This window comes from Cryptomeria japonica, chromosome 2 (assembly GCF_030272615.1).
Source record: "Cryptomeria japonica chromosome 2, Sugi_1.0, whole genome shotgun sequence".
NCBI classification, from domain to species: Eukaryota; Viridiplantae; Streptophyta; class Pinopsida; order Cupressales; family Cupressaceae; genus Cryptomeria; species Cryptomeria japonica.
In genome coordinates, this window is record NC_081406.1 from 32,719,180 (window position 1) to 32,847,682 (window position 128,503).

Here is a 128,503-nt window from a genome sequence, read left to right on the forward strand (position 1 = left end):
GAGAAGAGCTTGAGGAAGCTGAAGGATCAGAAGATGAAAGAGAGGAAAGATTCCTGAGAGCAGTGGCGTAAGCGAGTAAAGTTCATAAAGTTAAGGTTTCCAACTTTTTTGGATCGCTGAACCCGGAGGATCTGATCGATTAGATAAGAGAGTTGGAGGATTACTTTGAGTTTGAGGATAGAGTCTGATTGGCACAGACTAAGTTGTAAGGGCATGCTACCTTATGGTGGAAAGAATTGCAGAAAGACAGAGTGGAGAATGGTAAATTGAAGATCACCTGGTGGAGACATATGGTTGCAAGATTGAAGGCCAAGTTCATACCGGGAGACTATGAATTGGAGTTGTTAAAAAAGTTGCAGAACCTGAAACAGAGAAACATGACTGTGAAGGAATATACTGAGGAATTATACAAGGTGGTGATTAGATCTGGACATAAAGAGATGGACAAAGAGAAGCTGGTGAGGTACATCAATGGGCTTTCTTTTAACATTCAAGATGAGATGAGCATGTTGAAGGTTTCCACAGTTGAAGAAGCTTACCAGTATGCTTTGATTGTTGAGGAGAATATGAGAAGAAGACAATTGAATAGGGGGAATGAGAAATTCAAGATGAGTGACAGTATGAAGAAACTAGTTGAAGAAGATGAGTCAAAACCTAAGTGGAGTAAAGAACCAGAGTAGAAGACACCGAAGAAAGGTAGTAGTAGTATCGGTAGAGAATTTCCTGGCAAATGTTTCAAGTGTGGAGAAACTGGATATAGATTCTATGAATGTAAGCAAGGAATGGCAAGAAGTTGTATGGCAAATGAGGAACCAGAAGGTGATGGTACCGTATCTGACTATGCACCGGAGCAAGGTGAATCCCTTATGTTCAAAAGAAAGGATACCAAATCTACTCAGAGGATGAGTTTTTTTCCCGATTGTGTGTAAATCAGGTGGTAAGTGTTGCAAGGTTATTGTAGATAGTGGAAGTACTAACAATTTGGTATCTAAGGAGATGGTCGTGAAGTTTGGATTGAAGAGGCTTGAGCATCCTTGTCCTTATGAGGTAAGTTGGTTACAAGATGATCATAAGATAAAGATAACAACACAGTGTTTGGTGAATTTCAATATTGGGCCTTTCAGAGATGAGGTTTTGTGTGATGTTGTATCTATGAGTGCTTGTCATGTCTTGTTGGGAGAACCTTGGCAGTATGATAGAGGAGCTATTTATGATTGTAGAAGAAACCTAGTCACTATTGAGAAGGATGGGTAGAAGTTCACATTGATTTCTTTGAAGGAGAAAGAGAAGGTGAAGAATCTGAGTCCTGAGAAAAGTTGCAGTACCAAGAAACCCGTGGCAAAGGTTATACTGGAAGGTTTGATAGAACTCGTTGCATAGGTTATACCAGAGGGTTTGAAGAAAGATATCATAGAACCAGTTGCAGAGGTTATACCGGAAGGTGACATGAGTTTGCAGAAGGATCTGACAGTTGAGCCTGATGGATAGATGGAACCGGATGACAGAGAGCTCATGGTGACAAACTAGATGAAGTCTTGTGGCAAAACCAAGTCAGAATTGCAGAAGAAAGAGAACAGTAAATAGAGACAATGTGTAGATCTGAAGCAAAGGAAGAGAAACAAAGAAGGTCAGAGGTTAGAGAAGTTGGTTGAGGCACAAGAAGAGTTAAAACAGAGGTTGGCAGATAAAGAAGATGTTTGGATAAGAAATGAGCATGGGGTCTTTATTCTAAATCCTTTTAGATGTTATGAGCTGCCTCTCATAGAACATCTTTTTCTACCTGGGTTGTCTGATGCAGGAGCATCCTCGGTCGATGAGCAATCTTGCATCATCTAAAAATATTTCCTTTCAGTTTTGTTCTTGTTTAGTTCTTTGTGCAGTTTTTTGTGTTCTTACCAGTTGGTACTGGTAGTTGCTTATTCTTCATGGCAGATCTTATTTTCGATTTCCAAGCTGGTTTGTGTGCTTAATTCTAGATTTATAATTCTTTTGGGTTCTTTCTGGTCAGTTATCACTTTCAATTGACTATTTTTGGGTTCTCAGACAGTTCTTGTGCTTACCGGTTGGTTTTCCTTCATTACCAACACCATTCTTGGCGTGTGGATCTATCTTGGGTCTTGTCTGATGTTCTTTGTTGTGAGGCCGACCTTCCTGCTAAACCGCATTGCTTGGTTGTTATTTTCTGAAAAGATTATTTAATTCTTAGGACCGACCTAATTTCACGTTTCATTTCCTGCATTGGTAAATGTAATCTTATGAGGCCGACCCAGATAAGTTCCGGTGGGTATAAATATGTTATTATGTAATCATTTGTAGGGGTAGAGGATGTAGAATTGAGAATAAGGATTGAGATTCACATTTTTGTGATCTGGTTGATTCTTAGAGTCCCGGATTGGATTGTATCTAGTTGATAGCCTACATGTAACCGGTTAGTTGCCGGATGATTGCCGGAAGTTCTAAGGCATTAATATGATCTGTTTATGCAATCTTGTTATGTTTTCTTGTTGCTTTCATGGTGTTGCTCTTGCTGCATAAGCCGGTTGATTCTCTATGAGGGTTTACCAGTTATGGCTGCATCAGGAAGACAATGAAATTCTTAATGAAGCATTCACTAAAGATGAAATTTGAGCAACTACTTTCCAACTACATCTTGACAAGTCCCTAAGACTAGATGGGTTCCTGGCCCTTTTTTATTAGAAATGTCGATGAATCGTTAGGAGAGATGTTTGGTTATTGGTGGAGTTTAGGAAGAAAAATAAATTTGTTAGGGATGTCAATAATACAATGATCACCTTAATTCCAAAGAAAGTTGATTGCAAATCTCTATCCAACTATAGGTTGATATCTTTGTGCAACATCATATATAAAATCATCTCCAAGGCATATGCTTTCAAGCCTTAAAAGATTTTGAGAATAATTATCTTGGATAACCAAAATGGTTTCAACTTGGGCAGATAAATTGTGGATAGTATCACACTAGTTAATGAGATCACCCATTTGATCATGGATTAAAAGAAAAGTTGCATGGTGGTCAAACTAGATGTAAGGCATATGAAAAGGTGAATTGGAGCTTTCTTATTTAGGTACCAGAAAGATTTGTTTTTTGTAAGTCTTGGCTGGATCATATTCTCCAATGCATTTTGACCATGAGAATCTCGGTTACAATGTCATAAGACACACAAAATTGATCATGAGAGTCTCGGTTAATGGCAAAGGCATTGGGGGGTATCATAAGGCACCATTAGAGATTAGGATGGTAGAAGGGTGTAAAGGTAAATGTCATGATGGCTTTCGGAGATGCAAATATCTTTGAGGCAGACACAATTAAAGGTGTGTTGGATCGATATAGTAGTTGCTTAGGGCAAATTATCAATAAAGATAAGTCAAAGATTTTTTACTTGATACAAGGAAGAGCTAGTAGAATCACATTGCCCGAGTGTAGGGGTGTGCTTTTGATTTCATTCTAGCCAAGTATTTGGGAGCTCCCATCTTTAGTGGGGTAGTTAGAAGTAAGATTTAGAACGATGTCATTGAGAAAAACATATGCAAAACAGAGGCACGGGAAGGCAGATGGCTGACTTTGGCAGCCCACATCACTATGCTTAAGGTCGTCTTGGGGGTAGTACCCATATATTTCATGTCGTGTATCTCACTTTCAAGGAAAGTGAACTCCCTTCTTGAAGGATTGAGAAAGAAGTTTTTATGGGAAGGAGCCAATGAGGAGAATCGAATTCCATTGGGGTATTGGGAGAAGGTTACTAGATTAGTATATTGTGGTGGTGTTGGGATGAAATATTTGAGACTTCAAAATAGATCTCTTGGCATCAAATTGGTTTGGAAAACGTTCAAGTGGCCCAGATAAACTTTGGTGTAGAATCATGTAGAGTAAGTACCTTGACAATCTAGATCCTAGTAGAATTCTTACCCTTGCTTATAGTGATTAAGACTCTGCTATTTGGCGGTTCATGTGGGAATGCCACTATGTGATCATAAATTATCTTACATGGTGCATCAACGATGACATGTGGGCCAAATTTTGGTTTGACTCATGGGATGGCTTCACACCCCTCAGTCTGAACCCCGATTTCTCAACCTTAAAGGAGATTCTATCATAGGAGAAAGTGATGCAGGAGCATCTGGTGGTGTAAGGGCAATCCTGCATCACCCAAAAAGATTTTTATTTTCTGTTGTAGTTTCTGGATTTTACCTTTCTTATTTTGTAATTTATTCATAGTCAAATTTGAAGCCCTTAGAGGATCCGGATGATCCTAGAAATTGGTGGAAATCCAAAGTAGTTGGCCTTTAGGCCCTACTTTACACCATGTCATCTTTTCAAGACCTTTCCGAAAATGTATTATCATTGAAAATGTGATAGTTACATCTAAAGTTATGGCTGCCGGAAGTTGGACAATTATTTTTCGGAAAGTTTCTAGTTAACGAAATTGGCTTCAGTGAAATTATGCAGTTTCTTGTTCTGGCGCTAGTTAGTCCACCAAGTTTCTATTTCAAATGTAATCTTAGCTCCTAAGGAAAGAAAGTCTATTTAAGACTCATCTTTGAGGAAAATAGTTGAGTTTTTGGAGTTGAGTTTTTGAGAGCTTAGAGTTGGGAGATTGTATTGTGGGAAGGGTATTTTCCAGAATCTATAAGTTGCATGTGTGGTAGCCTACGAGGTTGTAATCCTCTGAAATTGTAATGCATGTAGTGCATGTTGGTTGCAAATAATAATAAAATTTCTCTTTTGTTTCTCAATTGTTGTGTTTTTCTGTTTCTCAGGTTGTTCCCTCATCAGAAAGGTATGAAAGTGGAACATTACATCCGTAGTTTGAGCACTCAAGGATGGGTGGAATTGATAGATTTTAATGAGATTTATATGAAGAAAGGATAATATACAAAATTTAGACAGGAACTTGGGAAGAGAAGACCAGTTCTGAATGCAAAAGCCAATGAAATTCTCTAGTGCAGTGCTAAGTCAAGTTGATACTCTACCAGATTGGGATATCAAATCATGAAAGTTGTAAGCAATGGGAACTGAAACAAAGAATGGTTGTGGGAGCTCTATTGGGGTAGGCAAGTTCTTTCGAAGGTAGGGGACTTCACTTGGACAATTCTACACCGAAGTATTCTAACAAGCGAATGTCTAAAGAAGATCAACATCAATGGGCCAAGTTGGTGCACCCTTTAAAAACAAAACAAAGAAACTTGAGATCACTTGCTTCTCAATTGCCCATTCAAAGAGAGATGTTGGAACTTGTTTCTAGAATGTTTCAATTGGTTAGGTCCAAAAAATGACAACATAGTGGATTTCCCGATTGGATGGTCAAGACTAAGAAGGAAAGGTGTATGGAATGGAATATGGATTGCATTGCCATCTTTGGAGAGAAGAAATAATATTATCTTTAATGAAACCAATAGTGAAATTGAGGAGGTGTTGAAGATGGAGCGAAGTCTGGTTGAGTTATTAAACAACAAGATTGTCATCAAAGGCAGCTTATAATTTACTTGATGGAATGATGAAATAAACAAGATCTAGTATGATCTCAAGGTCCCTATGGCGTTCAACAAAAGGAAGAAATAGGAGATGAACTCAAGCGGTTGGCCCCTCCAAGCGGAAGGCTAAAGCTTAATTTTGACAAGGCTGCAAATGGAAACCCTGGTTGGGTAGGGTACAATTGCGCAAGGGATGAATTTGACAAACTAATTTGGGCACTTTTTGGGTGTAGTTGGGTTGCCACGAATAACGGAGCTGAGATGGAAGCCTTGGCCCATGGTTTGATGGAATGTTAGCACAGGGGTGTTTTAGTCGTGGACATAGGAGACTCGATGGTATGCGTCAACATAATAAGGAAGCGATCGACACCAAACTGGAAGCTTCAAAGAGGAGTACGTGAGGCATGGGAGGTTTCGGTAAACATGGATTTCTCTATCTGTCATGTCTATGAGGAGGTGAACAGGGCAACAAACGTCCTTGCTAATGCAGGTGCATGGGAAGGTGTGATGGAGATTGTCGATTCTATCCCTGATCAATGGGACAGTCTAGTTGATATTCTGCAGGAAGAATTTGAGTTTAGACAATGAATAGAATGATTGTCTATTGGATTGTTTAGGAGTTGGTGGGTTGACAAAGATGGTTGGAGATCCGCATAGAGCTAGGTGTCCGATGGGCTCCTCGATGTGTTGAATCAATGATCAATGGTTTCTCTGTGAAAGGCAAGTCAAGTAGATTGTTCGGTTGGTACTTCTTTCATTCCATGCAACTGTTAAAAAGGATGAACATATCTCAAAGAAATCTCAGAGAGCAACATGCTTAGACTGGGGCATTGGGTTGAGATTTACTCATGATTCTCCTTGGGTTGGGGCCTAATAAAAAGGCTTTATTTACCTATCGTGCCTTCTTTCTCTGTTTGTGGTGCAATTTTTCTATCTGCCAACTTATGGCAAGCTCAGTGACTTTCAAGGTGAGATGCGACTGTGCAGAGGAAACTCTAGATGAGAAAGTCCGAATATGTTTCAAGGTAAATTCAAATGAAAAAATGAAACTTTGAAGGCAACAAAATAGATTATTGGTGCGACTGCTTGGAATGGTTGCACATCCACAATGGGTTGGTGTATGAGCTCTTCTTTACCAACATTGTTCAGATCATGGGATGTAGATTGTGGTGTCTGGTGTTGTCAACCATGTGTTCAGATGTCGTGACTAAGCCCATATTGAAGGAAATTGATGAGATCTCCTATGGGTTTATTGCTGGTATCTTTGATGCCGCTACGGTGAGATGGAATAGGGTCTCCTCTCAAGCTCTTTAATTGTACCATGAGGGATTGGAGAGGAAGTTTCTTGGGAGGTTTATCAGCCAACATGGAGATCTTTTCCCCAAGTTCAGATAGAGAGGATTCATGAGTTCGCTGATGGCATGGTGTGATTAATGCATATTTGAGGACCATAGTTTTGGGCCTGACTGCCTCTATGTAATTTTTTTTGGTTTTCAATAAAGGGAGTTGCCTCTCCGGTAGTGCTTACCAAAAAAAAAGGTCTAAATAAAAAATGGAGGTTTTCATAACAAATAGAGGTTACCCCTTAAGGTGAAATCAATTTCACCTAAAATAAAAAGATTGTAAATTTCATAAGTGTCTTGAGACAAAATTTAACTAGTGCTTGGGTGGTAAGAGAAAAAGGAAGTAAAATGATTGAAACCAAAGGAAGGCTGGATCAAAGTGAATTTTGACAGAGTCTCAAAGGGGAACCTAGGGCCATCTAGTGTAGGGTATGTAGTGCGAGATTGGAATGTAAACATTATTGCTTTGGGAGCTAAAAATTTGTCTAAGGGAATGAATAATGAGACCGAGTGTTAGGCTGCTCTCTTGGCTATCTGAATGGTGAAGAAACTCGTCGTTGAAAAGCTTCAATTAGAGGGGGATTCGTTGAATGTTGTTAATGCAATCATTAAAGGGGAGGCGATCGCATGGTTGCTGAATAAATTCATTCATTTAATCGTAATTATTTGGTATCATTTAAAATTTCTCCCACCCTTAGGGGTGGTAACACCGTGGTGGATGCACTATCAAAGCAGGCAAAAGGACAAAGTTTGGGAAGATTTTCAAGATCTTATTCTCAATTTTAAGGGGATTGTAAGCTGGCAACTCTCATTTCAATAATAGTAATTCATGTGCATTAAATATGGGGGCCAGGCCAAATGATAAATTTGGATGTTTGCCATCTCAGACCTTGTGAAGACTCTTGAGAACAGTGATTGTGAAGGTGGAAATGGGTGGCATGGGATCGACAAAGATGGAAGCAAATTTCACTCTGCTCACCACGAAGCAACAACTGGCTTTTCTTGGTAGGGTGACACAGAAAAGGATGAAAAGCATGTTTAAATTTGATGAGCTGATTTTTGTGTAGATAACGGATATTTTGTTGTGTAAGGAATTCATGAGGGTTGAACACCATTATTGTTCTAATAGTGATATTGTTTCATTGGTGATGGTGTGGGGTTTGGAGCTAGGTGACAAGGAAGTTCTCTAGGTGATGGAGAAATATGTGAAGGAGGAGTAGAGGTACGAGATAAACTCATTGCTTCCCATGGCTCAACCAGGGGTCAATTTTATGGCCCAAGATGGGGAATGGATACAAGTGGGAGATCTTGAGGCTCCACTTCGACCTTTCATCCATTGGAGTGCAATGTTGGACAAAGAAGAACGCCACACCAAGGCTCAGATAGGGTGGAGTGCCCTCAAGGACTTTCTGCACGAGAAGGATGCAGAGCTAGCTCTAGTTAGGGATGTGGTGGTGAAAAGTAGCAAGAAACGTTTTGTCTTTCGACCCAAATGACTATTGGGTGAATGGCCCTCTTAGGTCGAAAAAAAAATGATGCTATTTAAAAAATTGTACAATTTAATTGTAACATATTGTGAAAACCCTATAGATTTTGTTGATATTACAACCGGTTTAGTAGATATAAGGGTTGTTTAGGGTTTTGTTACTATGGTCTATAGGTGTTTCAAATAGTGCTAGTATGGATGATTTATGTAGGGATAGTTTTGACAAGCCAAAAAATGGCTTTTTTTTTGTTTTACATGATAACTGTTACATGTTGGTCTAGGTGGTAGGTGCAAGGCAGTCATGGTGGTCTATTTTGAGAAGATGAATATCAATACTTATATATTTGTAATGTTTCTTTTCATATTATTAAAATACAATCTATTACCGATAATAAAAATAAAATTAACTAGTGCTAACTTAGGCCACAATAGACCCTAATTATTAGTTGAACTCATTTATGTAAACCCTCCTCCATAAGAAATTCCTACTTCTAAAAGAGGTTCAAATCAAATTGGATCAAAATTTGGAAAACAAGGGAGATCCTACCACACCATGGTGGACATGGAGCAAGAATCAATGACCCACTTTACTATTATGGACACTACACAAGATGTAACAACCAAGAATAACATTAATTCTAAGAAGGCACATAAGATGTGCATAACCCACATCACTCTTAAGAGCATTATGCAACATGTAAGAACTAAGAATAAGCCTCATTCCAAAAAGGTTCAAAGCTCAAACCTAGAAATAAACATATGTATGATTAGATTGTCACATTGAAAGGTGGAAGTTGCACATATCTTAAATTGAATACACAATGATATTGGAATCTTAACATCTCTTTTTTCTCCTTAAATGTCACTTTAGTGGACCCTCCAAGTTGAATTATATGAGGGGAAGATTTTTAAATATAAAACCATGTATAGAGATCACTGAATTATCTCCAAAATTTACAATACGATTACATCCTTATATTAATACTAATGTTGTGGAAATGGGGACATGACAAAAACATAGTTCAATGTTAATAAGTTAGTTTCAATCATAAAACCAATACAAAGAATTAAAAACCATTCCAAACATATCAAAAGAGATTTTAAAAAGCATGAAAGAAGTTTAACAAAACAAAAGAAAGGAGAAGAGCCTCCCTAAGATGCTTCCATGATGCCTTTTGATGCTTCTCCCTTGTTTCTCCCCTCTCCAAGTCCCAAATGAGTGTATCTCTCAGCTTTTAGCACCTTCCATGGATGCCATATGGAGATTCAAGATGGTTGTAGATGATAAACAAATGCTTATGCAAGTGTAAAAGAGTTTCTATGAGAAAGCTTCTAATGTCTATGCAAATTTCACTATAATAACAATGCTCTAAATGCTCTCTAATTCTTTATTTTTGCTTGGGGAATGAGGTCCTTTCATAGGGAAAAATGTTGATTGAATGGCTAAGATTGAGTGGGCTTGTGAAGGGTCAAGATTGATGGTTTTAGGATCCATGTGATGGCTTTCAACCCAATCCCATGATGATAAGTGCCAACATGAGATGGCTTGAGAGGAGAGAGAAGGAGCATTTAATGCATGAGGGTAACCTCATGTGGGTTGGGTTATTGGATAAAGCTATTATCCAAGGGATAAACTCTTGTGCAAGAGTAAAAGGGATATCCATGGTCAAAGCAATGAATGCTTGAAGAGACCCATGAGTCAAAGGATGGTTGAGTGAGAAAGAAAGTCTCTAACCAAAGGTTAAGTTTGAGTTAACCATTTATGGTCATGTAAGAGCCTTTAATGGTTTTAGAAGACTTTTGATGTTAGTTGTTGGAGACACAAAGCCTTTAATGGTTATTGACGACTTTTGGGTTGTTTTGAGAAGTGACCTTTCTTAAGGGATGTGCGAATCATTAGAGAGGGGGATTAGGCTAATTGGAAGGGGTTATAAGAGTCTAGAAGGGGGTTAGAAGAATCTAGAAGGAAGTTAGTGAGCAAGTGGGTGAGGATAAAAGGAGATTTTAATTAAAATAAAATTTATTTATTTCAACTAAAGTTATGTAACTTGCATTTGTAGGAGAATACAAGTCAGAGGGTTTTAGGGATTTAAATAAATGATTTATTTAAATGTGGAGAGGGGTTAATTAAACAAATATGCTTTATTTATTTAATTAATTGTCAGAATATGGTTTAATGAATTAAATTAAATAAATTGAATAATTTATTTCATTAATAGGAGAAGAGGTTTAAGATTAATTATTGATCGATGGTTAAATAATCAAATAAATACTAAGTATTCATTTAATTAAGTAGACACATTTGGGTGTCTACATTTTCTCCTCTTTGAGACGATGTTGTTTATCACATCCTTTCAAAGAAAAACAAGTAAGCATAGTATGTGCCCCAGTATGTACCAAGTTGGTGGTTAGGTATGCCCCCTCGAGAGATGGGACAAAATTTCAGAAAATTGGGCGATCTCTCAAAAAATAAAAATAAATTAGGGGACAGTAGAGTAGATAAGTTTAGAAGAAATGGCGAGAATAGAGGAAAACGGGGGTAAAACGGAGAAAGGGAAAGCCTTGAAAGTACCTAGGGGTTACGATGGTCATGTGGTGATGCAACAATAGGCTATATGTAGGGGAGAAGGGGTAAAACAATTCTCATTTGTATATGTGTCCATAGCAATCCAGAGTCTCTGACAATGACCTGTGCAACAGTTTAGGAGAGCGAAAATAGTGTTTCCCATTGTTGATCATTGATTGGAGCGAATACAGAGGTACCGACAGCCAGCGGAGTACAGTCCCCCGATAAGTATAGTTTTGACTTTTGCCTTTTGACATCATTTATTGCATTTAATAGCTAGGGGAAAAAGTCAGACGACAAAGGTGCTAAAATGTTGTTTTAGCACTTTGGTTGTCTAAATTAGCGCATCTGTGCTGCAATGGCATGTTTGTGCAGTAGTTTTAGCACTATTGCCAATATGGGCCTTTGGTACAGTGGGTCTAGTGCTATGGTTTTTGTAGTTTTAGCGCTTTTGTCTATTTGAGCGAATGAGGTTAGTATAGCACGTGTCACGCAGTGTAGCACTTTTGATTTTGTTGAGCGCTTTTGTAGGTAAAAATAGTGCGGTTGATTGGGTTAGCGCTTTTGTATGTTAAAATAGCGTTGTTGATTGTGTTGTGGCACGTTTGTCAGTGTTGTAGCACTTTTGTCTGTAAGTGTAGAAGGATCTATGTCGGTTGCCCCAAGTTGAATGTCAAGTTGATAATTGATATCAACGTTTTCTTTTGCATGCGTAATAGTGACCTGTAAGACTTAGTGAGCCTATTGAGACTAGGCAAGTGATGTAAATGCCTATTGGTAGTCTAGGTTCAGTGGTGAGTCAAGTTACTTGATGAGACTTAGATACTTTGAAAAAGCATCCGATGAAGTCTAGGTAAGAGTCAATGTTGCATAGCAAAGTTTATTGATAGCGTTTGTGTGATTTGTGGTTTTGTAGGAGGATCACCTAGGGGTCTTGCAGATGCATGAGAGGCATTCGGCCACACATCGTCTGCGAGACCAGTTGACAGATTTGGAGATAGACTGTATATGTGCAACAATCTTATATGATATGATGCACCTACCCGTGGTTTGGATGAATCGCGGATTACTGACAGTGCTGGCCGAGCGATGTCATAGCGAGACATGATCCTTTCATTTGGTGATGGGAGAGATGATCATGACACTAGAGGACGTATGGAGGATACTACCTATCTTGATTATTGGGGAACTTGTTACGTATGACAGGGTGCTAGGCGAGGCGACACTATGATGAGTATTCCTGTATCCAAATTTAGAGGTGTTTGATGGATCAGTTTTGTGGGAGGACATAGCGGATTCATATGAGGCATTACCAGCAGTGGTATCAGGCATCGTGGAAGGGATACTATGCCCGGATCGGAGGTCGTATGAGATTGTAATGGGCTGGGGGCAGGTGATTGAGCAGATGGTCAGGGAGGGGACCTGATATGCATGGGGACCATGTGTGTTGGCATATTTATATAGGGATTTGCATGATGTTGTGTACCATGAAATTTCATCGCTGGGAGTAGGGATTACCTTGCTTCATATCGGGGCATGGGAGCACTTGCCGATATCGAGACTAATGTGTCTAAGGTTTAGGGCGATTGACCATCCCTATGTATATATGTATGGAGGTATGACGACATAGCCCCAACTAGGGAAGCTGGAGTACTGGTGCCATACATTGGATGAGTTAGATACAATGATATGGCACCCCTACCGAGAGTGTGACCAGTGGGAGGATGATGTAGAGGCGATTCCATATGTGTTCATGGGGTGGTTCCTCATTGGATGGACAATGTACGTGGTAGAGAGGCATTTGCCAGGGTTGGTGATGAGATAGTTTGCGCATACATAGGGTTTGCCCTGAGGTTCAGGTGAGTATGCCAGAGTAGTACGAGAGAGGTTCCAATATTATCCCACAAGTAGGATATAGCGGAGTTTCAGACATTACAAGTGAGGCCATGGTCATACTGAGCAAAGGTTGCAGATGCGGGGGTGACAGAGGAGTATACATAGTATCAAGCCACTCTTCTGATTCCATAGATCTTAGATCCCATAGAGCCCATGCCACCATTTGAGGATGACAAAGCATCGTGACAAGGGAGGAGGAGGAGATTAGGCAGGGGTGGCGGAGATGGTAGGGGAGGTGGAAGGGGTGGAGGGGGAGATTTTGGAGGAGGAGGTGGAGGTGGAGGAGGGCGGTTACAGAGGAGAGGCAGAGGTGGGCAGCCCTTACGACTGTCACAGGGTCCACTGATACAGGGAGCAGCGAGAGAAGGAGGGAGAGATGTCAGTGGTGGAGAGGGTGGTAATATGACTATGGAGATGGGACATGGAGCCATAGGTGGGGGAGAGGGTGGTGATGTGGCTATGGAGATGGGATAGGGAGTCTTAGGTGGGGGAGAGGGAGACCTATGAGATGTGGTGATATTACGGCTGCAGACTCACCTGATGGCCGTCGATGCGCACATCCAAGAGTTAGAGGCACAACTAGAGGATAGAGATGCATAGATTGCAGCCAGGGATGTCCAACTTTTTGCACGGGGGGCCGAGTTGACCGCAGTTGTGCGAGAGAGAGAGATGATGTAGTGGATAGAGTGAGGGAGCTACAAGATGAGTGCAAGTTTTGGCGGGAGTGCAGGGATAGGGCCTGATTGGGGAGATGATGAGGGAGATGCGGCGAGCAGGGGCAGAGATTGACTACTGACGGGGATTATATGAGCAGGTGGTACCGAGTAGTCAGTGAGAGATGAGCTATTCCTAGATGCGGAAGGCAAGATCAGAGCGGTCTCAGAGGGGTCAAAGCAGTGGTGGTGTGATGGGTCCTCCTCGGCGAGATGGTGAGGGTGGTGGGGGGGGTGGCATCTAGCCAGAGTGCCATTTGAGGTGTTTTTGTGCATTGTTACATTGTTATTATACTGATACTTGGATGGCTCTTGGTAGCCGATATTTTGGACATCATTGTATTCTGATACATGTGTTCTTTTTTATTGATGCGATATATGATGAGATCTCAATTTTGTGGCGATGATATGATATGCTTTTATGTGATGACATGATTGTTTTGTGCATGATGATGATATGATTTATGTCTAGATGTATGTGTTTGCTTTCTAGATGTACACGTTAATGATATGATTTCTATATGTATGATATGGATGATTTTTTGACATGTGGATGCAGGTCAATAGATGTATGATGTTTTTGTGATGATGTTAATGATTTTGCTAACATGTGAATGCAGGTTAATAATTGTATGAGTTTTATGTGATGATGTTAATGTGATGAAATGATGGTGATTTTTGCTAAATGATGAGATTAGATAATGAATAATGATATTTGATAGATATTACTTTATATATTGAAATGATGAGATAATGATATGGATGACATGAGTAAACTATGCGTTTTAAAATGTACTTAATGAATCCAATGAATGCACTTAATGAATGAAATGATATTAAAATGTCATGTATGATTTAAATGAATGCACTAAATGGATGAGATAAATGTATTACTTGAATGAATGCGAATGAAGGCTTTTTAAAATGAACTAAACAAATTCATGAATGCACTTTATGGTTGAAATGTAACTAAATGAATGAATGAATGCACTTAAATGAATAAATAAATGCACTCAATGAATGAAATGCAACTAAATGAAGGAATGAATGCACTTAAATGAATAAATAAATGCACTTAATGAATGAAATGCAACTAAATGGCAATGCCATTCCTACATGATATATAAATGTCAAGTTGGTTGGAAAATGCAGATATGAAATGGAGATGTGATGTGATCTATCAGAAAACTCAGTCGTGATTGTACCAAAGACAAGGCTTATATGCTGAGCTTTCTCATAGAAACCCAAATTAATTGCATGCGACAAAAGATGTGAACAATGGATGAGTGAACAAATAAATGGGTGATATGCAACATAATGCAATATAAACAGATGAGATGAAATGGTGATCCATGGATTATTCATAATGCTTTATTTCCTCATCGAGCATAGTAGTACCGATCTTGGCTGAGGTATCAGGAAACCAAGGCTGAGCGTTTCACCTATAAGCAAACATCGTAGACAAGGAAAGTTCCCCTCCATTTGGGTTCATATACAAATGGTCGAGGTATACGTTGTAGTCAGTAAGCCATAGTGATCTAGGAATGTATTTTTGCATAGGATTGCGTAGCTTAGTGAACTTCCCACGTAGACACCATTAGTATATGCCCCAGAACTTCATTGGAACGATCCGTAGACAACAAACAAAGAAAAAGATATCAGGAACCATCTCGACTACTCTAATCACTTGTGGATATCCTGGAGTAGCATAGGAACCTGATATAAATACAAATTTTTTTGACCAAGTGCTTATCAACCAAACATAATTTTCTTGTCAAAGAAAAGAACCATGTCTTGTTTGTAAGGAAGGATGCATCCTTGTGAAGGTGGTTGTGCGCAGATGTGTGATTTGTTGGTTGATTTGATAGGTGGTCATAGTTTAAGGAGTTTCAAAATGTTGTTTTTGCGTCTATTGCAATGTGTATGTACAAGGAACAATTTATTTTGCAATGTTTTTGATTGATTTTTATGTTTTTGTCATGTTTTTTTTGGATTTTTTTTTTGATGTTGGGAATGTTTTTGTGTTTTCTTCAGGACAGTTTGCAACTGTTTATGGTATTTTATGAGATTTTAGGAATGTTTTTGGTATTATTTCAAGACATTTTGAATGAGTAACTCAATGATTCATAAGCATGGAGAATCCACTCCCATCAGTAGGTTTAAGAACATTGCCCCCAGTTAAATATCGGTGTAAAAGCATGATGTGGGACACATGAGGCAATAACCCTAATTGCAGAGCAATAACAAGCCATGTATGAGTGGATGCATAGATGTGATCGCAACAAGTTTGAGAGACAATGGAGCTATAGCCTTTACGAATGGCGCCTATTTGCTAGGTTTTCACCACCGTACTTATCCAAGGCGCCACCGAAGTAGTTTTCACCATTTGGATGAATGATTTTTCTTTACTATTTTCTTTTATTTTTTGATTTTTGTATTTTGTTCAGGACTTTTTCTAATTTTTGTTTTGTTTTGATTTTCTAATATTTGATGAGCCTGATGCTCTGGACAACTTATGTATGAAACTTTTTGAGATGCATGTTGTTGACTGGGTCTGCTAGTGGTTCTCCTTCTAAAGTTGCTAACTGATATGCCCCAGACCCAAAGACGACAGTGATGACATATGGACCCAGCCAATTGGATTCAAATTTACCCCGGTGTTCTCTGTTCGGTTGATTGTGAGGATTCTCTCTAAGAACAAGATTTCCTACTTCAAATGTGTGAGGTTTGACCCTATGATTGTAGCTTCTACTCATGCGTTGTTGATAGGATTTTAGGTGATTGTAGGTAGCTTGTCACTTTTCATCAAGCAGTTCCAAGTCCTGAAGACGTGAGACTAGGTATTCTTCATCATTTATTAGATGGTGCAAGGAGACCCATAGAGACGATAATTCAACCTCAATAGGCAAGATGGCTTCTGCTCCATAAACCGGTGAGTAGGGGGTTGCGCCTGTAGGGGTTCAAATGCTAGTTTGATATGCCCATAGTGCCAGATTCAAAGGAATGTGCCAATCACGACCAACATCATTGACTGTCTTTTTGAGGATCCTCAATATATTCTTATTTGATGCTTCTGCTTGACCATTGCCTTGTGGGTAATATGGGGTGAAAAAACGGTGTTGGATATGAAACTTCTCATAGAGTTCACAGACATCTTGATTTTTGAAAGGGAGCTCGTTATCTATGATGATAGACATCGGTACACCATACCGACAGATGATGTAATTGAGGATGAATGAGGCGATCTGCTTGCTAGTAACTTGGGTGAGTGGAACGACTTCGATCCACTTGGTGAAGTACTCTGTGGTGGTAATGATAAATTTATGACCATTGGATGAAGATGGATGGATTTTACCCACAAGGTCAAGTCCCCACTGACAAAAGGGCCACAATGTTGTGATAGGTTGTAATTCTTGCGTTGAGGTATGTGTCAGATCTCCGTGAACTTGGCACTTCTTGCACTTTTTGACAAAGTAGTGGGAGTCTTTTTCCATGGAAGGCCAATAGTATCCTGCCCGCATGATATTTTTAGCCAATGAAGGGCCACTTGAATGAGCTCCTTAGATACCTTCATGTACTTCTTCTAACGTTGTGGTCACCCCACCTTTCTCTAGACATCGGAGGAGAGTACCATCGATACCTCGTCGGTATAGGGTTTCAACAATGATGGTGTATTGAGAGGGTTGGCATATGAAGGTTTTTAGTTGATTGTTGGATTGGTTAGGGGAAGGATTTGATCATGTAAATAGGCATAAAATTAACCATACCATGGGGAATCGAGACCGATGAGTCGACAGACCATCTCGAATTCTGGGATATCATAAGCGGGGATCCAAATTTGTTCAACTAAGAACTCATAGCGTGTGGAGTTTTGTGGAAGATCAATGAGAGATGCTATTGTAGCCATTGCATCTGCAACCTTGTTATGGTCTCGAGGAATCTTCTCAAAAGTGATAGTTGTGAATAATTCTTTGAAGTTATCAATCATTTTCTTGTAAGGCATGATCTTATCATCCTTAGTTTGGTATTCATCATTGACCTATCGGATTACCAGTTGTGAATCACCATAGACCTGTAGCTCTTTTAAGTTCCATTGCACGACCATGCGTGGTCCTGTGATCAAGGCCTCATATTATTCTATGTTGTTGGTGCATGGGAATGTAAGCCGATATGATTTTGGAATGCTATCACCTTGAGGTGTGATGAAGAGAATGCCAACTCTGGAACCATGTTTGGTGTACGAGCCATCAAAATATAAATTCCATTGTCGTGCTGGCATAACTGTGAAAATATCCTCATCTGGAAAATTGGAAATGAGAGGATGGTCCCATGTGAGCGGTACTTCAGCTAGCTGATCTGCAATGACTTGTCCTTTGATGGCTTTGCGTTCCACATATTCTATGTCAAATTCACTGAGGAGCATAACCCACTTTGCCAAATGGCCAGTTAGTGCAGCTTTACTGAGTAGATACTTGAGTGGATCTATCTTGGCAATGAGTTGTATCTTGTGTGTCAACATGTAGTGCCTCAATTTGGTGGCTGCCAAAATTACTGCTAGACAAACTCATTCAATAGGGGTATAATTGAGTTCATACCCTACCAATGTTTTGGAAATGTAGTATACTACACATTGTTTGCCTTCTGTATTATGTTGTGCGAGTAAGATGCCTAAGGCTGTAGCTAATATGTATAACAATAAGGGCCTATCTAGAGATGGTGGCATCACTAATGGTGGCGTCATTAGGTAGTCCTTTAGCTACTGGAATGCTTGCTGGCAATTCTCTTCCCATTTGAAACGAACATTCTTGTGAAGCAAATGTGTGAAGGGATGACATTTGTCGGCCAATTGTGCAATGAACTGCCAAATTTATTGTAGCCTTCCTTGTAATGTTCTTAGTTGATTGATGTTCCTAGGAGGTGGCATTTCCATAATTGCTTTGACCTTTGTGAGATCAACCTCAATTCCTTTGTTTGAGACAATAAATCCCAAGAGCTTCCGAAAGGTTACCCCAAAGACACACTTCTTTGGATTTAGGCGTACATTATATTGCACTAGTCTGTTGAAGATTTTGTCCAGTATAGTGAGGTGACCCTCTCTGGTTAATGATTTAGCTAGTAAATCATCCACATAGTCTTCCATCAGTGTATGCATCATATTGTAGAAGATAGTAGTCATTGCCCTTTGATACGTGGCACCAACATTCTTGACACCGAATGGCATTGCATTCCAACAATATGTACCCCATGAGCATGTAAAAGTTGTTTTGTGTTGATCCTCTAGAGTAATTTTGATCTAGTTGTATCCTGAAAAGCCATCCATGAGTGAATGCATTGCATGTCCTGTTGTGAGGTCCACGATCATATCAATGTTTGGAAGAGGGAAGTCATCCTTAGGACATGCTTTGTTTAGATCTCTAAAATCTGTATAGATACGAATGCCCCCAGTTGGTTTTTCCACTAGTACTAGGTTGGAGATCCATTCTGTATAGTCAGTGGGTCTTATGAAACCCACATCTAATAGCTTTTTGAGTTCAACTTTTACTAATAGTGCAATCTGAGGATGCATCTTTCTAAGCTTTTGTTTTACTGGTCCATCTCCTTCTGCTACTATTAAGTGATGCATTACTAGTTCTGGATCGAGTCTTGGCATGTCTGCATAGGACCACACAAAATTTATATGTTTCTTGCGAAAGAACTTTGTGAAATCATGATCTTCTACTGGATTTAGTAATTCTGCTAGATGTAGTATGTGTGAATTTTCAGGTGTCCCCAGATTGACCTCCTTTGTTTCTTCTATGAGAATAGAAGATCTCTCATGATTAGTGCTAAAGGGGAGAATGTCACACCTTCCATCCTCAGGTGCCTTGGGGAGGTTTTCACCATTGGATACATCCTTTGTTTTTACTCTTTTTGTTTCCACAAGTGCCATAGTGTGGTTTTCACTTGAGGATCCTATTTTGATTGTAATATTTTTGCAATTGAAAGGTGTGGCATTCTCTCCAAAGTAAGTCACGCTGTTAAGTTCGATAACATACCCATCTTTGTGATCCCCGCTTGGTATGTCATCCCGTAATTCCAGAAAGTCTATGATCACGTCATCATTTTGGAAGGTGTCAAGGTGTGGAGGATCTTGTAGGTTCCACTCAATGAGTTTAGGGTGAATAATTGGCATTGCTTCATCGATCGGGTTAAGTTCATAGGATGCGTTAGTTATGGTGAGTATGGAGGAACCAAGGTCATCGTCAGTACTATCCTCTTCGTAACCAGGCTCGAGAGGTTACCTATTTGAAGTATCCTCATTAACTAGGTCCCAAAAGGATTTCACAAATACATCTCCTTCAGCTTTCTTAACCTCAAAAGTGTCCCCATCAGATGATTGTGAAAATGAAGAATCCCACTCGTATTCATGTGAATCTATCTCAGAATCACTCCATAGAACTCTATCATTATATGTTATAGGGACATATGCGGATGTGAAAGGTTTGTCGATAGTTGCTGCAGGGGTTTTATCTGACAGGGTTGTTGATGTTGCTTGGGTGTCTGAATTAGACAAGAGTCTTATCCCCAAAATGATAGTTTGGCGGACAATATAACTCCTTTGCTTACTTGCAGTAAATTGAGGAGTATCTTCGTAACTTGAAAATTTAGACCTGGGAGGTTGATTGGCAATAGATATTGTCCTGCTTCTAAAAGGGGTGATCTTTGAAGTGGTCCTCTTATGTTTGCTTGGAATCTTGAGCTTAGAAGAACTGCCTGAACCAGGGTTGAATCCGAGTCCACTTGTATCCCGTGGTTGTAACAATGGTTGCAATGGCTCTTGTACATCTTGCTTGTGGAATCCCAATGCACTACGACCATCATAGCCCATCTTTTGCATTAGGGTAAAACATTTACCATACCTTTCTGTCGGGATCCTGACCTGTTGTCTAGCTATGTCAGAAAGGTCTTTGTAGATCCATTCCGCCAAATCTTCATCAATAGTCTCTTGTTCCTGTGATCTGCTTGGGATGAAGCCATCAAGTGTAGTAGCATGGGATGCAACAAGTGGTTTGAGTGATTGTTGTGGTTTTCCATAAGTCCTAGGTGAGAGGGGTAGTTGGTCAACATAGAAAAGTTGGCTAATATTATACTCTCCCGGGCCTTCATCTTGTACTTTCATTTCCAACTTTTCTTGTTTGGGTGTAGGGATCGGTGGATTGGTGAGGTTTGTTGGGTGAATGTAAGATGATGAGGAGATGGATTCTCTATTGCTAGGAACTGTGATATTAGGTTGATGCCTTAATGGTTGCAAAAAACAAATGGGTTGGCATCACCAAGGATAGTAATCTCTACTCCGTTATATGGAAACTTGATGCATTGATGGTAAGTAGATGGTACTGCTTGCATGGCGTGAATCCATGGTCTACCTTATAGGAGATTGTATGGAAGAGGGAGATCTAGGACTTGACAAACCTCATTCTTCACCATGGGTCCTACCCTTACTAGTAGAGTGACACACCCTTTAGAGGAGTGTTCTGCATCATCATAGGCCTTGATGGTGATCCGCTTTCTGGCATCTACTGCATCTTCTGCATATCCCAATGTTGTGATTAACTATAATGTGCAAATGTTAAGGCCAACTCCATTGCCAATCAAGACTCGCTTGATTTTGTGTTTATGTATGAATCCCTCAATGTGGAGAGGGGCATTACGCGGTTGTTGAAAAGATGCATCATCATTCTTCGCAAAAGTGAGACATGGTGATGATTTGAGACTCCCAACAATGGTTTGAAATTGATTTGTATTGAGGTCGGGTGGAACTGACGCTTCCTGGAGAGCTTGATCTAAGATGGTTTTATATGAGGGGGATATACACAAAAGCTCTAGTATGGAGAGAAGTGTCGACGTCTTATCTAATTGGTCCATAAGGTTATAATGTTTGGGTACATATGCCGCTTTTGATGGTGCACCTGGTAAGACAAGCTTGCTACGAAGGGTAACAACATTGCATGCAGGATCCTTGCCTTGGATGGTAATGGTAGCAACTTGTTCATTGGTATCATAAAGATTATTGACAGTATAGGTATAGGTTGCACATGTATACTCTATTGTGTTATCTTGATTCTTACCTTGATGGGAGGGACCTCCTTTCTCATATGGTGGGAGTGGATTTTTGAACATGGTATGATCAGTATTGGAAGTTTTTGCATTGTGACCATCCACTTCTATGCCACCTCGATCAATGAGGTCTTGAACAACGTCCTTTAATCGGTGACATTTATTTGTTTTGTGCCCTCTTGCTTTATGAAATTCACAATAATCATTATCTCTCCACGAGGAAGGTTTGACTTGTTGTTCATAGTGTGAGGTTTTAGGTAATGTGATAAGATCAAAAGAGATGAGTTGGCGTAAAATCTTTTCCAGAGATTCCCTTAAGGGTGTGTAGGTGTGATTGAATTTGTAAGTCAGGTATCTGTTTCTAGGCTCCTCTTGCTGTGTGTTTGAAGGTTGATTTCTTGGATTGGTTTGAGGATTAACTTGATTGGTAGTAGGGTTGTTGCGATTATCTGCAAACCCTATAATTTTGACTATGAGGTGGGCAATTTTGATAGTTTGTGTGTCCACAACACCATCGTTAACAATGTTTTTGTTCTTAGCCCAAAACTTTGGTTTGTCACTGTTGTAGGCTGGTCTTGGACCCTCCTTGTTGTCATTGTATATTTCGACAAGTCCCTTTTTGATAAGGGTTTTCTCTATTTTAAGTCCTTGAGCTATGACGTCTTTGAAATTGTCTAAACATTTTATGTCTAAGTAAAATTTCATTTCCTCATTTAAGTTTGAAATAAAAATTTCAACTAATTGCTCTTCGGGAATGGGAAAGGAACATATACTAGAAAGGTGTCTACATCTTTGTAAGAATGTTGAGAATAACTCACCATTCTTTTGTTTTGTATTGCATAGATCAGCCATGGAGACATTTGTTCTATGTTATGTGCATGATGAGTGATAAATTTTTGTACAAGGTCCTCAAAGGTCCTGATCCCACCGGGTAGGCGTGAGAACCATTACATGGCTGAGATTCCCAAACTTTGGGGAAAGAGGCGCATTAAATACGTGTCCTTGTACACAACCTCTAAGAAGGTGGAGAAAAATTCTCACACATGATCTCTAGGGTCTCCCTTTCCTTTGTATTTATCAAACTTTGGGGTTTTGAAGGTGCGCGAGAAAGGAGGCATGTATATGTTTCTATCAAATTGATATGGGCAGTTATCTTTGAGTTCATATTGCTTGAGTGTCCTTCCTGAGTGCACTTGTTGGGCTAGATCTTGCATCTGTTATCTTAACATGTCAATTTCTATAAGAGGAGGGGGGATGTTGCCGTGTTGATAGTTATCATCATAGTTACGTGTATTCCTTACCTCCCTTTCACCGTGATTTTGTTCTTGTCGATGGCTATGTTGGGCTTGTTTTGGTATATCCTTAAGTTGTGATACATCAAAGTCAGTGGGAAGTTTGGCTCCTTCTTGAGCAAGTTTAAAAAATGGGCATCAACACTTCCTTTGAGAATTTCTTCAAAAAGTCTGTTAAATCTAGGGTTGCTAAGTGTGTCTTCTATTTGTGCTCGTGTCGGGGTCTCTAGGTATCCTCTTCTGGCAAAGGGGTTAACGTTCACTTCTTCTTCTTCCCATATTTCATTTTGATTTTGTCGATGACTTTGAGACCTACTCCTAGCCATGTTTGAAGCACACTTTTGTGGGTGAAAAAGTGTGTGGTTGAGAATGGGATGAATGGAAAAGTGGATGTGTGATCCCTTCTTATAGCTCCAAGATTTTAGGATGATGATGATGAGTTGAAGTGTTTGTGGATGTTTGATCTCCTACACTAAAACTTGGGTATCAACAAAGTCCTCTTTAGAATTTCTCGTTTGATGTCTTAACAGTTGTGAGATGAGGTGTAGCAAGGTTTGTGTTGTTACAAACATAAGCTACCTAGTAATGAGAGGATGCACTCATGGACTAGTTTTAACCTATCTAAATGTTTAGTAATGCCCTTTTAGGATGTTTGATCCTAGATATAGAGACACACTAGAAAGTAATTTCGTTCATATGATAATCAATATCCGAAAGGACAAAGGACAATACCTCCTTGTGTTGAGAGTTGAATGATTTTTTGATGTGTTTGGAATGAGTGTGAACCTTGGAATTTCTACTAAGGGACTATGATTTTTTTGGAAATGATTTTGAAGTGAGAAAGCTGGAGGGAAATATAGGAGAATTATGTGAACTTAGGAATCTCTAGTAAGTGATTGCAAGTTGTGGAATGTATGATGGAGGAATGCGTTGACCGTGATTGTGATGATATGATAGAGCCCTTCTTTGAAAGAAAGCTTGTGATGCAAGTGGTTCTAATTCAAAGTCGTCGGTAAAATCGTAACTAAAATCATGATATTGATGGATGAAAGTGTGATGTTTCAACAATAGCTTACGGTTTTTGTATAAGAAACTTATCCTTTTTTGGGTTTTCTTTTCACTTTGCTTCTTTTTGGTTTTTCTATAAATTGACTTTTTTGACGTTTTTGAGAGATTTCCAAACACGAAGCATGGGTAGCTTTTTGCAAGAATGTGTGAAGTTGTTTTGTTGAGATTGTTGTTGGGGTGTAACTTGTTTCAATTGTTTGAATCCTTTGACAAGAAAATATGTCAAGCACACAAGCACATATTCTTGCCTTTTAAAAAAAAATGGCACAAAAGGTGTGGGTCTAAATCAACCCAATCATGAACTTTTTGACCCTCATAAATGTATGTATGTTCATAGACCTAAAGTCGACCCAAATTTTCACTGGTACGAAACAAGACGAAGACAACTCAAACACCTTTTATCCCTAAGATAATGACCAGTTGCGATATTTTCAGCCCACAACCTGATATTTCTTCGACTTTGGTACTACATACCTTATGTATCCCATTGTAGCAGGTAAGGATGTGATATACTAAGTCTTGCGTGAGCATAACAAATAGGTGGTCCCTATGATGGGGGAGACCACTTTCATCAAGATACAAGTAGCCTTTCAAAAAGCCCTGTTTCTACTCAAGGAAATATGTATGGTGAGTATCTTGGGAGCAAAACCATCTATGCTCTTGCACTAAACTTTTCATAAATATCCTCAATCAATAGAATGGGTGGGCTTCTAAAATAAGAGGTGTCTAGTAATTTACGATGTCTTTGGATGTAAGTTCATTCTGCAGCGACTCACTTAAGAGCCTTGTAACTCACGATGGGGCCCATATGTCCTTTTGACAAGTTACACTGTAGGAATAGCTACACCTAAGGCTACAACTTTCCCTCTCACCTGATTTCTATAGCGGCTCGAAGGATTTACCGCACAAGGTCATCTCGAGAGTGATGTGTCTCTTGGCAAGCCTCTCTTAAAAATAAAAAAATTAGAGCGTTACTAACACTTTTCTCTTGCACCTAGAACCACGAGAGCCAAGGAAGAGGATAGTGTGTGTTAGAACTGGGATCGCTCTACAAATTTGCACAAGCGTGCCAAACACAAGACACTTGTTCTTTTTAACCTTTCATTGCAATGTGATCTATTTGCTACTTGGAGATGTTGCTCCAACAGATATGGTGTTCTTTTTAACCAAGATAAAAATTGTTTTGACACAACAAATTTTTGGAAAGCAAAAACCTGGGCAACAAAATAAAAGTTGTGTAGCCTTTGTAGCAAAAAGGTAGATGTGAGGTTTTTTTTATGCACCAAATGAAAAGTTGAGTTTATTTTAGTTGCACCAAAATACAATGGAGTTCATTTTATCCCTTTGTTTGAAAAAACAAAAAAGATTTGATTCATTTTATGCACCAAAATAAAATTTGAGTTCGTGTTTTAAGGGCACCAAAAGACAATGAAGTTCATTTTATCCCTTTGTTTGGAAAACAAGAAAGATTTGATTCATTTTATGCACTAAAATAAAATTTGAGTTATGTTTTAAGTGCACCAAAAGACAATGAAGTTCATTTTATCCCTTTGTTTAAAAAACAAGACAAATTTGTTTTAAACCAAAGAAATTAAAATGCTTTTTAAACTAACTCCTTCCAAAACCTACAACAAACTGTTAGACCTACAAAATTCACTCAAAAAGTTAGGCAAAATGGTCGGCTTGACAAACCTGAAACTTCATTTTTCTTACAAAAATTAACTCTTTGCCCAATACAAAAGCGCTAATATAGTGCAGGTTTTTAAAGCGCCAAACAGAGAACAAAAGCGCTACAATAAGTTAACAAGTTATAAAATTCTACAAAAGCGTTAGAAAACCGAACAAAAGCACTGGAAAAACCTAACAAAAGCACTACTTCTAAATTTTTAGACTAGTAACAGGATGCTAAACCGCATTGCAAAAGTGCTAAAACGGGCGAAAAACGCTATTTCGGGCAACGAAAGCGCAAAAAATCCGCTTGTGCATGAAAATTTGTGAATTCAGAATGGTTAGTTAAAAAAGATCAGAAGGTTGCGTGTTCGATTCACGTCGGGTTCACCAAATGATGTCATGGAAATGGGGACAAGACAAAAACATTGTTCAATGTTAATAAGTTAGTTTCAACCATAAAACCAAAACAAAGAATTAAAAACCATTCCAAACATATCAAAAGAGATTTCAAAAAACATGAAAGAAATTTAACAAAACAAAAGAAAGGAGAAGAGTCTCCCTAAGATGCTTCCATGATGCCTTTTGATGTTTCTCCCCTCTCCAAGTCCCAAATGAGTGTAGCTCTCAACTTTTAGCACTATCCATGGATGTCATATGGAGATTCAAGATGGTTGTAGATGATAAACAAATGCTTATGCAAGTATAAACGGGTTGCTATGAGAAAGCTTCTAATGTCTATGTGAATTTCACTATAATAACACTGCTCTAAATGCTCTAAATGCTCTCTAATTCTTTTTTTTGCTTGGGGAATGAGGTCCTTTGTTAATGCATGATAGCTTCGGTAAGATAAATGATTGAATGAGAGATAAATGAAGTCTCTCATTCAATCATTTATCCTATCGATAAACTATTAGGAAAACTTCAAGCTATTGTTCTTTCATTTGATGATCTTTCTTCACTTGTATATGTCCAATCTACTTAGTTCGATCAATGCTCAAACTATCGATAATCATATCATAGCATAGTATACCGATTAATATCGGTTTGCATTATAATTGTGACCACAGATTATTATCGAGCTAACCATGTATCCCGATTTATATCGGTTAATTTATCAACAGTAAACAATGATGATTATCGGGATTAACCGATTGTTATCGGGTGGCAAAGCATACACCACTTGGTATCTAACTATTAGTTAAGCGATCACCAAGTCACGTAGACACCGATTGGCATAGGTTAATAAGTTACGTAGACCCCGATTAGTATCGGGCTGTTGATTAAAGTAAACACCAATTGGTAATTATAATTCAAAGGGTGCGATCAAGTAATGTCTTGATCGGTCATGTCTATGAGACATGACTGGTCAAGGCATTGCTTGATCCTCCCCTCTTGCATATTTATATCAATCAATACTTGTGAGAAGGATATCGAAATCTATAAATGCTCCTCTCACCTGCCATACAAAATAAGATAATCAGATTTATCATATAAATAGATAATACATAGATCAAGAAAATATAAAAAATATAATAAATCTTGCATATTGAATTGAGAATTGAACATCATTTACATGGTATCCGAGCTATAGTTAAATTGAACCCGAGGGTGTTCAATTTTGTGGAAAATTCTAAACAAGCATATATTCAACATCACAATTCTTTTAATGGCTAGCGTTATTAGATTTGAAGATAGACTTGGAGGAGGTGATGACTTCTCAGCATGGAAGTTCAGAATTCAAATGATTCTAAAAGAAAATAAAGTCGAATCATTTGTAAAAACTGAAATTGCAGAACCTGAGATTGAACCTGACAAAACAACTTGGAGAGAGGGAAAAGGCCATCAAAATCATAGTTGATGGAGTGAGAAATAATATTATGCCCATCATAAGGAAACATGAAACAACCTACAACATGTTCAAAGCACTTGAAGATGCATTTGAGATATCTAATGCCAATAGAACCTTGGCTTCAAAAAGAGAAATAAATCACATAGCCATGATCAAAGGAGAATCAGTCAATGCCTACTTCATGTGAATATCAGCCCTAAGGGATGAACTGACAACCCTTGGATATGAGATCCAAAGCAAAGAATTAACACTCATTGCTCTAGATGGGTTGCCTAGCATATGGGAAACATTCGTCCAAGGCATCAATGCAAGGGATGAATTTCCAAAATTCGATAGGCTAAAGGTTGACTGTCTCCAAGAGGAATCAAGGCAAAATAAGAAAGGGATCAAGCAAAAGAATATAGATGAAGATCTCCAAGTTCTAAATACAAACTCAAACAAGAAAAGCAAGCAGAAACAATTCAGAAAAAGAAAAGATCGTCACGACAAGGACACCTTCAAGAAGGACCTTTCTCAGATTCAATGTTACAGATGTGACCAATTTGGGCACTATGTTGCCAAATGTCCAGGAAGAGCTAAGCAACAAGCCACATTTGCCAAAACAGGAAAATCTAAAAGGGAAGAAGACCCTGAGAAGTATGTACTCTATTCAACACTCATAAACCAAGCATCAAACAAAGTTAACTCCTAGGTGATCGACAGTTTCTCATCCAGACACATTACAGGATTCAGAGATGTGCTAGACTCCATGAAAGAGGAGAATGACAAGGAAGTAACTATTGGAGATGACTCCACACATCCAGTCAGAGGAGTTGGAACCTGCACCATCAAACTAAAATCAGGTGTATCATTACAACTTAAAGGAGTACTATATGTTCCAGGCATCAAGAGAAATCTAGTCTCAATATCAGCACTGGAGGACAATGGATACAGAGTGACCTTCATGGACAACAAAGTATTGGCTTGGCCAAAGAATTCATCCATCAAGAAAGCTAAAACTATTGGTCAAAGACAAGGCTACTTGTATGAGCTATGCACAGAGCCCAATTTAGACCTAATCCATGAAACTACAGATGCTAATGAAGTATGGCATAGAAGACTAGGCCACCTGAATTTTAGAGCTTTATCATCAATGGGAGACCTTGTCACAGGCCTACCTAAGTTAAAGCAATATCATTTAGAGGCATGCAAAGGATGTGCCCTAGGTAAAAATACTAAGGGTTCTTTTCAAAATAGTACTAGGAAAACAAGTAAAATTTTAGAGTTAGTTCATTCTGATGTATCTGGACCCATGTCTGTACCTTCTTTGGGGGGATTTTTGTATTATGTAATATTTTTTGATGACTACTCTAGGAAAAATTGGATCTACTTTCCGAAATGTGAAGAATCAGAAGAGATCCTTAATAGGTTTAAAGAATTCAAATCACTAACAAAGAACTACTTAGGAAATAAAATTAAAACCCTAAGAACTGATAATGGGGGGGAATACACATCAAAATTATTTAAAGAGTTTTGCAAAAATTCAGGGATTAAGAGGGAGTTAACAATACCTTATAATCCTCAACAAAATGGGGTAGCTGAGAGGAAAAATATGACAATTGTTGAAGCTGCCAAAGCTATGATTCTTGATCAGAATCTAAATTTCAATCTTTGGGCAGAAGCAACTAGCACTGTTGTATATATTCAAAACAGATGTCCTCACTCCCATCTTGAAGATAAGACCCCTGAGGAAGTCTTTACTAAATCAAAACCAGATATTAGCCACCTTAGGATATTTGGATGCCCTGTCTATATTCATGTACCTAGGGAGAAAAGATTAAAATTAGAGCCTTCTGGAAAAAGGGGAATCCTTGTAGGATATAGTGAAACCTCCAAAGCCTACAAGATCTATATACCTGGTCAAAAGAATATTGAACTAAGTAGGGATGTGATCTTTGAAGAAGACTTATCCTTCAAAAGAGCCCAAAGCTCACTAGAGCCTGAAGTCTATATCCCTACCCCTAGCATAGATGAAGATCCAACTCCTAAGCTTTATAGGGAGAATCCTGAGGAAACTATAAGTGAAACCAAAATCTACTTAGAGAAAACCTCAAGAAAAAACCACTATGGGCCACCAAGACTGTAGCAGAAGCTCAAAAGTTTGTTGCTCCCTCAGGGACCTTCAGGGAAAGCAAAAGGCCTAATAAATTCACTAGCTATGTTGCCCTTATGAATGATCTCTCTAAAGCTGAACCAAACAATGTATCAGATGCACTTGAACATCAAGTATGGAAGGATGCCATGTCTGCAGAGTATCAATCCATTATGAAAAATGATGTTTGGGAGATTGTTCCTAAGCCAACTAAGAAATCTGTTGTTTCATCTAAATGGCTTTTCAAGATCAAACATGCTGCAGACGGTAGTATTGAAAAACACAAGGCCAGATTTGTAGCTAGAGGGTTCTCACAAAGGGAAGGAATAGATTATGAAGAAACTTTTGCACATGTTGCCATGTATACATCAGTAAGAGTTGTATTAGCAATTGCAACAACAAAAGGGTGGAAGGTACACTAGATGGATGTTAAGACAACATTTCTAAATGGTGAGATCTCAGAAGAAGTCTACCTAGAGCAACCTAAAGGGTTTACAATTCATGATGCAAAGTCTCATGTGTGTAGACTCAAGAAAGCTCTCTATGGGTTTAAACAGGCTCCCAGGGCTTGGTATGAAAGAATTGACACCTATCTCTTAGGAGTAGGCTTCTCTAAAAACGATGCAGATCCTAATCTCTACTACAAAAGAAATAAAGGTGATATGCTAATATTGATTTTATATGTTGATGACTTATTAATCACAAGAAATTATCACCTTATAGATCAATGCAAGAAAGATCTATCCAAAGAATTTGATATGAAGGACTTGGGACTCCTTCATTACTTCCTAGGATTGGAAGTATGGCATAATTCTGACAACATTATACTAAACCAAGGAAAGTATACCTTGGATATTTTGAAGAGATTCAGAATGCTAAACTGCAGGCCCATGACTTCTCCTATGGAAACCAATTTACATAAACTTAAAGAAGCAGCAGTAGAGTCACAACCTACTGACCCTACTCAATACAGATAAATGATCGGGTCCCTGATGTACCTGGTAAATACAAGACCAGATATTTGTTATGTAGTTAATGCTCTAAGTCAGTTTATGTGTGAACCTAAAGAGATACGCCTGGTTGCAGTAAAACACATCATGAGATACCTACAAGGTACCCTAAACCTTGGTCTCAAATATGAGAAAGTTGATATAGATCTACATGGATTTACAGATTCAGATTGGGTTGGAAGTGTGACTAACAGAAAAAGCACTTCAAGGTGTTGCTTCAATCTAGGTTCAACTATGATATCTTGGATCAGCAGGAAGTAGTTTCTGTAGCTCAAAGCTCCACCGAGGCAGAATACATTGCAGCTTCTATGGCTGCCCGAGAGGCAGTATGGCTTAGGAAGTTGCTTGTGGGGTTGTTTGGAGAACCTATGAAACCCACTGTTATACATTGTGACAATCAGAGCTGCATAAAACTTTCAGTAAATCCAGTGTTCCATGATAGATCCAAGCATATTGAGATTCCATACCACTATGTGCTAGATATGGTAGACATGAATGTGATCAAATTAGAATATGTTTGTACAGGAGATCAAACTGCAAATATTCTGACCAAACCTCTTTCGAGAGTAAAGGTTGATCACTTCAGAAAGGTTTAGGTATGATAGAAAGGTAATTTGCTTTGTAATCTGTATTTGCATATCAATAAGATGTTTAATGTGTAAACTTCTTTGTCATGATAGGACATTTTGGATTTTATCCCTTGGGTTCATATCCAAGAGGTGACGATCTCTCAAGATAATGAATAGACATTATAAGGTGACGATCTTATGATGTCCAAACTAGTTATCATGTTGGATCTCTGGTGTGTCATGGATGTGCCATGATTGTGTTGTGGTAAAACATTTGTATAAGATGTTAGTGCACATACCACAACTTGGATAAGATGAGAATTTAATCTTTTCTCATATGATTATCCTTAAGTATTGCGTGTTTAGGCAATACTGATATCACATGCATAGGTGATATCCTATCATCACAAGATTGACGTGATGGACATTTGTATCACGTGTTTAGGTGATACTTCATATCATGTGATTAGGTGATATGATTTTCTAGAAAGTTAGATTGTGTAAAGAATACTGACCATCATTTGAATTGTGATGCTTGATATATTGTTTTCATTTATCTTACCTAGCTAAGAGGGAGTGTTAATGCATGGTAGCTTCGGTAAGATAAATGATTGAATGAGAGATAAATGAAGTCTCATTCAATCATTTATCCTATCGATAAACTATTAGGAAAACTTCAAGCTATTGTTCTTTCATTTGATGATCTTTCTTCACTTGTATATGTCCAATCTACTTAGTTCGATCAATGCTCAAACTATCGATAATCATATCATAGCATAGTATACTGATTAATATCGGTTTGTATTATAACTGTGACCACAGATTATTATTGAGCTAACCATGTATCTCGATTTATATCGGTTAATTTATCAATAGTAAACAAATGATGATTATCAAGATTAACCGATTGTTATCGGGTGGCAAAGCATACACCACTTGGTATCTAACTATTAGTTAAGCGATCACCAAGTCACGTAGACACCGATTGGCATTGGTTAATAAGTTACGTAGACCCCGATTAGTATCAGGTTGTTGATTAAAGTAAACACTGATTGGTAATTATAATTCAAAGGGTGCGATCAAGTAATGTCTTGATCGGTCATGAGACATTGCTTGATCCTCCCCTCTTGCATATATATATATCAATCGATACTTGTGAGAAAGATATCGAAATCTATAAATGCTCCTCTCACCTGCCATACAAAAGAAGATAATCAGATTTATCATATAAATAGATAATACATAGATCAAGAAAATATAAAAAATAGAATACATCTTGCCTATTGAATTGAAAATTGAACATCATTTACATCCTTTTATAGGATAAAATGTTGATTGAATGGCTAAGATTGAGTGGACTTGTGAAGGGTCAAGATTGATGGGTTTAGGATCCATGTGATGGCTTTCAACCCAATCCCATAATGGCAAGTGTCAACATGAGATGGCTTGAGAGGAGAGAGAAGGAGCATTTAATGCATGAGGAGACATAAGGGTAACCTCATGTGGGTTGGCTTATTGGATAAATCTATTATCCAAAGGATAAACTCTTGTACAAGAGTAAAATGGATAACCATGGTAAAAGCAATGAATGTTTGAAGAGACCTATGAGTTAAAGGATGGTTGAGTGAGAGAGAGTCTCTAACCAAAGGTTAAGTTTGAGTTAACCATTTATGGTCATGTAAGAGCCTTTAATGGCTTTATAAGACTTTTGATGTTAGCTTGTTGGAGACACAAAACCTTTAATGGTTATTGAAGACTTTTGAGTTATTTTTGAGAAGTGACCTTTCTGAAGGGATGTGCAAATGATTAAAGAGGGGTATTAGGCTAATTAGAAGGGGTTAGAAGAGTCTAGAAGGGAGTTAGTGAGCAAGTGGGTGAGGATAAAAGGGTATTTTAATTAAAATAAAATTTATTTATAACAACTAAAGTTATACAACTTGCATTTATAGGAGAATGCAAGTGGGAGAGTTTTAGGGATTTAAATAAATGTTGATTTATTTAAATATGGAGGGGTTAATTAAACAAATATGCTTTATTTATTTAATTAATTGTCAGAATAAGATTTAAGATGAATTAATTAAATATTTAATTAATTGCTAATCGATGCTTAAATAATCAAATAAATTCTAAGTATTTATTTAATTAAGAAGACAAATCTAAGTGTCTACAAATACCATATTTAACTACTTGTATTTAAAGGTCTACATGGAAAGTATATTTAGAATATGTGCTTTAACTTGGCCTGCCTATCTTCATTTCATATTCATGAATGGTATAAAAATAAAAGCAAGCTCTCACCATTTCATCTAATTTATTCCATTTCTATTTTCAAACTAGAAAAAGGTATTTAGAATTGGATGTTTTTTAATATTGCCTCACACTGGTATTCACTCTCTTTCTCCCCTATGGAGTTTATTGCGAAGATTTAAGGTTACTTTGTAGTTGGAAAACCACAAATATTTGGAGCTATTGATCATTTCTTTTATATTGCGAGCAAATAATAAAAACAAGAAAAACAATTGATCCCTGCTCTCTTCTCTCACACAAACACCTAACTCAACACGGATCAAATTGATATAACTTTTAAAAATTATAAAAACACGCTGTCCTTCAAGAAAATATTATTATATTTGCAAAATTTTACTTGAATAACTCTTGAAATAAAATCAAGCTTTGTTAAAATAATCAGATCTATACTATGTACAAATGATTGCTTGTTGATATGATAATAATGTTTAAAGGTGCCTTTTTAATGCAACCAGTCACGGTAACTTACATTTAACCTACACAAGTACAAAATTAATTTGACGGCATACAAAATTCACAAGAAAATATCATGCAATGATGGTGACAAAATGCACTTGAAATCAAATGAAGTGACTAGCTCCTGAATCCATTTTCAGCAAATACTTCTGAATATGTTAAGCTAGCAGCTCAGGTAAAATGGTACATCTTGGATGCAATGTCAGACATATTTTTAGTGTTTCTTTGTATGAACATTCCAAGGAAGTTGGTAAAGGTGCTAAACATATTAAGCCTTTCATAACATATATATTCAATGGAAGTTGGTAAAGCTAATCGATATGTTATTTGTATGGTAATCTCGAGGAAAGCTCTCCTGTCATGTTACCCATGCAAACTGAAAGTAGAATTACATTAATAAAACTACAGAAGCAATGTGAAAATTCGGTGTCAAACTACTTTATTCAAACAGACAAAAACATATTAACTCTTGGCTTACTGATCAGTAAAGCTATAGCCTCTACAAAGGCCAGATGCCATTCAAAACAAACAAAGCTTAGCACAATTTACATAGTAATGTTCATTAAATCAGTACTTCCTTGTATTAAAATTTGTAAATATATATTTTATTGCAAATAGTCTTACAATTGGCTTCCCAAATTTTATAAAAATCAAACCATACTATCTAGAATTCATTTTGTCAAAGCCGTGATTGATGATACAAGGATTACGGAGATATATATGACAAGGAGTCAAAGAAAGGGTTGTAATAGAAACAAAAGATGTTTATCGACCTGAATAACAAATCAACATATATAGATGTTGCCTGACCAGATAAATAAATATAAATATTGGTTCTTGCCAATAAGAATTCAGATATAATAAACATATATGTTGTATCCATCTGGAGAATCATCTGTGAGATATCATGAAGGCTAATATACAAGTCAGGTGGACTCGTGAACTGAATCTTGCACTTTATCAGATATCGCAAGACTAATATCCAAGCCAGGTAGGAGGTATGAGCTCAAACTTGTGCTTAGCGCGAGTTAATACATCATAATAATCAACTTGCATAAGACAATCAGGAAGTCTGTGAAAAGCCGCTCAAAAAGACTAATATCCAAGCCAGGTAGGAGGTATGAGCTCAAACTTGTGCTTAGCGCGAGTTAATACATCATAATAATCAACTTGCATAAGACAATCACGAAAGTCTGTGAAAAGCCGCTCAAAAAGTCTCCATTGGACTGAATGTGATTTTGAATAAGGATAAGGAAGAAAAACCTACAAAGATTATTTATCAGAATTACACTCAAGCAAGTTTAAACATGTAGAGGAGCCAAGTTCTAGCATTTACCTCCCACTCTTCTGCAATTTGCATAAACAATCGAAAAGTGTGTTCATTTTCTTCAAGGTTGTTGATCACTGCAAGCCAAACTTTTGATGCAAGCTCATAAGCAGTATCCCTTTCTTTACCACATGCTAGAAATTGATCTGCTCAACAAAAGAATCAATTCAAGGAAACCCATTTCTTCCAGTTAACATAGCAATGAATCCAATATGTGAAATTGTAAACATAGACCAATCTACTGAGCATGTAGTCTTTTAGTGACAACCACAGCAAATTTGGCAATACAGAGAATGTTCTAAACCATGGAGACAAAGACATAGAGAACTTTAAAGACCGAAACATTGGACTTCTTGATTTTCTTTCTATAAAATATTTGGTACTTACAGAATCAGGGGAGAAGTTTTGTGCTGCTAAACAGATCACGCATCAGGATAAGAGGATGACACCAATGAAAATTCTACTAAGTTCAGAGTAAATTCTTTAACAGTTTAAAGGATAAATGAGGAGTACTGCTCTCGTTTGAGCCTGAGAATGGTTGTACCTATCTAGAGAAACTGGAAACTAATTAGTTAGCCCAGGAGTGAAATTCCTCCATCATATAATAGATATCATTATTTATCCTCCTGGACCATTAGTCCACTCTCAGGCAAAAGGCTCAAGGAACTGCCTTTTCCAATTCTCACATCTATCATGGAAACAACCAGAAAACCAAAAAACAACTAATATGGCAGATAGAAACAACCATTCTCAAGCTCAAACTACACAAATTGTCACATCAATCAATGCTTGCCTTTATATCTTTAGTGTTGCATGTAATGTGATTTTGGCTATGCAAGATGGTGGGATCAGGTCTTTAATGAGAGCTTACATCTAGTATGCTCCCAGCAACTTTAAAATAAAATGGGTTTTTTTCCAAACTTTTCTTGACGAAAATCTAATGAGAGCTTACATCTAGTATGCTCCCAGCAACTTTAAAATAAAATGGGTTTTTTTCCAAACTTTTCTTGACGAAAATCTTAGTGAATTTCATCAGTTTCAAACTTTCAAAGCTCTTGTATACTTCCTGCCTGTGAAGAATTTTTGGATTAACAGTTGTGGCTACATCAAGAGCCAAAATATTTTTAATTAGAAGCTCAAATTATGCAAAGCAAGTGTACTTATCATTTAGTTTCGCAGAAGCTACTAATAGAATCAAGAATTAAGATCTTATTTACAGCCTCCTCACTGAATGTTGTACATATTGATGTTGTTGAAGGGACAAGTTTTAATATTTTCAGTCTCTTTGCAAATACCTTTATGCAGTTCATTTTGATGGATGTTTCAGCATGAATATTGCTAATCTAATTTGTTGTAATGCATGGAATTTTAGTTGGTACATCAAAAAATGTATGCACAGGTATTATTAGATATCCAATAATTTTGCCACCTGAAACTGTGGACGGCATATAGTGCAAGTTATGATTTTTAGAGTTCACAACTATAGTGAAGAACAAGTCTCCCCTACCCACATTTGTAACCTTTTGAAGAATACTCACATTGTTTGATTATGGATTTCTGACCACTCCAAGCTTCAAAAGGAGTGTCTCCATTCAAAGCTTGACAAGGAACATGATTCTAGATATAACTTGAATGGTTAATGGTCTCCACCCAATGCTAGAGTGCAAGTGATTTAGAGTGAATCATTGAGTTAGCTATTTCCTTCAAGAACCTAATCTTATGCTCTGCAACAACATTTTGCTAATGACACTACTAATCAATCCCTCCAAAGAATACAATTACTCAAAACAATGGTTAACATATCACTGTTATCAATACATAGAATCCTAATGGCTTTCCCTGAATATCTTTCCACAAGTGATTTGAAGTCTTGAAAATGCTCAAACACCTTAGGCTTCTATCAAAGAAAACCTGTGTATACCTTAAAAACTCATCAATGAAGGTCAAGATGTATCTAGCCCTACTGAATGAAGGATGAAAAAAGGACTAGATAAATCATTGTGAATCAATTCCATAATCTATGTAGCCCTTCATGCTTTGCCTTTGTCAAAATTCTCTTTAAGATGCTCACCAAGGATGCGATCCTAGTAAACACCATCAGAAACACAAACAAAAGACAACTTATAACGATGCTCTTTTTGCTGAGCTACTACAAGTACCAATAGTTCGAGTGCCCAAACAGCTTATGCCACAACCTACTCACCTCATTGAAAGAGTGAGAAAAGCAGTCAAAGGAGTGTACAACTGAAAGTGGTGATCTAGTCTTCAACTACCATGCATCTCACAAATAATTACTGCGTTAGGAGCGAACTTAACTCATTTGCCTGAACCCTTGTGAATAATCTAGTAGACTACTAGAAGATTAGTGGACAGTGAGCACACACAAAGAAATCCTGAAATGTTCCATCACCCATGTCAAAAGACCCTCTCACATACCTCAACTGAAAGTGTCATCATCCATCAAAATGTGCAACATGAAACAAAGCTCCAAAAATGTGAAGACAACATATGGTGCAAAGCACCAAATGGAAGACCCCTCATTCAATGAAATTTATTTTACTGAATCAAGAACATTACTGTTATCCTTTTCCAAAATATGTGTCAAGTGATGAATTTGTTTCTTCGAACATTTATGCTCATCATAACCAGGCCTCTTACAATAATCACACTTGACCTTCTTTTTCTTAGGTAAAACTTTGGTTGCCCATTGGATTACACTTCAAAAAAAAGGAAGATAAAAGTGACGAAAATTTGTTGCACCAATCTGACATGTCATTACAAAGTAAGCATTCAAGAAGGGAACATACTGCAAGACAAGGATACGATAGAATCCAAACATGCTCTTTGGAAAGGAGGGAAGAGCTAGTTGACAAAGATTCTGGCCTCAGATCAGCTAGGTACACTAATCCAAGCAAGTCATAATTGGAGGGAGGGCATGGAAGTAATCCATGTTTCACACAACCAAGTTCACTTGATGAGAGGACTTTGAATTCATCTCCTGTCAATTGGTCGAGTACCGTCCATCAGCCATGGAGCAAAGCAAAAATAGATCAGCCCCCCCTACACTATATATTTATATTGCCCTACTCTTCCCCCCCATAAGTTCATGAAGACTTCATGATCATTATGGTAAAAAGAGAAAGGGTGTGATTTGTGGAGAATAGCGTAGAGCTTCCTTCTCTCAAGTCTGAGATGATTGCTCTCGCAGAGTGGTTTGAAATCTTGGTCATGCTGATTGTGCTATATTCCAGGAACTCAAAATATAAGATATTATGGAGCACTTGAAGGCTACTAAAACAACAAAAAGTGATCCTCTAAAAGACAACCAAAACATTTTCTATAGCAACTCAGCATACGAGTGATGGTAATGTATGTTTATGCCCCTACTCTTCACTTCCTAGAAACAATGTGGATCACTAAGTTAAATACATGTGATCTAAAATAAAAGAGCATATATTTTTTTATCACAATACTTGCAAAATACTCTTCCTGTTTCAAAACTAGGGTTGTCTATTGAAGGTATAGTTTTGTCTTCCATACTGGTTCCCTATGAAAAGGTACTCTTTGGACCAATGGTTTACCCCCACTCCAAGATATTATAAAGGTCAATGAGAGAACTATATCAAATAAAATGGAGTACTACTAAATATAAAAGGCTTATGATGCATCCTTCACATTTCAAAAACTTGATTTAAGCATTCAGATAATTTTTGCTACTATTATTTTGATACATGATGCAGAAAAGGTAAAATTTAGGGTACCAGAAAGGCTGTTAGGTGCAGTGCCACATGATCTTGGACTCGACAATCCCAAGCTTGAGATTTACAGGGATGTGGTTGCAGCTGGTGAAAAATCCTTTGCACATGTTGTTTGGCATTCTGTTTAAAGTGGAAGGACTTATATAGACCAATTTGACAGAGACAGAGATGGAGTGATAGAAAATGAAGGTTTTCCAGATCAAATACTTGATGCATGGTCTATATGTGGTGTCAGTGCCTATTGTGGCAAACTTTGTTTGATAGCACTTCAGATAGCATTGGCAGATGACGTTGACCAATCTTCTGATCATGCAAACTTGACATCCCTCCTTTGTCAGTGTAATTTGAATGATTGGCAACAAAATTGAGTGATTGGTGAGGCAGAATATGCCAATGATGTACAAATTCTATTTAATGGTTTACATGCTGCACTGAAAATGATGAGGAGCTGTTTGCATCAAAATTCATGACTTGTGTGGGTCAGGTCATTAGTATTGTGATTGCTGATATGCATGAAAATGCAAAGACAGCATGTCCAAAAAATAGAAGTTGAGTACGAAGAATTGCCAGCAGTCCTATGTATAAAGGATGCTCTTTGAGTTGGTAGTTTTCATCCAAACACTTAAAAGATCCTTCAGAGGGTGATGCTAATATTGAAATATGACAGAGCCAAAGAAGCCAATAATTTTATGCATGAAATAATAATGCTTCTATTAACTATTGTGTTAGATACATTTGCATATATAGGATTTGCATATCCTATTTTATAGGAGGGTTGTTTTATCTCCTCTTACCAACTCTCTATGTTTGTGAGTTGTTAAAACAACTAAATACTAACAAATATTTGTACAACCTTTATATATTATGCAACACATGATATTTAGAAAACTATAACAAACCTAATGATGCAATATTCCTAATACCCCCCCATATTGCATCATTCTCCAAATGACGATAAGTAGACCTACAATACTTGATGACCATATTTAGTAGTTCATCACTAAGGTATGAGTATGTGTTGCCCTAATTTTTGAACATCCAAATTTTAAACTTTTGCATTGAAACTAATGTCAGGCTTATCCTTAATGCGTACTTTTCAAGAGTTTTCAAGATGTGTAACTATGGTTTCGGCTCAAAATCTTTACTATTAAGTCTTGTTGTAATTTGATTAACGTGTGTCCCATCTTCACCACCATCAAATTCATTGTGAACATCTGAATCCAAATGGTCATGCCACATTCACAATGTCAAGTTCAATCCTAAGGGCTAGATCGTGAAACACCCCGTGTGTGCTCTAAACTAATCTTTTACATTGGCCAAGGCACGAAAACAATTAAATCTTGAAAATTTTAAAGCAATCAAGAGAAACCATCTTGTGAGCATATCTCTGGTACCATTTTGAGCAATGTGGCCGATTTTCATGATGAACCACTTCACCATTTGTGAAATTTTAATGCTTACATTTTCATTAACCTATATTTGGAAAACATTAAAATTTTGTCCTAAAACCTCGTCATGAATAAATTTTTATGGGTTGTGGTCACCTCATCCCCCTTGATACCTGGTCAAAATTTCAAAGCCAGATTCCTTGCTAGTCAAAAGTTATGTTCATTTTCTTAAATTGGGCTACTAGGTTTTAACGGAAAATATTAAATTATTTTCAAAATAGTTTTAATATTTTTAAATTAATGTTATTTATTTCCCATTTGATCCTTGTTTTAATAATTTGGGAGGGAAATATTTACAGATCTTTTTATTTTACTCTTCATGTCCCTTATTATGCTCGGATGCCCAAAAAATTTTAACTTTTGAACTCAATATGCTCCCATGCTTGAAAAATTGAACTTTTGAACCTACATGTGCTCCCATGATTGAAAAGTTGAACTTTTGAACCTCCCAGTTGTTCAAAATGCTCTGATGCCCCACGAATCTAACTTTTGTACTTTTTGTTGCTCCATTGCTCCATAAAGCTAACTTTTGCACCTATGCTCCAATGCTCCAAAATTTGAACTTTTGAACCATATGCTCTGTTGCTTCAAAAAGATAACTTTTGAACTCATAACCGTCGAGCATTATAATTGGAGATCCTCTGTTAGATATGCATGCAGATTGTTTAAAGCATAAACAAGACCTGTGGCCTGCACAAAGTGCCTTAAAGAAATGTGATCTCATGAAATACACGGCTGCCCTTTACACTCGTAATGTGGAATCATAAACAACATGCCTCAATTGTTTGACAGATATCTCAAAGACATGTCATCTCATACGATGCGTGATTACATAACATGCAGAAAATGCATTTGTTGGGGAAGCTTTAGAAACTTTTAGCAAATGCATTTGTTGGGCATAAAGTCAAAATCCACAATTTTTCGCCAACATGGGAGGCTTTACAACAACATATAGACAGCACTAAAGATTTTCTATCAAGATATTATAATTCAAAATGGTTTTGGTAAACATGTATTCAAAAATGCATAAGCATGAGACAAAGCATGTAAATCATTTGCTGTAAAGCCTCAGAAATGTGTTCTCCTGGATATGTATGCGAAATATGGAAGGATGTAGAAGGCTGAGAACTGTTTGACAGAATTCTTCAAAAGAAATGTATGTGTGAAATGTAGAAGGATAAATCGTGCATGGTCTATTTGACAAACTGCCTTAAAGGTGTATCGTCTCATAGAATGAGATAATAAAACTGCAGCACGTACACAAAATTGATATGTTGAAGGCTTTGTAAACATTCAAGTAAGTGCAACTGTCGTTAGAAAGCCAGAATTCCCCTTCAGGGATAGCACATGAACTGTTTGACAGAATGCCACAAAGGGATGATGTTTTATTGAATGCAAGGATTGCTGAGTATGCACAAATTGGTCTGTTGAAAAGGCCATCAAAACTCTCAAATGAAAGCAATTGACAGGCATAGGACCAAATCCTATCCTTCTTTTCTCTCTTGCGCAGCTTATGGAAGGAAAGATAAGAGGATATTCATGAAACTGAACTAGCCAAAGGGCCAGAGACATCACTTGCAAACTGTTTGACAGTATGCCTCGAAGAAGTTTCACCTCTTGAGTACAATGGTTCCGGTTATGCACAAAATAAATTTGTAGACAAAGCTTAAGAACTTTCGAGCAAATACAGTCTGCAAGTATCAAGCCAAAATCAACGAGCTTTCCCAATTTTCTTCCTGTGCACGCAGAAATGGAGGCTTGGAACAGGTTACAGACATTCATCAGAGCTTTAACGCATGTGAATTTAGTCAAATGTAATAAGCGCACTGCCAGACATGCATGCCATATGGAACCATACACATAAACAGTGTGAATATATTGTTCGATAGGAGGCATAGTTTAAGCGCCTAAAATGTGTTTAAAAGAATACATTCAAAATGTAGAGGGCCACGCCAGTTAGACAATCACAGACTGTCAGAATGCCTTAGAGATATGTCATCTCATTGAAGGCAATAATTGCAGATTGTGCGCAAAATGGATGTGAACTAATAGAGCACTCTCTAGCTCTTCTGAGCATTACAAGCTTTGTTGGTGTCCTATCTACATGCATCCATGCGAATTCAGTGGATAAGGGCTGCACATACTTCAACCATGAATTACATTACATATATAGTTATACTTGATCAGTAAATGTCCATGGTTGACCTTCATGCTCGTGATGGTTACCTTGAAGAAGCCCGACGCTATCTAAGACTCTGGTGATTGTATAAACATGTTTTCTTTGTGCATGTAGACCATATATGAACATAGGCAGAAAATTTCCAGCATTACTGTTTTCAGTTGGAATTTGAAAGTGCTGCATCTCTTAAACGTCTATGTAACGAGGAGAAATCAGCCCTGATAAGTGGAGTCAACGAGATTACTGGCAACATTAAATGAAACAATCTGAAAATAGATTTGGACCGTAACAACACACCCTGCAGTGAATAAACAACTTTGTCAGATGTTGTGGTTCCAACTGCCCCGAAGACCTGCACACAAAATGTGGAATCATTGACGGTGCACCTGACTTGTTTCACTAAAAGCCTCAAGCAGAGACTGATTCAAGGAATGCAATGATTGCTTGGTGTATATAAAATGCATCTTATTTAAGGCTCTAGAAACTTTCTACCAAATATACTTTGGCGGGTGAGGTAAGTGAGATTATGTGAAAGAATGCTTCAAAGAGGTTTCATCTGATGGAATAAAGATCAGTCCACTGAAGTAGTTTCAGAAATCTTTAAGAAAATGCATGCCACCTTTCAATCAAGTTCTAGTGAAACAGGGGAAAGCGGCAGATTTGAAGTTTTGCAGCAGGTGACAGGCAAGAAGTTGTCTGAAGTGATTTTTCAACCCAACACATTTTAGTTGTAACCAGTAGTGAGAATTTGGGGCAAAATGAAATATAAGTAGCAGGGATATGATTATATCTCGGTTCTTGAGTGCATGTTTCCTGAGATATCTGACACTAAGTTGGGACATGTTAGCATTCACGACTTTTGGGAGTCAATGGTGGATGGGAAATGGTCTCCAATGGCACAGAAAGTATGGGATAGTGGGTTAGCACATGCCATAGGTTATCCAGTAGCTGTTCAATGCCCAAAACTAGTTTTAGAATGTATGAGACCATATAACCCAGAAAATTGAGAGGTGAAGACAGTTGATGACACGGTGGTAGCAAAGCTTGATCCAGTTTCTCTTGGGATTGTATTCAGATTGCTGGTTAGAAAACAGTTCACAGATATCAGTAAGAAATATGTTATATTGTCGAGAATAAAGCTTAATGCCTTAATACCATAGCCAAAAATTGGTTGTTGGCACCAAAAAGAGGAAGATCATAGTTGCCAAAGTCAATTCATAGGTCTTTGTTGTTTGAAGACATTTCAAATATGGTCTTACTTCTAAACAGGTTAATGGGGAATAAGAGTTTTGATAATCTTGAAGATTGGATGTTCCTCTTTATCACCATTATATGTGAAGGCAGTCAATTCATTGAACGGGGAGAAATCATCAGTAATAATATACATGACCAGTTAAGCCAACTTGAAGCAAATCAATACTTCTACATGACATCATACCTCTTCTATGCTATCGCAAGAATAAACAATTGGCCAGGGCTCAATAGTCAGGGTGTTTATAATGATACTACTCAGATCTATAACTTTTATCCACAGTTGCAATTAGAACAAATCTACAAGCACTTCTGAAAGGGTAAATGATGCTTTCACTATGTTCAGAGTGAGAGAACTTCAAGGAAATGCTGGACTCAGAATATCTCCAGAAGCAGAGTCTCTTGTTTGGCAATATGGATGCTACTTTATCCAATTCCCGAAGTTCACATATATTTGAATTGGAGGTTATGATGGGTATCCCTTCATGCTACCAAGATTCGTAGATGATAAACTAGTTCTAATTGAGGTATGCAGACAAGTCAGCCAGGTTAACAAAAGGCGTAGAGATAAACGGAAAAGTGGCATCCCTTTTCCAATTGGTATTGGTCACTACAATTGTACAACTTATTCAGATGCTCAAGATATTGAAAGATCAATCGTCAAAATCAGTTTATATCCCCACACCACAAGATTCCCCTTTGATAGCAAGGGGTATGTTAGAGATAAATTAAATCTTGGCCCAGGTTTTCATCATTTTCCGAACATCGAAGAATTCTAGGAGGATTGCAAAGATGATTTTGAGGTTCCGAGGAGAGACTAGATGAGACTAACTATTGAGCAAATCATTGATTTTAGATTAGAATTGGATGTAACCAGCATTGAAGATGATTGATCCCTTCTATTTTGAAAAGATCTAGGTGCTACCATTGCCACCCATTGATTGGTCGATTCGAGAATTGAAAAATCTAGATGAGAGAACAGCCTATGTTGTTACAAGAACAAAAGAGCAGGTTATGAAGAAAATCTTTGAAGCCACAGCCACCTGGCCTTCTAGTAAAGATGATTCTTCAAGGAAGAGGAATGATACTCATGAAGGTTCATCTTCTTCCACTAATCCACGAATTCCCACTTCAGCCACAAATTCACAACAAATTGCTCAAGGTGATGATGGTGATGATGAAGACCTAAGCAAAAGAGGAAACCTTTCAAGAGCATGTGAGAATGATCCAAAGATAAAGAAAAGAAGGTCAAAGCCAAGAGAAAAGACATTGGATCCAATCCAAGAAGCTGGAGAGGAAAGAGAATATGCAGTTTCTCAACAATATCTTAATGATGAGGAGAAAATTCCTTCAATCTCGTCGTCTGCTATTATTACATCACCTACTAATGATGATTTCACTCCTCTTGAGATGCCAGTTGGAAATGTTCCTCATAATGAAACTCATTTGCCATTTGTCCCTAATGCTACTATGTCATTGGACTTGTCATTCATAGACATTTCAGAGCCTTTACAAGTACCTTCTTCATGGCTACAACAAAGCTTGCAAAGGAAAAAGAGAGTTATCCACTTGGTAGCTCCTGAATTTGATACAATTACCATTATAATCCAAAGGACAACAAAGTCAAAGAAAACCAAAGTCACATCAAGACTGGCAGTTGATTCTTCATCAGGTAATTTACAATGTTCCACGGAGTTTCCTGACTGGGGGATGGGGGGACTGTTGTGACGTATTCACACATCGGCCCATTGCAAATGGGGACCCATGCTTTTTGCTCTCTAGGGTTTGTTTTCTGGGTCTTTTAGGTTTTAGACTGTTAGCTTTTGCATGGTGAGTGTTGTCAGGAGGATCATTGGATAGCAGGCTTTGCTTGAGCTAGGGTGAGTCAGTTGATGCTCCAAATTAAGGGCGTTTTTCAAGGTCTTCCTTAGGCTTGGTTTTGCTGGTGGTGTCCTGTTTGAGTTCGAGGAAGTCAATGAGTGGTTGAGCAAATTTGGCTAAGGAATGGAAGGGATGAATCAAAGATCTAGCCTAGGACAAATTCAAGCCAATTTGAAGGTGAATTGAGCCTAGAATGGGAATTTCGCTCCTGACCCTTCCAAAGGGTCCAAAGCGAAATTCATGTAAAACCCTATTTTCCACAAAAACTGGAGCTATATGTCAACCTAAAGGAGAAATTTGCATGATCATGAGGAAAGGAGGCCTAATGAAGTTTGTCCAAGGTGTGAGGAGGAGAAAATATGTGAGAAATTGGCTCAAAAGGTGAATTTCGCTCCTGACCCTTCCAAAGGGTCCAGAGCGAAATTCATATTTCCTCTATTGTGCTTCTTAGCTTGACCAAGTTAGGAGCTTCTAAGGCATGATTTGGTAGGTTTTGGTGCATATTTGCCTTGAAGCGGAATTTTTGGATCTCAAGATGATGAAAGCTAGCCTCAAATGAGGATTTCGCTCCTGACCCTTCCAAAGGGTCCAAAGCGAAATCTCCCTGTCTTGCCTTCCTTGGCCCTGAAAACCCAGTTGGACCTTGCCTAGACCAAGTTGGGTGATGGAATATCTTGATAGTGAAAGAAGGAAGTTGATTTGATCAAGTTTGATGGAGAATGGAGTGAACCAAGGTGGGATTTTGGCCAAGATTGTGATTTTTGCTCTTGACCCTTCCAAAGGGTCCAGAGCCAAAATCCTTATACACCTCAATTTATCACTTGTCAAGGCCAAATTCCTTGTTTTTGAGGCATGTGTGGAGGTGTTTGTGAATGTTCTAACCTTAGGAAGTGAGTAAAGGTGGATGAGGTGAAGATTTTAGCCAAGAATGAGAATTTCGCTCTTGACCCTTCCAAAGGGTCCAGAGCGAAATTCTTGAAATCTCATCATTTTTCCTTGGCTAAAGTTAGGATCTTGATGGTGATACGTGAAGAAGGGTCTATGTTTGCTGCTCAAAGAGATTTGGAGTTGAAAAGGTCAAGAATCAAGCTCAAATCATGATTTTCGCTCCTGACCCTTCCAAAGGGTCCAGAGCGAAATTCATCATAAACCTTATTTGTTGCCTTGAATGGACTAGAAACCTTGTTCCTAATGTGGAAAATGATCTAATTTTGCCTTATGAGGTGGTTTGAAGTTTGAGAAGTGAGCAATCTAGCCTGGACTGAGATTTTCGCTCTTGACCCTTCCAAAGGGTCCAGAGCGAAAATCTTCTTAAAGCTCATTTCCTCCTAAGTTTGACTAAATTTTGATTTGTAGGGTATCTTGGAAGGAAGGTTGGACATTCTTGTTGCCTTTGAAATGTTTGAAAGCATTGAAAAATGAAGGATTTTGGACCAAAAAGAAAATTTCGCTCCTGACCCTTCCAAAGGGTCTAGAGCGAAATTCCTAAAAACTCTTATTTTTGCATTGAAGAAGGTCAAGTTCTTGGTCTTTTATGAATTGAATGGAAGGGAGATAGCTTGTCTTTGCCTCTTGAAGATGTTTTGAATTGAAAAAATGAAGAATCTAGCCCAAGTCAAGATTTTCGCTCCTGACCCTTCCAAAGGGTCCAGAGCGAAAATCTCTCTAAGAGGCATTTCTTTCCTTGTTTGGTCAAATCTTGATGACCAAGGCATGTTGAAGGAGAGAATTGACATGTTGGAATCCTTGGGGATGCTTGGAAGTTATGAAAATGAAGGATTTTAGCTAGGAAAGGAAATCTCGCTCCTGACCCTTCCAAAGGGTCCAGAGCGAAATTCCTTATAAGCCTACTTTTTGACCTTTCTTGGACATGAAACCTTGTTCCTAGGGCAATGAAAGATGAAATTCTACCTTGCAAATAAGTTTCAAGTTGGAAAAATGATGATTTTTGGTCAAGAATGAGAATTTTGCTCCCGACCCTTCCAAAGGGTCCAGAGCGAATTTTCTCAAAACCTCTCTTTGCTATCAATTTTTTGCTAGATCAAGTGTGGGATAAGGTAAAATCAAGGAGAAGTTGCCCCTGAGAGTGACTTTAAGTTGCTAGAAACCATGAAAGATGAAGGAATTGAGCCTAAAAGTGATTTTCGCTCCTGACCCTTCCAAAGGGTCCAGAGCGAAAATCCTAAAAACCATCTTTTCTTCCAAAATTTGAGCAAAGTTAAACTTGGACAAGGGTGCGAGAAGTCATTTGGATTGTCCTTGAGTTGATGGTTGTCTCCAAAATTGATGATTTTAGGCTAGAGGAGGAAAATCGCTCCTGACCCTTCCAAAGGGTCCAGGGCGAAAATCCTTCAATCACCTATTTTGCCTTGCAAAATCATGTCAAACTTGGGTTGGATGTGAGAGGAGAAATGTTTTCTAGCCTTTTGAGGTGAATTCAACTTGAAATGATGGAGGAATAAGCCTAAATTAAGAAATTCGCTCCTGACCCTTCCAAAGGGTCTAGAGCGAATTTTCTCTAAATCACCTTTTTTCCCAATTTTGTGCCAAGCCAAGTGCTGACTAGGGCGAGTTTTGATGGGAGAGGTCCTCAGGAATGACTTTGACTTGGCAATGATTATCAAATTTGAAGGAATTGAGCCAAAAAGTGATTTTCGCTCCTGACCCTTCCAAAGGGTCCAGAGCGAAAATCTTAAAACCACCTATTTTCCTTGCAAAGCTAGTCAAACGTTAGGTTTTCATGGCTTGGATGGGTGCGAGGAGACATGTTCTTTCCTTTTGAAGTTAATTGGTGTTGAAAAATGATGGAAATTAGCCCAAACCAAGGATTTCGCTCCTGACCCTTCCAAAGGGTCTAGAGCGAAATTCTTAAAACCTCCATTTTTGCCCCAAATTTACATCAAGCTTGGTGTTGGTTGAGAATGAGGACGTCCTTGGGCATGTATCTAAGCAAGTATGATCACAAGGTGAGAAAAATTTGAGCCAGGAATGCAAAATTCGCTCCTGACCCTTCCAAAGGGTCCAGGGTGAAATTCTTATGGAGCCTATCCTTGGAAAGAATTTTAAGCAAACTTCATTTTGATATCTTCTTGTTGATGATTTAAGGTGTGAAATATTATGTTGAAATGAATTTAATATGTCCTTAATCATCTTTTGATTTGCTTTTGCAGATGAAAGAAGATCAAGCCAGGACAAGGACGACCTTCTCTAGTCCAGCATCATCAGGGATGACCTCTTCCAGTCCAGCATTCGAAGGAAAGGTACACCATCCATCCTGCACATCGAAGACAAAGGAAGTTAAAGCAAGGGTTCGTTGAAGAAGCAGACAGTTTCAGAAGAGTTAATTAAAGTTAGCTTCTCAGCATCATCAAATTGAACATCAACCAAGTTGCAAGTGTCAAACAAGGTGGCGTCTCAGTCATCACTCCTCCAGTTGGGTTGGTCCACCTCAGCGTGTCCAGATTCAATGTACCTGACTCATCAAAGATGGCACAAAATTCAATGTACCTACCCTGGTTATCCATTGGTCGAATATTCCAGAGAAGACATGTGTCCAAATAATACAATTATTTCATTGGCCAGAATTGAGTTGTTGTAACAAACCCTAATTAGGGTTTTCATTGTAAAATCTCGGCCATTGATCTCAAATTGATCTGAGCCATTGAATTGTATTGAGGGCGCTATATAAGCCCTGGCTCCTCATTTGTAAAGGCTAATAGTAAGTCATTAGTAGTTAGAAGGTGAATAGTTAGTTCATAGAGGTTAGAATAGCTAATGATTAATAGCAAATAGAATAGCAATTAGAGTAGACTAGGAAGAGAAGACAAGACATTGTTGCCTCAATTGTAAAGACTTCTTTTTCATTGAAGATATGGTGAAATATGCCGTTTCATTACAATATGCGTGGTCTCTTGTTGAATCTTCATTTTAGATGATAGATAATTAAATTGAATGAAAGAAGTTGTTGAATGCACCTGTGTGGAATCTGTCTAATCCATACCACTAGCCTCTTACTGATTGTAAGTGCGCCCTACGTGGTCAACTGGCATAAAATGAGCTTAATCTCAAGTCGTTACACGTCTATTGTTCATGCATTAACTTGAATGATGATCAATATCTGATGGTGTTCGATTTGAATATATTTGAAGCATCCCCCAGAAGATCGCATTGAGTTGGAGTTGAATTGTTCAGCTTGATGGTGAGACCCAGCCCAATAGGACTCCACCTAGTTGTTCATCCATCTTCTCACATTCTAGGTAGTAGAGTAGACTTCCCGAACCCTGCATCTTTTGTCATTTGTTTGTCTTCCAGTTAGTTAATAGGACTTGTGATTCCAGCAAATCAGACGTTTAGGTCATTGAGTGTAAGTCCCCTTGTGATTCCAGCAAATTAGACGTTTAGATCATTGAGTGTAAGTCCCCTTGTGATTCCAGCAAATCACATCATACCACAGAGAGCTTATCCACACGTAGAGATCCTACATAACAGAACCTTGGAGTTACTCTGACTGATCCTTCGGCGAGATCTTCAGCAGTTGGGAACTTTGTTCAAGAGAGGATAAGGTACCTTTAGGTATTTTATTCTGTGTTTGGTCGTGTACAGAAGACATGTCAACAGGGACCAAGGGCCTAAATTTGGGGATGGCAAGGGGATAGTGGGGGGACGACAACGGAGTGGTAGTGAGGGGGTGGTGCTGATATTAAAATAGAGGTGAATTGAAATCTTCAAGGCAAACTCTGCAAAATAACATCTCTGTGAATGTCCCATGAAAGGCCAACTAGATTTCATGAAGTAAAAGGCTGCAATTAGTATGTACCAGCATGTGACATATAGCAAGCAACCCAATGGCATCCCCGCCAAAGGTGGCGGAAATGGTGGTGCTATGGGGGGATGTTTTCGCCAAGTCCCCATGTCTCAAAAAATCCTCCTATAGGAGACGCAATTTTTTTTTTGGGGGGGGCTGCATCTCCGTGGAACACTGGTAATTTATGTACTGAAGTTGCTCAACCCACTTCAAAGAAAAATATAGAAGCCACAATGTAAGTGATTTTGACATCACTAAGGTGGATCTCGGCCCTTCAACAAATGAGGGAGATATGCATAACTTTCAGGTATCCGCAGTCAAAAGATCAGCTTAAACAAGTACAAGTTTTGTCATCCTATCTCAAATCCATTGTGGATCTTTCTACTTTACCTTTAGAGATAGCATCTACCTCAATGGTGTTACATCCCACTTGTGCCCTAGTTGTTTATATGCAATATTTACGCCATGTTGTGTGTGCCCTAGTTGTTTTATGCTATGTTAATCGTGCCCTAGATGTTTCATGTTTTAATGGAATGATGATGCCCTAGATGTTTCATGTTTTAATTGAATGATGTTATTTGTGCTCAATATAATGAAATGATGACTCATAACTGTTAAATTGATATTTTGATATTTAACATGATGACATTTAATATGTTTACCTTTGTTGATAATATTTTTGAAATGTCAGAGTTATGACAAGATTTCAGTCTAACTGTTTGAACTGGCCAAGTGTGTGCAAGAGTTCGTTGTCCTCTGAGAATGGAGGGGAAGTATCATCAGGTCGGAAGGTAAGGAAAGAGAACTCATGCCATCTGGAAAACCCTAACCATAAGTTGAGTCAGGTCATCTCATGTTGACTATGTCTTCCGTCAGCCTGTCGTGTCAGGTAAACCTAATTTGGTCTGAATAAGAGTTTAGGGTTTCACAACTCTAAGTCGTATATTGGTATTCCAGGATTATTATTAATAATATTATTGCTCTTTTTATTTAAACAACTAAAATTAAAAAAAAAATGCTTTATTGTATTGGCTTATATATATATATATATATATTGGTATATATTTATATATCGTATAAAGTACATGTAAACATAAGTATGTGTACGCACGTATCCAGGATCTAGATGCATAGGTGCGTATACATAATTGTATTGAAATGTGCACCTATAGGGTATAAATATATGTATATAAATTGCTGAAGTTCTTTCAACAAAGGTCCACTTTTTTTTACAATGCTTAAGCCGATGATACTATTATAGCTTTGATATAAAAGCTAAGTTGAGGAGGGGTTTTGATATTTGTAATGGATTATTTTAATCATCCATGGAGCCCACTTAATCTTATTTTGGCATTAAGCCATGTATCGAATGGCTGGGTTATAATATAAACTCAATACTTTTAACGGTGCTGCTAAATATTTTATCGCCTCATATTATTAGCATTTCACGAAAATATCTTTGGCGTGACTACTATCTTCACTGGGAAGAAACAAAGGCATGGAAATGGCGTGGAGAGTGGGAAAGTAAAACTCGCGCAATTGCAAAAATAAGAATTAGGGCGATTTGAATAATCCGCTCATTTGCATGAAGATATATGGCATGTTTTTGGCAGAGTGATAGGAGGATTGGGGAAAGGTTTAGAGAAATGTTTTGGAGCTCTGTATTTTGCTAGCGTTTTCCTTCAGTAAGCGCTGCAATCATATTGGGGGTTATTTCTTTTGGTAAAAGCTCAGGAGGTTTTCAGAAGTTGAAGAACTGCACTAAGAACAGTATCAAGTTGAGTGTTGCTCCAAACTTTCAGGTCATGTTATTTTGACAAAGCTCAACAAGCTTGTATATTCTTTCATTATTTCTTTTAGAGCTTGAATTCATGGTAGAATTAATTGAAAGGAAGAAAATACAGAAATACTTTCTGCTATTATTCGATTTGACTGTGAGTTGGTCATTCTAGAGTAGGAATAATGTATGTATTGAAATACCTTCAGTTCTTATTTGATTTTACTAAGATTTGAGTAATCTGGAGTAGGAATAATGTAAATACTCAAGGATGTTGAATAGAGTTTGGGGTTCATTTAATTGTTAAGAGTGTGTTATTCTCAGTAACTATCGCTTAAAGGTTGTGAATATATGGTTCTGATTTGAAAAACTCTGCAGTCACTCTGTACAGTATAGGGATTGGCAGAGGATAACTCTTAGCTAAGAGTATTCTCTGTCAAGCAGTATGTTGTATGGCTGTGAATGTGTTATTCTCAATAACTAGTGCCTAAAGGTTGTGAATATATGGTTCTGATTTGAAAAACTCTGCAGTCACTCTGTACAGTATAGGGTTTGGCAGAGAATAACTCTTAGCTAAGAGTATTCTCTATCAAGCAGTATGCTGTACGACTGTGAAGGCCTCATTAGAATAGTAAATTTTGGTAATTCAGTTATTGATGTAATAGAACAGAGAATAAATCTTTGGTTGGGATAAATAGTACGGACTGGAAATACTAAATTTAGTCAATAGAGACTTGCACCAAACCCGAGTTAAACAAACCCACATAAGTATGGGGTTCATATCTATTTCATGTATACTTAATATGGAAATTGATAAGCTCAAGTGATTGTTCCTTCAACACAACCATTACGTAACACCAGAAGTGGGAATTATCAATCAACAATGAAGCTACTCCCACGTTAGAGATTAACCTTCACTAGTATATGAATAAAAAAAATCTAAAACCCTAGATTAGGAAAGAAAAAGGGTAAGAGTAGAGCAGCAATACCTGTAATGCAGTTAGCATTTCAATTAAAAAAAATACACTCAGACATTGCAATGACAGCAGAAACATGTCATGCATGATGATCATTCAAAACTTAAAGAGTATATAGCTGGTGGCTCTTAAGCCATTTTACCTTTACTAATCTAGGGGGTTAGTTATATTTTCTAATACCTTATGCAATGATTTATGAGAAAGATAAAACAAAAACCTCATATGAGAATTAGTGTGGTTAACGAGAAAATTATGTAATACTATTGTGACAAGAGTCTCTAGGTGAATACAAATATGGTCAACTATAAGTTAAACTTACTTGTTTTAAGACCTATGTCCCAAAACCTTAAGTTGCAGCTGAGAAGGGTAGAACTTGACTTCACACTTAAGTGTGATTACATCTACTTGAAAACCTTTGGCCAAGGTGGTGCTCTTTTCAACAGCGTCAATCAGTTCTATAGTCCAGATATACACCCCAGTCAGAGGTCATACTAATTAGGAGTATCCTATAGTGTATGACCAACTAGGGAGCTGTGTAGGATTATACACCAAGTCTTAGATGGCATGAGTTCAACTTCCCATTACCTCCTTGCGAAGGGTCGGGCCAATCCAGTCGGATATGGCACGGGGGACTAGTAAGTCTGTGGTTGGGCGGAAAAGTGCCCTAATGATACTTTCCCTCCTCATTGGTCTGATGGTAAAGTTACGAAAGTTCAGAATAATGGTGTCTGGAATAATGTATCTTCTAAACCTCTCTAATCCTTTAAATTGATATGCTAAAGTTTACATTCATATCTACTATTTCTGCTCACAGGATAGATATTTGTTTAATTCAATATTTCAGTTAAGATCAAGTTTCCTTTCAATTATTTGATGTTCAAAAAAAATATAATGTTTCTTTCCTTTCTATTTAAAGTTGCAAAGTTATAGTTTATTTTGCTTTATTTTGTTTCAGCTTGTTACAAATGGTCCTTGATTCTGAAGGGATTATCAAAAAATGAGTTATTGAAAACATACATAAATATCAATCTTATGGGAAAATGATTGAAAAATGGATTAGATCAGATAAAAACATAAGCTTTGGATTTCATTGGTAAGGCTAAAGCAATTCATGAAAAAGCTGATTTTTCGGGACAAGAATGGGCACCTTCTAGATGGCTAGCTTGTGTGGCCTGTAGCCCAAGCGTTATGGACTCCTCTTGATCTTGCAAACTGTAGGATGGCTCAGACCTAGTTTGTTGTTGTTTATTGGCGCTTGGAGTGGGGATTACAGATCTAGGTGCTACTAGTAAACTCTTGACAACTGGCAATAATAGAAAATTCAAAACTGAAATAGGCACAACTTAGAGGAAAATCTGATAAAACAAAGCTAGGGTTTTCATCCTAACCTTGAGGGCCTGCTAGATTTTTAATCCTAGCAAACCATCTCAGGGAAATACTCCCAAAGTCTTATCAGTTTCTACAGATGATCTCCCAGCCAACAAGGAAAAAGAATATATAACTATTTATTAGTGGTGCTACAACCCAAAAGTGGCTCCCAAATTCAAAATTTGAGTTTTATTTTATTTACTATTATTATTATTTTATTTTTTTAGGTAAGCTTTGGAAATGGGGTACACTCCCTTATATAAAAAGTAAAAAACCGAAACTTGCAGCAGCCCACAAATAGGGGTGCACCATCTAACAACATGCTAAAAACTAGAAGCCCCAAGAAAGGGTTGCACATATGCCAGAGACACCTATAATCTTAATCTATATGTTGGCATTTGCATGAAGATTGCATTAATGATATGTTATGTTGTCATTGATGTCAATTAAACCGGTAATGATATTGTTGTAATATTGTTACTGTAACCAATAGGAAGAACTTGTGGAGTGAACCGGTAACCGGTGTAAACAGTGTAAACCTTATCTATTGTTGTAACCGAAAAAACCCTACCTGTTGTTTTTGATAAACCCTAACCGATTAAGTTTGGTGAATTGGTTATATTGGTTTATGATTTGATGATGAGCAGTAATGATGATAACACGCATGATTATTGTATGAAGACAATTCCAAGAGATTTTGGCAAGTTGTTGTAACGGTTTTTGTCTAGGGAATGAGCAAATGTATTGCATCTAATGCAAAGCGCGTGATCAGTTACTAGGTTCAATGAAGCGGGGATCAAGGTTTTCTTGATTGATGTGCAGAGATTGCTATGTAATCCAACGGTCATACTTGAACCGAATTTGTTTGTAATCTCGATGAGAGTTAGGTTTTTGTTGTGTTACCGACCTATTGATTTGTATTTAACGTCGATGAAGTTGTTTGCTTTTAAGAGAGTTGGCAAAGAGATAGACACAGTTCAGTTGAGTGTGTGGTTGCCGAACCGGATGATGTATTTGCAGTTTGAGTAAAGGCAGATAGGAGCATGAAATGGATCTGATCAAGCAAGTGTAGTGCTATTAAGACAGATCAGCAAACTCCTATTGTTTTCTAACAATTACAGCAGAATTGAAATCCCCTAACCGGGTAAGCTCTAACAAGCTTGGTGCTATTCAAATCCTCTAACAAGGTAGTCCATTAGATTGGATTTTCAAATCCTCTATCAAGGTTACTCCTTACAGGGTATTGCTTCTAACTAGTCATTTGTAGACAATCCCTTAACCGGGTGATTCCTAACAGGATCAGTTTTTAACAGGACTTTTTGTAAAGCTTTAACAGGCTAGGCTCCTAACAGGGCGAACTTCAGAAGAGTTCAGATATTATCTTGTGAGTCTCATCTCACCGTGGTTTTTACCTATTTGGGTTTCCACGTCAATAATATTTGTCTGGTGAATGTTTTTGTGGTTATGTTTTCATGGTTGATTTACTTAACTACTTAACTACTTTTGATAAGTCATGACAACCGGAAGTATTGAGATATGAAGAAGTTGTTTACTGTTAATTTGTTGTAATAGACAACCAATTTATCTTATGAGTTTTTATCTTAACAGAGTTATTATTCTAAGTTTACTTTGAGAGATTGATTGGTGAAGTTTAATATCAGTTTTTCTATCTATTGATTCACCCCCCCCCCTCTCAGTAGTTGACCGGATACTTATTCTTTCATCATACCATCACTATATCTCTTAATCTATAGCCAAAGGCAAGGAGTCCCACACCCCCAAGATACATTCATTCCTTTTGAAGTTTATCCTTTTTCTCTGTAGAGCGAAGTGTTGTGACCTAATCACACATCACCCCATTCCAAATGGGGACCCCCTACATTTTTGTCCACTTGGTCTTTTGGGTAGTCTGGGAGCAGTTTCTTCAATCTCCTCAAGTCCCCAAGTGTTTTGGTGAATTTTGGCTAAGTTTGCAAGTGTTTTGGTGAAATTTGGCTGTCTAGAAGCATGTATCATCTATTTTAGGGTTTTTATCCTTCAAACTTAGAAATGAGGTCAGCAGCCTAGGGCATTGTGAAATCTGAGTGAAGCATTGAAAAGAGAACGCTTCAAGGAAGCTACCAGTGAAATTTGAGCAAATTCTGAGGACTTACTATTTTTAGTAAGTTTAACTACAACCCGAATTGGCCTAATTTTGTGTTTAAACAAACTTACTATTTTTAGTAGTGTCTATTTTTGTAAAGTCTATTTTCAGTCAATATCATTGTCTCGATTTGCCCTAATTTGGTGTTTGGAAGAACTTACTATTTCAGTAAGTCTATTTTTGGATAGTCTATCTTTGGCAACTGGCAAAGCACTGACTGCAGAATGTTCCTGAATATCCAATTCTAAATCCGAAAAAGTTGAAAAGCAAGCAGGTGATCAAATTGTGACTAAATCTAGAAATCTTCCTCGAAAAGTACAAGGCATGAAGAAATCTATCTTGGGCGCATTTCCCAAGGATAGGAGGATTCTTCCAAATTTTTGAAATTCCTTCAGCATGCCTCCAGAGTGCCAAGTCAGCCTTCTTAGGCACATTTCCCAAGGAGAGGAGGATTATTCAAATTTTCCAAAATTCCTCCTTCATGATCAAAGTGTGTCCAGATACCTTCTTGGGTGCAAATCACAAGGAATGAAGGATTTTTCCATTTTTTGGAAAATCCTTCACTAGGCCTCCAGACCCCTGCTTTGGGCACAAATCCCAAGGCAGGGAGGATTTTGCCTTGAGGAGGAAATTCCTCCCTGGCCCCCAAAATGCGCCCAGGCATGCTCCTAGGGCATAAATTCATAGTGGAGGAGAATTTTTCCTCTTGTGCAAAATTCCTCCATCAAGCCCAAAATGCGCCCATGTATGCAATTAGTCTTGGAAACTGTGAAAAAATGATTGTGTTGGAAATTTCCTCCTTCGAACCCCAAGTAGACAAAATTCTTGGAAAGTAGAAAAATGGTTGAGTATCAGAGAATTCGTCCTTCAAGTCAAGAATGCACCCAAGCCAAGAGAATTCTTCCATCACCTCAGAATTGGTGCCCAAGCAATCAAAATTCTTCCTTAACCTCAGGATTGCGCCCACCTCCAAGAAAGGAAAGAAAAGATCATGAAATTTCTTCTAAGGCAAGGAAATCCTCCGGGATATCCCATATGCGCCCAAGATAGAAAGAATCTTGTGACAGACAAGTTGGTAACATTCAAAATGGAATATTCTGCATTAATGAAGCATAACTCAAGACATTATGGAAGTTTCTATTTTTGAAGTCAAGAATGATGAGCAGAGTCCATTGAAATGACAAGTCATCTCCCCCTCGTTATGGAAACATGAAGTGTAATTGGAATGAATTAATGCAGTTGCTAAAATTATCCTGATGCCAACTTAGCAACTTGGTGGACAAATTCCTATTTAAACAAGGCTTAAGATTTCATTCTTCACAACACATTTTGAGAATTGAAGCAAGAGCAAGGCGTGAGGAACAATTAGGGTGTGGTTTTTATCCAGAAGTTCTTATTTTTAGAGGTTTTTCCCAAGAATTGGCAACATGGAATTCTTCCCTTGGTGGATTTCTAAAATTCCCTTATCTTCAATTTAATGTTAATTACTTTGTTTTGCAAGAATGGCAGAGTTAAGCAAGGTGGCAAACACTTCCAAGGAGACATAAATCAAGAAAGAACAGAGAGGATTCCTCCCCGAAACAAGGATTATTTCAAAATGGAGAGAAGTCAATGATACCAACTTGGGAACATTCAAGTTGGAAGAATTCACAAGGAGAATATTTGGTCAGGACGGACATCCTCCATCAGCTACCGCCGAGAAGACAGTTAGAAGCATAATTGTAGTAGCTACCGACTTCCCTCCTACCATCCAGTGCTCAGAGCTAATCATGGAATGTGTTGGGTGAATATTTTGTCACCAGCGTACCAATGACAAAATATGTATTTCACACACAGCTATGTTAAGACAAAGTCTTTCCTCTCATCAAGGGGAGGTTCCCTAGAAGAATTTGGGTATTTCAACAACTAAGAAATTATATTCGGTGGTAAGCTTAGGGCATGTAATTCTCTTTTTCCAGAATTAATGTATCTCCCTTCACTTGATGATATTTCTTACAACTAACAAAACTAACAACTAATAGAACTTTACAATGATTTTTAATATCTCAACAATCATGTAAGCTCAAAGTCTTATGTGAGTGCAACTTACTTTAATCACCACAATTACAACTATAATCACAACTTGTAGCTCAAAGTCTCCAAGATGTGAATAATTTTCCTAAAAACTAAGAGCAACTAATAGAAATACAAAGCTTACTATGTGATCACTTAACTATCAGAAGATTTCCCAAATATGCAAATAGCACAAAGTCTACTTATCACAATTGGAAAGCTCTCTTACTCACATAAACAATATCACCAATAAGATTCAAGTATTTAGGAAATGATTATGAGAACTGGGCATAAGAACAATTCAATCATAAACACAATCTTCGGCCCAACACAAAGTTTGGAAACTAGCGGATTGCTATCTTTATTTCCTTGAATCAATCTTTACATCAAAAAAGCTCAGTGTCTTTGTTGAGGCAAAAATTCGGCAAAGTCTTGCTTAGCATAATAAAAGATAAATATTTACAAATGAGGCTCCTCCTTTTATAGGAAAGGAGTTGAGAAAAATGTGGGCACAGTTGACTAATTCAACTACAGAGTCCCACTTGACTACAACTACTGCATAAAATAAAAATGCAACTGCAAGAAAATTTGCAATAAGAAAAGATGCAACTACATGAATTCTACTTAGTGTCAATGAGGACACTTTATTCTTCATTTTCTTCCCTCTAGATTTACTTGGAGAAAGATCAGTCATCTGCCAAAATCTGCAACATTTTCATCACGAAAATCGACATTCACCATCAGATCGCCAGCTTCAAAGATCCAGAATGATGCCTGAAAGATCAAAATTACCCTTAGACAAAAAGATAGAAAAATTAGCAGATCGGATTTTAAAATCCGATCTGCACTTGGGCAGGTCAAGACTGCAAGTTGGGTTTTAAAACCCGATTTGCAGTTGGGAAAAACCTAGGTTGCAGGTCGGGTTTTAAAACCCGACTTGCACGTGCAGAAAAGGCCTGACAGGTCGGGTTTTAAAACCCGACTTGCATTGGGAAAAACCTGCACCATGAGGGAAACCCGACCTGCACAATGGGCAAACCTGCAGGTCAAGTTTTATAACCCGACTTGCACTAGGTAGACCTGCAGGTCGGGTTTCACTACTTTGCAAACCAAAACTGCACTTCGGGTTTTAAAACCCGACGTGCAAGAAAACACAAGAAATATTGCATTTTGGGTTTTAAAACCCTAAGTGCAATCAAAAGGTGAAATAAGAGATGAAGGCAAAAACATGAAAATGACAAAAACGAAGACACAACCCGACATGACTTACGAGGGAAGTCGACTGACCTAGGAGGACGTAGGATACGAAGCAGACAAGTTTGGTAGGGGTTGTCCCATGATTCAAGCTATCTGAAATCGGTGACAACAGAATGCACAAAACATTATGACGCTAAGTTATGGCACCTGATGTCAAAATCTTGGCAAATCTCATCACTGAAGCAATTGGTGAAGCTTTTGGAATCTCCGCATTCCAATCCATGATGTTCAAGTCCAAGGAAAGAGCGACTTTGATTTATGATTCTAGCATTGAGAGATGTGCTAGAATCGTCAACAAAAAATAGATGCAAAAGCCAAAGCCACACAATTCAAAGATGCCCAAGCAACTCGCCAGTATGGACTTCAAACAAGAGTACGATGATCCTATGCTGATGATAAGCCGGATTATGGGATGTCCACAGGGATACATCTTTGAGTCTAGGATGTTTTACTTCATTGAGGAAGTAATGGATGTTGTAAAGATGGTAGATTGGGCGAGAATAATTAGCAACAACCTAGATGAACAACTGAGGAATTTGAAGTAGTCCCAGTCCTTCTACATGAGCTCATATATAGTCTACATGTTGGCTAGAATGGGCAAGTTCAGCGGATTATCAGACAAAGGACCCATGGGATGTGGTCCAGGACAGTTGAAAGTCTACAAGTGTTATCCACAGTTGCATTTGTACAACACTACTCCCTTCAAGAAAGCAAGTGACACCTTCACCATGCACATTGCTAGCTCTTTGCAAGGAGGTGTTTGCACAAAGTTGTCACAAGAAGCGAGGAAGTTGGTAAAGAAGTATGGGGCCTGGTACATTCAGTTTCCAAGATTTACTTATATCAGGGTCCAAGGATTCTCTGTCCAATCCAATAGACTCCCAAGATATCCAACAAATAAAATGGTCCTATTGGAGGTAACGAGGCACCTGACTGCCTATGACAAGATTCAAAAGAAGAAGAAGATTGGGCTCGAATTTTTGATTGTCATGGGAGATTATGATGAATTGTGCCCATCATTGGCAGCAGTGGAGAAGTCAACGAATGAGCTGCTATTCTACCATCTCGCACCTCACACCGCAAGATCAGATTTTGATCCGTATGATAAGACAAGAATGGTGGTTGGTATAAGGCACAAGCATAGGATGCAACTGGAGGATTATTGGGCTAATGCCAAGGACGTTTTTGAGATCAGGAAAATATTGTTTTCCAGATTACCTCTTAAGTTGATAAGAATATGTAAAATCATCCAAGTGCCCGATCAAATAGAAGAAGATGGGAACACAATTCAGCCGAATTATGAAAAGGAAAAAGATAAGCCAATCCAAGCTCCTAACTGGTCAAAACCAGAGATTGATGATCTGGATATCTTAAGCCACCCAGTCATGAAATTCACAAGGCACTAGGTTGAACATCATATCCATAAGTTGAAGGCAAAGAACGCCTACCTGACTTACAGTTTAATGGCAGACTTGGAATCCCAAGATGAGGCCATTGGAGGGTCATCAAGAGCTCAGGCCAGAGAAGAAGCAATTCCTCGGGAGAGGACAAAATGTAGAAAGGAGAAAAGTGTCCCTGGGAATTCACTAGCAAGGAAAAGGCAAGAGTTTCCAAGGGAGGAACCAAAACAAAAGAGACAAAGATTGGAAGAAGCACAATCATCTGACAACTCCTCAAGCGTGCATGAAGTTGATATCTTCACAAGAGTAGTAGTAGGAAGTCAGCTCCAGGAAGAAGTCCAAGACATTCTGCAAGCACAGGATATACTTAGTGCCAATGCTTTCTAAAGGCCTGTTCTGCAAAGAAATGAAGAACAAGAACTTCCTTCAAATACAGAACAACAAGTTCAAGATTGTTTCAAAGAAACGACATTGGGAGACTTAGGACCTTTTGAGGAAGTAACACAGGAACAAGAGTAGCTTGAGATACAGGATCAACAGGTAGCCGCTCCAGATTGGCTGAAAGAAAGAATGAGGAAAGAGCCTGTTGACGTGTATTTTGTACACAATCATACACAGACTAAAACACCCAAGGGTACCTTATCCTCTCTTGAATAAAGTCTCTGATTGCTGAAGATGTCGCAAAAAAAGGATCAATCAGGGTGACTCCAATGTTCTTTTATGTAGGGTCTCTACGTGTGGATAAGCACCAGTGGTCGTTGTGATTGCTGTTTCATCAAGGGGACTTACGTATCCGAAATGCAGGGATAAGATTTCCTAATACTAATGAATTCCAAAAAAGATCAAAAGGGTAGGGTTTGCAAGAGATAAACTCTAATCTAATCCTAAGGATGACTCAATGCGGGCAGGACTTGGTAAGATCCTACCAACTTCAATATTGCCATGAAATAACAACTCAACTGAAATTGATGCGATCTTCTAAGGTAACAAATGATCTTTCAACTCATCAAGGATCATGGACACTACCACGAAGGCACATATCCAAAGCTCAATGATGATTGAAGGTTTAAGTAATTCAAGTTTTTCCAGTTGACCACACAAAGTGTTCCTACAATCAGTAAGAAGCTAGTGGTTTGGAATGCGAATCTCACCAAAGATCAAGCACAACACTTAGTCTTCCGAACTTTAAATACTATTTTGACTGAGAATGATTCAAGAAAGTAAACAACTATGAAGATAACCACAAGAATTGCAATAAAACACCATAACTTCAATATTTTATTGATCTCAAAGCCATCATAAACAACAATTGTTTGAAATTCCTTCTTCAAAGCTCAATCTTGCTACAAAATAACTTGCTTCTCAAAAACTCTAACTATTTCTTATTGCTCTCTCTTAATTCTATATCTCTATATCTATCTATCAAAATGAAAATGAATGAGGGTATAAATAGCATCCTCAATTACAATGAACGGTCCAGATCAAAAGAAGATCAATGGCCAAGATTATGACACCTAAACCCTAATTAGGGTTTATTACAAATAGCCCCCTTTTTATTGAACAATATTAAATGCATAGCCAAATATTAAATTTGGCACAAAAACCTAGGAGACATAGACCAATGATAATTAAGGTGCCACATCATCTATAACAACCTTTCTTCTAGAATCTTATTCCCTTTCCAATGCTCTTTCTTAGCATATGCAATGAATCTAGACACGATTCCTTCGATCTCAGCAATTGGAATCTCGGGAAGATTCCTCATTCGTTCCTCCAAGTGGATGACCTGATCGAAAGCCTTGAGAAGAGCAGTGTCCCATCCAGGTTCAAGTTCTTTGATTTTCTCAATCAAGAGCATGGTAGCAAACATCTGATCCCGTTGCTCATCTGTAATAACATTCTCATCTTTGCAAAAGATGACCTTGACTCTTTCTTCTAATTCTTGCAAATCCACATCTGTCTCAACTGCAATCCTCCTGCCAAGAATAGTACATAATACTTCAAACACTTTGTCCTGGATCGGATGGATAATTTCTTCAACTTGATTGCATTTGCTATTGATGTCCTCAAAAAGAACTTCCTTCATTTGGAGTAAAGTTGACCATTGGAGTAAACTATGAGGTCCTCCATCCATTATCTTTTCTTGTGCTAGGACTTTCCTTGATGTTTGTCTGATTACTTGCAGGACAGGAATGATAACATCCTTAGTATGAGCAAAAGCAGCTACAGTTATCACTAGGTTGTGGATGATCTCAAGAACCTGAATAGCCCGATGAATAGTCTGCATCATTCTTGTTGCAAATTCAATAGAAACTGTATGGGATTTGTCAATCCAAGAGCTCATAAGCTGGACCAAACTCCTGACTCTCTCTGCCTCACCAATTGATTCAAAGGGAAGTGCTTGCGCAGGAGATACTGCTGGATCCTGACGCCTCAAAGGCTGATTGAGATGGCTAAAGTAGCCTCTCCAAGCACTGACCTCTCGCTCAAGCTTTCTATTCTTTTCCATTTCTTCTCTAAGCTTGTCCTTAAGTGCCTCAAATGAATCAGTGGCATCATCCAACGTCTGCTCGGCTGTGAGTGGACCAAGCTCAAATGTCTCTACATCATATTCCTCTGCGAGGATCTCACCTTCATACTTGTCCACTGCTGGTGTAGCTATCTGCAATTTCCTGGATCCTGTCTCATCTCTGATCATCTTGGACATCTTAGTAGCCTTCCTCTTTTCTGTCACTTCCTGAGAATTTCCAACAAGGCTCTCTAAATCAATCACATTATCTTCGTCCTCGATCACAATCACCCTTGTTAGTCTCTCTTTTAACCAATCTGGAATGGCAGATCTTGTTTCTCTAACTTGTATCTCCTTAGGCAATGTTTCTTCTTCTCTGAGAGGAGATGTCACTTCGTCATCGTTCTTGTCTTCATGTAGCTCATTGACTTGGAGAGATCGGCTTGATGAACGTTGAGGTGCATGTCTTTCTTCCTGTTTATCGTTCTGTACCATTGATTCCATAGATTCCTCCATTTCAAGTGTCCTCTTCTCTTGTCGAGAAGATGTGCCGGATGAACGATCTCTATTGGCCTCTTGCTTCTTCTTGGAGGATTCTCTTTTTTCAGGTCTCTCCTTTCTCTTTGAGCCTCTAGGATGAGGATTACCCTCACTTACGCTTCAAAGGTTGCCTTCGCTTGTGCTTCTGGGATTAGGATTACCTTCACTTACACTTGCTCCTCCTTCGCCTGGCCTTTCCTCCAAAGTAAAAGTCATAGATATGCCCTGCTCTCTCAACTTTTGATGTTGCACATCAACCCATCTGCGAGTACAAGACGAAACTGGAGCCATCAAGGCATCTAGATCCAAAATTTCAGGTTCATTCCAATCTAGCCTCACTGCTTTGCTTTCTCGGTCATAAGATGATTGGAGATGTCTGCCACTGTCCTGAGCTTGGTCGGCCACCCTGTAAATTTTGCATTTCCTGATGAAGTCTAAAGGCAATCTGGAATGCATCTTTCTTTTTACTTCAAGATCATCTGAGAGATTCATCATAAAGTCCTCTATCTGAAACTCATGCTTGTATTTTCTTCCGACTGTCTCCTCTATATATCCATAAGGATCAAAACTCTCTCTCAGGGCAAAGAAGGAAAATGAATATAAAGCTAACTCCTTTTCTGCATCATCCATGGCTAGAGCATTAGGACATACCTCAACTGAATTTCCTAGTATGATAGGAACAGGAACTCCATTTCCATGCCTGTGTCTGAATGCCTTCGCATAAGCTGCCAACTGTCTAGTTACCTCAAGTAACACTATTCTGTCTGTCGGATATCTCGGCAACATATAGGGAGGTGAAGGACATCCATGAACTCTAATATATGTAAACTTCTGAAATTGGATGAACCAAGCACCATACCTCTTTACAAGCTCTTGTGCATCCTGAGATAGCCGATTGTGAATCCCGCCTTGCAGTGTCCTGATGATGTTCATCGTGAAGGTATCATTGACTAACTTGTAGTCACTTCCTGGAGGATGATGCAAATGAACATAGGAATCACAAACTCTGACTTCTCCGGGCCCTCTTCCGATCACTCCTCTGTGAGGTAATCCTGCATATTCAAAACTCCTTATCAAGGCATATATGATGTATGAACTCATGTGGAAGGACTTGGTAGCCTTCAGTCTTCTTAACTGCACGTCCAAGCAATGGCTAATCATTCTAGCCCAATGAATTGTTCCTTTTCCTTGAACTATTACTTGGATGAAGTAGAACATCCACTTCTCAAAATAGAAGGCTTGAGGAGCCCCTGTAACTCGGTTGAGTAATGTTATCAAATCTCTGTACTCCTCCTGGAAGTCGATCCTATGTGGTGTGTTCGGAATCTTGCTCAGGCGAGGACGACTCTTGAGTAACCAATTCTTGTTGATGATGCTCAAGCAAGTGTCTGGATCATCTTCGTACATGGACCTGGCTCCTTCTAAGCTTTTATAGATCATATCTTTATGTTCTGGCAGGTGAAGAGCTTCACTGATAGCCTCCTCTGAAAGATAAGCCAAAGTGTTTCCTTCCTTGGACACGATCGATCTGGACTGTGGATCATAATGGCGAGCACACTCGATCATCAACTCATGGCACTGGATTGCTGGAGGGAAGCCGACCGCCTTGATAATGCCACTTTCAATTATTCTCCTTGCGACAGGTGATGGCTTGCCAATGTAAGGGACCTCTCGAAACTTCTTCACACTGAAGTTTCCCAAGTTGGTATCTCCAATGTTGCTCCACTTAGACACGATCTTGGTCTCCAATTCTTCATTCTTTTGATCTTCCTTCATGAGGGCTGGACGACTGGTAGATGCTCCTGCCTTCGGGGTCACCATCGTGACACCTACACAACATTTCATAATAAGTAATGGATTTTGCAATATAGAAATATAGATTAGATTAAAGATTGAATTTTAGGAAACTTCATGATAAATCCTTGAATTATCATTTCCTAAATATAACGATGCAATTTTGGAATTCAAGATTCAAATTTCAAAATTCAAGATTGAGGCTAGGACGATTCAAAATTCAAAATTTGGACAAGGGAGATCTTGCCATACCTTTCTTGAGAACTAACTCTAAAAGGATGCAAAATTAGGAAATTCGCCTAGGCAAAATGAAGATTGGAGTCTTCAACGTGAGCTTCTCCTAGCAAATGCGCCTCCTTTATCAACTTCACCACCCTTGGGGTCTTCAACACCTCAAAGGAAAATTCCCTCCAACTCTAACCACAAACAAAGTTCGCACTTCACCTTGGATGGAAATTTCGCTCCCTTTATTGCTTCTCCAAAATCGCATGTGATAATGATTGAATGATGTTTTAAAATGCTTCAAAGTACCCTTCTTATATAGGTGCTCATCTCCTTATTCTCACATAGGCCGACTTTTAGAAATAAGGCAAATAATAAATCAAATTTAAATAAAAATGGAGGCCGAATTTTATAAAAAATATGGAAATATAACCCCAAGCGCTCTCCCTTTTTATTTAATTTAATAATTAATTAATTTAAATGCCTTTGTAATTAATAATTTTGATTTTTTAAAAAGGCCAAATTAATTATTAAATGCCTTATGCGCTATTTTAAATGCCAATTTAATTAAATAATTCAAAGTTTTTATCGAATTTTAGCATTTAATGTACTTCAAAATTTATTGGCGCCAAAACATGAGAGATATAAGGGATACTAACCACATCGCTCTGGTCCCTGGGAGAGGGACAGGAGCGCCTTAGCCAACTTGGATTGATTTTCACGTTCAAAGTCACTTCCTTTACGTCCAAACTGGGATCTTCATTTGTAACTTGGAGTTTGATCTATTCAATTTTTTGAATGAATGCCTTTTAAACCATTTTCGCCCTGGTCCCTTGGTGAGGGACAGGAGCGATTTTTGCTTTTACTCCTTGGTCTTTGTCTTTTGAATCGCCAAATCAACTTGCGAGGTAGGCAATGATCATCTTTGTTTGTTCCACGCATGCCAATCTTGTCCTTTGCAAAGCAAAATTGATATTCTGGAGATTTTCTCCCTGGTCCTTGACTGAGGGACAGGAGCGAACTTTACATTTTAGCCAAAATTTGCCGAGCCTTGGGGTCAATTCCTTGTTTATCATCATCGAAAGGCGTTCCTCACTTTGCACAATTCTTGCCTTGGCGTGATTCTGGAGGGAGATGTTTGATTTCATAGAAATCGCCTTGGTCCTTGATTGAAGGATAGGAGCGATTTTGTATTTATGGCACAAAATTGTTGATTTTTGACGTTAACTCCTTGTTCATCATCTTGTTAAAGACATTTGGGATCCTGCGTGACCTTGCCTTGACGTAGTTTTTGAAGGGAACGATTGACTTTATTGAAATCGCTTTGGTCCTTGACTGAAGGACATGAGCGCCACTTTGTTCTTTGTGCGAACCCTTGATCATATCGACTTCCAATTGCCTTCAAAGCGAAAAACGTTGTTTCTTATTCCTTCTTGAGTCTTGCAAACGATAGTAATACTCTAAAATTAGGCACACTTGAAGAGTTCGCTCTGGTCCCTGGGAGAGGGACAGGAGCGATTTAGGCAATTCCATCAAGTTCTGTGGTCCTTTGCAACTTCGTTCTCCTTTAAAGCATTCCAAACATCATTTTGACTTCGTGTCTTGACTTGGACCCATTCAAATTCGGAGGGAGAGGCTAGATAACCAAGATTTCGCCCTGGTCCCTTGGAGAGGGACAGGAGCGATTTTGCATTTATAAGCTTATTTGTGTTTCGCCAACTTTCAAAATCATCTTCAACGGGGTGATCACGCCTTCCTTCCTTCATGTCAAACTTGAAACTTGTTTCGCTCTTGCTAAAAACTTGTCTTTTAAGAAAATCGCTCTGGTCCCTTGGAGAGGGACAGGAGCTATCTTGAAAATTCGCCCTGGTCCCTTGGAGAGGGACAGGAGCGAACTTGTGTCTTGGGTCAATTTTCTCCTTTGTGGTCCATCCAAGTTATATTCAATGGAAAAAACGTACTTTACTTGATCTCTTCCAAGTCGTGAAATCATTTAATCTTGCAAGAATAAGGCAAACTTGGTGTTCAAGCTCCGGTCCTTCAGTGAGGGACAGGAGCGATTTTTGTCCTTAAGGTCAAAACTCAACTTTTCATTGCAAACAACTAAGTCTAGATACTCCATCATGTTGATTTCACCCCTTATTGCGTCCTTGACGCTTCAATTTGATCAAGTAAGGCCAAAAAATGCCCCAAGTAAACCATTTCGCCCAGGTCCCTGGGAGAGGGACAGGAGCGATTTGGCCTTAAACTTAAAAAATTTGCCATTTTGAGTCTCAAAAAATCCTCAAAACCTTCAATTTATGCTCGATTGCATCTCCTGGCGACCCTGCACAAGACACATGAAACAAGTCAATAACCAAGATGCATAAAATACCAATTTCGCCCTGGTCCTTGACTGAAGGACAGGAGCGATTTTGCCTCTATAGGCCAAAATATCAAGAATTTAGGCTTTCAGTCACTTCACAAGGCATAATTAGGTCATCTCCAAGGCCAGGGGTCACTTATCAAACTTTCCAAAATTTGGTCAAAATTCACCCGGACAAAATTGCACAATTCCATCATCAACACTTAGGTAAAATTTGAACTTGCTTTCAAAATTCCTACTGGACCTAGTTAGACACACCTGACACCCTGACAGACTCATCCTATTTGAAAATTGCAATCCATGCGAGAATGCTCAATAAACTTTCAAAATTTGACTGGACTTCGGCTTGAAAATATCAAAAAGGAAACCCTAAGGCTTAGCCCTAGTCCAGACGACTCACTCACTTACCCAAAACCCTAAAAGCAGAGAGAAGAACAGGCAAAACCGAGCAAAAAAGAGGGGGTCCCCATTTCAATGGGGCGATGTGTGAAATGGTCACAACAGAGCCAAAGGAAGAAATGGATCCTACACTTGAGATTGAAGAATTTCTGAACCGGATAAACAAGCCAGTAGAGAAAAAGGTGGTGAAGAAATTCTCTAAGGTTACAAAAGATGAATCAAGATCTAGGACTTTGCATGTGGTTGTGCCCAAGGTTGACAAGGACAAAAACGAGATCACTCCAGATGAGTATGATGTTACAACAATTGACCTAGGGCATGCTACCAGGGCACAAGTGATAGAAGAATTTGATGAATCTTCCCTAGCACTGAAGGAGAGGATGAAGAAAGTGGAAGAGAGAAATAGAAAGTTGAAGAGTGAGAACAAAGCTTTATGTATATACGACGCTTAATGCGTCTGTTTAGAGAGGAAGATCAAACTTTTGTTCCTCCCTCTTCTCTTCCAAAGGAATCAGTGGATGGACTTAAAGAAATAAGGAAAATTGCTCAATGTTATAAGGAATGGGTAGAGAACATCTTCACCACAGCTTGCAAATTCATTGAAGATTTGGCTCAATTCTACTAGAGGATCCTGGCTATCCTTGGCAGATTGGAAAGTGTGGACCATTCATGGGAGGATACGCACATCTTTCAAGACTTGACTATTCCACGTCTTGAGGCACTAATGGAGATTCCCAGGCAAGCGTTAATAGATGGAGAAGTCATCAAGGAAAATGAGGCATATGACTTCCCTCGGTGGTTCTATGTAGTAAGTATTGGGAAAGAATTCTTCGAAAGATCTAATATGGAGTCAACTCTATTGAGGACAGCAGTCAAGAAAATTCAAGAGGAAATCCTTAACATTGTTGAAGCATTGTTTGCAAAAAGACTAACTGACGAGGAGCTAACAATGGACAACTTGAAGGACAAACTGCATGAATTCTTCTTTGTGGAATCCTTCTCAAGGGAACATATAGAGAATGTTTCCTTGTTCTCAAGCATAATGTGCAAGACCCAAGAGATTGTGCCAAGGTGGGAGAAGTTTTTCTCCAAGTGTAAAAAGGATACCGTCATGTTGGAATACAAGTTGGCAACTACACCAAATGTCTCCGTAGGAGAGCTCGAGGCCGTCATGACTAGATTCATCACATTTTCCATCAAGGAGAGAGATAATGGTCGTCCTATTTTGGACGAGAATCTATTGAATGCATGATGGAGTGATGGGTCATTTAATGCATAGTGGGTGCTTTGATGGATTAGTGGGTTATTTAATACAAGGTGGACGCCAAATTTAGGAGTGATGGATCATTTAATACAAAATTGGGCGTCATTCCTTATTTATGACCATGCCCACTACTTGGCGCCACATATGGTCATTCTTGGTCAAACCCTAATTAGGATTTTGCATGGGCAGATCTTAGCCGTTGATCTCATTGTAATCTAGGCCATCCATTTTCGTTTTGGGGCCTATAAAAGGGGTTCACCCCTTCATTCGTAAAAGAGGGAGAATTTGAATAAAATTGTCGCTATAAGCTATCAAGATAATAAGAGTGATTGATTGTTTTTGGTGATTGCTTGAGTTATTTTGAAGTCGCATGGTTTCTCTTCCTCAAATAGATTAGATTTGCTTTCAAGCAACTAGATGAATGAGATAGATAGCATTGCTTCATGGTGAAATCATTCGCTCATACCTTTTGTAAGTAGATGATTTCTACTTGCAATGCAAGGTTGGACTGAGCCTTTTGAATGTGTAAGTTTAACTTCGATTATCAAATGAATATTGTTCAATTTGATGGTATTCATTGGTGATATGAAAATTTTTTGCACCTCCCTTTGAAGATTGCACCTCCCTTTGTGTAGTTGTCTGAAGATGGCGAAACAAAGCGTGGTCGATTTCACCCGAGCCTTTGTTGTCTTTTCAGTTATTTAGATTTAGACTAAAATCTCTTGAAACCCTTTCCTATTTACTTTCTACATATTTCATTGAGAAAACATTTCTAAAAGAGCTATCCATTGCCAAATCATTCGTAATAACTCCTTGAAGTTTCAATTTGTTTGTCTTTTTAAAGGATTATCCCACTGCACATAAGTCCCCCTTGGATTACTAGCAAAACATCAAGCCAAACAAGCTCATATCCAACATGAAGTTGCAAGTTCGCAATAGGAACCTTGGAGTCGCCTCTATGATTTTCACAATCTTAGCATACAAGGGGTCTTTGCTCAATAGAGGATAGAGTGACCATTGGAAACTTTATTCTGGGTTGGTGTGGTCATAAAACACATGTCAATATGAAGCAACATCTGGTGCATGGGTTTCATTGAAGGAGACTTTTTCCTCTTGACTTCTATCCATTTAGAAAATGATGTGTTCCCAACATTCTGCTTGAAGCATCCACTAGTATTTTCTCCTTTTTGATTGTCCCATCGATCTCAGTGACAACCACAGACAATGTAGATGCAATAGAATTATCCCCAAGCTTAGATTCTAAACTCACTTGATTCCTTGAAGAAGCCAAATCGGAGTCCATAGGAGACAATTGTGATGAATTTGAATTTGTGCACTTAGGAGCTATGGAGGAGATCACCTCTATATGAGGCTGAGGGGGAACAACATAGTGGTGAGATTCGGCTCCAATCCACCACATGGGAGTATCACGGAAGGTATGATTTCCTTTTTCAAAGGTTTTTGTCTTTGGACATAACTGGGTGGAATTTTCTGTTGAGAAGCAATGTCCACATCTGAAAGCGATTCTTTCATAATCTACTAGTTGCTGCCATTTTCTCTTGCCTACCATCAAGACAATCTTTGCAGGGAGACCATCGGAGAGATCTACCTCTCCACAAATGTGCACACATGTGGAACTTGCATAATTGACAGTATCCTTTGAAGCACACACAAACTTCCCCAAGCCATTGCCAATCACCTGAAGACTTTCCAACTCCCAAAATTGAAAAGGCAGATATAGTAAACAAACGGCCAAAGAAAAGTAGAAGTGAAGACCTTTGTATGGGGATCAAAATAGGTGTACCATGGTTCCATGCAAAGGAAATCGCCTTGATAAAGCCGAGGTCCATGTTTAGCACTTTCTCTTTATCTACATTGGATTCAAAAAGTAGAATGAAGAAACCCCTGGCACAGGGGAATATCGTGATCTCATCCTCTAATTCATCTTTCCAAATTGAATTGATCCACGTGTGTAGATCACACAGTTTAGGCTACAACCTAACAAATCTGCAAATGAGAGCATTCTCTTGCAAAAATTCCTCTCTGTCATGGATAGAACCCTGAATACAGATCATCGGAGTATGTTCAGAGGGGTGGAGGGAAAGAGGGTAACACACAGAACCATGCCCGGTCATAGCAGAGCCACCTAAACCGCATTGAGAAGAGTCCGAAGTGACCATTGATCGTCTAGCCTCTGATTTTGATCATCGCCAGGAGAAGCCGCTGATTCTAAGGAAGCCCTAGAATGCCACAAGGAGAACCTTAGACCCAGAGCAAATCGCAAGAGGAGATCACCTCCTTATAGCTGGGTCGCGAATCTGTATCTAGCTGCGAAGAGGACAAAAGCCTTTGAGGATTAGGGTTTTTAACATCTACATCAGTAGACTTGAGGTCAAGCACAAGATCCCGAGCATCCTTTGTAATAGATGAGCCAAGAGAACACACTAGAGCCGGCTTGCTTGAACGAGGAGAAGAGACTTGAAAACCTACGGAGGAAGATGATTGCGCAGAAGAGTATGGAGCAGCGCAGAGCGCCATCAAAGCAAAGTGAAAAAAAGTTATAATGTGGTAATAGGAATTATCAATTTCACTATTAAAATATAAATTTTAATAAATTGGTGTTTACAAATGCCTTTTTAAAATGTGCACTGAGCAGCTTAATGGTGGGGACATGGCAACAACACTTGTCATGACCTCGTTTTGTACTTTGTTTAGATTTAAATGTTTTGGCTTTTATTCCACTTTTAATGTTATTCTTAGGCTTCTCTTAGTGATTTCACTTTATTAATTTTCAGTAATCTTTTGAGCTGGATTGGGTGCAAAGATCTTTATATCATTCAAAATCAATGAAGTTTTATTTGGGGGAGCTATATGTTAAAGTATTTTCTCTAGGTTCATTAATGCTTATTTTTTTCTTACATTGTTTTATTTTATTCTTGAATTTGAAATGAGATTGCAACACTTGTCACAATCTCATTTCGTTCTCTGTGTAGTCCTATGTATTATGGGTTTTATTTTACATTTAATGTTAATTATAGACTTCTCTTAGTGATTTCACAATGCTGATTTTCAGTAACCTTGTGACCTAGATTGTGTGTGGAAATCTTTTCATCATCTTATGTCAATCAATTTTTATTTGAGAGTCTCATACGTTAATAGTATTTTCTCTAGTTGTATTAATGTTCCAATTTTCCCCTGAATTGTATTATTTAATCCCCAAGTTTGATTTTTTTTTGTTTAAGATCCTTAATAATCCAACTTTAACATTGAACTCTATGAAGGGATTTAGCATGATTTAACTTTCGTAAAGGAAGATTTGTTCGCAAAAGAATATATTGAGTTAGCAAAGATTGGTTGATATGCTTCTGATTAGTTCTTGAGCTTAAAGATGGGAAAGAGTCGGAAAAATCCAGAGAAAAGTCCAATAAATTTCTTTAATTAATTTGTGGTACTTTTATAACACATGGAAAAAAATGATCACCAAATAAAGAGGATGTTGAAGACACAGCCCAAACTTTTTGGTTCACGTTCCTTATTCCACTATGTTCTAGAACCTATGAATACATAATGGAACTTGGATTGAAAGACGTATGGGAGAGAATAGAATGTGATGTAGTAGAATGCAAAATTTAAAAGAAGACAATTTTGTGGAAAGACATCAAAACAGATTCAGATTTTGATACAAAGAAGCTTCATTTCTCTTCAACTTTGGTGATAATTTCTTCATATATGCCTTCGTTTATTTGCATAGACTTGGCCTTGGTTGTATCTATGTAGTAAGAGAAATTGCATTGCTTTGAGCATTTTGTGTTTTTCTTGACTATTATATAAGATCTAGACCTTTTGTTTTTTTGCTTCCATTATTAAGAATTGCATTTAAAACTGTATGCTCTAGTATTTACATTTGAACCTCTGCTATTTCCCTTTAGTTAAGTAAGTGCTTTGTTCACCCTCTGCTGCTCAAAGTGATAAGCTAAACGATTTGAATTTCACAAAGGGTGAATTTGAACCCTTTTTTTTATTATGGACTGTTTTCATAAAGTTTTTTTAACTTTTGAATGTTAATAAATCTAATCCATTTTGTCTCCAAAAGAAAATTTGTTTCAAATTCATTTTTGTTTCTACTAAAAGGGTTTTGTTTTATTTTTTAACTCCCTTCTTTAAAATAGGATTTCATTCTTAGTTTGTTATTTAAGTCCTCATTGAATGCCAGTAACCCATACCCAATGGGCAAGACATTAAAACAGGAGGGTTTTCTAAACCCTTAAAGTGTCCATGTCAAAACATGGATAGTACTTGTTATCCTCTCTCAAAGTGAACACAAAACGTCAAAAATCAAATGAACTAGACAGAAATATATAAACAAGATACTATACTAGAATGAAACAACTTGAGACACAAGAAAGTAAAGTAAAATTGGAAGTGAACAAATTGTGAGCCAACAAAATAGAGAGAGATATATGTAGACATTCTAATAGAATAAAAAACCTGAGACATTGGAAGGTGAAGTAAAATTGGAGGTCAAAAAGCCGTGGTTTGGATAAATAAGAGACAAACTGTGAACGAACATGGGCAATTTAGGTAGGCAAATGTAAGTATAATGTCTGGGAACACAACAAATAGTAGGAATCAAAGTGCACAACTTTAAAATTTAAAAAACAAGTTATGCCTGAAGAAACCTCCTTTCTATGAATGAATTGAGTTGCCTCATGAAATATTGAAGTCGGTTAAGTATGTATATGCCACAATTAATGATGTTAGTCTAGTCTTTGACCTATTTCAGCCAACTTTATTTAACTTCGTGATTTTTTGAATTACTAAAGCATTCAATGAATTTATAACAATCATGAGTGAGGAAATGGCAAATCAACCAAGCAGACGTGCTGAAGAAAATTTGCACCATTCATGCATATGGAAAAACTGCAGAAAAATGTTGTTAGCAACTTGAAAGAATATGCTATAAACTCATATTGTTGGAGAACAGGACACATATAAGCAGTAAAAATGACATACAACACAGCACACTCTTTTTAGTTGTTAAGAGACAGAAATTAAACACAATTTCAACTTGGGTGCCAAAGTGACAGATCCTAACAAAGTAGTACATACACAAGTTAATTCGGAATGAAAGAACTTAACAATATACTCTTTAGTCAACCCATCAACCAATGGGTAATAGAATCACCATGGTCGATCAAAACTAGAACACTACAAGTGTGAAAGAATGGGTAGATGCAAACAGTTTTTCCTCATTAATAACTGCCTTCCTTATTAACCAGTTTTCTTCTATTGTAGAAATGTTTCTATTGACAGTCAAATAATATAAACTTTTTACTAATCTTCACAAGGACTTTCTCTCTCTCAACTAATCATGCCACTTATATGCTAATTTGCAACAATGACTTTGATGTAGTTCAAAAAAGTGTCCTGTAAAATAATTTGAATGAAACTCTATTCGAGATGGGTTGTCTTTGAGGGTAATTAGCAGACACATTTAATCAGAAGTCAGAACTTCACTTCCACTTAAAATGATCATCATCCATCAAATTATCAACAAGGTGGATGAAATCTAATCTAGATTTTGAAACGCATTTCAAATCCTTCATTTTCAGTACAGAGCGAAATCCAAGAATGCCATTGAGTTCACAATATTCTAGTAAGGTAAGAAAGATGAAATACCAAGAAAACCAATCCAAATGATATTAGATTTCTGTCTAATAATAGTTGTCTTTGGTAATAGGGATGGGGACTGCAGATTTGATGATTCCAAGGAATTCACCAATAATATTTGACAGCTACTACTTTATAACTATCCCAAAACATTATCATCTTATCTTAACATAAATCATTAAATAAATCTAGCAGTACATATATTGCACAGAGCAGCAATGCTAGATCTAACAAAGAACACAAGATATTTATGCGATGAGAATCACCATCTAGATTATTTATGGATACCGATGGATTTACAATTTTAGAGCATTTCATATCTAATGCATTCAGACATTTCAAAATCTGAATACCGTCACAAAAACAGCAAGTTTCTAAATTAGGCAGACGCATAACAGACCAGACTCTTTGGGAAGAATAAAAATAATTAAAATGGAAACATACCAACAATAGTTCCATGAAGCAAACCATATGACACAGGTGTAACAGATAGCTCAAGCTGCTCCTTAAGAAATAGATAAGTATGACCAGCAAGCTCATCAATCTCTCCATCCAAGCTGCTGAATGGAAATATATGTTTACTGACATACAAAGCCGTATATCTCCTGAAATGATTATGCATGCATTAATAAATTTTAGAAGATCATTAATCTTTCTAACACTGAATTTAATCACCACGAAAATCCTTGAGTGATAAACTAGTGAGTACCATATCAAGAAGATATAGAGCACGATAAAAAATAATACAATACGCTTGAACATTTCCTTTTAATTGCAAAAACATAATACACATGAATATAATACAGATGTAATATGCATGAATTGATGGCAGGATGACTAATCTATATTTTATATTGGAATTCATATTACAGAAATCAGAGAAATCAATATCAAAATAAAGCTTATGGACAAGTAAAGTGTAGTGATTTGATTTAGCTTGTGCCAAAGATTAAAAGCAACTTGTTCTTTTGAATAAAAGTCCATGCTAAGACACTCTCTCAACTAATGTTAAGAATTGTAAAACTCACCTCATCAAGCCCATGAAGTTACAAATATATGTGGTATATTTTGAGGTTGATGTCAGTGTAGTAAGCTAGAGTGTTTGACTCTCCCTAAACATTATGAGAAATAGGTGTATGATCAAGGGATTTTCCTAACTATATCCACACAATGAGACGTTATATCATTCATTTTTTGGAGTTCCATATTGAGTACAGACTGTGTTCCAGGGTTCCTTCTGGACCTTGACTGATATTTTGGTGTTCTTTTGTCTGAACGACCTATAAAATGTCCAGGTTTTATTTTGTGTGGATCATGGGATCTTGCTCTTAATTTTATCATGTTATCAGAGCCTAGGTTTTAAACCCATATGGCTTGGCTCTTTACAACCACTTGTGCACAAAGATATGTCAGCAACACAAGGAGGAGTTTGGTTGTAGTTTGGCATTCTTTCAAGAGTAGCTTTTTTTAAGAGTAGAGATTCAACAAAGCTCGTATAGCAAAAGACATTGTTGTTGATACATTGCAGATTCTTCCCAGTTTTTGAGGTGGGAAGTGTTTGTTTTCCAGATTTGATCACATATTTCAATTCCTCACAAAGAATTTTGAAACTTTAATGCATGCTTCCAGATTTGCCATTTAGGGGGCCTGAAGCAACTAGATTACATTTGACATCTATTCAACTGCCATAGGGCAGTTTTCTTTTCCAAATGTCATAACTTTGTTGAGACTCTCTATGATTCTGTTTTGGAAGTGTTTAAAAGTTATTTTAGAGATGAATGTATTGGTGTTATTATTTTATGCACTTGAAGAATTTTGAACTATTACTAATCAAGCCAACTATGAATCTGATTTTGGTTAGAGTTTGAGAATTGTTGACGAAATTGGCTTTACTAGGGATGGGATCATTTGACTCTCCTAGTCCTGGGAGCATAGAATCCCATAGAGTCAACATTCTTATGTTGATTTCACCTTTACTTCTTAGACTTGGTTTGGAAGGATTATAGACATTATATGTCAGAATGGCTGGTTTTATTATTTTGCTTAAGGTCATATTTCCAAAAAGGACTTGCTTCATTTGTTGTTCATCATATCCATGTTGGTATGAGGCTTGTTTTGGTTTTGCAGACTGTGGATAGGATCATGGCTTGTTGATTAGAGATGATTTCAAGGTTGTAATGTCATGCCCCCGATCTGATGCACATTATCAATGAAACCTAATAAGAAATTGTCTCACAACAGTGAGACTTCACAATTTCATGACCCTAACCTTGACTACAGCAGATCATGATTACTACTGCTGCTCAGAAGTGCCTTAATTAATAAGACTTCATACTTTCCTATGAGATTGGACACCGATATACTTTCCTTTGCTGTGAACCAAGAGCTTTCCCAGGCAGTAATCTGATCTTAATAAACCCTTAAGCAAAGTAGTTAACATTAGCCACATTGCTAAGAGGCATGCAATTAGTCTAAGGGAAACATCATGTATTATTAACTAATGATAAGGTGTGATTACACCCAAACACAACAGCCCGTTGTTAGTGAAGAGGTACGGGTGTCAAAGATTAATCTCATTTAAGATAACATGTGCGAAGTCAACAAGAGGCGATGGTCATCATTGAAAGAGAAATTACTTGAGGAGATACCACAGGGAAGACATGACTCTCCAATGTAGATGGAGAAATATACATATACAGCAGATCAGATTACTCCAAGGATCATCGAAGGAGATCAAGAAAAGACATTCGACCAGATCATTGATGGACAACCAGTAACAGCAGATTTAAGTTTAAAAACTGCAGATAGCAGACTTATTACTTGACACAAAATTAGTATGCTATATCTTACTTGGATCATATGCTTGTTTACATTTATGTTATTTACATCTGCATCCTATTAGGAATAATGAGCCAATATATATTATATAAGTTATTATATTATTTTGGTATTAATACATATAAAGGAGTGTTGTCAATAAGATTTGCAGTTGATAATAATAGGGAGATCAGATTGATACTTAATTTCATTTCTGTACATATACATTCATAATACATGAAAGATTATTATATTAATGGCCTAGTCTTTAATCATTCGCTATTGCCTTCAAGAGGATAGGTTGGTGTGTGTAGGGAAAGGTGGAGTAATTCCTTACAAGATAGGTAAGCCCAAGATGGGGTATGGACGGAGACCTGAAACCTTGAGGGAGCCTACTTGTAGATTGGTTTCCAAGTGCCCTATGACAGTAAATCCCCATCCTCTGATAAGGTTAGGAAAGAAGTAAGGATGGGGCCTAAATATAATAATTATTGATTGCATGATGGATTATTAATTGTTCTCTAATTTCGATAATCTGATTGAAGGCATGATAAGTAATGATGATGTGTGTTTAATTATGGGGAACAGGCTTACTCCTAGTAGGGGACATTACAATTGGTATCAAAGCTTTAATCCTGCCAGCCTGCAGGACATACCTACTGCATGTTGAACATGCGTACTCCATGTGGATCTTATATGTATGCTTTTCTCATGTATGTCTTATGTTTGTTTCATGTTTGATATGTTTTCAGTATGGGTTTTGTATATGTATGCCCAGTGTCTTATGTGTATTTATGTGTTTGCTTCACGACCAATGTGTCTTCAGCATGTTTACTGAGTACCTTGCAAATATATACTTCATGCTACATGTATTCATGTATAATTCATGTCTTACAGGTATTAATGTGTATGATTAATGCTCCACATGTATTCATGTGTATTACCTCATGCTTTACATGTACTCGTGTGTAATTCATGCCTTACGTGTATTCATCTGTATGATGCATGCCTTATGTGTATTCCTAGGTATACTTCATGCTTTACGTATGTGAATGATTCATGCCTTACATGTATTTGTGCTTCATGCCTTACGTGAATGCTTCGTGTCTTACATGTGTGCTTCATACCCTAAGTGCATTCATATGTAACCTTATGCTTTATGTGCTACGAGTATGTGCTTTTATGCGTGTGTGCTTCATGCCTCAAGTGTATTCATGTGTTTACGTGTATTCATGTGTATGTTTCATGCCTTAAGTGTATTCAAGTGTATACTTCATGCTTTATGCGCTACATATATTCACGTGTATGCTTCATGACGCAAGTGAATCCATGTGTACACTTAATGCTTTATGTGCTACATGTATTCATGTGTATGCTTCATAACTTAAGTAAATTCATGCTTATGTGCTACATGTATTCATGTATATGCTTCATGCCTTACATGTATTCTGGTGTATGATTCATGCCTTATGTGTACTTATGTGTATAATTCATGCCTTATGTGCATGTATGCTTCATGCCTTACATATCTTACATATATACTTCATGCCTTACGTGTGCTTATGTATACTTCATGTCTTACATGCATTTAAGCTGCATGCCCTACATCTATTCACTGAGTGTATTAGTATGTATGTTTCATGCCTCATGAGTACTTGCGTGTATAGTTCATTCATTAAATGTATTTGTATACCTTATGTTTCCATACCCTAAGTATATATAAGTGTATGCTCATGTATTTGTATGGACGTTTCCATAATATATAAGTATTTTTGGTAGATGAGATTTTGGGCATGTATCTGTGCATCACACTGATTTTGGGAGTTCATGCACATGGTTAAGAGCATTTGGTGATCCGATGTTGACTGCGTCACAATTGGCTTTAGAATTGTTTCCATTATTCTCCTAGAGACTTATTTGGATAGGCAATTCAAGGATTGTAAAATTGTGGACACATTATCAGAGTGACTCAGGGTGAACGAATGTGTTCAGATCATAGTTGGCTTCAGCATTTTGGCTCATCGTCAATTTTTGGATTGAAATTTCAGATCTGTTATTAAGAAGGGATACTTGTCTAATGCAACCTTTCTTTTGTGAAATGTTGTATTCTGAATTTGTTTTTACGGGGGTCCCCATGGGAAGATTTGGCAAAATAATGTCAACTTCCATCATTCCATTTTTATGGAGGATCTTGGGAGTAAGGTTTGGTGCCCGTAAATATCATCTTCTTCTAGGCCCTATAAGTTGTCTTAGCAAAAGGTTGGAGTTGTAAAACCAAACCTTATGGAGTTACTGATATTTGTGGTATACCTTGAGATTGATGTCAGTGTAGTGGTCTATTGAGTGTTCTCTCCCTTCATATTATTAGAAAATGGTATAGATATGGAGGTATTTGCCCCACCTTTATACAAACAATGAAATTTCATATCATTTTTTTATTCCATATTGAGCACATTGTGTTTTTGGGTTGCCCTTAATGCATCCACCAATATCCTGATGTTCTTGTGTGTGTGATTGTCATGTCCCCATTTTCTAGTTCTCTTGTAGTGCATCTGGTGTTGGCTTTCTAGGTTGATGTCAACAAGATCAAAGGGGTATATCGATGTCAATAGTGTGTTGAGACAGATTAATGGAGATGAATGACACTTTCTAGAGTGATTCCAGACAACTTGTCCAAGGCTTACTATTTTTAGTAAGTGTTAGTTTGGACACCAATTGGTCAGTTGGGAGTTTTGTCTAACTTACTATTTTTAGTAGTAACCACTATTTAGATTCAGTCTTCTCTTAGCTTCAATGTGCAGCAACTTCAGTTTTAGGGTTTGGGCAGTTCTTGCTATTTTTTTACACTTGGTCATGGTCTCAATTCCTCTCTCAGTTTAGTACAATGGGGTTCAGTTGGACTAGATGAATTATATTGCTTTGAGAAAAGATTTTTTGTATTTTATTCACTAACTCTTTCTAAAGTGCCTTTTAAAAATATCACCCCTTGACCTAGTAACATGAAGTTGTTTTTAAATGAGGGGTCATTTGGCATCCAGAATGGATGCCTAAGGAAGAGGAGAAATATTTATTTTATTAAGCTTATATTATGCTTCCAAAAGGGGACGTCAAGAAGGAATAATAAAACATAAAGTAGATCTTAAATGTTTTATTTAAAACTCAAAGAGGTTTGAACTTCTATGAGGATTTTAAGTTGCTTTCAACTTTCAGTTTTGGAGGGAAAAAGTTTTAAATTGAAGGATTGTTGCCCTAATTTCCTTTTCACTCTATACATTCATGTTTTGAGCTCTCATTTGACATGCTGGATTTGACAACTTAAATGAAATGTTGCTGGAATGAGCTCGAGGAGTTCTGCTTTTGCTGGTTGAGGATGAAAACCCTCTTTTTGTTTGCTGGTTTCAGTGGTGAGAGACCTATTGGTGTGTTTTTTAAGACAGCATCTAACACAAAATAAAGTTACCAACAGTCACCTTACTCTCTCTTGATCAAGGTTAGGCCATATGCTAAGATTGCAAAAAAGATCAAATGGCTAATTCCAAGGTTCCTTTATGCATGGACGTGACTCAGTTAACTGATGTGTTTACTGGTAATCCAAGGGGCCTTATGTATTCACTCGAAGAGGATTGAACAATTTGTGCAAGTTTGAGGATTCAATGCGAATGATGTAGCTTTGAATAACAATGTTTTTTGGGACTTTTCAGGATTTGGAATAATGCTGAAAGTAAATAAGGGAAGGGTTTAGAGAGCTTCGCTAAGTCTATCTAATCCTAAGAACAAGGAGATGGGATTACTTGTGCAAAATCAAACCACGCTTCGCTTTGCCAGCATATCACAACTACACAAAGGTGATGCAATCTTCAGGGATTGTGAAATAATTTTTTCACATTACCAATGAATGCTATCAATTCGAACAACATCCACCCCATAATCGAAGTTAAGTCCACACATAAAATAGGCTCAGACTAACCTTACAAAGCAGACAACAATTAGCTGCAAACAAAAGGTATGAGCTTGGATTTTACAACAAGCAATCCTATCAAATCCCGTTCATCTAATAACTTAAAAGCAAATCTATTCTAAATGAAGAGAGTGAAACCATGCAAGCCTTAAGGCAACATAAGAATACACCAACAATCGAACAATGTATTAAGTGATTTGCTTGAAAACTTATAGCAACAATCTCTGAAATAAATCTCACCTCCCTTTACAAATGAGGGGGGTCACCCCTTTATATAGGCCTCAAACCATGAGGACATGCAAACCCTAATTAGGGCTTCACCCAGAAGATTCCCCACACATGATGCAACAAGGTGGGAATCAGTAATTGATGCCCATGAAACCCATATGCAATTACTTCAAACGTGCCCAAAATGGCATCCATTTGTGCATTAAATGCACCACTTACATCAAGTTTGCCCAACATACAATGAATATTCCCCATGTAGAAATAAATGCCCATCATTTGTCCATGCGACGGTGACATGCAGAAGGAATTTGTCATAAAATTATAAATATGGCGGCTGCATTAAAAAGGTTCTTCATGCATTCAACAAGTATTGTTCGGGCCGTAGCTTAGTCAAAATATCCCAGCAATAAATATGTCGCCACTACCCAATCAAAAGATTCTCGTCCAGGAATGGACGCCCATTGTCTCGCTCATTGATTGCGTAAGTGATGAATTTGGCGATGATGGCTTCCCGTTCTCCTACAGAAACACTTGACACACTCTCAATGTTGAATTCCATCAATGTGATTTCCTCTTCACTCTTGGAGAAGAAGCTCTCCCATTCTGCCATCATTTCCTACGCCTTCTTCGTCATGCTGGAAAATGAAGAAACATTCTCAAAATGTTCCTTAGAAAATGACCCTACAAAGAAGAATTCATGCAATTGGGTTTTCAAGGAGTTCACTGTTATTCCATCTTCATTCAAAATCTTTGCGAACAATGCTTCAATCACGCTGATGATTTCTTCTTGTACCCTTCTAATTGAGTCTTTTAAAGTCAAAGACTCCATGTTAAACCTTTCAAAGATATTCTTTCTGGAGCAAACAACACAAAACCATCGGGGGAAATCGTAGATCTCATTTTCCTGAATCACTTTCCCATCAATTAATGCTTGCTTCGGAGCTTTCATTAGAGCTCTGAGTCGTGGAATGGTTAAGTCGTGATAGATGTGAACATCCTCCCATAGACCTTTTGCTACTTCCAATCTATTCAGAAGGGCAACAAATCTGGAATGGAGACGAGCCAAGTCTTCAAAAAAATTTCCAGCTGTAGTAAAGACGTCTTCCACCCATTCTCTAGAACACCAGACCATTTCTCTGATTGTCTCTGTGTCATCAACGACTTCCTTAGGGAGAGAGGAAGGAGGAATAAAGGATGGATCTGCCTCCCTAAGCGGCCGCTTGAGACCTCTAATATATTCGCACAAGGCCCTATTTTCTTCTTTCAACCTTTTACATTTTGCCTTCGTTTTCTACATCTTTTCTCTCATAGCCAGGGAAGATCCTTCAAAGTCTTCTATCACCTGCCCTATGGAAGCACGCCCTATATCAACTTGTCTGATTATGTAGTCATCTGGCACGATTTCATTCCTATCCTTATCTGCTGCAGGCTCAACTATATGCAAAGTTCGGGATCCATACTCATCTCTCACGACCTTGGAGAACTTCTGAGGTGCCTTCTTCTCTGTTGATTTATCCATCTGTTGACGTGTATTTTGTACACTATCAAACACAGAATAAAATACCCAAGGGTACCTTATCCTCTCTTGAGTAAAGCCTTTGATTGCTAAAGATGTCGCGAAAAAGGATCAATCAGGATGACTCCAAAGTTCTTTCGATGTAGGATCTTTACGTGTGGATAAGCACCAGTGCTCGTTGTAAATGCTGTTTCATCAAGGGGTCTTACGTTTTCGAATTGCAGGAACAAAAATTTCCTAAAACTAACAAGTTCTCAAAAAAGATCAAAAGATAGGGTTAACAAGGGATGAATTCTAATCTAATCCTAAGAATGACTCAATGTAGGCTAGACTTGGTAAGATTCTACCAATTTCAATATTGCCAAGCAATTACAACTCTACTGGAATTGATGCGATCTTCTAAGGTGATTAGTGATTTTTCAAACCATCAAGAATCATAGACACTACCATGAAGGTACATATCAATAGTTCAATAATGATTGAAGATTCAAGCCATATAGATATCTCCAGTTGACCACACAAGGCGTCCTTACAATCAGTAAGAAGCTAGTGGTTTGGAACGTGAATCTCACCCAAGATCAAGCCCAACACTTAGTCCTTAAAACTAAAATGCTACTTCGATTGAGAATGATTCAAGAAAAGAAACAACCATGAAAATAGCCACAAGAATTGCAATAAAACACCATAACTTCAATATTTTATTGATCTCAAAGCCAAAATAGACAACAATTGCTTGAAATTCTTTCTTCAATGCTCAATCTTGCTACAAAATAACTTTCTTCTCTCTAATATCTAAAATCTTCTAACTTCTAACTGCTTCTCTCTAATATCTAATTGCTAATGACAAAATGAAAATGAGTGAGGGTATATATAGCATCCTCAATTACAATGAACGGCCCAGATCAGAAGAAGATCAACGACTGAGATTCCAACACCTAAACCCTAATTAGGGTTTGTTACAAAAAGTTCCTTTTTTAGTTGAACATTATTAAATGCATAGCCAAATATTTAATTGGCACAAAAATCTAGGAAACATAGACCAATGATAATTAAGGTGCCACATCATCTACAACAACCTCTCTTCTAGAACCTTGTTCCCTTTCCAATGCTCTTTCTTAGCATATGCAATGAATCCTGACACAATTCCTTCAATTTCAGCAATAGGAATCTCGGGAAGATTCCTCATTCGTTCCTCCAAGTGGATAACCTGATCAAAGGCCTTGAGAAGAGCCGCATTCCATCTAGGTTCGAGTTCTTTGATCTTCTCAATCAGGAGCATAGTGGTGAACATTTGATCCCGTTGCTCATCCGTGATGACATTCTCATTTTTGCAAAAGATGACCTTAACTCTTTCTTCCAACTCTTGAAGGTCCACATCTGTCTCAACTTCGATCCTCCTGCCAAGAATGGTACATAACACTTCAAACACCTTATCCTGAATTGGATGGATGACGCCCTCAACTTGATTGCATTTGGTGCTAATGTCCTCAAAAAGAACATCTTTCATCTGGAGTAGAGTTGACCACTGAAGTAAATTATGAGCTCCTCCATCCATTATCTTCTCTTGTGCTAGGATCTTCCTTGGTGTTTGCCTGATCACTTGGAGAACAGGAATGATAACATCTCTAGTGTGAGCGAAAGCGGCTACCGTTATCATTAGGTTGTGGACGATCTCAAGGACCTGGATAGCTCGGTGAATTGTCTGCATCATTCTTGTTGCAAATTCAATGGCAACTGTGTGGGATTTGTCAATCCAAGAGCGCTCATAAGCTGAACCAAGCTCTTGACTCTCTCTGCCTTGCCAACTGATTCAAGGGGAAGTGCTTGCACAGGAGACACTGCTAGATCCAGACGTCCCAAGGGCTGATTGAGATGACTAAAGTAGCCTCTCCAAGCACCGACCTCTCTCTCAAGCTTTCTATTCTTTTCCATTTCTTCCTTAAGCTTATCTTTAAGTACTTCAAATGAATCGGTTGCCTCATCCAGTGCCTGCTCAGCAGTGAGTGGACCAAGCTCAAACGTTTCTACATCGTACTCTTCTGCAAGAATTTCACCTTCATACTTGTCCACTACTGGTGTAGCTATCTGCAACTTCCTGGACCCTGTCTCATCTCTGATCATCTTGGACATCTTGGTGGCCTTCCTCTTCTCCGTTACTTCCTGAGAATTTCCTACAAGGCTCTCTAAGTCAATTACATTATCTTCATCCTCAATCACAATCACCCTTGTCAGTCTCTCCTTCAACCAATTTGGAATGGCAGACCTCGTCTCTCTAACTTGTATTTCTTTAGGCAATGGTTCGTCTTCTCGGAGAGGAGATGTCACTTCATCATCATTTTTGTCTTCATGTAGCTCATTGACTTGGGGAGATCGACTTGATGAATGCTGAGGTGCCTTCCCCTTTTCAGGTTTATCATTCTGTACCATTGACTCCATAGATTCATCAACCTTAGGCATCGTCATCTCTTGTCCTTCAACTTGACTTGTCCTTTTCTCATGTCGAGATGATGTACCTGATGAGCGATCTCGATTGGCCTCTTGCTTCTTCTTGGAGGGTTCCCTTTTCTCAGGTCTTTCTTTCCTCTTCGCGCCTCTAGGATGAGAATTGTCTTCACTTGCGCTTGCTCCTCCTTCTTCTGGTCTTTCCTCCAAAGTAAAAGTCATTGGTACGTTCTGTTCTCTTAACTTTTGATGTTGTACATCCACCCATCTGCGAGTACATGACAAAACTGGAGCCATCAAAGCTCTCAAGTCTGTAATCTCAGGCTCGTTCCAATCTATCTTCACTGCTTTGTCTTCTCTGTCATAGGATGACTGGAGATGTCTGCCACTGTCCTGAGCTTGATCGGCCACCCTGTAGACTTTGCATTTCCTGATGAAATCTAAAGGTAATCTGGAATGCATCTTTCTTTTCACTTCTAAATCACTTGAGAGATTCATCCAAAAGTCTTCTACTTGAAATTCGTGCTTGTACTTCCTACCATATGTCTCCTCTATATACCCATAAGGATCAAAATTCTCCCTTAAGGCAAAGAATGTGAATGAATATGAGGCCAACTCCCTCTCTGCATCATCCAAGGCTAGAGCATTAGGACATACCTCAACTGAATTCCCCAATATGATGGGCAAGGGAATTCCATTTCTATGCCTGTGTCTGAATGCCTTCGCATAGTCTGCCAACTGCCTAGTCACCTCAAGTAGCACTATCCTGTCTGTTGGATACCTCGGCAACATGTAGGGAGGTGAAGGACACCCATGAACTCTGATATAAGTAAACTTTTGAAATTGGATGAACCAAGCACCATACCTCTTTACAAGTTCTTGTGCATCCAGAGATAGTCGGTTGTGAATCCCGCCTTGCAATATCCTAGTGATGTTCATCGTGAAGGTATCATTGACTAACTTGTAGTCACTTCCAGGTGGATGATGCAAATGAACATAAGAATCACAAACTCACTTCTTTGGGTCCTCTTCCGATCACTTCTCTGTGAGGTAGTCCTGCATATTCGAAACTCCTGATCAAGGCATATATGACATATGAGCTCATGTGGAATGACTTGGTAGGCTTTAGTCTTCTCAACTGCACGTCCAAGCAATGGCTAATAATTCTAGCCCAATGAATCGTTCCTTTCCCTTGAACTATCACTTGGATGAAGTAGAACATCCACTTCTCAAAATAGAAGGCTTGAGGAGCCCCTGTAACTCGATTGAGCAAAGTTATCAAATCTCTGTACTCCTCCTGAAAGTCGATCCTATGTGGTGTATTGGGAATCTTGCTCAAGCGAGGATGACTTTTGAGTAACCAATTCTTATTGATGATGCTCAAGCAAGTGTTCGGATCATCTTCATACATCGACCTAGCTCCTTCTAAGCTTTTGTAAATCATATCTTTATGTTCTGGGAGATGGAGAGCTTCACTTATAGCCTCCTCCGAAAGGTATGCCAAAGTGTTCCCTTCCTTGGATACGATCGATCTTGATTGTGGGTCATAATGGCGAGCACACTCAATCATCAGCTCATGGCACTGGACTGCTGGAGGGAAACCGGTCGCCTTGATGATGCCACTTTCAATTATTCTCTTTGTGATAGGTGATGGCTTGCCAATGTAAGGGACCTCTCGAAACTTCTTCACATTGAAGTTTCCCAAGTTGGTATCTCCAATGTTGCTCCACTTGGACACGATCTTGGTCTCCAATTCTTCATTCCTCTGATCTTCCTTCATGAGAGCTGGACGACTAGTGGATGCTCCTGCCTTTGGAGTCGCCATCTTGACACCTACACAACATTTCATAATGAGTAACATATTTTGAAGCGAGTAGCAATGAAGATTAAAAAGGAAGACAAAAGATATTAATTAGGAAACTTCATGATAAATCTTGAGTTATCATTTCCTAATTAACTACGCAATTTTCAAAACTTAAAGTGCAAAATTCAAATCTTCAATAATGGTGTCAAGGATGATCTCGCCATACCTCCACTTGAGAATTAATTCTAAAAAATGATGCAAAAATAAGGTGAATTTTGGCTAGGCAAAATGTAGATCGAAGTCCTTCCTTTAGCAAAATGCGCCTCCTTTAGTCTTCACACGCATCAATTCCACCACCTCTAGTCTTCAACACTTGAGATAAATTCGCTCCCACAAGACCAGCTTTCGCACTTTCTTCTTGTTCTCCAAATCGCACTTGAAGTAATGAGTAAATGATTGATTAAAATTGCTCAAAACACCCCTATTATATAGGGCGTTCACCACTTCACCTCCCCATAGGCTGACTTGGCAAAATAGGCCAAAAAATAAATAAATTTGCAAAAAAAAGAGAGGCCGACTTAATAAAATAAATAAAAATAAGCCTCAAAGCGCCCTATTTTCAATTTTAATTTCACAAAAATTAATTTTAAATGCCTTAATAATAAAAAATTCGATTTTTTGAGGCTCAAAATTAATTTATTAAATGCCATGCGCCTTTATTAAATGCCAATTTAATTAATTTTTTCAAATATTTCGAAGTTGATGATTTTGGCATCTAATGCGATTTGGAGGATATCAACGTTGGGATATGGCAAAAAAAAAATAATGAATGCCAATGACTTCACTCTGGTCCCTTGGAGAGGGATAGGAGCGCTTTTCTCAATCTAGGCCTTGCATTCCTCATTTTCACGTTCAAAACTTCATCTAGGCATTTTACAATAGCATCTTTGATTTGAGTCTTGAGTTTAATTCACTTGATCCTTGGAAGGAACGTGACTTTAAGACCTTTTCGCCCTGGACCTTGGGTGAGGGACAGGAGCACTTTTTCACTTTTGTCCTCAATCCTTCATCTTTCATTTGTTGATTCTCGTTGTGGAGTAAGCAATGATCTCTTTCACTTGTTCCATGCATGCTTAACTCGTTTTTGCAAGGCAAAATGAGTGTTCCAAGGATTTTCGCCCTGGTCCCTTGGAGAGGGACAGGAGCGCTTTTTGTATTTTAGGCCAGGATTCTCAAATTTTGAAGTCAAATCTTTGTTCACCATGCTTTAGAAGATCCTTTCCTATCTCGCACAACCTTGCCTTAGCATAAACTCGAAGGGAAATTGTTGATTTCATAAAAATCGCCCTGGTCCTTTAGTGAGGGACAGGAGCACTTTTGAGTCCTTGTGCAAATTCTTGATCACATTAATCTTCAAATTACCCTCCAGGCGTAGAACATCATTCCCCACTCCTTCTTGAGTCCTGGAAACAAAACTAGCATTTCAAAATGTACGGTAAATGGGCATATTTGGAGATTTCGCCCTGGTCCCTTGGAGAGGGACAGGAGCACTTTTGCCAATTGTCATCAAAATTTGCAACTCTTGCATCTCAATTCCACCTCGAAGCATTTTAAACATCATTTCAACTTGTGCCTTAGCCTAGATTTGTCCAAATTTGGAGAGAAAAGCTAGATAACATGTTTTTCGCCTTGGTCCCTTGGTGAGGGACAGGAGCACTTTTTGCAAATTCAAGTTTGTTTGTCCTTTGCTAACCTTCCAAATTATCTTCAATGGGCTAATCATGTCTTCTTCCATTCATTTCGATCACAAACTTGCCTTGGCTCTGCAAGAAATTTGCACTTTTTAGAAAATCACTCTGGACCCTTGGAGAGGGACAGGAGCACTTTTTGCCTTCATGGTATATTTCCTTGTCTTTTAAACCTTCAATCGCATCTAAGGCATAAAACATCATTCGTCCTTCCCATCCAAGTCAAGTTTTGCCATAAAATCTCAAACAAAGAGGAGAAACTTGAAAAAACGCCATGGTCCTTCAATGAGGGACAGGAGCGCCTATTGTCACTTGGGTTGATTTACTCCTTTGTAGACCACTTAAATTATATTCAATGGACAAAACATGCTTCCCTTGACCTCTTCAAATCGTAAAATCACCTTAATCTTGCAAAAATAGTGCAAATTTGAAAATCAAGCTCTAGTCCTTCAGTGAGGGACAGGAGCACTTTTTCCCTTCTAAGCCAAATTGTCTCACTTTTCACCTCGAAATTCCTTTGCTAGGGAAGATTTCATCTTACTTCACGCTACGAATAAGAGTTAATGTCCAAAAAAGGTCTAAAATTGTGCATATAAAGAAAATCGCTCTGGTCCCTTAGAGAGGGACAGGAGCGCCTTTGACCTTCTAGACAAAAACTTCATCATTTCATCGTTTTTAATCAAGTCTGGATGTTCTATCACGTTCATTTTGCCGTCCACCATGCCTTTGATGTTTCAATTCGACCAAACAAGGCCAGGAATGACTCAAATAAGTCCTTTCGCCCTGGTCCTTCAGTGAGGGACAGGAGCACTTTTGATGATTCAAACAAAATCCTTCACCTTTCCAAGCTAAAACCTCTTCAGGTGGGTGGAGAAAATCACTTGTTTTCCATTCATATCCAACACTTAGCCTATTTTCACTGCAAGATGAGGGAATTCAAAATTTCGCCTTGGACCCTTGGAGAGGGACAGGAGCGCCTTTTCCCTTTAACCTTCAAAATTCACCATTTTCATGCCTTCGAAATCTTCAAAAGTACCAAGTCACGTTCGATCATCACTCTGGGAGACCCTGCACAAAACAAAATAGAAAAGTCAGTGACAAATATGCATAAAATAACATTTTTGCCCTGGTCCCTTGGAGAGGGATAGGAGCGCTTTTGTCCTTTCTGGCTAATCCATTCAAAATTTAAGTCTCCAATCACTTCACAAGGCAGAGTTAGGTCATCTTCAAGGCCAGGAATCAGTTAGCAAGCCCTCGCAAAACAAGAAATTGCACTTAGAATGAAATTCGCCCTGGGCCTCCAGTGAAGGACAGGAGCGAACTTTGTGTATCAAGCATCATCTTGCCTCCAAAATATGATCAAAATTTACCTAGGCAAGAATACACAATTTCATCCTCAAAATGCTAACACTTAGGCAAAATTTGAATTTTCCCTCAAAAACCCTGACTAGACCTAACCTGAGACCTATCTGACCTTCCTGACAGACTTACCTTATCGACTCAATCTCAATCCTCGGGAGGATGCTCAATAACTTTCAAAATTTGACTGGACTCGGCTTGAAAAACATCCAAAAGAAACCCCTAAGGTTTATCCCTAGCCCAGACAGACCACTCACTCACTCAAAACCCTAAAAGCAGAGAGAAGAACAGGCAAAACAAAAGCGAAAAAAAGGGGGTCCCCATTTTAATGGGGCGATGTGTGAAATGGTCACAACACCATCCTCTTCAAGAGTTCTTCCCACTCTCGTGCTAGATCTACCTCTTTCTTTGGTTCCTTCCTCAATCTATCCTTCAGCCAATCAGGAGCAGAAATTGGTTGATTTTGAATCTCCATCTGCTCATGCTCCTGTGAAACTTCTTCCATTTCGCCAAGGATGGCTTCTACGAAACTATCTTGGCGGGGCTCTTCGGGATGAGAGAAAGGTTCTTGTCTTTGCATCCTTGGATGATTTGGCCTATGTGAAGCGCTGATGCTGAGAACATCCTGTGCTAGAGCGTTGTAAGGAACCTTGCCTTGAGGTAGATTTAATTGATCTTCTCGCGTAAACATTTCTACCTCCTGCACGCTGGAAGAGCTAACTAGTGATTGCATCCATCCCGCCCTTACTCTTTTCTACAGTGGTTCTTCCTGTCGGGCTTCCTGTTGGGCTTCCTACTGGACTTCCTTCTTCTTTTTTGTTCTTGGCCTCTTCAAAGCACTCTTTCCTTTGTTAAGCTCAGCTCCTTTCTGTCGAACTTCTCCTTCCTTGGCTTGCGCCTGTGAAGATCCTTCAGTAGCTTCACTGTGGGAATCCAAATTCCTCATCAACTGGTAAGTCAGGTGGACATTTCCTTCTCTCAACCTCCTAATATGCCGATCTACCCAATGTTTGGTGAATTTTAGTACGTGTCTGGCCAAAATGTCTAGATCATCATTTTTGGGCTCTGACCAATCTGGAAGCTGAATTGTTTGATCTTTCACCTTTTCAAATTCAAGTTGCACTAAGTCCGAATCCTCCTTCACTTTATCAGACACCTGCATTATTTCACCTATCCTAATTGTGTCAAGGGGCAGACACGAAAAACATTTTCTTCCTGACCTCAAGGTCATCCTTGGCACCTGTCCAATAGTCTTCTAGGTGAAACCTGTGCAAAAAATTCACTCCAGCAACCTTTCTGATCTTGCGATATGGGTCATAGTGTGATTTGGAGGTGTAAAACGCCAAGCGGAGGAATGCCAATTCTTCTGCTACCTTCTCAACTACCACCAGGTTTGGGCACACTTCCACATAATCACCGAGGACAACTGGGAATTCAATAGACAACTTCTATTTCTTCTTCTGAATTTGATCATATGCTGTCAACTGCCTCATAAGTTCTAGTAGTATCAGTTTGTCAGATGGATACCGTGGTAGTTTATACGACTGGAAATTGAATCCCTGTGTCTTGATGTAAGTGAACTTTGGAAATTGCAGGAACGTGGCCCCAAAAATCTGAACCAAAGCCCTAGCCTGTGGTGACACTCTTGTATGGAGCTCATTTTGCATAAGTCTGGTCAGGTACATGGCAAAACTGTCATTCGCCAGCTTGAAAGAATTAGTATTGTAGAGGTGCAGCTGAGGATAACATTCATGAACTTTCAGCTGTGCCGGTTTGTAACCCATGACTCATTTTTCCAGCAAACCATAGAAGCCACCCATCCTTGCAAGCATATAAATTACATAGGAGCTCATATAGAAGGATTGGGACTTCTTTTCTTTCAAATCTTTCAGTTGTTCATGCATTTAATGGTTGATTAATCTGGCCCAGTCTACCAACCCATTGGCATTCATGACTTCGCCAATGTAGAAAAACATCCATGGCTCGAAATATATAGCATGTGAACATCCCATTATCCTTCTCAACATCATTATCAGGTCCACATACTCCTGTTTGAATTTGAAAATGGTGAGCTTCTTAGGCATTTTGGAGATGTGTGGTCTAGGTTTCTGCAACCAACTCTTGTTAATAATATTTGCACCTCCGTCAGGACCCGCCTCATATACTGCCTTAGCTCCATTCATGGTCCTGTAGGTCATGGAATGATGAGAAGGAATTCTTAAGGCTTCCCCAATTGTTTCTAGAGTCAAAGTGGCTAACAACTTGCCACTTGATGTTGAAATTGTTCTCCTCTCCAGATTGTAATGTTTCGCACATTCCAAGATCAAGTTTGGACATTGGATAGCAGGGGGAAAACCAACTGCTGCAACAATTCCACTTCTAACAATTCTAGCAGCGGTAGCAGATGGATTGTGCCCTGCTGTCCCAAACATCCTGGTTTTGAAGGCAGCCATGTTGAACGTTCCTAGATTTGTATCACTGATTTCCTTCCACCTGGACACCATCTTGGATTTCAGAAGGAATCCTTTCATTTCAACCTTTATCTGCGCCTGCCTGTTAACAGTTGTTGCCTTGCTTGATTCCACCATTTCAGGAATAAATCAGTACTTCCTACGAACAAAGTCTCCTGAAAAGAATAAAATATTCTCTAAGTTTGACTTCTTTCTCTTTCTCTCCAACTTTTCTTTCTCCAAATTCGCACGCGAAGAATGAATCGTCCTTGTGTGTTTATACAAAATTCTTCCAACATGCTGCTAAGATGGCGAAGGTCAATTTAGGCAGTTGTCTTAATGATGCGTCATACATTCCTTTCCAACATGCCATGCAAACGGGCTCCACCATCATAGTTGAGTTCCAGAATGTAATTTTCTCTTAATGCATCAAGTTGTGCATCATGATTTGGAATATTCCCTTGCCAGCTCGCCAACCTTCAATTTTTTGAATTTTGGAGGGATTTTTTGAAAGTTTGACTTGATTTTTTTAATCCATCAACTTGGCGCAAAAACCCTAGGAGAGAATATTAGGAGAAAGGATTCTCGACTTGAGAAGAATTTTCATGAAGCTCTTTTAGCTTTTCCGGCTTTGGAGGGGATTTTCAACACTTTTCCATCATCTCCTATTTTTTAGTAACTTTTCTAAAATTTAGGAACCCCGTCCAGGAGAGAGAAAATGCTCTCACGAATCTGAACTTGTAAAATTTTTCAATTTTGATGAGATTTGATGTCTAAATATGGTTTGTTCGAAAATTTTCCTGAGGCGAAATCTTTTGCTTTTCTATCCATTCCTAACCCTTATTTTGCCCTTTGCCTTGGAAAAAACTTTCAATCCTTGATATGGGCATGGATTTCATTGTGTGAAGGAATTTGTTCAATTCTTCCATGCCTTAGTCATTTCAATACCTTTTCCTTGACCAGTGCGCTAATTCCTCTATGCCATGGAATGTGGTCCTTTTCGAATTTTCCATGCCTGATTGATTTTAGCGCCCTCTTCCAGGTATGGGCGCTATTTCACCTCTGAAAAGGAATTCATCATTTCCCACGTTTTCCACACTTTGGTCATTTTGGCACCTTGTTCATGACATGGGCACTATTTTGCTCGAGTCATGAAATTTCACACTTTTTAAATTTTCTGTGAGGAGTTGATTTTGGCACCCTGACTGCACCTAGGGCGCAATTTCCCTTTTGGCAAGGAATTCATCAATTTCTGATTTTCCATGACTTGCTTGATTTGGCGCCCTAGCTCATTCATGGGCGTTGTTTTGCCTGAGGGAGGGAATTTCACACCTTTTTTCATTTTCCATTAAGGCCTTGATTTAGCGCCCTGATTGGCACTTGGGCGTGGATTTCACTTTGCCAAGGAATTTTGAGATTATTGAGTTTTCCTTGACCACCCCATTTAGGCACCCTACCCCAAATATGGGTGCCAAACTCGCTTGATGAAGGAATTTGACCCTTTTGTTCATTTCCAGACTTAGATAATTTTGATTGGTTTCTAGATCAAGATGCCATTTAGGAATGGAGGTGGATTCCAAACTTAGAAGATTTTCTTCAACGTTTCCACTTCTGGAATGAATGCTCACACTTAGCCAATTTTGATCAACTTTGCCTGCTTCTGACTTTCCGAATTTAGATGAATCTTCAGGAATGTTCATGTTGGCGGCATTATTGTACACGGGAATAACATTAGTTAATTATGTGTAAATGTTTTGGTTAGTTGGCAACCGAGGGGTGGAAGTTGCGGTGAGACGGTTGGCGCTCGCACCCCCTCGGCACCCTTTTATACTTCGGAATTTAACTTGTAAAATACACTTATTATGAATAGAACATCTGATATACTTTGTCTGATATTTACGGCATTAGTCTGCGTTATGTTCTTTATGTCTTAAGTTATTCACCCGAGAGGGCAAACATTTGGCGTTGCTGCCTAGACGAACTCGGGAACGGAAGACACGGATGGCGCACAGACACAATGGGCCTACTCGTTGGTGAAGTAAACCCGGAGGCCGACGACGCGCGGACAGAACTTTACACAGGAGAAGACACGGCAACGCGAGAATTTTCAATTTTGCTCCAAGTAGCCATTCAAACATACGTTCGACGAGAAGCGGCGGAGGTAGAAATCCCACCAAGTGCCGTGTGGACAGCACTGGAGGTTAGCCCGGCAGTAAACTGGTTAATGAACCACCTCCCCCGGCTGCTTGCACAGGCATCGCTGGCACAGCAGGCCCACCTGGAGGAGATTGCCCAGGAAGAGCAACGACAACAAATCCTGCAACGCTACGAAGAGAACAGCCAACGGGAAACGGAAAGAGATGGCGCCAGGCCAGGACGGAATTGAACCGTGAACTTCTTATTTTCAAATAAAAGTGTCATTGACATGAGTTGTACTTGAGCAGATGAATTAATAAAGACATGTTTTGATTTAAGAATTGAGAGTTATGGAAATGTGCGACAATTAATGCCAAACCTATTGAATAAAGATAGAAATAAAAAACCAGAAACGAACAAGTGGGAGGCCGCACAGAGGGCTTTGATTCTGGAGCAGCAAGTAGAACGTAGACGGAGGCTGAGGCAACTTGCCGAAGGATGACCTGCCGAAGGGGGGCCCGAGGGGAACCAAGGAGGTGTCACGAAAGGTGCAGAGGCCGACGGAAATTTCTACGCGTCGCCAGATCATCGTAGGACGCGGAGCCACGAAGAATTTCTAGAAGAAACAAGGTTACGGCAAAATCTAATCGAGGAGACTCGGGATCAGTTTAGGAACTTATCCCTTACGCCACGGAGTGAAGATCACCAACGGGAAGCAGGAGTAGGAGCGTGTCAGAGCGAAGGGGAGGGCAACAATATGGGTGTAGGTGCCACACATGACAGGCAAAACACCGTACCTCCAGGACACACCACCAACGCCACCGGAGGAAGCAGCGCAGGGCCACAGACACAGACACAACCGCCCCCAGGAAGACGACCAGGGATGGCGAGTAAACAAAAATTGCCAAAGTTCACAGGGGACGGCAAGGAAGACCCCTTACGGCACTGCCGTACATGTGAAACCATTTGGTCTGCCAACGGAGTGACAGACCACAATGACTGGGTACAGCAGTTCCCAGCCACGTTACGTGGAGTCGCCATAGATTGGTACTCCGATGTAGATAAGCAAAAAGTGGCCACATGGGCTAACCTACAGAAGGAATTCACGGAGGAGTTTCGGTTGCTCCGTGATGACAACGAAATTGTAATAGAGATATACAGTACCAAGCAAGGTACTAAGGAGACAGTATGGGCATATAGCAGGAGACTAAAGGAATTGTTGGGTAAAATGGAGAGCCAGCCGGCTAAGGGCTTAAAAAAACGATGGTTTGTGGAAGGATTGAAATCCTCCCTACGGAAAAAAATGAAGATTGTACCCCCGACGTCATATGACGACGCCTATAACAGGGCGATGGATCTAGAAAGCGAATACAAAACATCAAGGAAGAAGAAAAGTAATAAATATTCATCTGACGATGATGAAAATTCTGACGGGGAGAGCAGTAGCGGTGGCGAATCGAGTAAAAAGGTACACGCGCTCCAGAAGGACATGGAACGAATGCTGAAAGAATTCAAAGCCATGAAAGGGAGTACAAGTAAGACGAAAGAAAATGAAGTGTGGTGTACAGACTGTAGGAGTGACGGACACACAAAGGGTACTTGCTCGAAGAAGGCATTCTGTGAGATTTGCCAAGTGATGGGACACTCCACCAAGGAGTGCCCATACAACATGAAAACCCGAAGCACGAACCAGGTGCTGTTCACGGAGCAGGCCACAACATCCGCACCAACGGGTACGGGCCAGCAGACTAACACAACGGCATCATCTGGAGGATACCGAGATAATAGACGCGGCGGCGGAAGAAATAATAACAATAACAACAACAGAAACCGGATCCAGTATGATGCCAAGGGTCGGCCAATGATTCAATGTAGGGCCTGCAATCAGTGGGGACACTTCGCCCGCAATTGCACGAAGGAAGCCAACCCTCAACACCTCTGCTGATGGTGCGGGCCAGGCGACCATGAGGACGCAAATTGCCCGAAGCCTGGTGTAAACCTTCTAAACATTGAACCTACGAAGGCAGAAGTATTGGCAATCACAAGGGCATAGGCTAAAAAGATAGCCTACCCAAATCCCCATACGGAGACCAAGAGTGCGGGAGGCCACAGACGAGATCACAAAGGAAATGGCCGCACAAGGACAAAACAGTCACCAGACAGCAAGTCCACCACGGACGAAGGGAGGAGGAAATCTTACGGCAAATATTGCAGGTAGAGGTAGCCTTGAGAATTCAAGACCTCCTGGAGACTATGCCGTAGCTAAAAACGGCTATCTTAAACTCTGTACCCCCACAAGTAAAAACGAGGGAGGTCGTGAGCCCCACAACCAACCCTGGGTTTAGGGAGGTCGTGAGCCCCGCGGTCGACCCCATGTTGCTGGTAGTCAACAGCAGACGCCACCCGACGGTGGTAGAAATGGGTATACTAGGGACTACCTTAACAGACACTATTGTGGACGGAGGGTCAGGAGTAAATGTACTCCCAGAAGCGACATGGAAAAAATTGGGAAAGCCTACGTTGTGGCCCCTTACGTTCAACCTGCTAGGGGCAGACCAACATGGGATTAAACCCCTTGGTACCCTCATGGGCCAGCAGGTGATGGTCGGCACGCAACCATTCGTGCTGGATTTTGTGGTAATCCCCCTGAAGCAGAAAGGATATGATGCCATCCTAGGGCGGGGGTGGCTCATTGCAGCAAAAGCGAACCATAACTGGAAGCGGAATACCCTTTCTTTGGAAAACGTCAGGAGGAAGTACGTAATCGATCTCCGTACGCAGATGGTGAGCGAGGAGTTAGCCTCCTCCTCCGACTCGGAATCTGAGGGAGACCAGTTAGCGGAGGGTGGTAATGGATGCTGCATGGAGCCTAGTGACGAAGAGTTGTTAGAACTGGAGGCATGCTCAGGGGACGATGGGGACTCCTTGAATGGCCTCTTCCATTGGCAAATGGGAGATTATGAACTATTTACACCCTCGTGCAACGTATTGAGCATCGAAGAAGAACCAGATATATTTCCCCCAGAATATGGCGAGTATAAGGAAGGGGAGGCAGCAGTGAATGAGACGCCGGCACACCAATTCCTGAAGGGGGAGCCCATTAAGTATCAAGAAGCCAAGTTAAAGGAAACGAATCTCGGGGAGACAAGTGACCCCAAGATCATCCTTGTCGGAGATGACTGGAATCCAGTGTTGAAGGACGCAACCTTCAAAATTTTCCTTGAATACAAGGATGTCTTTGCATGGACATACAAGGACTTGAAGGGCGTGCCCCCAGAGTTATGTGTGCACCAAATAACATTGGTACCAGGAGCCCAGCCAGTAAGGAAGCGGCCGTACCGAATGAACAAAAATTATGCTGTACGGGTGAACGACGAAATTGAGCGGATGTTGGAAGCGGGCATAATCTTCAGAGTGCAGACAAGCGAATGGGTGTCCCCCATTGTGATTTCCCTCAAGAAAGAGGCCAATCAGATCCGGATCTGTGTAGACTTCCGGTGCCTAAACGCTGTCACTATTAAAGACCCGTTTCCCATACCCTTCACCGACAGCATCTTGGAGGAAGTAGCTGGACATGAAATCTATTCCTTCATGGATGGGTTCTTTGGTTACAACCAGATATCCATCGCGGAGGAAGATAAGCTGAAAACAACCTTCGTGGTGGAGGACGGTGTGTACGCATACAACCGAATGCCCTTCGGTCTATGCAATGCGCCTGCCACCTTTCAGTGCATCATCTTGCACATCTTCGACAAGATGTCGGTGGGGAACTTCAAAGCATTCCTGGATGATTGGTCTATTTACAGCGAACAGGACATCCACTTAAAAACTCTCGAGGAGTGCCTAGAGAGGTGTCGGAGGGCACGGTTGGCCCTCAACCCGAAGAAATGTAGATTCATGGTACCACAGGGAAGATTGCTGGGACACATTGTGTGTAAAGAAGGATTAAAAACGGACCCGGACAAGATTCGGGTAATAGTAGAAATGGAACCTCCTATGGACGTCACGGGGATAAAGTCCTTCCTTGGTCATGTGGGGTACTACAGGAGGTTCATCAAGAACTTCACTAAGGTGTCTCACCCGTTGGATAAGTTGACAAGGAAAGGGGAACCATACATTTGGGCAGAGCCACAGAGCAAGGCCTTCGAAGAGCTGAAGACAAGGTTGATGGGAGCGCCCATACTGGCATACCCGAATTGGGATAAGGAATTCCACGTTCACGTGGATGCCTCAAACTATGCCATCGGGGCTACATTAGCCCAAGTAGGAGGACACGGGCTGGCCCACCCCGTTTATTTTGCCAGCAGGTTACTCTCGAAGGCGGAAAAAAACTATAGTACCACAGAACGTGAAGCACTCGGTATGGTCTATGCCGTACAGAAATTCCGTCATTACCTCCTGGCCACACCATTCACATTTTACGTAGACCACCAGGCACTCATGTATTTAGTAAACAAGCCCATTATCCAAGGGAGGATAAGTCGTTGGCTATTGCTACTACAGGAGTTCACATTTTTAACTGTGGTAAGACCAGGGCGAAGCCATGTCATAGCCGACCAGCTGTCCCAGATTAAGTCGGGGGAACCTCCAGAGGGAGTAAATGACGATTTTCCGGATGCACACTTGTTCCAAATAGCCGTACTCCCTTTGTGGTACAGGAAGATTGGAGAGTACCTATCGACGTCCCGATTTCCGGAGGGTATGCCTCCAGGGGAACGAAGAAAGCTCGTATTAAGGAGCAGGACTTTTTCGCTCATCAACGGGTTACTCTACAAAATGGGGCCGGACCAGATATTAAGGCGTTGTGTCATGGAGGAAGAAGTCTCAAGTGTACTAAGGGGGGCACACGAAGGGCCCGCAGGTGGACATATGGGTCCAGACACTACAGCCCGCAAGGTGCTTCTCGCAGGACTATGGTGGCCAACGGTACATCACGACGCCAGGGAGTGGGTCGTGGGGTGCGACACTTGCCAACGGGCGGGCAAACCTCTGAAGCGGGACTTCATGCTCCTCAACCCGTCGCATGCACAAGAACTCTTTGAACGATGGGGACTCGACTTTGTGGGTCCTCTTAAGGCCAGTCGCACACGACGATGCCGGTACATTATAGTTGCGACAGAATACTTGACCAAGTGGGTGGAGGCAAGGGCTCTCCAGGATAATTCGGCAATAAGCACAGCGAAATTTATTTATGAACATATCATTACGCGATATGGTATACCTATTCAGTTGACCAGTGACCGGGGAGGCCACTTCGTGAACCATGTCATACGGCAGTTGACATCAGACTTCAAGATTTTTCACTCATTATCAAGCCCGTACTACCCACGTGCCAATGGCCAGGCGGAGGCCACAAATAAAATAATAATGTCGGGATATATAAGTCTTGCGGAGTGGAGAGGGATGACTGGGAGGAGCGCCTACCGTCAGTACTTTGGGCATACCGAACAACTTACAAGGTAACTACTGGACAGACTCCCTTCCAGCTAATGTATGGACAAGAAGCCGTGGTGCCAATTGAATTCATGGTGCCAAGTCTACGGATTGCCATCGATAATCGCCTTGGCGACATGGAAACCCTGAGGGAGAGGCTGTACGCTTTGAACAAATTGGACGAACGAAGGATGATGGCTCAGTGGGCGACAGAAACAGCCCAGCAAAGACGGAAGGTGTGGCACGACAAGTATCTCCGGCGAATGAAGTTTACTCCCGGACAGTTGGTGTTAAAATTCAACGGGAAGAACGAAATTAAACCTAGGAAATTCAAAGTCCGATGGTTAGGGCCCTTCTGGATACGTGAGGTCAATACGAACGGGGCAATAAAGTTGTGGACGCTAGACGGGAAGGAGATACCAGACGCAGTCAACGGGTCGAAATTAAAAATCTATCACGAACGGAGGGAACCAGTACCCTCCAGTCAATTAGTCCGCTAAATTAAAAAAAGAAAAAAGAAAAAAAGAGGAAAGTGGCCACCGTACGGTGGGACCACCAAGGTGACACCACCGTGCGGTGAAACCACCAACGGTGTGACCACCGAAGGTGGAACCACCGACGGTGACACCACCGACGGTGACACCATCGTGCGGTGGAACCACTGTGCGGTGGGAGCCACCGAAGGTTGTTGCCGCGACATGAACCCACCGCACACCGCACCAAACAAACCCCTTCGCGCAAACAATAAAACACTTCCCCGCCTTGGCAATAAAACCCCTCACGGAAGAAGAAGACGCCGCACACCGCACACCCCGGCCACCACGCGACGCGAAGGATAAAGGAAGAGGAAGACGCATCGCACGGCCCGACCACCACGCGACACGAAAGGGAAGAACAGTCCGCACACGCCGCACAGGCCGACCACCGCGTAACACGCAGCAAGGAAAAAAAAAGCACGCCGCACAGCAAGGGAAGAGAAACACGCCGTAAAAAGACGGGCCATGCACAGGGGAGAAAAAGAAGAAGCAGCCGCACAGCGGCAGCCAAAAAAAAAAAAGAGGGCCGTTACGAAGGTGTACGATTTTTTTTAAAACAGGCAATCAGTTACACGGAGATTGATGGATTCAGCAGGGAAAAGGAGTTGGAAGAAACAGCTGCACGCTTCTTCCAGTAGCAGCCAGAGGGATAGGGGTAGCAATATCAGGATTTTAGCTTCAGGAGTACGCGTTGCAGGCGGCACCATGGATGCCAACGCCCGACAAAAACAAAAACAGAAAGCACCACAGGCTGCCATAAGTGCGAAAAACACAGTGATGCCACAGAATGTTACTTTTGAAGGCCTGAATGGATTGGAATGCCGAAAATGGTGGCAGGACACCCCCGATAATGACCTGGTAAAGCAAAACCTTCGTAAGGCACAAGTAGAGTGGGCTATTCGGATGCCCGTGTTCCCTATCCGGGAGTACGAGGGTGCCCTACGCTTCATGGTGGACACCTTCGACAGGCATACATGCACCAGCACGTTTGAATACCTCCGGAGGGATGTCACTATATCCTTCAAAGCAGGGGATTTCACGAGGGTATTCGGCATTCCGGGCAGCCAGGGCAAGAAAATAGACTTGAAGGCCAAAAAGATGACACGGGAGGAGAAGGAGCGGTGGATTAAATTAGTCTCCCGGAACTTGACGACAGCGGAGTTGGACAGCGTGGCTAGAGCCACGAAGGGTCGCGGAATCCGTAAGACTTTTGTTGCGGAGGGCCACTGGAGATGCATTATGGATGTCATCAAGAGCAAATTGACAGGGTCGGGTAGGGTGTCGGACATTGCCCTCCCTCAGATTATGTTGATGAATGGGCTGATGAATGGCATCGTATATGATTGGGCCGCGTTAATCGCAGAGCGTATGTATGAGTTTTTGACGCTCCAGCATCGCACATTCTATATGCCTCATTACGCTATAGGGTTATTCCTGGAGGCCACGCGGGAAGCAGTGCCGGAGGACGAGTTGGAGGTACGGCCGCAGGGACCGTTGACAGCAGGAGAGCCTCCAATAATGTATTGGAGGCACTTGGACATTGGGCACTCTTCTGCGAAGCGGAAACGGGCGGTAGATAGGGCCTCGGCCTCAGGGGAGCCTGACAGTGAGAGGGATTCCAGCAGCGCGGAGGATTCGGAGGCGGAAGATGAGGAGGACGATAGTAGTCAGGCAACGGAGGAGCCTGTACGAGTCCGGTTTGCCCCACCTCTGTTATTGATGGGCACGCCTGTGCTAGCATCTGGAGTAGGCGGCACCTGTATTCCGGCCTTCGGGCAGAGCCATACGCCTGTTACACTTGGTCCCCTCCAGCACGAGTACCAGGGAGCACCGTCGGGCCCAACCACAGCAACACTTACCGAGGACATGGCAGAGTCAGGGACGGAGGAGTCACCGCATCGGGTAGTAGTCGTTGAGGAGCAGGGGCTGACGGAGGTGGAGGATACCGAGCCTCACGTGCGGTTGGACGTCGTGGGTAGTGACACTGTGGTGACTGTTTCTGCTTCGTTGTTGAAGGAGCCGACGACAGCGAACCATCCCTCGGTCACGGAGATGCGTGCTGACCTCGAGGCTATGCAAAGCTGGCTCACACAACGGTTTCAGATGACACTGGCACAGCCGGAGGGAGCTGTTGTCGGCATTATTGTACACGGGAATAACATTAGTTAATTATGTGTAAATGTTTTGGTTAGTTGGCAACCGAGGGGTGGAAGTTGCGGTGCGACGGTTGGCGCTCGCACCCCCTCGGTACCCTTTTATACTTCGGAATGTAACTTGTAAAATACACTTATTATGAATAGAACATCTGATATACTTTGTTTGATATTTACGGCATTAGTCTGCGTTATGTTCTTTATGTCTTAAGTTATTCACCCGAGAGGGCAAACAGTTCATTCTTCAATGTCTGTCTGTGAGAGTCCTGCCACAAATAGATTTTCCAAAACTAGAAAGGGCTTCAAATGTCAGAGTTAGAGCCTAAACAGGACACATAAACACTTACTATAAATAGAAATTACTAAAAAAAGTGAGTTTGATTTTTGACAAAATGAAGACATTCCGGGAGGCAGTGAAATCCCTAAAAAATAGGAACTTTCTAAAAATAGAAAGTTGCTCAGAATTCGCTCAAATTTCACGTGTCAGATCCTTAGAGGGTCCTAACACCATTGCAACTTTCAGTTTTTGAAAACCTTAAAAGGAAACCCCTAAAATCTAGGACCGGAGGAAAAAAACCCTAAAACTGACAAAACGAGCCCTAGACATTGCCAAAATTGCTCAAACGAAAAGCAGGCTTGATCAAACTGACCCCACTCACTTGCAATCTCAGAGAGATCAACGAGACTGCCGCAAAAAAGACCCCAAAAATGAAAACCAAAAGACCGAGAGGGCCTAAAAAGTAGGGGGTCCCCATTTTGAATGGGGTAATGTGTGATTAGGTTTTACAACAAGACCCACCCTAGCTGGTTGGTGTACTTGTTTTGAGACTTATGGTGATTTTGGCTTTCTGGGTGATTTTGGATTTGAGAAAGATGAAGACATTCATAGTTTTCTGATGTGGGTTTCTTGGTTTTGGTGTGGAGTGACTCTTTTTGGAGTGCTTTTCCAGTTTGGTAGTGATTAAATGCTTTTGTACTGGTGTTCTTTTCTTGAGTAGCTAGGAATTGAAGTTTCGCTCATATTACAGTGATAAGACCTGCTATCATTCTGGGTATTATTTCTAAGTATTCCTCTTTGCTGGACAATGCATTTTGAGTGGTCATTTGTTATCTTTGGTAAAGAACTGAATTAATTGTGCTAAATTGCTCCTAGAAGTAGGTGCCACTTCCTTGCTAGCACATGGGTTTGGTAAGGAAAGGTTAAGGGAGTTTTCTGAGCATTGGAAAGTGGTCTACAATTGAGTTTAATACTACTGTTCACAAACAGAGAGTGGTGGAGCAGACGTGGAGCAGCTAGTGACATATTCTATCATTCCATGAAATCATCAAAATCCATATTAAGCTTTGTTTGGGTGTTGGAAACAACTATGAGCAGTCCTTTTCAGTGTATGGAGGTTACAACTAACTACTTCATTAGAAACAAACTTGCAAACAAACACATATTTCAAAAAAATAATGTGTGGGTTTTCTCTTCTGTTGATCATGGATTCTTGCACTTAATTCTCATAAATAATAGTACATTTGATTAATTTATTTTTATAGTAATGATGCTCAAGGCTAACATGTTATTTTTTTCTTATAGATTGCCTGTATATATCCTATACTCAATCAAATGCAATTTGCTTTTACAAATTACAAAATAACATCAATATTATGCTACAAAACTGTAGATCTCAGTAAAGTTTCTTTCTAAGGGAAACTATGATGCTTTATAGAAGATAAAATTACTTAACATATGATGATATAAATATAATATAAAATTCAGGCAACAGATGCCATAGGTATGACAATACAGTGTTCATGTATATCTTGTGGAAATTTTTATTTGAACTCTTAATTAAACATAACCTGCTAACAATACACAGCGACCTGATACTGTATGGTATTGTGTGAGAAGTGCAGACAAACAATCTTTTTTGGAATGGAGTTGGTGTGCAGGCTTCTGCAGACATCATCCTGTTGACGTACGTTTTGTGACCACACCAACACAAAATAAAGTTTCCCAATGGTCACCTTATCCTCTCTTGATCAAAATCAGACGTATGCTAAGATTGCAAGAAGATCATACATTGACTCCAAGGTTCCAACCGCGTACTAGTGACTTTACTGTGGATATAGACTCATTTGGCTTTGACATTTGTTGGTAATCCAAGGGGACTTACATTTGAATCATTCTTTCACTTCTTTGCTATGGCTGGAACTTCATCATCAGTTATAGCAATTATGTGACGCTTCTGCTTCAAATGAACTGAACTGGAATGAACTGAAATTTAAAGGGAAAAGGGTTAGAAGGATCTAAATCTACTCCTAAGGGCAGTGATATCAATAGATAGTGCTCTAATTGACAAATTCCAAATAAACCAAATTCTGCTTCGCCAAGATTAACTACAACTCCACAAGAACCAGTGCAAAAATCCAAAGATGTTGAAGGATTTTCACATCGAGAAAGTGCATTTGAATACCCAAAACGGCGCAATCCAAATGACTACCACAATCGAACTTAGCACAAATTTAGTGGCTTAGGCTAACTTTACATTGTAACTTATAATCAACAAGATGCAAAATGTATGAACCATGGAAATTCATCAAACACCATTGCATTCTCCATTGAAATCAAAGCACTACTCTACTTCTATTCTAAGTGAGAAAGGTGAAACCATGCAAGTTTTGAAAAAATAACTTAAGTGAACACCATCAAAGAACAATGCATCACTGTTATTATCTCAATAACTTATCGCAACAATTTCATACAATCTCCCTGCTTTACAAATGAAGGGGTCAATCCCTTATATAGGCCTCCAGTTGATTACATGCAAACCCTAATTAGGGTTTGACCCAAAAGATTCCACACACATGATGCAACAAGGTGGGAATAAACATCAATGACCCATCATGCCCATTAACAATTGATTACATTCCTGCCAAAAATGGCGCCCATAAAGCATTAATTAACCATTACATTCAAAAAGTGCCCACTATGCAATAAATGTACCCTCATGCAAAAGATCGCCCATTGTGCAAGAAATGCACCATCACCTCCAAATTCACCCAATGTGCATTGAATGCACCATCACTTCCAAGAATATGGTAGCTGCCATGCATTAAGTATGCCACTACTAGGTCAAGATAAATGTGCCATCATGCTGCCTTGCACTCAATAGATTTTCACTATGCAAATGGACCCCGCCATCAGTGTAACTTTTATAATTTTCCGAGTTGTGCTTCATTAATACAAAACATTCTCTTTGCATGTCGCCAACTCATCCTTTACAAGAATCTTTCCATTTCGGGCTCACAGAAGACATTTTGGACGATTTTCCTGCCTTGGAAGAATTTTAACAATCTTTTCCACTTCTGAAGGATTCCTATAAGCCTAGATTTTTTAGAGAGAAAATTCCTAGAGAGAGAAAAAAATTATTCGGGAAGAATTTTTTTGTGTTTTTGTGTTCTTGTGTTCATCATGCCTTGAGGGAGATTTTTGATCAATTTGCCACTTCCTATTTTTTAGGATTTTTTCCATTTTAGGCTCTAGAATTTAGGAGAGAGAAAATCCTCTCTCTTGGCCAAATTTTCCTTCATCTTAAAAAAATTTCATGAATTTTGTTCCTTGGGCGAATTTTCCACCTTGTTTGGAATTCTCTCTCAATTTCATCCTTGGGTGTGATTTCTTCCTTGCTTGGAATTCCGTCTTTAGTTTATCCTGGAGGAAACTTCATCTTGGAGGAGGAATTGATGATTTCCTTTGAGAATTCCTCCATTACCCCTCTCTAGTGCTCCTCTCCTGGACTGGGCACTAGAAACATGTGAAGGAGGAATTTTGGTTTGGGAGGAAAATTCCTCCACAACTCAATTTTGGCGCTCCTTCCTTGACCTTGATCCTACTTTATCCCCAAGGAAGGAATTTCTTCAATCCTTAACTGAATTTCACATTTTCCAGGAATCCTGTCCTGAAGGAAGGAATTTCCAACACTGTCAATTTTTCACTTTCCTAAAATCCTGTCCTGAAGGAAGGAATTTCCAACACTTGGTCATTTTTTTACTTTTTCCAAGAATTCCGTCCTGAAGGAAATTTTTTTGATCAATTCATCACCTTTCCTATTTTCTATGAATTTTTTCATTTTTAGCTCCGAAATTGAGGAGAGAGAAAATTCTCTTTCTTGGGCAATTTTTACCTTGATCTTGAAATTTTTTCATCTTGGGCGAAATTTTCATCCTTGAGGGAGGAATTTTTGTTTTCTTCCTTGCCAAGAATTCCAGTTCATCCTTGGGCGTTGATTGCATGCTATGGAGGAATTTTGCTTGAGGAGGAAAAATCCTCCACACCCTTGTTTTGGTGCTCCATACCCTTACCTAGGCATTGGATTGACCCTGTGGAGGAATTCTTCCTTGGGAAGAAATTCCTCCTCCTTAGTTTGGCGCTCATCTCCTTAGACTAGGCACTAGAATGGTATGCTGCAGGAATTTTGGCCAAGGAGAAAAAATTCCTCCATGACATCACTTTGGCGCTCCCTATCTGGACTTGGGCGTGGATCTGATGTGGTGCAGGAATTTTGGGTTGGAGGAAAATTCCTCCACACCCCCTATTTGGCGCCCATACACATGACTTGACGCTAAACCTTGCATGTGGAGGATTTTGGCATGAAGGAGAATACCTTTGTGGGGTCACTTTAGCACCCATGCTATTCCTAGAATGCCTTTTCCATGGGGTGAAAAATTCTTGTTTGATCTTCTCCAAACTTAGTCATTTTTTGCTCTTTCCAGATTGGGATGCTAATTCAGGATTGAAGTGATTTTCTCTGCCTTAGAAGATTTTTCAAGCTTTTCCACTTTAGGAAAGAATTCAGACAACCATTTTTTGATCAACTGTCTACTTTTTCAACTTTCCGGATTTAGACAAATATTCTCAAGAATGTTTTGCCTTTAGTGTCAGGACCCCTGCCTTTGAAGCACTTGCCAAAAATAAATTACTAAAAATAGTAAGTACTTCAAAACATCAAAATTAGGGTAAACCGAGGTAGGATGACACTTAATAAAAATAGAAACTTATAAAAAATAGAAACCGCTAAAAATAGTAAGTTTGATTTTTGGCAAAATAAAGACAATCTGGGAGGCAGTGAAATCCCCTAAAAAACATAATTCACTCAAATTGAAGAGTCCTGAGTCCAATGCAATGTTCAGTTTTTTAAGAACCCTAAGGAAAATACCTCAAACCTAAGTCTGAAGGGCAAAACCCTAAAATAGGCAAAAAAAGTTCCAGACTTGGCCAAATTCGCTAAAACGACTTACAAACTTGACCAAATTTCATCAAAACACTTGCAGACCTGGGAGACCGAAAGGATTGTTGTGAAAAGGCCTACAGAACCAAAACCAAAAGACTAGGTGGACCTAAAAAGTAGGGGTCCCCCATTTGCAATGGGGCGATGTGTGAAAACGTCACAACATGTCCAACGTTATTTTAAAAGTGTCATGTTATGTTGCTGCTATATACTGCTCCCATCTTATACAGCTGTCGATTAACTTGTAGAATTTGACTCTCTCTCTCTCTCTCTCTCTCTCTCTCTCTCTGTATATGTGTGTGTGTGGGGTTCATTGCTGTCCCCCGCTGTCCCTGAAAAATGGTCTTTAGACTGGTCCCTAAAACATGTCCCCTGCCATCCACAACCCCCATCCCTGTCGCCAAAACACCATGGAACATAAGAAATATCTTATTGTATTGCGAATGGTTGAGTCAATAGAGTAAGTAAGTACTGTTTCTTCTGGGTTTTTTTTCTCAAAATGGTTTCCCAAGGTAAATTATTTTATATTGTGATTGTGCATTTATTTTCTTTCTAATGCATTTAAGATTTTGTTAGCATTGCTTCTCCTGCACAGGTTTATTGGTATCAACTTCTCCTCATATTCACTTAAGAACATCTAATTTAATGCTTGCCATGCATGATCCCATCTCTAGTTAATTCTACCAAACTAAAATATCCCTCTTAACTTGGACAAAATGCTTATAAAAAAGAGTGAAAATGGGAATGCATACAAAGTTTAAAAGCTTGAATTAGTAGTGAAGTAGCGGTTCTAGTTCTAATGCCCTTTATAATTGCAAATACATATAGAAGAGGAAAAGATTAAATTATTACCGTTTACTTTTACTTAAGCCCCGTCCAATAGGTCCAGGCCATCTCTTTTCCTTACCAGCAGAAGGCCATCTCCTGGTGAGTGCAGCTTGCCATAAACCTTCACCCCTAAATAAAGCAGCACAACGCTTCTGGACACAAGATGCAGCAACCCAATCAGAGGCAGGCAGCCTCACAAATACTTCTATCAGAAGATGATCAGGAAGCCTTTCAAACCCATTCTCTTCAGCTTCAGTGTTGTAAAAATTACCTAGCATTACTGAATCTCTAGATGAGCTGAACTGAGGTATTGTCGTTTGTGGGCAATGCATAGGAGCCACCTCCTTATTAGATATTGAAGAGAAGCCTTCTCCGAACATTATTATATTAATACAAATACCCCCTATATCTTCAGCTGCTTGTTGCTAATTTGAGTGTGTTATATGCAGTATCAATCTTTCCAACCTCTTGACATCGACCAATCCCCACTGTAACTTATTCAACCTTGTCACTCTCGAATCTCTGAAGCAACCCCAGCAAACTGAATTATATTCCTGCTTCGCATTAGAAACTTAAATACATTAAGTCTAAAATCTGTTGCAATTTCAATATCATGATCCCTTAATCATCCTCAAACCTTTCTCAAGTCGCTGTAATTTGTTCTTCAGGCAATTAAAGGATGCCTCAATGTCAGTTGCTTAGCGATTCTATTATACAACATTAATATTCTCCATTCTTGCTACCATTATAGATGTTTTGCCTGCTTGTACTCAATATTCAATGCTTTCAACAATAGTTTTTCCTGTCACACTTTCCAACATCAAAGACCACCAAAGAAGGTACTCCACAAAATCAAATTAGAAACATGACTCAAGTAACTGCACGGGCTCTACATATCCCTGTCATAAATTGAATCCCAACCAAAAAGATTATTGACAAAAAACAAAAGAAGATGTGAATTGAATATAACCATAATGCAGAGCTAGAATAAACAGAGGCAACATTCTCCATCACATTATGGTAACTGGTCATCACTGAGGCTAAACTGATATTTAATGATTCAATAAATGAGCATAAGTTGTTGTACCGAATGAAAGTTACTAAATTCTTCATAGCAATTGCAATATAAGAAGTATGCTAAAATCTTTAGAATGAACTTCAAATCCATTAGTATTTTTCCAGAATTGAATCATTCTCAGCTAAATGTTAGTGATAAACATGCAAAATTGCAGTAAAAGATGAACATGTGATAAGAGTTCAAATTTGACCTTTTGATCAATATATTTGCTGCGATTTGTATCACAAATATCTTCACAATTGTTGACGTAATTTATAATTTAGTCTACAGAAATCTTTCTTCATGGGCAATTGTTGAAGCTTTAGTATAATGCTCTTAATCTGAAACACAAACCTACTTATCTAGAATCAGTCACCTACGAGGGAATACAACCACGATACCATCAAATCATTGACAGAGAAAACAGTGAAAGCACATTTAAGGAATAACTCAGAAAATTCCCAGTCAATCATAAGGGAAAGACCCTAGCAAGGGAGCTAAAAGGCCCGTTGGTGCAGGGCACCTATCACTCCATGCAAATTTCGGTGTGTTCTTAAATCTTTTATGTGTCTTTTATGTTGTAATAAGTGGACCAACCATTTGGGACTCAATGAAGTCATGGTTGAGTTGTCCAAGTTTTTGTTGTGTTCAAGATATTGATATCCTAGAAAGATGTAATGTTGGTGTTTTTCACAAGTGCACTACTCTAAGAATAGAGTCATCATGTAATAGGGTGTAATGTATTGTTTTAGGTCTCCTAGGATGCATAGAGGGCCTTTTTTTTTTTTTGGAGCCTTGGAGTGCAAGGTTGCATCCTAAGAACCAAAAAAGACGTAAAAAGTGCTAAGCAACATTTGCAACATTGCAAAAGTTGCACTTTTGTTGTTAGCGGTGAAGAAGTTGGTTCTAACCAACTGAATCATGTTGTTAAAAGCCAAAGACAACGTCATTGTACAGGTTGGAGGAATTGGAATGCAAAGCAAGTTTTGGTTGTAAGGAAAAAATCTTGTTTTACACCGTTTTCACTATTTTTCTTTGTTTTTGTTGTGTTGTACAGTCCAGTACGGACTTGTCAGAGGATTCTACTTGCAGGGCATGAGGGATTGGTGAATCTACTTTCCAACAAGGTAGATTAGCAAGTTTGATTGTGTCCGGTTGCAAAGATTTAAACCATTCTCTGTGACTAGGTGCAAAACCCTTGTAAGCTAGGGTTTAAGCAAGAAATGGCTCTAACCTGAGCATCCACTGATGGCACCGGTTGAAATCATGTGGAATGCTAGGTTAGGGTCTGTAAATAAGTTTAGTGTGAGTTTTGTAACTTTGCAGACCTTTGTGGTGATTTTACAATGATACCCTAGGCTCACAGCTAGGAGTTGGTGAGACTAGGACAGCAGAAGATGTGCGTTTTCAGAGCACACATGGATTGGTAGAGCCAAAAGTTGACACATGGTTGGAGACCCCTTTGAATGCCCTTAAAGAATACATGATTGGTTTTTGCAAAGGTTTTGACTGGTGAAGCCTTCTAAGGCCAAGTTTGCAAGTCACCCGGGTAGGCCTAAAACCCTTAAAAATAGGACAGTTCTAGAAACCCCATGTGTACGGAGAACCCAGATGCCATTTTGCAATATTGTATGTAACTTTGAAAAGGGTACTCATAAATGTAATTTGTTTAGGGCCTTGTGTGGGAAGATTTGAAACTAAGCCCTGAAAACCGTAATAGGAGGGCTAATTGAATTAGGCCTATTTGGAGCCGGTATAGCCAAGGTGACCTTGAGAAGGTTTGGCAATGGATTTAAAGGTGATCAAACCCTTAGTAGACACCATAGACACTGAGTAACTTCATTTTACTCTCATGGAACAAGTTTGTGAAGAAAGATCCTTTGCAGAGGTTGTTGGAGTGTTGGGAAGGTGTGATAGGGATTGAGGTGAAACCCTCAATAGGAAGCATTGTTGTAAAACATTTGTGGCTATACCTTGGAGGCAAGCCAAAGTGGATTAGGCCTTGGAGGTCTAACTAGTAGAACCCTTACCAAGTACCATTGGATGGGCTTGAGGAGTTAGAAGGTTGGAGAGAGCAAGAAACACAACTAGGTGATTTGGATCAACTCCAAGAATCTCTGCATCACCCATGCAACAGAGAGAAGATGAAATATAGCAAGTTAGAATAAACAAATGCCGAACTTGCAGGTTCTCAGCACCATATATCTATGAGCTGAAATGAACCTAATTGAAGAGAGGGAAAGGAGACATCTACGAGCACCTGATATCCAAAAAATTGAAAAGCCTGAAGTCAAACATCCAAAATAAAATCATGATTGCAAAAGTGGGAACTTTTCACAGGGAATGAAGGCCCGGGACTGTAAATTAGATGAAACAGAAATAAATCTCTCTCTCCCTGACATGATGAATGGTGCCATGTCATAATTAAAATATATTACACAATTCACAAAAAAGGTGGGTGGAATGAAATTGCTCCCTGAAAGACTTAGCTTAAGCCAAAAAGACAAAAACAAAAACTGTCAAACCACTAAACTGCCAGGGCTATGTTAGCAGGAGTAGGAGGGGGGTCAGAGTAAGTGGGTGACCCTACATATCCAGGAGGTCCTGGCCAGATTACATCAAAAGGTTGAGGTCAAGTGGTAAAAGGCATTGGATTCCCATTGTGGAAACCCAAATTGCTATAGTGGTATAAGGCATTGGATTCTCATTGTGGAAACCCAAGTTTAAATCTCCATAGCAACATCTAAGGTGAAATTCTAAGTGGTACCCTTCAACTTCCATTGTGAAATTGTATATCTATTAATTTCCGTATAATCGAATACGTTGATTAAGTGGATGTGTTGGTTAGATTGGCCTTTAATAGATAAGTGATTCACTTCAGGGATGACACCCCATATTTGTGGCATCACCAGCTCAAATGGGACTAAAAATACCTAATAGAAAAAGGGATGCTAGCAGATGTTATTAGCCTGCAATCCACTATAGGTAATTGTAGCCTCTTAATTGTTTCTGCTGGTGCATTTAAGGTTTGTTGGTGTGAGCACATATCAACTTAGATCAAACAAAAACACAATTCCTATATCCTTAGAACTATATACCTGTGAGGTGCAATGGAGCTGATAGAAAAAGGGATAATCTCCTAGATTATTAATCTGTGTCAAGTAACGCGTAACAGGACTCCTGCTGCGTCAGGCATTTTAAATCTTTTTGATGTTTTCATTCTGGTCTTATATATGAAAAAAGCTAATATTACCCATTGTTGCACAAAGACCCACATCTCATGGGGATACGCCCTTCTATATTAGGTCAATTGCAGCTCACAGCTATATTGTTCTAAGAACATTAAAATTGTATATACCCATTGTCTCACAAATCCACCACCTCAAGCGATTACCTCAACTTGTACTGGGCACATCGCAGCTCACAGTTGTATCGTCCCAACAACATAGGAAATACATATAATAGTATCAATTGGCCTGAGTATATGATACCAGAGCCCAACAAAGCCAGAGCTAAAATCTTATATATATATATATATATATAAGAGGCTACTATTACCCATTGTTCCACAAAGACCCACATCTCATTGGATAAAACCTTTTTATATGAGGCCCAGTGCAGCTCACAGCTATATTGTTCTGAGAACATGGGAATTGTATTCTACCCATTGTCTAACAAAATACAGCACCTCAAGCGATTACCCCGACTTGTATTAGGTTCATTACAGCTCCCAACTACGTAAGAATTATATATAATTGTATCAATTGAGCTGCATATGTGATAGCAGAGCCCAACAAAGCCATAACTAGTCTCTAATCCAATCAAACAATAAGTTGAACACAAATTTTAAACACAGAGTAAAATGTTTGTGTAAGACGACAAACATAATTGCATAATAAGGTAAAGAAACATGGAGAAGTAAGCAAACATTATGTCGATCAACCGTAGACAAATAATACCCACCCAATTTCATGAATTCGTAATCATTATAATCCATGAAACCATCTGAAATTCTGGTGCACCCTCATTGCCATCTAAATTTCACCAAACATACAAATGCATGGGTTAGAACACTGAAATATTTGAATGTTTGACCTGAATTTCTGCTTGAATTTTGGTTGTTGGATTTTCATGGAGCACAGTTGTTTAGCTTTCTATTCAATTTGTTGATAAATTTTAATCAGAAGGAATTAGGACGGTGGGGTTTCGTCCACTAGAATGTCATTCCAAAAAAAGGGAATTTCAGAGATAAACGCAACTCCATCTCCGTAATTAAATTAATAATGACGCTTCCCTTTTCGAAGGCGGTAAGAACAACATTTTAATGAAGAATGGTGCACTTATTTTTATTAAATTATATAAAAATATAATACCTTGGACTTTGGAGAGGCTACGCTTCACAAAACATTAAGAGAACAAAAATTAAAAATATATATATATTTTTTTATTAAATTATATAAAAATATAATACCTTGGACTTTGCAAAGCAAGGCTTCACAAAACATTAAGAGAACAAAAATTAAAAAGAATTTGAAAACAAATTAATTTTGTCTCTTGATCTTTTAGACCTAAAGATCTTGGACACCATTAAAAGTCCTTCATTCCTTTCAAAAATTGATACAAGAGTTAACAAATTAGTAAGAGTATTTATGGATTATGGGCTTCCACTTTATAAATAGCTATGTCTATTAAGTGCTTCACATCCTATCTTTTTGTCAAAGATGTTTATAATATCTATATATACTTTTATTAGTTTATAACATTTTCATAGATATAATAATTTAAGAGATTTTGATTAATATATTTAAAAGAAAATTAAATTAGTGTCTTAAATGGGATCTTTAATAGATATCATAAAATTGCCAACAAGTAAGAATCAAACGTAAGAATTTTACAAAATAGTTTGGTAGTATAGATCGATCTAATATTGATCGAATTTCTCTTAAAGTTTAGATTAAATTGTTGTGGAATATGTTGGAGTATTCCAATTCTAATATAATTCATTATATCTTTCTTGCTAAAACCTTGGTCTTTATGAGTCATGGTCTTTTGCATAGATTGCTATTGTAATATTTTGTTTCTATGTTGACTAGATGTTTTAGGGTATTTCGCTTAAGTCTACGATTTGATCCTCATGTGTTGTCTTGTTTATTGTACCCCTCATTCTTGTTAGCTTGCTATTGATTGTGCTTGTTTTATTACCCTTGTAATTGTGCTTTGACTTTAGGTCCTTGTTGACATTCCATATGTCAAAATTTGATCACATCACATGTGCCTCCTTCCCATCAATGTTTTAATTTGAAATCTTTTACAAAAAATAATTAGTGTATGATATTGTGTCATATATTATGGAGTTGCACATCATATATGCCTTTTCATTCGATAAAGTGATGACCTTGTGTTGAGTTGACATCCTCCGATTGGTCCATTGATTCTTACATTTACATTGTTGGGAGAAGGTACAAGGAGTTATTAGTGGAATTTTAGGTGGTGAGTTTTGATTGCATGACACCAATCTTTTGCATCATAGCTTTTAATTTGGTCCCCACTCCCACTCTTATGATGTGCAATGGGGTTTCATCTCCCTTAAAAAATTTCTTATCTAGCCTCTAGTTAGTGATTCCATTACATCACACAACTTCTTCATATTGCACTTCTAGTTTCAAGTCTTTAATTAAAATGTCAGCTTGGCAATATCCAACACCTATCTTTGGTTTTACTCATGTAGTAATGTGTTGGGTCAATGAATTTTGATTGGCTCTTCAAGGATTATGTGTGTACTTTGTAAAGAAAGTAAAACAATATTATCAACTTAGGAACTAACAACTTTTGATCACATTGTGCAACTCCTTTGCAACAGACTTTTGATTATAGATCTCACACTCACATGCACAGTGCATGTACAATGGCTGCGTATTTTCCAAAGGTAATTACTAACATGGACTTCATTTGAGTGGTACTAGGTATAGTGGCAATCAAATGGTACATTCATATTGCATTGCAAAGTCTCTTCACATTACAATTTTGCATGTGTGCCCCTTTACTCTCCTATGATGCATGATGAGAAACAAAGGTGCATCAATTTACTAAATCGTTAGTCGGTATGGCCAAATACTAGTGTATTATTGGTCATTTTATAATTGCTTGGCTACATGCCAATTGCCCCGACAAGTGTGACATTCCAATTGGTCGAATATGTAGTGTGTCTCCCTAATGACACTAGGTGTAAAGCAAAAGCATAAGATTGACATGTGTCAAATATTTTCTATCACCAAGGTCCTTTGCATCATACATGAGACATGCAATAGTCATTGATCATATTCACTTAAGGAGATCAATGACCAAAATTTAAGCAAAATTGAAGAGGTTAATGGTTGCATCATTAAATTATTCAAACTTTGTACCTATATTCAATGTAATTGATTGGTGAAAGGGCAAATTTCTTCATTTACATTCTTCAAGGATATTCAACACTATTCAAATGAAAGAAATTTTCAAAGATACAATAGAGAAGAGTTTGGTGAATATTTCGATACATAATTGAATTATATGAGTATTCAAAACTTCCTAAAGTGAGTGATAACATGTAAGTCACTTGCAACTAGAAACTATCAACAAATTAGAGTTATTTAAGGTTTGCATGGTCGTGAATTGAGAGAGAATTTGATCCTATCATTTTATAAATTTTTCAACTTTATCGTTATTCACTATTCCTATTTAGTTGTATCTCCACTACAACCCCTAAGAACCCTAAAAGTGTCAAAATGAGTCACATTGCTACTTAGTCTGGTAGGTCCAAGCAAATTATTGACCAAGACTTATTAAACCAATTTCCCAATTGTTTTAAAAAGGTTAAGCATACCCAAGAAACCTACATTTATTGAATAGTTGTAGGATAGAACCGGGTGTATCAAAGATGTCATCCTATCAACTAGGTAGGATATTTTAAATATTACTATAACACATATGAGAGACCTACACCAGTTTGTAATATTTAAAAACTTGATCTAGGGAAACTAGTGGTATCTAATGTATTTCTCTATGTTGAACTCATGTTTGCTATTCGTAGAAATCATAATTGTAACAATGGGATGCTAAATGATATAAAGAAAAATCTGATATTCACTCCAAGAAAGGAATTGATCAGAGAAATTTTCAGCCTTAATCCTTTGACAAGTCATAAAATTATTTTTTAATGAATTATGTTGAGATAGTTACAAGGTTAAGTTGATACCAAATCATAGGCCAAATGATGTAATTGGGAAAGTAATGCCCATTCAACTTGGCGAAATTGAACTACTTATTATAAGTATATTTGAAGACTACTTCATAATGGCTTATGTAGCCCTATGCCAAGTTTTGGGGGTTGTAGTGTCACACATTGCACCTTGTGCATTTATGACACTTACACATTGAGTCTGACACATTTATGAAAAAAATCATGATCAGGATTTTATGATTCTAACTTCATGGATTGCAAAGATGAAGTGTTAGTAGCATATGGCCTAAATTTGGGATCGATTTAGTCAGACAAGAGTGCAGGGTTCAAACATCTACATGATGTGTAAATGTCCTGAAAAATATTCTAGATTCAAACGGATATATTCCATATTAGAACCCTTTCGACATGCGTCCCTTCACACAAATGCATCCGAAACGGCTATTCTCACTCATTCCAAGCAAAAAACCCCACTTTTCTCTCTCATTTTCACTCTCTAGTCATTGGATCTCTTAAGCTCTCTCACTTTATCTCTCACATAGTGAAGCTTTGCCAAAATATGTTCACAATCTCGCAATATCCAAGACTGCTCTCATTTACAATAACACTTATCATCTCAAGAGAGAGGCCATAGCTATATAACACTCTCTTGCCTATCTCTTATCTTATCTAATGATCTAATTTATCAATCTCTTGTATATATAGCTATCTTTTTGCATTTGATATTTTATCATTTAATCTTTAGTAATAGGGGTCTTCCTCCACGACAAGGGTTATTCGTATTACATAATATTTTTTTATCCAATCTATCATCTAGTTATTCGTGGAGGTAGAAACATCGAAATGGGGGTTTGACTAAGAAAAAACCCTATACAACCCTAATATTTTTCTGTATCTTAGTGTGTACAAGTGACTAACGAGAATAGGGAGCATAAACACACTTTCTGAATTTTTCTGACCTTTGTCCATATGCAGGCATTCCTACGATGTCTATGTTGGAAAAATAGGTGTTGTACACCTTGCATAATAATGTTTATTATTGTAATATTTTATTTTATTGTGTGAGTTGCACATGGACGTGTAAAGTGTAGAGATCCCCTTGAAATATTCTTGGGGCCACTTGATGAGTTGTATTGTAACAATGAGATAAATTATATTGTATTATTTAATATTGTGAAAAGAAATTTAATAAAGTACCCAATATTAGATGTGGGGTTAATAGGGTAGTTAGCCTATAGTTTTGCAGCCCATGGTTTTGATGTAATATCACTTGGTGGTTTTGTGGGACCTTGTGTCTATAAAAGAAACCACAAGGGTAGTTGTTTGGGTAAGCTAGGTTTAGCATTTGTGGAGGTTGGAAACATAGAATGGGATGTATGGTTACATGCTTGCTCACATGGAGTGCTTGCTAATGGTTGGGGTTTTGAAAGCTTTCATGGTTGTATTTTTAATGGTTGCATTGTTGATAATACATGGTGATAGATGCTTTTTGAGGTTGGCTTTTTCCCTCACGAGGGTTTTGTAGTGCCTCTACATGCCTTGCATCTCAGACTTGTTACGTTGACTTGTTGGACTATGTTTTGACTCTTTATGTGTAGTTCATTTCGTTGTTTTTTGTGTATGGATACATTCATGTGATTCTTGTTATTGAACTATTATATGATGCTCTTATGTTTCAAGATATGATTACTGCTATATTTCAGTTGAGATAAATATATTAATGTTCGTGATGGTTTACTATGAATCGAATTTTATGTTGATGATTCCTGATGATTCTTATAAATGTTAATCTATGATCAGATGTTGTTATTTAGATTTGATGATATTGATGCTTTTGGATTTTATGTTTAGAATAGACCTATACTGCATTGTTTACTTGGGGATTAGCGTGAAAGGAATGATTTCATATTACTCATTCATGAACTCCATATGACATCATGATTTCCTTTCATTAGATGGGATTAGATGTATATATGCATATGTTCATATACAACACATGTTTTGTGCAGGATTGCAGGTATCAGACATCGACTCCACCTAGTTCCATAGGTCTGAGCATATCTTTATAATTCCTAATGGTGGTAAAAGAAGATGGTACAAGGCCCAAATTATACCAAGCTCTAGCCATTGTCCTAACCTAGAGACAATTGTTTAATCCTTATGTTTTATTTTGTCATATTTGTCATGTGGACAATATCTGATTACCTAAGTGTCAGTGGCAAGTCATGTGTTGATGATGGTATTATTTTATGATTTATTTGAGTATGTGGATATTAAATTATTTTAATGGTTGATATTAATTATTATTTGATTATTATAAATTAATTAATTAATTAGTATTTATTGTGGCTTTAATTGTAATTTTGATTTAATAAGTATATATTTTTATTATTGGATATTATTTACTTAAATAATTTATTATCTATTAAATAAATATGATTTATTGAATTATTATTATTATTATTATTTGATCGGTAATATTTATATTTTATTATTTAAAACTAAACAATACAACTTCATCAAAATTTTCCAATATCAAACCACTTCCCCAAACCACCTACAAAAACCATCCAAACCACCCATCTAAAACCATGATTTCCAAAACCAGTGGCCTGCTCAAACACTACCCCACACCCACAACTTCAAGAACGAAAGTTCACATATTATATTATGCCAATCAAAATTTTGGCCGAAACTATTCAAATAGTTTATAATATAAGCAGAAAGTTCAAGTTTTGCAAATAAAATTTTAACTAAACAAAAAAATGGCACCCAGAAGTACCCTGGCCCATAGAACACCTCATCTTTCTTTCTTCATAGCTCCTACAACTGAGGTGTTTGAATCTCGATTGGTCCTCCCTGTTCCTTTGGCAACAACCCCTCAAGAAATTGGTTCTTCCGCCACTCCACTAGTGCCGCCGACCACACCACCTAGTTCAACTTGCCTTGCCAATTCCGTCGATAACCTTCTCATAATCGGCCTCCTACTTCTCATCTCATCAACCATCCTCTCCTCCACACCTGCCTATCGAATTACATCTTCAAGCTCCATTATCTGGACGTAAACCACCAGACCTTCCCAACCTTGTCTCGCATCGTCCTTGAACCGAGCTCTAACTTTCTCTCAACAACGAAGAATTTGAATTTGGGAATGCCTCGCCCGCATTCTGCATTTTCCTTTAGGATTCCTTCAAAGAGGTTGAAGCCCCAACTCGGAACGTCCCATTCCAGCAAAGACTCTAGATTTAACAAGTATTCCTGTGGAATAATCTTCTTCAAAACCTTCCTCACATTCGCGCATGTATATCCCAATTCCAGTCCCCAGGCCATGATTAGGGAGTAGAAGTCAGGTCTGCATCTATACCCATGACCGATAACCACCACCTCCTCCCCCAAGACCAAATGAACTACCTTCAAGAACAATGGGTCTTTTGCTAGAAACATTTTCTCAAGATTTTTTCTGTGGGATGGGACCCTAGAAAGCTGGCATCAACTTGGAAGACTGCAAGGTAAAATTTGCTTCCATACTGGGCATCCACGGGAAAAATACACTACAAAAGAAAACCCGACGAAGTCTACCAAAAATGAGTTTCCTTCACCAACTCACAAACCAGTCTCATTAAATGCGTAAGAATACCAAAAATAGAAGTAAAGATGGCACACTCCACCACCGTTATTATTTCAGAGGACATTTCACAATAAATGTGTATTAACACGCCAAACTTGCTACTTTGAAAGGTCGGTCGAAAGACATGTAATTCATATTTGTAGGCGTACAATCTTGGCAGGGTACCTTAATTCCATCGCACGATATTATCTTTACAATCGTGCCACCTCACTTCCCCTATAGCAAGCTCACATGCCACATTTGAAAGGCCATCAATAATGGCATTCCCTCCTCTTTTCACATGGGAGATACAAAAATCTTGGACGAATTTTAGTTTTTCACTAATTATGTGTATAAATTTATTCAACTTCCAACATGGGGTATCGCCTTTGATCAAGGCATTAACCACGACCTAGGAATCACCCTCTAGGTGTACCTTTGTTGCCTTCGTGTTTACTGCCAAATCAACTGCAAGTAAGGCCGCTTGAGCCTCTTCCTCATTATTGGTCCCATCTTGAAGCCTTCTTGCTCCTGTGAAGAGGATCTTCCCTTCATCGTCACAGGCCACGCATCCTGCACCTAAAGTACTCAGATTACCTTTTGAGGCCCCATCAAAATTTATTTTCACCCACCCCCTCTCCGGCTTTGACCACTTCACAACCTCCTCATCAAGATAAACACACAAAGGATTAACCCTGGGGAACCCATGAACAAGTTACTGAATTATTATTTATTATTGTGCATGTGCTATTTTTATTGTGGGGATTATTTTTAGTGGAAATTATATTTTATTTTATCATTGGTGGAATTAATTGTTCTTTGAGGTGGAACTAGTTGTCCTATATTTTTATGGATAATTATATTTATTTGGAATTAGTTATTTATTGTGAGAATTATTTATTAATTGTGGAAATTAATTATTATTATTTATTGTTTATTATTTTTAAATAATTCTCATTTGTGGTAATTATTCTTGAATGATTAATTATTTGACAAAGAGAGAGAGAGAGAGAGAGAGAGAGAGAGAGAGAGAGAGAGAGAGAGAGAGAGTATGGGGGAGAGGGGCTAAGAGAGAGAGAGAGAGAATAAGAGATAGGAAGAGAGGGAGAGAATAGGATAAGGAGAGGGGGAGGGGGAGAGAGGGGGAGATAAGAGATTGGGAGAGAGGGTGAGGGAGGAGATGGGGAGAATAGGATAAATAGAGGGAGAGGGAGATAGAGATAATAGGAGAGAGAGAGAGAGAGAGAGAGAGAGAGAGAGAGAGAGAGAGAGAGAGAGAGAGAGTAGGAGTAGGATAAGGAGAGGGGGAGAGGGGGAGATTGGGAAAAGGAGAGAGAGAGAGAGAGAGAGAGAGAGAGAGAGAGAGAGAGAGAGAGAGAGAGATGTGGTAGAGAGAGAACGAGAAGGAGAAAAGGGTGAGAGACTTGGTAGAGAGAGAAGTGTGAGGGGGAGAGATATGAGATAGAACTCAAGGAAGATAATTAGAGCTCAGAATAGACATAGACATTGATTGGGGAAGGAAGTCGAGAGAGAGAGGAACACAAGAGAGACATGCATGTATACAAACATATATACATATATCTATATAAATATATGTATATATAACTATAGATATACATATATACATACATAAACACATATTATATATGTATGTCTATACATATATGCAGTAAATGCTAAGTTTACAAGCATACATTATTATGTCTTAATAACCCGTACGGGTTTTGTGATACACAAAATAATGGTTTTAGTTCTACATAACCCGTACGTTTACAAGCATACATTATTATGTCTTAATAACCCGTACGGGTTTTGTGATACACAAAATAATGGTTTTAGTTCTACATAACCCGTACGGGTTATGTAGAACTGTGAATAGTACTTTTTGTTTTTCAAAACCCGTGCGGGTTATGTAGAACTGTAAATAGTACTTTTTTATTTTTCAAAACCCATTGGTAAGAGGGTTGGAAAATGACCCTAAGGCTTGCAAGCCCATTTCCCCCCCATTTTTGTCCCTTTACACGTTTTTTCATCTTCCAACATGATTTCTCAACTTCGTTGTCATCAGGTTTACAAATGATCAAGTGGGCATTTCTAAAATTACTACCATAATCTCACACGTCTTCTCATTTTTCTGACCATATAAATTTTTCTATTTTTGGACAACATTAGCATAGTAAACTTTAATTTTCTTTACCAGTGCCTTGACAGTCCTCATAGACATATGTCTACCATTATTATAATAACTTTTGATATATTTGACCAAATTCAAAATAAATTATATATTATTTATCTATACTAGATTCTATACACTTTAAAAAAAATAAGTTTACATTTTCGATTATTTTGATGCAAGTTATGCCCAACGCACGAACATGTACCAAATTTTCAGGATGTGGTCACTTCAAAAAATCATAAAAAAAAAATACTCAATGAAAAATTACAAAAAGGTACAAAAATTCTAGATCTCACTCTTACCTATCATCCTACCAAAAGGTTTTGCAAAATACTATTTCTAACTATATATTTTGTGCAGCGCACGAAAACAACTATGTTATGTTTTTTCTGAAAAAATCAGGAACAATTTTTCATGCGTGAGAGGTTTGACCCTCCTAATCTTATCCAATTTTAAAAAACTATAGTAGTTTAGAAACTAGATTCAGAGCACTACAATTCTTATTATTTTTTGAACTCCTGGTTTTTAGTGCATGACCTTCAAATATCTCTTTGAAGTTTAGGTTTACCTGTTTTAAGAAAAAAAAGAAAAAGTGGCCACTTATACCCCACTTTTTGTTCACCATCTTGGTGCACTTACCCTAATACTGGAAAAAACTAGTACAAAAAAAGTAAATGAGGGGGAAAATAGTTTAGTAAGTTCATGGTAGTTGTCACATGGTTTATGTAATACACTTGGTGATTTTATGCAAGCTTATTTTAATAAAATCAAGCACGTGAGTAGTCATTTAAGGTTGGTTAGTTTTGGGTTGGCCTGTGTAAGCATCTTTTATAAGTTGCACATGTGAAGATTTGAAGTATGGATTGAAATGTGTGGTTGCATGATTCTCATTTGCTTGTTCACATGAAGTGTATGCAAAGAGTTTGATGCTTTAGTGCTATTCACGTAAACTCTGCAGATGTATTGTAATCTTTGTTGATAAGATATTACATAAGGTTGTTTGTTGTTGGAGGTTAGATTTTTCTCTCTTGAAGGTTTGTTGAGGTATATCCTATTCCATATTGATGGTATTTTTGTTTATTTTTTTACGTGTGGATTCTGAATACATGTTTGCATGGATTTCTTTCTTTGGATTATGTGAAAGTAGTCTTATATGATTTACATTTTCCTTTAAATTAGATTCACCCATTAACTTTAAATACTTTTTTCTTTCTATAACAATTAAATTACTCTTCTTTCTAGATAAAAATATAATATTTATCCATAATTTTTTTTTCACTATTCTAGCTTGTCTTTGAATCTTGGCCTAGCATAAGTGAGTGAAGCAAGTTAACCCAAAATTTTTGTTCAACAAAAACATGTTCAGCCTTCCGCTTCTTAATTATTCAATATATAGATGTTAATAACTATTCAATATTCACTATGCTCTCTACTTTTCATTCTGATGGTGGATCATGTAGTATGATCCAAAATGTCGAGGAAAAAAATAACATATAATAGATATCTTCATGGACTTTGGAAACTACGCAACTTCAATAATTTCTTTTACTCGATCAATTAAATTACAACAAAAAAAAAGAATATCGATATCAAAGATTAATTTTCTTCCCCAATCACTCTTTTGAGGTAATTTTGTGATGGCCTACTTTCATATCTATTCTTATAAAATCAGAATCAAACTAACGTATTAGGCATGACTATCTTTTGAGGTGGTTTTGTGGTGGCCAACTTTCATTTCTATTCTTAGAAGATCAGAATAAAACAATCTGAGACACCTTTTGACTAAAAAGAAAAAGTAGAGAGAACAGCTGAAGATTCTTATAAGATCAGAGGCAAATCACAAAAAGTCCTAGAAAGCTAACTGGTTGCAGAAATAAGAGTCTATTTTTCATTGAATAAGAAATAATCGAGACCATTTTCTGCCTTCTTACAACATTCGATTTCATTTAAACACAAACTCTTTACATTTGATTTTATTAATAAATTAAGTCCCTAAAAGTTACAAAAACATCCTCCTATACTGCATTGCACTGGCATTAACCAACTTAAGATGAGCTTGAAAATTTAAGATGGAAAATATACAGGCATACAATCTCTCTGCAGATTGCTTTGGGAAACATTGAGTGCATTTAGCTTTTCTTCACACCAACGTAGATGATCTTTGGTCATTCTTGACATGCTCAACACCCGTGTTATTATTCTCAAGTCGATAAGGGCAAGCAAAATTTCAGTTTCTTCTGCTCTTCTCGGATTTGATTTGTTTTCTCTCAAAAACTTTCCTGTCCTTTTCAGATCATTAAGTCTTGACTCTTTCTGCCCAAGACAACATCATGCATGTATACAAACATATATACATATATCTATATAAATATATGTATATATAACTATAGATATACATATATACATACATAAACACATATTATATATGTATGTCTATAAATATGTGTAGTAAATGCTAAGTTTATAAGCACACATTATTATGTCTTAATAACTCGTACGGGTTTTGTGATACACAAAATAATGGTTTTAGTTCTACATAACCCATACGAGTTATGTAGAACTGTGAATAGTACTTTTTGTTTTTCAAAACCCATGCGGGTTATGTAGAACTATAAATAGTACTTTTTTGTTTTTCAAAACCCATGCGGGCACGGGTTTTGGCTTGGTAAGAGGGTTGGAAAATGACCCTAAGGCTTGCAAGCCCATTTCCCCCCCAGTTTTGTCCCTTTACACGCTTTTTCATCTTCCAACATGATTTCTCAACGTCGTTGTCATCAGGTCTACAAATGATCAAGTGGGTATCTCTAAAATTACCACCATAATCTCACACGTCTTCTCAGTTTTTTGACCATATAAATTTTTCTATTTTTGGACAACATTAGCATAGTAGACTTTCATTTTCTTTACCAGTGCCTTGACAGTCCTCACAAACATATGTCTACCATTGTTTTAATAACTTTTAATATATTTGACCAAATTCAAAATAAATTATATATTATTGTTCTACACTAGATTTTATACGCTTTTAAAAAAATAAGTTTGCATTTTCGATTATTTTGATGCAAGTTATGCCCAACGCACGAACATGTACCAAATTTTCAGGATGCGGTCACTTCAAAAAATCATAAAAAAAATACTCGACGAAAAATTACAAAAAAGTACACAACTTCTAGATCTCACTCTTACCTATCATCCTACCAAAAGGTTTTGCAAAATCATAATTCTAACTATATATTTTGTGCAACGCATGAAAACAGCTATGTTATGTTTTTCTGAAAAAATCAGGAATAATTTTTTAGGTGCAAGAGGTTTGACCCTCCTAATGTTATCCAATTTTTAAAAACTATAGTAGTTTAGAAACTAGATTCAGAGCACTACAATTCTTATTCTTTTCTGAACTCCTAGTTTTTAGTGCATGACCTTCAAATATC

General features: G+C 38.6%; 1 protein-coding gene across 3 annotated transcripts; it reads right to left on the minus strand.

The window, feature by feature from the left end:
- Positions 1-34,502: 34,502 nt before the first annotated feature.
- On the minus strand, positions 34,503-116,359 carry LOC131047387 (uncharacterized). Of its 3 annotated transcripts, none has more exons than XM_057981249.2 (5): positions 116,034-116,359; positions 111,038-111,912; positions 76,774-76,934; positions 35,281-35,417; positions 34,503-35,207 (listed from the first exon to the last, which is right to left on the minus strand). In XM_057981249.2, exons 2-5 carry the CDS (start codon positions 111,391-111,393, stop codon positions 35,040-35,042), a joined length of 822 nt encoding a protein of 273 aa, XP_057837232.1. In that variant the 5' UTR covers positions 111,394-111,912; positions 116,034-116,359; the 3' UTR covers positions 34,503-35,039. The 3 variants fall into 3 exon arrangements, with proteins under 3 accessions (XP_057837232.1, XP_057837234.1, XP_057837233.1); XM_057981251.2 differs by having other exon boundaries at positions 116,166-116,346; XM_057981250.2 differs by having other exon boundaries at positions 111,038-111,815; positions 116,034-116,346.
- Positions 116,360-128,503: the final 12,144 nt, after the last annotated feature.

What these genes read in the sequence shown, in the direction of transcription:
- LOC131047387 (XM_057981249.2), bottom strand. Translation starts at nt 111,393, where the DNA reads ATGTTCGGAGAAGGCTTCTCTTCAATATCTAATAAGGAGGTGGCTCCT. An exon ending in GGCTTAAGTAAAAGTAAACG is followed by an intron (nt 76,935 to 111,037) that starts GTAATAATTTAA and finishes TAATCATTTCAG; the next exon opens with GAGATATACGGCTTTGTATG. An exon ending in GCTTCATGGAACTATTGTTG is followed by an intron (nt 35,418 to 76,773) that starts GTATGTTTCCAT and finishes TTTGTTGAGCAG; the next exon opens with ATCAATTTCTAGCATGTGGT.